This window comes from Elaeis guineensis, chromosome 4 (assembly GCF_000442705.2).
Source record: "Elaeis guineensis isolate ETL-2024a chromosome 4, EG11, whole genome shotgun sequence".
NCBI classification, from domain to species: Eukaryota; Viridiplantae; Streptophyta; class Magnoliopsida; order Arecales; family Arecaceae; genus Elaeis; species Elaeis guineensis.
This window is the reverse complement of record NC_025996.2, coordinates 25667649-25795015: the sequence shown is the minus strand read 5'-3', so window position 1 is coordinate 25795015 and position 127367 is coordinate 25667649. Positions and strand designations below refer to the sequence as shown.

General features: G+C 38.6%; 7 protein-coding genes and 1 pseudogene across 12 annotated transcripts in view; 3 read left to right on the top strand and 5 right to left on the bottom strand.

Annotated features, from left to right (window-relative positions):
- The window catches only part of LOC105043250 (peroxidase 5), a 3362-nt gene extending 1029 nt beyond the window's left edge, over positions 1 to 2333 (bottom strand). The window contains exons 1-3 of the mRNA XM_010920724.4: positions 2070 to 2333; positions 1706 to 1894; positions 390 to 555 (exon numbers count right to left, since the gene is read on the bottom strand). Coding sequence (XP_010919026.1) covers positions 390 to 555; positions 1706 to 1894; positions 2070 to 2279 — 565 coding nt within the window. The 5' untranslated portion in view covers positions 2280 to 2333. The remainder of the gene's footprint in view (positions 1 to 389; positions 556 to 1705; positions 1895 to 2069) is intronic.
- A 3813-nt stretch (positions 2334 to 6146) lies between these two features.
- Positions 6147 to 7754, bottom strand: LOC105043258 (peroxidase 5-like; annotated as a pseudogene).
- Positions 7755 to 13335: 5581 nt separating this feature from the next.
- LOC105043251 (peroxidase 5-like) lies at positions 13336 to 16997 on the bottom strand. Its single transcript, XM_010920725.4, has 4 exons — positions 16758 to 16997; positions 16379 to 16567; positions 14794 to 14959; positions 13336 to 13962 (listed from the first exon to the last, which is right to left on the bottom strand). Exons 1-4 carry the CDS (start codon positions 16965 to 16967, stop codon positions 13553 to 13555), a joined length of 975 nt encoding a protein of 324 aa, XP_010919027.1. The 5' UTR covers positions 16968 to 16997; the 3' UTR covers positions 13336 to 13552.
- An 8208-nt stretch (positions 16998 to 25205) lies between these two features.
- On the top strand, positions 25206 to 29946 carry LOC105043252 (nascent polypeptide-associated complex subunit alpha-like protein 2). Its single transcript, XM_010920726.3, has 4 exons — positions 25206 to 25427; positions 25526 to 25604; positions 28569 to 28702; positions 29412 to 29946. Exons 1-4 carry the CDS (start codon positions 25335 to 25337, stop codon positions 29751 to 29753), a joined length of 648 nt encoding a protein of 215 aa, XP_010919028.1. The 5' UTR covers positions 25206 to 25334; the 3' UTR covers positions 29754 to 29946.
- Positions 29947 to 30811: 865 nt separating this feature from the next.
- Positions 30812 to 37342, bottom strand: LOC105043259 (probably inactive receptor-like protein kinase At2g46850). The gene is given in 4 exon segments (XM_010920738.4): positions 30812 to 32081; positions 32652 to 32735; positions 36397 to 37017; positions 37020 to 37342. Coding segments are annotated over 4 exon segments (1944 nt in total). The 5' UTR covers positions 37171 to 37342; the 3' UTR covers positions 30812 to 30993.
- Positions 37343 to 38126: 784 nt separating this feature from the next.
- Positions 38127 to 40060, top strand: LOC140857274 (AT-hook motif nuclear-localized protein 23-like). The gene is made up of 2 exons (XM_073256050.1): positions 38127 to 38261; positions 39758 to 40060. The coding sequence occupies exons 1-2, from the start codon at positions 38127 to 38129 to the stop codon at positions 40058 to 40060; spliced, it is 438 nt and encodes a 145-aa protein (XP_073112151.1).
- Positions 40061 to 46539: 6479 nt separating this feature from the next.
- On the top strand, positions 46540 to 87641 carry LOC105043253 (serine/threonine-protein kinase ATG1a). Of its 3 annotated transcripts, none has more exons than XM_019850285.3 (13): positions 46540 to 46940; positions 47003 to 47120; positions 47226 to 47284; positions 49495 to 49559; positions 73377 to 73470; positions 73555 to 73635; positions 73726 to 73837; positions 76257 to 76308; positions 76474 to 76613; positions 76926 to 77044; positions 85503 to 85794; positions 85893 to 85963; positions 87114 to 87641. In XM_019850285.3, exons 1-13 carry the CDS (start codon positions 46689 to 46691, stop codon positions 87321 to 87323), a joined length of 1665 nt encoding a protein of 554 aa, XP_019705844.1. In that variant the 5' UTR covers positions 46540 to 46688; the 3' UTR covers positions 87324 to 87641. The 3 variants fall into 3 exon arrangements, with proteins under 3 accessions (XP_019705844.1, XP_073111994.1, XP_010919029.1); XM_073255893.1 differs by having other exon boundaries at positions 76782 to 77044; XM_010920727.4 differs by having other exon boundaries at positions 76474 to 77044.
- Positions 87642 to 105357: 17716 nt separating this feature from the next.
- LOC105043254 (protein CCA1) lies at positions 105358 to 125529 on the bottom strand. 4 transcript variants are annotated; one of them, XM_010920733.4, is made up of 7 exons: positions 125050 to 125529; positions 124767 to 124942; positions 124559 to 124670; positions 113793 to 113854; positions 107433 to 107615; positions 105910 to 107346; positions 105358 to 105819 (listed from the first exon to the last, which is right to left on the bottom strand). In XM_010920733.4, exons 2-7 carry the CDS (start codon positions 124803 to 124805, stop codon positions 105490 to 105492), a joined length of 2163 nt encoding a protein of 720 aa, XP_010919035.1. In that variant the 5' UTR covers positions 124806 to 124942; positions 125050 to 125529; the 3' UTR covers positions 105358 to 105489. The 4 variants fall into 4 exon arrangements, with proteins under 4 accessions (XP_010919035.1, XP_010919033.1, XP_010919034.1 ...); XM_010920731.4 differs by having other exon boundaries at positions 105910 to 107349; positions 125050 to 125526; XM_010920732.4 differs by having other exon boundaries at positions 105910 to 107349; positions 124767 to 124929; positions 125050 to 125526.
- Between the last annotated feature and the right edge of the window lie 1838 nt (positions 125530 to 127367).

Sequence of the window (127367 nt, the reverse complement as noted above, 5' to 3'; positions counted from 1 at the left end):
TTTAGGTTATTAATGGTCTGAACTATCTAGACTATCCTGCCTTTTTAGTTTACATGATGATTTTATAGTTTATTCACAATAGTCCTAAATAACAATCTAAATTATGTTGGAACCTTTGAACTAATGTGCGCATGTGCATGTTTCCAAGCGTGCTTTCATGTATGTGCATGGTTATTAGTTATGAACCAATTTTTATGGGGTTCAATAAGTAGATCGGGGCCAGTCCGGTTAACAATATAGTACCGTATTAATTAAACTATGTAATTGTATCCATCATAATAAAATTGGGTGGTTTAGCTCTCCCGGTTCATTAAAAAACAATATAGTATTATTGTTATGCTACCTAGGAAGATTCAAATACAACCCAGGAGTCAGTGGCCGGGCCTTACCGGAGAGAGTGACCATTTGTTCCTGGGTGAGACCTTTAACTTTAAAGCTCTGGGTAAGCTGATCAACGTTAAAGCCTGGCCCTGGCAAATTAGTGAATGTCTCGGACGCTAATGAGACTGTTCCATCTCTTCGTCCAGCTGGGACCTCATATGAGAGCCCTCCAGTCTGCACAACAAAGAAACATATGTGTAATTAGGATAACTTTATATTTAAGAAATCCGCCCATGATGTGCAGGACCCGCAGGGGCCATTCACAAGACCAATAATGCTGGGGCTCCCTGTACGCACGTAGTCATAGAGCTTTCTGTTCATGAATCATGATCAATCAATAGCGGTCAGTGTCCAAAAACCAACTGGCTTTCTCTTACCAATTTCAGCTGATATCCGCCTTCAGCTAAGTTGATGTACAAAGTTCCAAAACCCAAATATTTAGTAGGCTTCCTGCTATGTCGGCAACCCTCAAAATTATAAAATTATATTTTTCTCTAATTAATGACAGGTCATGATTCTTACTTTATTAAAGTGAAAAGATGGAATTAGGTAGAATGGTGATCAATTGGGAGCTTGGATTTGATGTTTATGTTTGTGAAAATATTCTAGTGTTTGGCTCATGATCTTCTTTTTCTTTTTTTCTCTTTGGACTAAATTTTTATTTGAATTTGTTCTTAACATGGGCTAAAAATTACCCATCATCCAGCCACGTGGTTTAAGATAACTCATTGGATATTACAGCTAACGCTACTGATAAAAAAAAAAATTATGCACCACAGATAGTGCAGAATGCGCACATCGTCTGCGGTGATTAGCTCACGTGCAGGATCAAAATATGGCATACGAAAAAAAAAAATTTCTTCCAACCCTGCATAGTCAATTACCGTGGATGATGCGTACAGTTTTGCACCACCTGTGGTGCACAAAGAATTTTTCTGAAAATAATATTAAAGCTGATACTATCCAATCTAAGAGAAAGTAAATCAGGCTTGGTTCGATTTTCTGACCACAGCCCAAAGACTTTACCAACTATTCTTTGGACTAAAAGAGTTACTTGCATGAGTTAATTTGCATGGTCGAATTCCAAGTTAAATTTATCTGAGGCAAGGCATTAACACTGAAGGGATAAGCCGGTCGTCCCATCCATTTCTTTTCAGAAAGTCATCCAAGTGGGATGGTGCGTGGCCTCATTTTCTTTTCTATTTTGTAATGTTTAAACCAAGGCGTGAGCGATCCATGCTCACTGAAAAAGGGAACGCATCCAGCATACCAAAGAGCCTGTTGTAGTACATGGACAAATACAGGGGATGGTATAAAGGATTACCAGTTCTATGCTATCCCTTGCTGCAATTGCAAGTATGTCAGCACATGAAACCATTCCCGGGCATGTAGCTTCCAACAGGGCCTTAGCACTGTCAATGACATCAAATCCTCGGAGGCTTTTGTTGATCGAAGAATCCTTCTCTGCAGTGTTTGTTGAAGTTGAGTCTATGAGAACGGACCCATCGCAGCCCTGCAGTATAAGGAAACAAGGAATTAATGACATACTTATCACATTCCGAATTGTTTTCGATTCTGTTAATCTCTACTTCTCGAACACATCACATTCAAGCTAAGCATATTATCACAATGATTAAGGACCGAGGAAGGAGTTGGGCATGAATAAAGAGCTCATGAAGTTAGCTTACCCTGATGAAGCAGTCGTGGAAATGCATTCTCACAAGTCCAGCAGCCAGACCGATGTTACTAAGAAGTGCCACTGTAACCTGAGTCTTCACAATAAGCTCGGCCTGAGGACATATGCTGTCATAAAACCCCACTTGAAGCTGAGCCTCCAGCTGAGAACTCAAGCAGAAAACCACCATAACTGCTAACACAACCTCTTTCCCAAACCCCATCTCTCTCTCTCTCGATCTATTCCAACTCAAGTCTTATTTTGCCGGTATCCGAGCTTCACCATATGCCTATTTATAGCTCAACCATACTGGATTGGTTAGGTGCTGGGCACCATTCGGGAATAGTGGCATGTGGGAAACACGCTGGAAAGCACGTCTCATTTGAAAAGTGGGTGTGGAAAAGGACTTCCATGTGGACACAGGACGACGCTAGGCGTAACGTGAGATGGGTCCATAATAATGTTAATAAACATTGAACACGTTCCACACAGCGGGGTCGAAGGAAGAAAGAGGTGGTGGTCAATACATCTAAGCGGCATGTCCACGTTGGTGGAGGCCACCATGTGTATGTAGAGGCGGTTATCATGGGGATAGATCGATCAAGAGATCAAATAAGACGGAGCTTGGCGACATACGTAGTTGCATGGCGTCCATTAATGACGGGAATTTGGCGGATTTGGCGGAGAGTGGCGGCGAGATGGTTTGACTGGTTGAGCTCCAGCTATCCGGCGGTCGATTAATTTGGTGGAGAGTGGTGGTGAAAGTGGTTGGACTACGATCGAGTAGAGTCAGTCCAAAGTGGCAAGTTGAACTTAAGGAGACGTACGTGGAATCTTCAGCACTTGGGTAGGCACCTGCTCGAGGGGAGCCGGGCAGCTGTGGAGATGGGCCTTGGAACGGACCCGTCTCCGTGCCACTGTAGCTGATGGAATATCGTGAACGATTCTAGATGGACGGTGAGGTTTTGTTTTGACTCGGTATTTTGCAATTTTGTGAGAATAGGAGGGCCGGGTCGACAAGGAATTAACCCTGTGGTGCTGAAGCTATAGCAGATGCCTACGACTGCCAACTGGACTAATCTCAGCAAAATATCTCTTTATTTTTTTCTTTTTTGGTGAGATCTTAGCTTGACACTTTAACTTGAGCGGCCGACAGTACTGTCATTTCCAAAATACAAAAAACACCAAAAATCGGGGTATACGGCAGATTTTGATGAGGCCGTATAGGCCCTTTGTTAGTGGTAAATATTAATGAAATAATAAAAATTATATGACAAAATAATTATAAATAAGATCTGGAAAAATAATTTAAGCAACAAACTGAAAATAAAAAGAATTATTTGCCCAAAAAAATAAGGAGAACCTGTATCGGAGATGTAAAACATTGCCCAAAGAGTACAAGTCTAATACTTCTAAGGTACGATTATTATTCTCTCTTTTCCATCCAGAGAGAGAAAGACAGGCATGCCAAAAAATTTATTAGCTCTTTTTCTCTCACCAAAATGGTCAAAAGAAAAGTCGATAACCAAACAATATGTGATGAGAGTAGCGTGGATCCGATGCTTTAATTTTCAAAAATTTTTGCTGCATTATACTATTTATTTGGAAAAATAATAGGATATAATAGGATATGATTGGACTATGATCAAAGTACTCTATTACTATTGCTATTGATAATTAAATTAAAATCCTACTAGAAATTAAAAATAAAAAAATTAAAGATAATGACAAATGCAAGAATAAAATTAAAGATAAATTGATTTTATATATTGTGACCAATAAAAAGATTTTTCTATTTACGTTCTATCTACTTATCTATATTAGAAGACAAACAATGCTATAACTACCCATCCTCTAAGGTAGTAACCAATGTCTAACCTCCATTGCTGACAATTTTGATAATTGATACCAACTATCCTCCATTAGCCATATTCGAAACAATGATCAAATCCTATGACTGATAATCATGTTTGATCTGCCTTGATCTATTTCTAATTCTCACTTTACTCATCTCATAATAATTCACCTTGGTTGTCACTTTATATTTAGACTATAGAAACTATCTGCAATCTTCGTTGAACCACATTTGTTTGATTCAGCTTATTAAATCCTCTTGCAACAACGCGTTGGGCAACTACACGTACAAGTCTTAAATTTTGGCTCAAACTTATATTTTTTTTTTTCAGATCTTATTTCAGAGCTGCCATATATACGATGATCTCCGAGTGCCAAAATGTAATATACTGATCCAACTTAGCTTCTTCAGCATAAAGATATGAAAGGCTTGATCTAATCAACTCCTTAAGTTGATTGAAATCAATACTTTGAGGGAGTGTTTGATTGGGAGAAGTGGAAGTCTGGAATCGAAATCGGAATGGATGACTCCCATTCCAATTGTTTGGTTGGGAGGAGTTTTATTCCGATTCTGATTCCAAGGTGAAATGGGAATGGGTCAGTCAATATAGAACTCAATTCCTACTCTCTTCTATGGATTTAATTTTTCGTTCTAATTTCGATTCCAATTTCGATTCTGATCACGAACCAAATGCTTCAAGAGATTTGGCCATTTTGATTCCGATTCCAAGTCATTTCCATTTCCATTCTCATTTTGATTTCAGTTACAAATCAAACGCTTCCTGAAAGTATGCAAGGAAAAATATAGATGTGGTAGAAGTAATTGGTAAGTGAAAAGAGACTAGAGGAAAAGAAAGAGCAGGAGATTGTTATTGCAGGGGAAAAGAGCATTCTTATAATTTGTTTGTGCACATATATGGAGCCTGGACCATGGCCTTTATATGAATGGAGGCAATCACGGGTAGACTTGCCACAAAGGCAAGCCTCTCCCATGGCTAGCTTGATAAAATCTTGTAATTAAGTATTATTAAAAACCAAAATAAATACTAAATAATTCCAGAGCATAAGTCAAGATAATCAAAAGCATTAGATAGATTTCTAGAAAAGTAGCCAGCTCACCCGCACTCATGAGGCATCTTGACGGTGCACAGCATGGTTGGCGGACCGTACCTGAATACATGTGCATGCATGGGTGGAGATCAGCCCAAACGATCGAATGCAAATATTCAATTAGAGTGCACTTGTGAGAAATATCAATTGCAACTTATTTTATATTTATTTTTCTAATATAGGAATAAGATTTAATATTAAATTATATGTGAAATTCTTTACCCAAAAAAAAATAAATGTGAAATAAAGGTTTCAATGCTTGAACTTTTCCACACAAAAATCAAAAAAAAAATTTAAAAATTATCCAGCATTCTCTTATAAAAATTCGAGTATTAAAGTAGCAGAATCTATAAATATTTCCTCCTCCAAATAACTACTATGCAATAGGTAAGGTGCCACTTGGAGTTTAACATCACTTAGTGCTAACTTAATTTATCGCTGAAGGGGCTATAATAAGCTAGGCCTTCAATCAAGTTTTTTTTGTGTTCAAACTTTAATAACTCACAAATACAATATGAATAAATAGGGTCTTAAGCAGATTAGCGCTATTATGTCATTGCACCAATACCATAATTTCATTATAGCTGATAGGTTAGTGCGAACCCATAGTCACAGTCCTCACAACTTCTCCCATATAGATGAGTCCTTTGAGGATACTAATGATCTAATGTCTCGTAAATGACCTAGTTTGAAACCGTTAAGAGTGCATGCTACTGAATCATACCTAAATTTCACATTTATCTTATGCTAGATCCATGAAGCATACGAAACTTATGATCGTTGTTCGGAATGAAGTTCAGTGTTTTGCCCAAATTGCCCCTCATTTTGTTTTCTTTTTATTTTTTTCAAAAAATAGCAACTCGATCGATAATCACCAAAAGAATGCGAATGAGAAGGCTTCAGGCCTCTTATTACGATACATACAAAAAAACAACAATGTCACTGGCTTTGGATTACATAGGAAAACATGTCTTCCGACATTATTATTACATCATCACTATGGGTTCTCACGTCACTCAAGGATTCAAAATAAATGCTGAAAACCAACCCAAAACACAAATACCTTCAAAATACTTGCAACCGCTATTAAATAGCCAATATACAAAAGAACATCAGGCACCATGGACTAGTGAATGCATGTGGTCAATATATAGAATACTCCGTTCACCACCCTACAGGTGCATCTTATCTCTCCCTCGCTTCCAGTGAGGACTCCAATCTTGCCCATCTTCGAATCATTGCTTCTCCGAACTTCTTCTGGAAGGCCAACCAGTCCACTGCATTCTGCCTCGCCTTTTCTGCCGTTGCTGGGGTTGACATCAAGGTGTGGCCGGAAGTGAACATACCACGGTTCACTAAGAGATTGCTATAATAGCTAGTGTCCGACGTCTTTGGGCTGTTTGGATCCATTGGCACCACCTGGTTTGCACCACTGCTCGAATTTGGGCACTTTTGCTTTAGTTGGGCTGCATAGATCGGGTCCAAGCTCGGGTCTTGGCTGTAGGCTGAGTTGACGTTGTAGAATCTGCTGCTGAAGGAGCTACAATGGGACCGACCAATTCTATGTGCCCCTATAAAAAGCATTTACAAGAATTTAGATAATTACTTTTGTTTCAAGCTTTAGCCCTCACCACAGTGTTAGGAGAGTGTGTGCATGCATGCTTCTAATACAATACCTGAGAGGATTATCCTCTCATCCTGGCTCAACACTTTTCGAGCAAAGCTTTGACTGAGTTGGTTGAGGTCAAATGATGGAGGAGGGAGATTTGTCAATGTCTCATTTGCTATTGAAACCCTTCCATCTCTTTGGCTTGCAGGGACTTCATAGAAAAGTCCTCCAGTCTAGGCAAGATGAGATACGAATTAATAACCAATATTGTTACAAACTGTTACAGATGACCATGTGCAAACTCCATATATGTCAACCAGCTAGAAGTTTATTATTTGCGATCATACACTCGTAGAAATTTTTATGTTCCTTTCTATCATTTTTGAAGTCTTAGAAATGTTAATGTGCTTGCTACAATCAAGGCTTGTGTTGATTGGTGCATATGGGATTGACAAACTGAGGAAGTGAATCGGATTGTTTGGTGGAGCATCCTTCCCCGCCATGTTATTTGGCATCCAATCAATGAGAATTGATCCATCAGAGCCCTAACATCATAGCATCCCAATGTCATTTATTAAATATAAAGGTGGCGGTAATTAGTTGTCCGTCCAATACAAAACCATGCAAGCTACAACGCAAGAAGATATAAGAGGCATTAGAACCCAGTTTTCGATGTAAAACACAAATTAAGGATGTTAGACGGCAAAGAACGACCACAACATTTCTTGTTAAACTTTCGTAGCTAAAAATTGCACCATATAACCAAGACAGGTCATTTTATAAGGCAAGCCAGAGAGGATAACCAAGTAACAAAGAGATAACCCTAGGAAACCAACCCTAACAAAGCAATCAAGCTATTGAATCTAATACATGTCTCATTAGTGATAAGCTAGAAATTAAGGATCGAGCTTAATTAGGACCTCCTTAGTTTAGTTCAACCATAGTTGCAATTCTCAATCAGCCACAGTTTGTATATCACATAATGGTCTATGATTGATAATTGGATCTCTCCAACTCAATTAAAGTCTAGGGAGGATCCAATTTGCTAGCAACTCAAATAGATCTGGTTCAAAGTATTGGTCAAAAGATTCAAATGATATAGGGTCCTCACCTGTGAAGGTGCATGGCGCTTAAACAAAGAACTTTCTATGAGGTTCTGTTTGAAAGTGTATTTGGTTTCGCATCATAATTCCTGTGCGCACCTCAAAAGCCTTGGAGATTTGAGTGAGCCCAACTTTTTTAATTAATAAATTTTTAGCTACTTTTGGTAAGATCCAAGATTGATATAAAGAATAGCAGAGCCATCTCTGTGGCTCATATAGCCTAGGAGATACTATAGTATGAGCATTTTTGGTGTTAACCATGGCTCAGCCATATATAATATTTGTGACCAAACACATTTTAAGGCATCTTAAACATGAAGAATGTGCAGCGGATGATTTCTAAAATGCGCCAAGTGTACGATCCACGAGCAAAAAAATGGTTTATCATATTATCAGGTTTTATTATTCTTGCATTCTAAGTCTTATATATGCGTAGTGCGTAGCAAAAGATACTTACATTAAGCTGTTCCGCAAGCCACAGAACAAACTTAAACAATATATAGATATGAAAATAATATATATATAATAATACCATAATAAAAGTTATAGAGGCCAGCAGAAAGGCGATGGATGTTAATTTGTGGTCAATTTTATTCTGTTAAAATTACATAATAATCCATGATAGACTGCCCACCACTACCTCAATCTTCGTTGGCATAATGCCCTCGCTGTCGTTCATATTGCCGGCGAATCGGCTAACAATTGTAGTGCTGGTTAGGCTATGTCTACGTGGCTCACACGCTTCGTTTCATCCCTCATCCAGACATGGATGATGATAAGATTTTTTTTAAGATAAAAACCGTGAAGGAACGTCAAGGAACTAGATTTAGTGTCAACTGAAGGTGTTCCGGCCCTAGTCTTGCAAAACATGTCACCTTTTTGCTTCAACATTTTATATATTCAATAATTTTTACAAGATCATCCAAGTTTAGTACTTGAGAGTACTTTAAAAGGAACGTGGCCATGTTTGACATCAACTAAATCTTCCAAGCATAAGCCGTAAGTAAGCACTATAAATATTTGATTTACTCCCACTCTTTTATTCTTCGATAGGATCTCCCTAGGTTGTTCATTACACCATCACTTTGAAATAAAGCTTTAACAGGTTGACATTGACTTTATATTTATGTCAGGATAGCATTTGATGGCCAGCAGTCTGCAGCATTTTTCTTGAACCTTCTCCATCTTGCTTTGAACGAGGAAAAGAAAAAGGACAAAAAATAAAAAGGCAATACTACCATGTTGGTTTGACAATGGAGCTTTATTATGCCTAAACTAGAGAGCGCATGACTCAATTAAGCAACTTGGCCGAGTAAGTTTCCGCCAGCGCCCGACTCAATCAGTATAATCAACTCATTCCCGGCCTCACTTGACGACCTAAGCCCAAGCAATCTTCAAAATGTCAGCCCATACACAGTCTGGGACTGGGTTCGACTAAGTTGGATTAATGTCATAAGATTGACTTGGTCAAGGTTCAAGTAAACTTTGGATGGGATATTTATTTTTGAACGTAAGGTTCAGACTGCTACTTATAGGACTTAGTTTTGGATGCCTATTCTACAAATTCAGACTGGGCCAAGTTGTCATGGCACCACCTCTTGCCATTTGAGCAAGAGGCCGAGGGTTTGATTCCAGAATTGTGCTCAAGGATGAGAAAGGAATAAAATAGAAAGAAACGGATTAGCCCAATCTAATCTCATTATTTAAAAAAAAAAAAAAAATTATTGATGCACCTTTAAGTTTGGATCAGTTATACTTAGATCCCAAAAGTTTGAAAAGTTTCATCGAGCCACCAAGACCCAAATACCTATCTAGATCTTGACACCATAAATAAAATGAAGAAAAAGTTCGAAACATCCTTGGTTTAAAAAAGTTGAATCGTAGTTTTCATGCGATCTAAAAATACTCTATCCTCTATTTATCTAGCTATACAAATCTTAAAGTACTATATCCTTTATTATTCATTCACCTATATAAATCTTAAACCACTCTATCTTCTACCATCCATCCATCTATATAAATCTCAAAGCGCTTTATTCTTTATTATCCTTCTATCTACATATATAGATCTTAAAGTATTCTATCCTTCTCTCATCCATCCATCTGCATAGATTTTAAAGCACTCCATCATTCATTATCCATCTGCATGCATAGATATCAAAGCACTCTATCCTCTTGTCACGCCCCCGACCCGAGATTGTGAGTCGAAGGTCATGACAACCGCCGCATACTCATAGGAAGCTTTTCTTATAAGCATGCAAGGCATCTCACCATGACATCATACACATAAAGTTAAATAAATTTCAATCTTAATGATCAAACCTTAGTTCAAATAACAAATCAAAACTCGGTATCAAAAAAAGAAAATAATTGTCTGACAAAGTCAACACTTAAAATGAAAATCTTACATCAATTCTGAGAAAAATCCTGAATCAAATAAACCAACTCCATCTCTAATCGCTCTCCCAACCGAATTCCGTATCACGCTAATTTTTTAGATCTGTAAAGAAAATGTAAACTCATTATGAGCTAAATAGCTCAGTATGCAATGTATACCTTTAACTGAATAAATCAGGCAATAATACTGTACATATCTGTTTACTGATAATAACATAAACAATATGTAAATTCATGAATTCATAATTTAATTCATTACACTATCAATCAAATATAAACTTTTAATTCATCATAATTTCAAATTATGCTTATCATCTTGAATTCATCAATTTTTTTAAGTTCTTCTTATCAACCATGAACTATGACCACATTTTTTCTGTGGCAGGATCATAATACCGCATATCTTCTTACAGTAGGCTACGAATCATGTGGCAGCAAAGTCCTTCAGAACCGCTAGTCTCGCTGGCGGTTTGTCACTGATCTTTCTGGCGACATGTCATTGGTTTCAATGGCGACATAAATCCTCAGGATAAATCATTTGCCAACGTATATGTCCTCATTGGCGGGGTCCTTTACATAGTCAAGTTGTCAACTCATATCATCTTTCAATTCATATATTATTTCAATAATAATATAAATAAGTGATATTCGAGTAAATCAATCATATCATTCTTTATGGTCATACATCCATAAAAATTTTCAACAAATATCTTCAATCATAAATAATTTTTCAACAATTATTTTCAATCATAATTAATTTCAACAAATATTTTCAATCACAAGCATGCCATGAATTTATATAATTTAAATTTATAATTTATCAGATAAATTCAATAAAAGTAAAACACTACTTACTTCAAAAAAAATCCAAATTAGGGATCCTAGAAATCTTGAAAATCTTTCTCTGGACCTGATACGTCAAATATCATATTTTTGATCAAAATTTTATCAAATAAAAATAATAAAAATTTTTAAAATCCAATATCCTCACACAGATCGACTAGATGACAGCGTTCAGAATTTTTTTTTAAATCCATAAATTTTAAAAAAAATTCAAGAGAGAGAGCAGAGAGAGAAAATAGGGAGAGAATCTAGAGAGAGAAGGTAGAGAGAGGAGAGAGGAAAGAGAGAGAAAGGAGAGAGAGGAGAGAGAAAATTTCTCTCTTTTCTTTTTTTTTCTATTTTTCTATTTTTCTATTTTTTTCTTTTTTTTCTTTTTCTTTTTCTTTTCCTTTTCCTTCTTCTTCCCACGGCCCTCTCTTGGGCCAAAACAGGGGAAGACCGATGAGGTCCCCCCCAGTGACTCGGGCTCCGACGAGGTGGGTGGCATCCGATCGACGGTAATGGAGCAAGGCCGACCGACAGCAAGGTTCGGTCGGCGAAGTTTTTTTTTTTAATTTCTCGAAAAATAGGGGATCTGTTCCCTTTTTTCATGATTTCCGATCATTGGCCAGTCGTCGGTAGCCAAGCACTCAAGGAAAGAGAGAGAGAGAAAAAGATGAGGGTCCAGTCTCTGGGATGAGACGTCGCAACCGGCAACGTCAGTGGCCGAAAAAGAGAGGAAAAGATTCCGACCGAATAGAGATTTCATATTTCATGAAATTTTCGATGATCTCGACGGCCGATAAGGAGTCTAAAACCATGAGAAGAAAGAAAAGAGAGAGAGAAAGAAAGATTGAACCCTTATCTGAACTCCGATGGCCTCTTCGACCTTCGATTTTCGATAAACACAAGAAGAGGGTGCCGCGGCTTCCAAGGAAAAAAGAGAGAAATTTGAGCTCAACGATCGCCGGTGGAGGCTCGAGAGGGAGAGAGGAGACTTATTTATAGAGGGTCCTAGAGTTTCAAGAGTCCTAGAACCCTTCTCCAATCGAGATTCATCGGAGAAAAAGACTCCCTTTGGGAGTCTTCTTCCGTTCCCAATTTTTTTTTTTTTTTTGGGCTTGGGCTTAGGTCATCACATCTCTATCATCCATCTACACTAATTTCAAAATATTTCATCATCCATCGTTCATTCACCTATATATATCTCAAAGTATTTTATCCTCTATTATTCATCTATCTGCTTAAATCTCAAAGCAGTTTATCCTTCTCCATCTATTGTATGGATCTCAAAACATTCCATCCTTTATCATTCATCTACTTACATATATTTCAAAATACTCTAGTTTGGAATAATTTGCCTCAGTAATAATTTTTCATATCTCCAACCTCAACACAGCACATTTGCAACTAGATATGGCAAAAGAAACATTAAATTAAAACCACTTAAGTTTGGCGAGATTAATGTCACATGGTTTCGGATTGTATCTTTTATGCGATAGAATGATTGGGCTTTTTCTTTTTTGTGACCTCAATCAATGCGACAATGCCTTATTGCACGTATCTCAAAATACTTTAAAATATCTCTTTCATCTAATCCACATAGATCTCATAATGTCTATTATACGCTTCAGTTGTACACATCGCAGAGAAAAAGATGATTCATTCTTTCACGTGAAAGATAAAATTTGAAGCCATGCCAAATAACATATTATAGCATACAAATTTTTAAGCATGGCAATTTATGTTCCGGCACGTCAATCCGAACCGCAAATGAATCGCTTTAAATATGGTTGGGTTTTACTTAAATCAATTTGATCATAAATAGATCAATTTATTTGAATATATTTATTAAATAAATTAAATTTAAATTTTGATATTTGACATATTTAATCATATTTATTTATTTAATAATTAAATCAGATTATAATCTGATCTATTTTATTTATTTAAAATCTATTTAATTGATTTAAAATCTACTTAATTTATTTCTAATTTATTTAATTCGATCCATATAATATGTTTAATCCATTAAAATTATTTAACATAACATAACCTATTTAACAAATAGATTATGTGATCGGATCAACTTATATATTTAATAAATAAATTAAATTTAAATTTAAATATTTAATTTATTTAATAAATAAATAAAATTTAAATGAATAAATTTTGATCTGATCTTTGTCCAATCTGATTGGATCCCGACTGCCACCCCTGCAAATTTCACTCCTTCCTTCCCGCTGGGGCGAAAACTCGGCATACTTAGCAGCAGTCGGACCCCACTTAAGATTGTTTATTTTGCACGAGGGAAAGCGCAGACATTGGTCAATGCATCCAGTCTAGGAAAATTATTGACAAAGACTTAACTATGCCGAGCCATTAGCCATTATGCACGATTGGTCTTATTCCTTTTCTAATCATTTTATAGCACCTCCATTGCATCTTTATTTTTGATACAAAACATTGGTACGTCATATATAAGACCACACATATCTTATGTTTGCATTGGATTGATCCATGCACATGGATTCATATTATGAAGCCAACAGAATTAAACCTCCACTCTGTTGCGGGCGATAAAAGGGAACCCAGCACTCCTTAGTTGATAACCCTGCAATTAAGACGTATTTCTCCATTGTTTCCGGTGAGGACACCAATCTGACCCATTGCCACCATGGCCGCTGCAAACTTGTTCTGCCACAGCAATGAATTGGCGGCATTCTGCCTCACAAGGCTCGCAGTTGCGGCTTCCGACAGGAGGGTTTGGTCTGATGTGAACAAGCCTCGATTCCCTAGGATGTCATTGTAGTAGCTGGTATCCACAATGTTTGGGGTGGGAGGGTCCATTGGGACCACCAAGTTTGGGTCGGTGCTCCCCTGGGGGCATTGCTGCTTCAGTTGGGCAGCATAAGTTGCATCCAAGCTTGGATCTTGTTTCGTGTTCGTGCTGAAGTCATAGAGTCTATTGCTGAAGGAGCTGCAGTGGGACCGACCAATAGTGTGTGCCCCTACAAAAGCAAATCAACCATAAGCCAATGTTAAATTTTTACTAGGTAAAATGCTTCTATCTTGGGAGATTGAAGATTCTTATGCTTTAGCCCGGTGTCGAAATAGATCCCTTTTATTAATTCTTGAATAATTGGAGATTAAAGCTTTATACCATAAGTCAAAATAAGTAACAAGAAAGTTTTGCATATTAGCCCCTATAGTCTTTTCACTTTACATATTAATTCCTCAATTCTTTAAACGTGAATATTAGTGCGTGAAATTATGTAATCTATTGTGTATGGCTCCTCATGGTATGGTTAGCCATAAGTTTGGACAACTATTTATGGAATATATGTCCTAACAGAGTTTATGTTATTAATGGTCGGAATTATCTGACCTTCTTATTTTTAGTTTATATGATGATTTCATAGTTTATTCACAATAGTCTCTCATATCTTTTTGATTTTCATATTAGTCCCTTAGTTCTTTATAATTTAAAAGGTAGTCCTGGTAAACGTATAAATAGTTCCTTATATGTACAAGTTAATAATGGCTAGAATCTACAATATTCCTTTGTAAAAGCCATAGAGGGAGATCTCAGTCAACGTTCCGATTAATCATGATAGAAGAGGAAAAATCTAAATAACAATCTAAATTATGTTGGAACCTTTGGACTAATGTATGCACGCGCATGTTTGCAAGCGTGCTTTCATGTATGTGCGTGCATAGCTATGAACCAATTTTTATAGGGTTCAACAAGTAGATCGGGGCGACTCTAGTTAACAATATGGTACTGTATTGCTACCCAGAAAAATTCAAATACAAGCCAGGAGTCAGTGACCGGGCCTTACCAGAGAGAGTGACCATTTGATCCTGCGTGAGGCCTTTAACTTCAAAGCTCTGGGTGACCTGATCAACGTTAAAGTTTGGTCCTGGCAAATTAGTGAATGTCTCGGACGCCAATGAGACTGTTCCATCTCTTCTTCCAGCTGGGACCTGATATGAGAGCCCTCCAGTCTGCACAACAAATTAAGAAACATAGGTGTAATTAGGACATCTTCATAATTAAGAAATCCGTCCATGATCCGCATGGGCTATTCACAAGGCGCGTGGTCATAGAGCTTTCTGTTCATGGTCAATCAATAGCAGTCAATGTCCAAGACCCAAGTGGCTGGCTTTCTCTTACCAATTTCAACTGATATTTGCCTTCTAATAGGTAGATGTACGAAGTCCCAAAACCTATATAGATAGGCTTCCCGCAATGCCCACAACCCTCCGTTGTAAAATTATATTTGTCTCTAATTATAATGATGGGTGTCTCTAATTATAATGATGGGTCATGATTCTTATTTTATTCAAATGAAAAGATGATTAGGTAGCATGGTGATGAATTGGGAGCTTTGATTTGATATGTATGTTTGAAAAAATATACTAGTTTTTGGTTCTTCTCTTTTTTTCTTTTCTTTTTTTTTTTGTGTGGTTCTTTTAGACTATTTTTTTGTTTGCAATTTTCATTATCGTGGGCTAAAAAGGTCAAAAAACGGGAGGGATTTAAGATAAGTCATTAGATACCACGACTAAGGCTGCAAGTGAATTAGGTTGGCTCGTTTCTGATTTGAAACAAATCTGAACTTAATAAGGTCCAATCCAAATCACAGTATTTTGGATTAAGCTCCGTTCCAAATCAAGAACCTATTTTGATATGGAATATTGGATTTGGATCGATCCTTAAATCTCCAATTCAAACTCAAGCAAATCCGAACCGATTCAAAGCTAGCATACTATATATTTCAAAATCCTCCTTGAATTTAAAAAATTCGTCATATCTTTAATTTGTGAATAATTTACATTGTTGATTATAATAGTTATATATGGTTAATTATCAATGAAATTTTATATAGAATATGCATTATTTTGTGAGTTAATATGTTTATAATATATTTAGATATCAATTTATATATTCATTATATGATGGTGTTTGGATTATTTTGGACCCACTTTGATCCCAAAAATCTGGTAGATTGATAAAATTAGTACAAATTCCGACCGGATCCAACTTAAAGGAATTGATGAATTAGGTTTGGGTTCAACTATTTAACCTGATTAAAATATAAATTGGCTTTGGCTTGTGCCTGTCCCTGATCCAACCTGCAGCCCTAACCACAACCCAATGACTTTACCAAATGTTCTTTGGGCATGGTCGCGCTTCAAGTAATATCTTTCTTGGACAAGGCACGGTCTAACTATGAAGGGATAAGCAGGTTATTTAGCAAGCCAACCAGGAGGGATGGGGCGTGGCCTCATTCCTTTTTTTATATCGGATTTTTTACGTACCAAAGGTGTGACGGGTCCAAATTCGCCGAAATAGCGTCAGCATTTGGCACCCAAGAGCTCGTTTTAGTATATTAACAGTACACCGATGGTAAATAGGATTACCAGTGCAATGCTATCCCTTGCTGCAAACGCAAGTATATCGGCACATGAAACCACTCCTTCGCACGTAGCTTCCAATTGGGCCTTAGCACTGTAAATGACTTCAAAACCTCGGAGGCTTTTGTTGATCGAAGAATCCTTCTCTGCAGTGTTTGTTGAAGTTGAGTCTATGAGAACGGACCCATCGCAGCCCTGCATGCACATATAATGAAACAAGAAAATAATTACATATACTTCTTATATATCATCTTCCAACTTATCCTCAATTCTGTTGATCTCTATTATTGAACATCACACGGAAGCTGAGGATATTATATATTATAATGATCAGGGTCGACCGAGGAAGGCGGTAGGCATGAATAAAGAGCCCAGGTCAGCTTACTCTAACGAAGCAGTCGTGGAAGTGCATTCTCACGAGTCCAGCAGCCAGACCGATATTACTAGCAAGTGCCTGGGTGACCTGAGTTTTCACAATAATCTCAGCCTGTGGACATGTGGTGTCATAAAACCCCACTTGAAGCTGAGCCTCCAGCTGAGAACTCAAGCACAAAACCACCATAACCGCTAACACAATCTCTCCCCCAAAACCCATCTCTCTCTCTCTCTCTCTAATCCAACTCAAGTCTTACTTTGGCACTAACCAAACTTCAGCATATGCCTATTTATAGCTCGAAGATACTGGATTAATTAGGTGCTAGGCAACATTCGGGGAATGGTGGTCTGCGGGAATTACGCTGGAAATAGCGCGGCTCAGCTCGCAAGTGGGTGCGGAAAAGGCCTTCCATGCGGGCACAAGACGACGCTGGGCGTATTTTGAGATGGGTCCGTAATGATAATAAACATTGAAAGGAAGGAGGCGGCCGGAGGTGGTCAACAGATATATCTAAGCGGCACGTCCACGTTGGTGGAGGCCATCATGTATATATAGCGGCGGTTTTCATGGGGATAGATCGATAGAGAGATAAAATAAGACGGAGCTCGGCGACGTAGTTGCATGGCGTCAATTAGCGACGGGATTGTAGGCCATGCTTCATGCGTGTGGTTTGACTGGGTATCCGATGGTGGATTTGGCGGAGAGTGGTGGTGAATGGTTTTGCGACTGGTAGATTGGGTCAGTATAAGCCGGCGAGTTGGACTGAAGGAGACGTACGTGGAATCTATTGAACTTTGGTGGATGCGTGCTTGGAGGTGAGCTGGAGGGCTGTGGAGATGGACGGACTCTTCTATTGGCCACTGAGGCTGATAGAATCTCGTGTTCTAGAAAGACGTTGAGATTTTGTTTTGTTTAGGAATTTTGCATTTTTGTGAGAACAAGAAGGCCAGAAGGAATCCTCTGGTGATCGAGCTATATATAGCAGATTCCTGTAATTGCCAAGTGGACCAATCTCAACGAAATTTCTTGGTTTAACCTTTTTTTTTTTTTTTTTTTTTTTGAGCCGGGACACCCTGCGGCTACAGGATGCGACGCACTCATGGATGATGAGAATGGACGGCCATCAAACAACGTGCGTGTTGGAGATAAAGCGGTGGTAGGCTTGATCAAGTTTGCTGTTAAAATCAAGCACTTCTGCATATATACATCAGAATTCTGTGGAAAAACTAAAGGGAAGAGGAAATAGATTTGCTGGAGCACAAAGATGAATTGAGAATATACTAAAAATAAACTTCCTCATTGATTAACATCTACTGCCTTTAAATAGGCTTTACAGAGCTATAAATAAAGAAGAACATGGCATACAGGATGTAAACAGAACTAAGAACATGGGTAGATCATGGACTGATTGTGTCCAATTTTTTTGCAAAGACTAAGTAAACAAAAACTCATAATTTGTCACCTGGATAACAGAAATAAACATGGGGTTAGTTCTTCTCAAAATGGGGTGAATCTGCATAACTAACTCTTAAAATTTTGCAGCACTCATCCAACACCCCCTCTTGATGCAAAATCAGTCACGCCAAGCTTCTTCCTTAGGTAGACGAACTTGTCATATGGTAGTGGCTTGGTCAGAATGTCGGCAACCTGTTCATGTGTTGAGCAGTGCTGGAGCTTTACAGTACCTTCAGCTGTAGCTTCTCTAATGAAGTGATAACGAATTCCTATATGCTTTGATCACCCATGGAAGACTGGATTTTTTGTCATCAAAATAGTTGACTTATTGTCGCAGAAGATTGTGGTAGCTTGCTTTTGATCTTGATGAATATCTTCAAGGATCCTTCGTAGCCAAATTGCTTGACATGTTGCTGATGTCGTAGCTATGTATTCTGCTTCTGATGAAGATAATGCCACGGTGTCTTGCTTTCTTGTCAACCAGGATATTACTCCAGATCCGAGACTGAAACAGTTGCCTGAAGTGCTCCTTCTATCATCGAATGAACCTACCCAGTCACTATCAGTAAAACCTACAAGTTCAAAGTTAGTTACAGGAGAGTACCAAATTCCATAATCAATTGTCTCATGTATATAGCTGAGGATTCGTTTCACCACTCCCAAATGATGCTTGGACGGACTATGCATGAATCTGGAGATCAAATTGACTGAAAACATGATATCAGGCAGAGAGTGTGTCAAATACATCAATCCTCCAACTACCTTCCTGAAATATACTTCATTAACTTTCTCAGTTCCATCATCTAGTCTGAGTTTCTCATTTGCATTGATTGATATGCTGCAACCTTTGCAATTCTGCATGATAAACTTCTTTAACATATTGTAAGTATATTTCTCCTGTGAAAGAAAAATCTCATTTTCTGATTGACAAATTTGAAGACCCAAGAAATAGTGCAATAGTCCTAAATCAGTCATCTCAAATTCCTTCATCATTCTTTTCTTGAATTCTTCTACAAGAGTATATGATGAACCCGAATAGATCATATCATCCACATATAAGCAAACAACAAGAAATTCTTTACCTCTCACTTTGATGTAGAGAGTGGGTTCATTTACACTTCTTTGGAATCCATCTTGCTGAAAGAGGGTATCAATTCGACTGTACCACGCTCTTGGCACTTGTTTTAGCCCATACAATATCTTTCTCAATTTATATACTTTCTCTTCCATACCTGCAATCACAAACCTTTCTGGCTGCTCTACAAAGATTATTTCTTCAAGAATACCATTTAAAAATGCAGATTTTACATCAAATTGGTACACTAGCCATTTCATTTGTGCAGCATAAGCCAAAATAGTCCTAACAATTTTAAATCTTACAACAGGTGAGAATGTTTCATTAAAATCAATACCTGGTAGCTGTGAATAGCCTTTTGCGACCAATCTGGCTTTATGCCTTTGCACTCTTCCATCTGCCCCATGCTTTGTCTTAAAGATCCACTTCAAGCCAATTACATCTTTATCTTGCGGTAAGTCTACTAATTTTCATGTTTGGTTCTTCTCTATAGCTGTCATTTCCTCATTCATTGCTGTTCTCCATTCCTCCTTTTGATTGGCTTCTTCAAAACATGATGGTTCTAATAAAGCAAGTGCAAAATCACAACTTTCATAAATTTCTCTTAATGATCTTACATTTTGTGAAGAAGTTCTGTATATGTTCTCTAATTGCTGCATCTCTCTGGGAGAACTTCTTGAATTTGAAGTAGAGGGACTGCCACTTATAGTCATTATAGGGAGTTTTTCTATTTCAGGTTTCATCTCCACTTCTATGAACTTAGGAGAATTCTGCTCAACTTTATTCAATTCATAGCAGCTATGTTCATCAAAAACAACTCCCTACTTATGATTAGTTTTTTTGCAACATGATCAAATAACCGGTATCCCTTAGTCTCATTAATGTATCCCACAAAAATACATTTAACACTTTTCTTATCAAGTTTATGTCTATCATCAGGACTGATATGAGCATATGCAACTAAACCAAAAACTTTTAAGTGACTTGAGGTTTTTTTCCACTCCATGCTTCATATGGGATTTGATTTAGAACAGCTTTTGTTGGAGATCGGTTCAAAAGATAAATTGCTATTGCAACACCTTCAGCCCAATAGGAATTTGGAAGAGCTTTTGCTTGCAGCATGCTCCTTGTCATCTCAACTATAGTTCTATTCTTTCTCTCTGCCACTCCATTCTGTTCGAGTGTGTAGCTTGCTGTTAATTGCCTGTGAATACCATGAGTTTGACAATATGAAGTAAATTGATTAGAAAAAAATTCTCCTCCTCTATCAGTTCGCAATGTTTTAATGATATAGTCGGACTGCTTCTCAACAAACTTCTTAAATAGCAGAAACTTAGAAAAAGCTTCAAATTTGAACTTCAAAAAATACACCCAATTCATTCTGCTAAAATCATCAACAAATAGAAAGAAGTACTTACAGCCACTTAATGAAGAAGTTCTCATTGGTCCACAGATATCTGCATGGACCAACTCAAGTGGTGCCTTAGCTCTCCAAGACTTTTTGATTGAAAAATTTGCCCTGTGTTGCTTCCCATAGATGCATCCTTCACATGCATGATCAATATTCTCAATGTTGGATAGTCCATAAACCATATTTTTCTGCTTTAGCAACTTCAAACCATTAACATATAAATGACCGTACCTCATATGCCATAACCAAGAATCAGTTTTAGAGCTAGCCATAAGTGCATAATCATCAATACAAGAGAAATTCACAGGAAACATCTTATTTGCTGTCATTTCAATTGTCATCATAGTGAGGCCAGATTTCTGATCAAGTATTTCACAAGTATTTTCATGGAATATAACTAGATATCCTTTGTGAGCTAATTGTCCAATGCTTAGAAGATTATGAGCTAAACCAGGAATGTAAAGAACATCTGAGATTTGTTTCTCATTATCTGATTTAGTCTTCACAATAATTGTTCCTTTTCCAGCAGTTTGAACGTACTTCCCATCACCAAGTTGAACCTGTACATTCATTGATTCATCTATGCTTTTAAAGAGACTCCATAAACCTGTCATATGGTTGCTGCATCCACTGTCTAGTAGCCAAACATCATCTATACTCTCTTTTGCATTTAGACAAGTGAGAAAAATATTGTTATCAACTTCTTTCTCTTCACTAATATTAGCTTGGTGATTAGCCTTTTTCCAACAATCTTTTTCTATATGACCATACTTCTTACAGAAATAGCATTGAACATTAGCATGATAATTACCTCTTTCATTGTGATTGCCTCTTTGATCATAACCAGACCTTCCTCTACCTCTTCCTCTTCTTCTTTCTCTGTAACCACCTCTTCCACGGTAGGAACCTCTACCACGACCTCTGTTTGTATGAGTTTCAGATGTCTTAGCTTTTCCAGCATTCTCTATAATTTCTAGCTTTGATGCAAGAGCCTGTTCAACACTTTTCTCTGCTGACCTGTTGAGCCTTTCCTTATGAGCTAATAAAGATCCTATTAGTTGAGTGAGAGAATAAGTAGAGAGATCCTTACTTTCTTCAATAGCTGCAACTATATTATCAAACTTAGTTGGCAAACTTCTTAACACTTTCTCAATAACTTTTTGTTCAGAAATTTCTTCTCCAAGGGATCTTAATTGACCAATTAAAATAGTAACCTTTAAAAAAAATTCATCCACAGATTCACCATCCTTCATTCTTAGGTTTTCAAACTCACGCCGAAAAGTTTGGAGTTTTACAGCAGTTACCTTTTCAGTTCCTTGATACTCCTTCAATATATTCCAGGCTTCTTTTGTTGAACTCGCTCCAGCAATTCTTGGAAAGATGGAGTCAGTAACTGCTTATTGTATTGCTACAAATGCCTTAGCATCCTTCTTTCTGTTGTCCTTGAGCTCATTCCTTTGAGCAGGAGTCAATCTTCCCTCTTCTTTTGTTGGCTCTGCATAACCATTTTCAACCATATCCCATAAATCTAATAAAATGAAAAACTGACGCATCTTAATATTCCAGGATTCATATGCTCGCCCATTAAAAATAGGAATCAATGGATTCATACCATTAGTATTTGCCATGTCTTACTTTAAGAGACTTTTCAACAAACAAATGGTGTGCAGACTTTATCAGAGAAATTTCTGTAGAATCACCTTGCCTTAGGAAGCCCTCTGCGTTGAGTCTTCTCCTCTTGATGATCTCCAACCTAGCTCTGATACCACTGTTGGAGCTGAAGCAATGGTGGGCTTGATCAAGTTTGCTGCTGAAATCAAGAACTTCTGCACATATACATCAGAATTCTGTGGAAAAACTAAAGGAAAGAGGAAATAGATTTGCTGGAGCACAAAGATGAATTGAAAATACACTAAAAATAAACTCCCTCATTGATTAACATCTACTGCCTTTAAATAGGCTTTACAGAGCTATAAATAAAGAAGAACATGACATGCAGGATGAAAACAGAACTAAGAACATGGGTAGATCATGGACTGATTGTGTCCAGTTTTTTTGCAAAGACTAAGTAAACACAAACTCATAATTTGCCACTTGGATAACAGAAATAAATATGGGATTAGTTCTTCTCAAAATGGGATGAATCTGCATAACTAACTCCTGAAATTTTGCAGCACTCATCCAACAGTGCATTGATGCGGGCCATGTCATACATATGTACAACATGTATTATTTGATGGCCGTTCAATTTCTGATGGCCGTCATTTACAAATGCACTGCATTCTACGGTGCCATGCGCATAACATAGAGGATTTTTTACGCTTTTTGTGTACGTGTGATCTTAATTAACGCATGAGCTACTGATGGTAAAATACAAAAACACCAAAAAAAACAAAGGTGTATATTGCAGACTTTGGTTATGCCATATAGGGCCTATTAGTTAGAGGTAAACATTAATAAAATAATAAAATTATATGACAAAATAATTATAAATGAAATCTAAAAATACTTTATAAGTAACAAACTGAACATTAGGAGAACCTGCATGGAGACGTGCCAGCATTGTCCTAAGAGTCATGGCCTTATGCTTTGGTTCTGATCAACTCCTTCAATTGTCCAAAATCAATACTTCGAAAGTATACAAATATGAGAAAATAAAAGGCAAGAAATTTAGTAGAATTATAGAATTAGTTGGGAAGTGAAGAGAGAGAGAGAGAGAGAGAGAAGAGGACAGAAAAGGAGAGCTGGAGCTCTCTATTGCAAGGGGAGAGAGAGAGATAGTTCTGATTTGCGTTGTAAAAACTGGGCCATGGCCTTTGTATATAGCGATCACGACTAACCTAGCCATAATATCCACTCCAATGGCTAGCCTAATAAATCTTGCATGATCAAGGGAATTTAAAAACCAGAGTAAATACCACATAATTCTAGAATATATAAGTCAAGACAGTAATTAAAAGCAAAAGATAGGATCGTAAAAGCATGGTCAACCTGTTCTGCACTTATGAGCCGTTTATCTAGCAAAATGCATGTGCATGCGGATGCATAGAGCAGCCCAAAAGGCCCAAATATCCAATTCGCCGAGAAGTATCAAATGCAATTTGTCTCACATCAATTTTTCCAATACATGACTGAAGTAATTTGTTGAGGTAGATGAGGAATGAAGGTTTACATGATTACACTTTTCCGACTATAAAAAATCAGAAAATATTAAATAATTAAATATTATCTAGCATTCCCCTATAAAAGTTCAAGTACTAAAATTGAAACACCAATACATATTATCTTTTCTTAGCAACTATACTGTGAAATAAATGAGTTGTCACATGGACTTAACCTTACTTAGTATTGACTATATCATTTAAGGAGCTATAATAGAATTTTAACAACTCACTCTTATAGTATAAATCAAGTAACGTGTTTCAAAGAATATTAGTGCTACCATTTCGTCCACTAATAACTTGATTTTCATGAGAGTTCATAGGTTGGCCTAGACCTAAGGTCACCATCTTCACAACTACTCTCATATAGGCATGTCCTTTAGGGATGCTTGTGACTTGGTATCCTGTAGACAATCTGCTTTGAAACCATTAGGAGTGCAATGCAATCATAGAAAATTATCTTGAGCATTTATCAATATAGGAATGAGGCAGAGACATACCCTTGGTATACTCATATGCTCAAATTAATGCTCTAACTTGGCCATTTAATTAACATCATATGTACCACATTGAACTTTTTTTATTGGATCTCCAGTCATAACAGTCGGATATCTAATCTCAACGATAACTCCATGAAATTGTCGTTTACTTGAAAAATCCCAAAGATATTACCAAAAACAAAAAGATAACTAATAATAGATTTGATATCAAGAGAATTGATCATCTAGTTAATATCACTAAAATTCTCGACCTTTTCAAGGTAGCTTGTGTAAAGAATAGAATAATCCTGATTCCTTCAAGAAATGAAGCATCCTTTTTAAAGATAATATAATCAGAATGATCAAAATTACTGTTATTTCTAATTAACCATCATATAGCTTAAATAATATCAAAATATTATTACTATTTTTGATTGACCATCATACAGCTCAAGTAATATCAAATCTTCTTATGCTATTTATAGGGATGGAATCGGACTGAGACGAGCCATGCTCCTACTCGAGCTTGGTAGTAAAAATTAATATTAGCTAACATGTCAAGTCTATTTTATTATCGGATTTAGATTGGGGAATGCACACCTAAAATATCTAAAGGTTGATACAAAAACATTTATATTTAATTCAGCAAAGTCATGTGGTCATGATATTTTCCAACACATCGTTCACCAATCAAAATGTTTCTGTATGTCACATTCCCTGACTCTTGATTGTGGATTCTAAAGCATCGCATGCCCCAAACAGTAGTGTGGTTAGTTATGGCATAATCACCGCCCGCTAAATGATACCCCGAAGCATTATACGGCATTGGTCACGTGCGAGCCACGTGGCAAACAGGAGCAAAAGATAAAAGGGCTCCGTTTGCGTGGACAACCCGTCGCCGCTCCTCCTGAGACCCCCCAAGCTCCGGCCAAGCAGCCATCGCCGCCGCCGCCGCCGCCGCCGCCGCCGCCGCCGCCCCCGCCCAGAAAGAGAAGAGAGAAGAAGATGCCGGGCCCCGTCGTCCAAGGAGAAGAAGAGCAACTTCTCTCCTCCCTCAAAGAAGAGGAACAACAACAACAAGAGCAGCAGCAGCAGCAGGTCTTCTACCATCACAATACCACTTGCTTCTCTTCGTCTCTTAGTCACCGGAATAAAACTAGAACATGGATTGATTTATTTTCGTTTCGCCTTTACAGGACGATGCCCCCGTCATCGAGGACGTCAAGGAGGACGAAGACGATGACGAGGATGACGACGACGATGACGAAGCCCAAGGTCCCCTTTCTTTCTTCTCCTCCTTCTGATATTTTTCTTTTCTTTATTGGTGCCATTCTGTATTTCTTCTGTCTGCTTTCCACGTAAAACCCTAGTATTTTGCATGCCTGCTATTCGTCGCTGAAGACTGCATAGCTGTTTTTCGTAATCTGACAGAAAATGGTCGCTTAGGTTGTGTTTATTTCGCCGCTAGAATTGGAATGGATTGGAATGGAATGGTATATTAGGAATTGGGAATTGGAATTGGAATTTGAATCCTATGGCAGAGTAGGGATTGGGTTTTGGGGTATTGGGCATTCCCAATTGGAGTGGGACTCCCCCCAACCAAATGGCTGGAAGAAGAGTCACTCATTCCCAAATCCAACTTCCCTCAACTAAACATGCCCTTAGTGTTTTTTGTGGCTGTTGACCCCATGTATAACTCTTTGGGGAGTCTTGAACGGTTTCAAGAAGAGGAAGAATGGAACAGACAATTGTGTTTCAGTTGGGACTTGAGTTATTATTAATTCTGCTATACCAAATTTACTTGTTGCTTGTGGCCAAGGAGGTGATGGATACACATTTTTGGTGCGTTTGATTCGCGGCCAGAATCAGAATTGGAATGGTCATATTCCCCCACGTATTGAGAGTTTAAATTGGATTTTGAGAGATTAAAACATTCCCATTCCTCCTTGGAATCAGAATAGGAATGGAACTCTCTCCGACCAAACAGCTGGAATAGAAGTTACTCATTTCCATTCTTATTTCAAAGCCTAACTCCCTCCAACCAAACATACCCTTTATGGAATTGATACGGAAAAGACATGTGCGTCTTTTCATTCCACCAACTAGTGCTTTGAGAACCCTCTTATAGCCACTTACCATCACCTCAAGATAAATTAGTAACACCATCACTTATTTTTTAATTATGTCCATTGATTTGTTACATATGTATATTGAATTTTCTTATGATTTATTACCTATGAAGCATGAGTGATTACATTGTGTATGTACATAAATATGTTTCTGTTTTTTGTGTGATTTGAGTGTTCTGTTAGCACACCACCTGATTTATATAGATAGAAATGACAACAAATGCTTGAATTCCTGTTATAACTCTCAAGGCATGAAGCTTTACAAAGACACTTTAATAGCTGTCTAATAAGGACCCATTTGGTGAAGGATCCAAGTACAATGTCTCCTTGATCATAAATTGATAAAGGAAAAAGCCTAATAATATTTAATTTTTAAACAGCTCAACCCAACTAGGCAATCTATTACACGTCTCCTGCCCCATGTTGGAAACCTATACATAATCGATCGGTAAGGGCATTCAGGATACTCTTATTGGATGAGTTTTCATTTCCATCACAAACCTTCTTTGCTTAAAACTTGTTGATTTGTTGACTTTTTTAAGATTTTGCCCTTCATAAATACCAAACTTTGTTGGGATTTGGATCTTAACATTGCATGGATTATAACACTTTGTCCTCTTATCTCGTTTTTGTCCATCTTCATTGATGTAAACTCTCATATTGTCAGCGTGGGTTGTTGTCATTGGCTATTCATGCACCATGGTGTGCAAGATTTCCCAACTTTACTCTCCATGCTTTCTTGCTCACACTCTATTGGTTGCAAATTGCAGCTGGACTCCTGGACTCTTGATGTGAGATCTTCTCCATGCAGGATCATAATTCAAACCATGGCTTGGAACCTTAATTTCAATTTTGGTTTCTGCTAGACCAAAAGTTCCTGTTTTTAACAGTTTTAGGAGAAACAGAAAAGCGAAAAGAAAAAAAGAGGACTAGTAACCATAAGTTTTAGAAGAAGAAACAACAAGGGAAAGAAAGACAAGGAAAAGCTGATAACTATGATAGATATTTGTTCCTTGTTGATCGCATGTTGCGTGTAAGTGACTTCGTGTCTTTGCGGATATATGAACTAGTTTGCACCCCAAAATGTATGCTTTATGATTTGCAACTTAAAGTGTCATCACTCACATCACAGGAAATTGTGGAAGTGTAATTTCCAAAGCATTTTTTAGGGGAATCATGAGGCTTTTTGGGAAGTAACCTTATTCACTGCACAACCGGAGCAAGAGATCATTTTAGATGCTTAGGGATAGCCACTAATTTCGGAAGATGTCTTTAATGATGTTGAATAACTCAGTTCTTGTTTTGGCACAAGTTTAAGACTTTTGAACAATTTCATTAGTCGCATGCTCCTTCCAGACTCAACGAGTATGTTTATGTATGAGTCCTTGTTTGGATAATTCAGGGATTTCAATTGCATGGGCTCCTTTCCTGTTGGTCCTTCAAATGCTGTGAAACATATTTACTTAGGCTGCTCAAAAGTTTGAGTCATGATGTTCTGTTTGGTGCTGTCTTAGTGACATGGAGTAAGAAAAATTTTCAATTGTCTGTGGCTGAAGTTCAAAATTTGAACTAACACAAATAACCTGATCTAATATGTTTTGATTAAAAAAGTGGCTGGAAATGGGGAATTGGTTTCATCTTTTGAAATGGCTTCCTTTTGATCCTCAATCCCGCCTAGTAGCCCAAGCTATTTCACTACATCACCAAAAGTGCATCTTAAGCTACCGTCCAAACTTTATGTAATATGTCCAATTACATGTTCAAATAGTAGCCTCCTGTGGTAGTTTGCCAGCTGTTATGCTCCGCAGTTTCCTTCTTTGCCTTGTGCCCTGTGATCATCAGAAGAATGATGAACTTCAGTATCAGTACTCTACTATTATTTAAGGTATATTAATTGATTACCTTTTTGTACAAGTCCAGCTTGCAGAATTCTTCTGTCAATCATCTTTACCTGACAAGATACTGGCAATTCTTTGCCTATAAAAAAGACATGGTTTGTGACTGAAAGTTTATTATATGATCTGATTAGTAATAAATCACATGTTCGCATTTTGTGATATCTTTTTCTTGCTTTTCTCTGGAAGTATCTTTTCCTTTGATCTCCACACAGGTGAACAAGGAGCAGGTGCAAATGATAGCTCCAAGCAGAGCAGGAGCGAGAAAAAGAGCCGCAAGGCAATGCAGAAGCTTGGGATGAAGCCTGTTACAGGTGTCAGTAGGGTTACCATTAAGAGAACCAAAAATGTAAGTAAATATCAACTCCTTCCAGAGTCTAATAAAATTTAAACTGGTTGGTGCTATAAACAACATGCACTTGTTCACATTCACAGGCATCGACAAAAATTAATATGCATGCATGCATGATGACTTGTAACTAATTAAGGTTCAGTGATATAATGAATGAGGAGCTTGTAGCATCCAACCAAATCTGCCTATTTTTGACACTGGGTGAAGAGTTCACACGTGAACCATCAAATTGGCCGGTAGGAACCTCTAACTGGTGTGGAATTTTAATATACATTTGAATTGATGCTCCTTTGGGTAGCTTCAAAGCTGATATTATGTTACACAATTTAGTGAAACACTGCCACATTTTTCGTCAGTGATACTAGGAGGATAAAAAGTGGCATATTGTCAAAACTATACAAAGTAGTATTTTTTGAGAAGAACTCTACAATGTAGTAATGAGAACATTAGATTAGCGTTTTTTGTTTATTCCATAAAATGAGAATATTGGGAATATGATGTTAATTATATGGGAATTATGTAAAGAATTGCATTAAGACGACAAAAGAATTGTGACAAGCAAATACTAAATGCCAGAAAATTATCATTTTAAGAAGAGGTACCACAAGATCATGAGCAAGGCATATTTTCGATGGCATGCTCCTTTAGACAAATATTGCCATTTGCATCCGGCCACAATCACTTATGTTTTGCTTGTCTACTTTAGATCTTGTTCATCATATCAAAACCTGATGTCTTCAAGAGCCCAAACTCCGAAACATATATCATATTTGGTGAGGCAAAAATAGAGGACTTGAGCTCCCAGCTACAAACACAGGCTGCCCAGCAGTTCAGGATGCCGGACCTCAGCAATGTTATGGCCAAGCCAGATGTGTCTGCTGCTGCACCAGCTGATGAGGATGAGGAGGAAATAGATGAGACTGGAGTGGAGCCTCGTGACATTGATCTTGTTATGACACAGGCTAGCGTGTCTAGAGGGAAGGCTGTTAAGGCTCTGAAGTCCCACAATGGAGATATCGTCAGTGCTATCATGGAGCTCACTGCCTAATTTGTCTTACCCCTTTAGGTTCATTTCTGGTTGATGTCTTGTTAAAGTTTACTGCATTTCCATCAGCATTGTGTCGGATACTAATGCGTAGCGTAAAATTAGTTGGTTTTGAAGTGACATTTTTCAAGTTGTCTAAGTTGTGCCCCATCGGGGTCCATGGAAACACTCCCATTATGGCATTCTTTTCACCTTAGATCATAATCTTTTCTTTTACTAATCATGCTTTAAGATGTTTATTGATGGGGTTTAGTCTTTCAGAAAAGACTGTCGCATGCCCTTCACTACCTAAAACATCCATTCGAACAGTCACCTACGATTTGACTCCACGGAAATGAAAATTTAGCAATGATGGGGAGAGAGAGGAAACAACTTCAGCCAAGCATGTAACTGGTTCATTCAAGTCCAGATTTGCCCATTTATTTGTTCAATTCATTTTAGATTTGGAACTATTGAATAAAAGGATGGAAGGATCATTCACAAGGCTTAATCTCTGTTATGTTCCTTCCGTTGCCCCTGAAGAGCGCAACACCTAGCACATAACATGGGCACCACCTGGACAAAGAGGATGGAGTTTTCTTTGCTTCCTCTGGACCTTTTTAAGTAAGAGAAAATGGGTACGCATGTCCTTGAGGCGTTAATTAACCTGGGGTAAGGCCATGTAGGAAGAGGTCCCTTACTAAGGCGTGAATCTTTGCTAAGGGGAATGGAAATAGGAGGTTATGTCGGATCATAGATGGGAGGAGGCAGGGAAAAGAAATAGGACAAGTGTTTGGGAATGATGCTGCTTGTCTTCATGTTGTGCAAATGAGGTCCCCTGTTACGCATTAAAATAGATAGTACTACGGAACAGACCTTGTAACTTTTTGCTATGTCAGCAATATGAACCATGACCCCACAATGGAAAGGAGAAAAACCTATAAATAAATAGACAGCACAAGGATATAGTACATAATAAGAAAGACGGTGCAAGGGGGGAATAAAAAAGAAAATCGGGTCTCATGTTCTTCTCTGAGTTCTGGATAATTTTACCGTCCTGGAAAAGATAAAAGCCATATCTCTTGACGACAAACAAACCACAAGATGGCAACTAAAACTATTTGTTGTCTCTAAAAGGATACAACTTAATATACATACAGGAATATAGCATCTATTCATTTAAGCACGTCATTTAGACTCTCAAGATGATAAAGTTCATACACATTTCACTTGAAATAAAATTTCTTTAACAGGTACCTTCATCCTATGATATCCTCAAAATGGTACCAGACCGCATCTTGTCACCTGAAGGGAGATGTATAGAGTCTGGAGACATCGATATCATCTGAAGTAGGCTTGAATTGGAGAATGTCTCTTCCAATACAGGCTCTGTCCCACTACTGCTGCCCACATTTTCTTTTACAATACGTAAAAGTTCCTGCATCACTCCAACCATACAAGGCCCACCACCTTCCTTACTTGATAAGCACCGAACAGCAAGCCCTGCAACCCTTTCTATTTGTTCACGTTGGATTTGTGATTGCTCACTAAATCCAATGCATGGATCTACAATCTCATGAAACCTTTTTTCGTTTATCTTAGGCAAGACCTGCTCTGAAAGATCATAATGCTTTGAACCCATGATTAGTTCCAATAAAAGGAGACCAAAGTTGAAGACAGCATCTGAATCATAACTGGCTACATATGAGCAGGAACCATTTCCCAGTCCAGGGTTCAGGAAATTAAAACCAGCGATTTTAGCAGAGTAATCAATATCTAAAAAGATCTCACTGGATTTGAGGTCTTGAAGGTAGATTGGAGTAGAAATCTCATGCTGCAAATATGCAAGAGCACATGCAACTTCAGTAGCAATATTAATTCTAAAATACCAGCTAAGACAATTGCCTCTTTCTCGCTGCAAATGTTCATCAAGCGTCCCATTTGAAAAATACTCATGAACAAGAAGTAGCGTGCTGTTCGAATCAAAACAAAATCCAATAACTCGGGCAATATTTCTGTGAGAAATTTGAGACAGAAGCTCTACTCTCTCCAATATCTCCTGGAGGCATTGTTGGGTATCGCATTTTACCTTTTGCACTGCCACAAGAGATCCATCATTAAGTACTCCAGTATGGACCGTTCCATCAACACAAACAAACTTCTGATTTTCTTCAAAACCCTTGGTGGCTTCTTTCAGCTCTTGATATGTAAATTGCCGTGTGTTGCATGCCTTTCCAAGGATCCTTGGGAGACAGAACGGGTCAAGATCCCACATGGTTGCCTTGATGGGCTGTCTCAAGATAAAACAGAATGCAATTGTGGCAGCTAGAAAGAAAGCGGAAACAAGCACACCTGTTTGGAATCAATAACTTAGATTAAATAAAGAAAAAATTACAACAAAAAGCAGATTTGATTTTCAGGTTTCTCAGGGTGTAGGCTTAACCAACTGATTCTGAAACCAAACCAAATTAGAAATGCTGCAAGCTAGATTTGGAGGAAGAAAACATTAAGCAACAATTGTAGGGAAAAAAAGAAAATGATAAAAAAAACAGCATTAAGCCAACCCTATAGAAAACAGAATGCAATTGTTGCTGCTAGAAAGAATACAAAAACCTATTTGAAGTGTCATTAAATTGTCCCATATCAATGAATCACACACACACACACACACACACACACACACACACACACACATATATATATATATATATATATATATATCCAAATACGTCTAAATCTTTCTGACAGTAGAACAAGGCCACATATGTGAATTTCCAGCAAATGGCTTATCAACGAGGTTGCAAATTAGTTACAAACTGGAACACAAATGGAAATAGCAGGAATTACTGTGATTACAACCAGTAAAGTGAGAAAGCTAGAACATATATGCACCAAAATTAAGATGGATGAAAGATTGCATACCAATTAGAATAGCAACTCGCTTTCTGCAAAACTTTCCCTTACAGCAATCTTTGCCATCATTTGGTTGTCCATCGTCAGTACAAGCTGTGCAAAACAAGATTCAAGCAATGCATAACATGAAGACCATGCATTAAACAAATATTTTCTCTAATTTTTTGCTAAATGCTTTTTGTCAAAACATGTATTCATCGTAAAATAAATTAAAACTGAGGTTCGTATGATTGTCATGAATGTGTGACCAAGAGTCTAAGCATGTAGCTAAATAGATATCCAAATTTAAGATTTCTTTGGTGAAATCATTATACACACTTGACACCTTGATGACATGCGTCAAACAAGCAATTCCACTAAAGAAGCATGGTTTCTTTGAACAAAACCAAAAATAATAATAATAATAAAATATCCTTTAGGATTTCATTCCATGCTACCAAAAGGAGGTTTTGGCCAAACCTAACATATTTTTAGGGCCTGCTTGGATATTCCTACAAAACTGAGCTGAAAATTCTGTAAAATTCGTAGATTAGGCCATCCATTTAAGCATGGCTCTATCAACTAAAAACCTCATCTGGAAGGAAAAAAAAAAAAAAGGATCTGCATGGATCTTTTTCCTTTTTCCCTGCAACCCAAGGCTGGATTTGGGCAGGCCCTTAGAAGATACGAGTTAGATATGCCAACGGGCTCGATTCCTATGGAATTTTCAGTCCAATTCTGTAGGACTATCCAAACATGACCTTAACATATTTTCCTCTTTTCTATCAGTTAAAGAAGTAGAATATTGATTGTAATTGATAGATCACACCTTTTGGAATAATTTTTGCAAAACTGAACTCAATGCAAAGATTTAAAAGCATTTGATCATTGTTTTTTCTTTAAAAAAAAATGTAAAGCTAATTTAGTGGGAACACCATTCTATATTTCATAAAAGTCATAAACTTCTGATTGTATTTTAAGTATTATTTTATAATTTTAAACATTTTAAAATCAAATTTCATTCTTATTGGCTACCATTTAAAGCCATTCTTTTAGATTTCTTAATCAAGATGATAAATTGGATAGTTAAACAATACTAACATGACTTAATTATAATGTGTTGCTACTATATTCTGAAAAAATAATGTTTTATCACTAAGACAACCGGTGCCCCTCTTTTTCTCTCTCAAGATGGGATGTCAAGGAGAGCAAGTTTGTGGCTAGATCGATGTACAGGTGTGCCACCGGTGTCCAAACCAAAAAGCTTGACAATAATGAGTTCCACTGCCTCAACCTTCAAGGACTTTCACTACATGAGCGCCACCTTCCCAAGAAAGGAAGTGGTAACTATGGAGGTGCACTAAGAACTACGAAATATAAGTTAAAGGATAAATAAAAGTAAAGAAGGATAAATGGAAGATAAAATGGAAATATTGATCATTCAATTGGCAAAAGGCTCTCTTTTAAAATTACAGCTTAGTACATATGCATGTTCTCATTAGTCGTTTAACAATTGTCAATCTCCCATATTGACACCTATCTTTTCTGGTTACTAACACTTCATCCACTTTCTCCTGACAGTTAGCACCATCACTTCTAATTGTTTCTCCACTTTTTATGCCTTAGCGTTTCAGGAACCATCTCCACACGTCATCCTCCCAAGCTTCCCCTGTATCAGACCGATATCTGAGTATAGAACTTGATCAGCCTTTTAAATCAATATCCAGCCTTTTAGGTAGGTTGTACTCACAATTGCCTATATCAATGCATTCTTTGGGACACAACCTGCATCTCAAATAGTCAGTCGGCCTGCTTTGATCAGCTCCTCTTAAATGCTACTTGGCTAGTCTCATGTGGCTACACAAATTTTTAATTACCTTTCAGCTTTCCTCAAAAGTAACCACATGGCACCATCTTAGTCAATATTTATGTCCCTGGTGGGATCATGATATAAACAATCCTAGTCGACACTTTACTCTAGTTAATAGCCTCCACGCTCATCTTATTAAAGCCTAAACGCTTTTTTATTGCTAATGTTAGAGCCTCTCATTATTTCTTTGTTTCTAGCACCGCCATATGACTGCTATCTAAACGGCCTTTGGACTTCCACTATAGGTTGGGATGTGGTGTAAACAACATAGTAAAAACTTTCCATGTCTTAGTCTACAAACAAACTGCGTATTATACTCTATAAGAATGTCAAACTAATAGCACATTAGGGTGTCTTTCCACATCTCTACCTTATTTTTCTTTGTGGAACAATATTTACAATTTCTAGTATTCTAGATTGTCATGTCAAAATGTGCATTAGGCAACATATCCATAAAATATGTTGTATTTTTCCTAGTTAGATTTATTTTCTTATTTTTCTCTTATGTAATGCATTTAAGTTAGGTAGAAATGAAATCAAATGGGAAACTTCCAAGACATTTTCTGTGAGACTGAGGATGAGGTTTCATACCTTGATTAATAGCAAATGCACATAATCAAACTTTCTCCTACTTATTTCTCAACCCATCATTAATATTTTACCCGCATCCACCTCATATTTGTATTTCATTGCACTAATATAAAAATCCATACAATGTAACAGAGCATGCAAATTCCTACATATTTTTCCCACAAATAAGAAAGGAGCTTTGATAATTGTAACGCATATCTTCCACTTGTGTACAGTGTTAATTCAATTACACATATTTTCATTACTTTTCCAATCTTTGGTGTTGGATAGAAGGTGACAAAATCTACATCATGGTCTCGATTCTTACAGCATGACCTTGATGAGTGTAAAACAGCATCATTTTGGTCATCATAAAAGCATTTATCTCTAATGCATGGAAAAATCATACAACTGAAATCTCGATACAGAAATGACTGGATCAGTATGCCACTATAGGCACCTAGATTCTAAGCTATAATCTACTTCCCATGCATCTCTCATCCGTCAATTCTCACTAGTTTGAGGAGGCAAGTTATAACCTACTTCACATGCATCTCCCAGCTATCAATTCTGATTAGTTTTTGAGTAGGCCTCCTCCATGTTCCTCAATCTCCAAATTAACACCATATGTTTTGCTCTAGTTCTACTGATCCATATACCCTTACCCTGCTAAGTCTGTTGCCACAATTCCATTTCACCCTCTAACCATGACAATATCACATAATCTAACAATCATATGTGCTACTAAAATACACTATTTCTTGGAAATCTGTTTTTCTCTGAAGAAAACAAGAGTCATCAAACGTCTCTGAAAATAAAATGACAAATAAATAATAACAAGAAGGTGTCAGGGTTGAAAATGTGTCAGATAATACACAATCAATTTAAAATCAGTAAAACTGAAGTCATCACATTTAGAGAAAATTAACAAAGGCATATGATGCACTCAATCGCAAAATCAAACACATGGATTTCCTCCTACCAAAGAAGCAAAAAGATTTCATTCAAATCAAGGAACATTTTACGATCTGTTCTGGATGAAACAGAGTAACTGGACTCTAATTTGTACTATGGACAGACCTAAAAAAGGCTTCATCGACATTCCCCAGTCTGGAAAAGATCATATCTATTTTGTGTGAGCAGAAACTAAAGATGAATAAAAAAAGTTCTGCACCATGAACTTTGTACCACGCACATCACTTAGACCTCGGAAAGTAACGTAAGGACGAGTGAAGAAATAGAGTAAATATAAAAGCAAACGTGAAATTCCGAAATAAAAAGGGATTGAATTTTATCAGAAGAAGAAGAAGAAGACTTGGATCTGGATATTCTTACATTTAAAGCATCCAACTCCTTCAGCAAACCCATCCCCGACGAACCCGGCGCCGCAAGCACACCTCAACCCATCCCGCACCGCCGTCGAATTCACCGCAACCGCCCCCACCGCACACACCTCCCCGCCGTTATACCCCCTCGGCACGGCCCACTCGAGCTCAATCCCCCTCTGGGCCACAGCATCCTCCCCGGACACGGACCGCACTACCCAACTCGAGAACCCCCGGCAACCGAACTCGGCGAACACCGAGAACCCATCCCCCGGCTTCCACACACTGCCATCGGAAAGCGGGTAGCAGCAGCCGAAGTAGCTCCGCTTGCCGTCGCAGCCCCCGGCGACGCCGATCCCGTCGCAACCGGTCTTGCAGACGGAGGAGTCCTCGCAGGCGTAGAGGCGGAGGACATTGTCGGCGGTGACGGCGAAGAAGGGGCTGCGGTCGAAGACGGAGGAGGAGCGGTTGACGTTGGAGTACCAGGGGTCACATGAGGAGGTGGAGTTGGGGGAGTAGTCGAGTAGGAGGGACCCGGAGGGGAGGAAGTCGATGACGCGGAGGTCGGTGGAGCCGAGAGTGAGGAAGAGGGCGGATGGGGTGGAGTCAGTGGAGCAGAAGAGGCGGAAGGAGTCGATGGGGGGCCGCAGGAGGAGTTAAGGTGAAAGGGGAAGGGGATGGGGAGGTGACCGCACCGCTCGCCGCATTTGTTAGGGAAAAGGGCTTGGGGAAAGGCGAAAGGGAGGAAGGGGAGGAGGAGGAGAAGGAGGAAGGAACAAGGCATGGCGAGAGTGGGGAAGCAATGCCATGGAGAGAGGGGAGGGAGGAACTTTTAGTAGAGAGGGGAGACCGGGATCCGTACGGGGAGGGGGTCGTTGGGAGGTGGTGACGGGAACGGGTTTCGGGGACGGGGGCGGAGGAACGAGGCCTGGGAGAGCGCGAGCGAGGCGGGGGCATGTCGGGGGGATAGTTTTTTAAGTTTGAATGGTGGAATACGGTAAGTCGGTGGAGCGGGACAAAGAGTATGTACAGGTGATCTGATTTCATGATGTTGACACGTGGATTTTTCCTTTTATAATCGAGGTATCACCTCCATTGGGTTGCTCGTGCCTTGGTCTAAGTTACTAGTAACGCCGTATTCTCCAATTAACGGACCTGCTTTGAAGCTATTAGTTTGTGTTATAACTTTATAATCCCAGAAAAGAGAAAAAAAAAAAAAAAACTCTCAGCACCCGGAGAATTTAGTTGAGAATAAAATAATCTGTTCTCGCAGTGCCCGTATTGTTGAGAATAAAGGATGCAAAAAAAAAAAGATATAAAGCGGTGTTGTTCGTGCAGAGCTCTTTTTTGCTGATTGAAAATGAGTCCTGCTTCGTTTATGAAACGAAACGGAGGGCTCGGTTGTCCAACCGTGGTCAGTCATGGTGGGACCATCATTGAACAAGTCGCACACGACCGCTGCTTCATATACCATGGAGGGCTTATTCAATCATCGCTATCATGACATTCACTGTAGCTTGTGATTGAATAACAGGTCGCTTTGATTCATGTGAGGATTGGAGAAGATTCGGAATTTCGGACTGATAAAATATTTTGAATTTTGATATTTTTAATAAAAATGTGAGAATGAATCATGACTGTTGATTTTAGAACTTAATGGTGCGGATTTCCTATCAGAACAGATAGCATTTCTTATCATAGTTTTAATTTTCTCCCTATCTTGCGTCCTTCCCACCCGGCATGCTCCGTGCCGGCATCTCAGTGGATGTGGCGATTGATGGGACAGGATTGCATATTTCACACGAAGGAAGAATTCACCTTCCTCCGCACAAATCACCATTGGATCAAGCAACGGTGGCTTCAATATATTCACAGGTGGATGAATGGAAATATTGGAGAGCTTTGAGATCTACGTGGAGCAAGATATAAGTGACGATGTTGCAAAAAAATATCGATCATTCTTTTACGTAAAAGATATAATCTAAAATCGTGATTGGCTGGGTTCATCTCAACATCAATGGCATTGCAATAACATTATCATTGGTCCTACAGGAGTTGGCACAACATTCAAAGGCACAATCTTGTTGTGGATGGCCTTAAAGTTGAAAGAGCCTTCATGATAGAAGGAGGAAGAAATATTGTTGACCGCTGAAAATGATGGTGCTATAGATTGAGAGGTTCATCTAGGAGTCTCTCTATACTTGTGCAGCATCTCATCGAGTATATTTGGAAATCCCTATTCTCGAATCTTCTTAAGATCAACTTCAAAGATAGTGTGGCCGATAGCAGAGGTGAAGCCATTTTGTAATATGGGGTCCTAACTCTGAACTCATTGTTGTCAATGGAACCTACCTCTTTGAGTTCATTGTTCCTTATGCGGAGCTACGGATGGCCTAGGAGGGTATTACACATGAGCGGCTAGTTTTTAAGGTTGACCACTTGATTGTAGAGGGGGACTCTACCATGATAATGGGCTGGTTGCAAAGGTGGGCGGGCAAGATCTATTTGTGTGCACCCACCCATTATTGATATTTGGAGACTTTTGGGGGGACGTGTCTTCATGGGCATCAGACATATCTAGTGAGAGGGAAATAGTACTGCAAATTAGATCATCAATTTTATTAACGCTTGTTCAGGAGGTATCCTCTGGATGGATGCTGCTATTCTGCCTCAGTCTGAGATATTCTTTTTTCTGATCTTATTGGTTGTATTCATACTCATGTTGTGTAAGTAATCTGTCCTATCAAGAGAGAGAGAGGTGGTGCTATAAATTAAGGATAGATACAGATGAGGATGAGGGATCCACACATCATCGAGCTTAATGTCAATCGAGAAGTTTTGATCATATAGAGCCAATGCCGATAATGACAATCCAAGAGCTCACATTAATGACTATGAGCCCACAAGACTAGCATTGCCAGGAGAGCAGAGGTGAAGACTTAGAACTTAATGATGATGAAGGCATCAATAGTGATATTGTTGAATAATGATAATACTGTTGAGGGTGGAGAACTTATTAGTTAGACCGAGTCTACCAGCTTAATGATAGATTGGTCCTATCCACATATCAGATTAAAAAGGGAGAAAAAGGGGGCAAAGGACCCGCTTGCCCCTACCTTCATCACTAACAAAAACCTAAAATGAAAAGGGCCCACTCCTCAATTCCATTGCACTATCATTCTTCGGCTTCATGTGCTATCGACATCCTCTCGAGCCCCCCTCTCCGATCAATCATGAGTAGATCTATCAAAATCGTAAGCTAGCTCTTCTGCTAGTGTCCTCAATGTCTCCACTAGCATCGATTCCCTTGGCCACTGTGATCGCTTCCTCAGATTGAAAAACAAGCTAATGCCTTCTATCATTATCACCAGAGAGAGCTTGCCACCCTCCGCTTCCATGTCCTCAAGATTGCTAGCGAGACCAACATCATAGATGACATTGTCATATTTGCTCGTTGGTTGCAGCACAGTATGTCCATTCTCATTGGTAGTGATGTGGCAACTAATGCAACTCTTCGCCAGCTAGTAGCACTATTTGAGATTGTCGTCACCCTCCACAACTGCTTCAAGATCCTCTCCCTATCCAAGGCCTTCCACCTAGCACCCTCGCCGTCAAGTGCCACTGAATGGACCATCTACTCACTGCCAGACAAAGGCGGGTTCCATCAGGCCTAGGGATGGTGATTGTCACCCCATTCACTGATGCCGTCTACAAGCAACTGTCGCTCGAGGATAAGGAAGTAAAGGAGATGGCAGCGGTGCCACTGAGGAAGAGGAAAAAGAGAGAGTAGAGTGCATTTGAATTTTGTTTCTCTCTCTTTTTTACTTAATAGGTTGGCTGACGTGGATCCCTTATGGATATTTATATTATGTGGTGCTTCCTAATAGGATTGGTTTATTATTAAGCTGGTAGACCTGATCTAACTAATAACTTATTTTGTTGGCAAGGGCGAAGACATTAGCTATATTGCTATCTCACGTTGAAGACATTGAGAATGTCGAGAAGTTATGATATAAACTCGATATACTAGCTCAGCTATAAATCGGACGTATAATATCTTATCATGTATTCATAAAAATAAAATATTTTTTAAAAAATAAACTTTCCTTCTATATCCATATCTCTCCTCTCAAAAATCCAACCTACCTCCAAATCCAATTGCCACTCTCCCCATTTCTTTGCTCCCTTTGCACGGCTACGCAGGGTGGGGTGGAGTATTGCTAGTGGGGGTCGGTCACAACCAATCTTCATCTTTATCAAGATATCAATCTCATCAATGTAGTCATCAATAGTGCCATCGAAGATGTCGTTATTGACATTGTTGAAGAAGGGGACAAAATCAGAGGAAAAGATTATGGAAAAGAGATTGGAGGTGGAATGGTTGGGGTGGTAGGGGAGGATGGAGTAGAGTTTAAAGCTAAGGGAGAAAAGAGAGGAGGAGAGGTAGGAGTGGAGATGAAGAGGTAGAGGAGGAGTGCAGTGCGGTGATGATGGTTGAGCAAATGCTATAGGTGGCAAAGAGACGGGCCATGTCGATCATTAGGATCATATGGTCGAGCTCACTAAGGAGAAGAAGAGTATATAGAGAGAGTCGGAGTAGCCCATAAGAGGTGGTATTGGCACTTAGCTTCAAGTGAGGCAAAAGGAGAATGGAATGGGAAGAGTGGTGATAAGAGATGTTGAGAAAAAAGACATGGGATATGTAAGTAAGGTTTTTTTTTTTTTTTTTAAATTATTATTTATGGATGCATAATAGGATATAGTAGACTTGGTCTATAACTGAGTTGGTAGATCAGATTTACCTAGTAATTTCTCAAAAATGGTAAATTGGTGAATGAGGTAGCCATAGTGGGTGTTCGGAACGATGCTAGCTTAACGATATACCGAACCAATAAGTTCATGCATGCTACATATCCATAAATAAAATAATAAAAAAATCAACTAAGTCCCGATTGATTGAAGGATTGTGATGGGATGGCATTGTCGCAGATAGTACAAGCAAATATAATTATGTTATCATTATGAGCCGAAAATAAGGATGACAATTAATCACTCGATCCAAACTTGAAAATTGATGACCTCGAGCAGCTCGAGTCCGAGTTGCTCTCCAAGACTTCGCCCATGACTAGCATGTCCTCCTCCATCTCCAACTTCACTGGCATTTGGTAAAAGACCAAGGATCTTGCTGATGTTGTCATCAGGAGACTATCAATGGAGACAACAACGGTGATGGGGATGAGAAAGAACTTATGGAGGAATAGTGATGGAGGAGGCGGTGGTAGCCGGAGGGGGGTTCCACACCATGGATTGAGGATTAGAGAGTTGGAGGCAGAGAGGGGGGGAGGGGAACAGGAGCAGCAAAGAAGGGAAGGGTCGACATTGGAGGAGCCGATGGACTAAGGGCTCACAATGCAAGCATTGATGGTTGGCTTGAGGAAGATGTTGGTTGTGGACGAGGATAAGTACTGTAGCTAGGAGGCTCACAAGCTATGATTCAGATAGCCATCACTCCTGGGAGTTCGATCAATGCTAATGCTATTATCTTCACTACTTATAGCCATGAAAACATACCTTCGTCATTGATCCTCTTCTCCTACAATGGAAGGAAGAAGCTAAGCGCTTAGCTTTCTTTTTTTCTTTATGTTGAGGTTGTTAAAATATGTAGAATATAATTTTTTATCGCGTTTGGGTTGTATATTTTACATGAAAGAATGATTTTTTTTTTTATGACTTCGACTGCTGTGTCACATGATGGTTACTTCAAAAGCTATGCAAGTCGATGGATGAAAAATTTAGAAGACTTTATGGGTGCATTTGGTTGAGGATAATTTAGCACGAAAAAGTGAATCTCATGTCAAGTTATCATATTTGATATAAAAAGTGGAACAGAGAGATGGTAAAAAAATTGGTGTCCCATATTTATTTTTTAATGAGAGAAAGTCAAACGAATACCATGGGAGAGTTGATATTTGATAAATTTTTGAGTGATGGTAATTCATACTTGACAAAAATATCCCTAATTAAAACTGCATATATAATTATTAAATTTGTTCCAATATCTTTCCAAATGCATGTAATAAACAGTTTTTTTAAAAAAATTAAGATGAGCATAGTATTATATAAAGGACTATGTGATTATAGTCATTATATAAAAATTAATTGGACATGACAGTGCTTTTTTATATTAAAAAATTATTTTATATTTAAAAATATTTTTATAAATTTAGTTATATTTTTATGTAGATTTATCTCAAACGAAACGTAGCAATCTTTTTCCAGTATTATTTTTTAAAATATTTTTTTTATCAATTAAATATAATAAAAATTATTTTTTATAATTTTTTTAAATAAATAATTTTTAAAAATTATTAAATTATTCATTAATATATTGCAACCAAATCAGTCTTGAGATCTATATGGGATATGAGCCAATGATTTACATCGTGATGTAACATCAAAAGTTCTTTCACGCGCGGAAGAGACAATCCGAACCTCCTTCTTTCGGCCGTGAACGGAGTCAGGAGAGAGAAAGGTTGTGGGTGGAGATGCAGAAGTGAGTCGTACCACACTGGACGTATGCGTAGGTCAAGAGGGGAGAGGCGTACTATTCAAACTGAAATAACCTTCCTCTCTTTTACTTGTAATCACAATAATTGCCGCTCGGTACCTTTCTTTTGTACCGGCACCATCATGCCTTCAACATAGTTATTTTGGATGTCCATCGACAAATATACAGTTTATATAAACGAAGAAAAAGAGGCTAGGGATTTCGAGGAACTACCTAACATAACCAACATATTTTTCAGTTAATTGAGATTTTGAATATATAAGTACTATGTCATTAGATAAACAGTATAAAACCCTACTTTTCTTGGTGTATAATGACTATTGTAATAGAATAGAAACCAGATGATGGATATATTGTAAACTTTTATTATTGTAAGTGCTGGATTTTTGATCTGGTAGAGCCGTCTATGATGGATTAATCTGACCAAGATTTAAATTCAAATATAAGAGGAATTAGTTAGAGGAGAAAAAAACTATCGGATAGTTTCTCTGTCTCTCTCTCATATTATTTGATTTCTTCTCCGAGAATAAGAAGAGGGAAGAATTTCTAAAAAGAAATTCTCTATTGATTTTCATATTATTCTTGCATCGAAATATTTGAATGATGGATTTATTTGTGCTTTCCACTGTGATTGTACATATGATCCGAAAAATCCTTCAAAAGTGAGAAACGCATGATTCAACCTACGCATCCTAAGTTTATCTATTTTTGTGAACTTTCCAAAGTAATTTTCAAAATTTGAATTTACATTGAGTTTAATTTAGCAGAAAGGCATGGATATTATGAGACCTAAGAAAGCACATAGTGGTCATTATTTCAAATCGTGTTATGTGCAGTAGAATGTAAGTTTGTAATTTGTGCCCTTGAGCCTGTAGTTCCGTGATGTATCCTCTTGCCTTATAAGCGAGAGATGGGTTTCAAAACTTGAAAAGTGCCACCTCCCAAGTATTTTGGCCCCCAGCTAGGTAGGGTTGAGGTGGTTTCAGCTTTCTTTATCTAAAAGAAAAGGTTCGTAACTCATGAGTCTGGTCCAGCACATAAGGTGCGGCAAAAGAAGGCATAGAAAAATTGATTAGAGAATTTTCTTTCTTTTATGATTACAAATTTTGATAAACCCTTATTTTGGATGGTTGTTGTTTCTTCTTAAGGCAAGATCAATAGTTGACTTGGTGGGAGATGTGTTTGTTAATACGAGAGAGGACAGTAGAGGCATGTAGAGTTGGTTCTCTAGATGCAACAAGTTTGTTCCTTGATAGCAATAATTTAGCACTTTCTCTTGATATTGCCTAGAGGCTTGTCAATTGCTTTTTTGCTAACGACGACCTTTTACATTGCCTTTGGAGGAGATGCATTTAAATGTCATTATCCCAATGTATTCACAGAATTCCCAAGTTACGCAAGCACTGCTACACAACCACAATGTAATCATGCACTATTTTTGCTTCTTTAGATGAAACACAACCTCACAATTTAATTAATCTAATCAACACAGAAAATTGCTATACGACCCTTTGCGCGCGCTTGCTGGATGCCCCTTTTTCGTTTTGTCCTTTTTTGTGTGCGCGTGTGTGCGCGTGCGTGCGTGCGTGCACCTTTTCGTTTCGTCCTTTACTTTTACAACATTATGATTTATGACAAGATATGTCTCGCGCTCATCTCCATTTCCAGTCATGCTCTTTTTGGGTAAAACAGCCACCACACTTTCAATTGTTAGACAGACTTGATTATCTATATTGCTCGTGTTGTCAGTTCATGGCACTTGTTGAGAATCTAACTCAACGTCTCATAAAAATATAAAATACATGTTCATTCTAAAATAAGCATGTTCGCTAAACCTTGCACATAAAGAATAATGCAAATCAACAATATTTCTCAAAACATTGGCGTTCTCCTTATTTTGTGAAGATATGTCAAGTTCCACAGCATTCTTGTTTTTCCCCCAATTTATGATAAGCTAAATTAATGTACTTCACATAAATATGATCGAGCTTTGATAGCAACATACCGCTTGAAGGATGAGTCAAAATATGAACCATGTTCTCATATAACTCAAGGATTTCACAATATCACTTCCAGTTACAGGGGCAAAAAATGCATCAGAATATTCAAGTGTGGTCTGAGATTGCAAGCAATAAATTTTATTTCTAGCTATAAATTCAAGTGCACCGAACCATTAAAAATTTCTTTGCGAGTTCTTTTCTAAATTGATCCAAATTTTCTACATAAATATATAAGAAACAGAATCATGAATTTTACCTAGATAAAGATACACCATGGAGGAAAGTTAGACCTAAAACTAGCCGGCCATGTATGTGACAGAAATTGTAAGAAAAAATTGAACAGAAAGCTCAAACAGGTTCCTATAAACTCTCTTGATTTGAAGTTTATTACCCGTGAGGGCAGGCAAGAGTGTGTGTGAACTTGACTTATAAATACATGCAGCTTTTCCAGGTTTTAAAATGGAATGGACCCAGATAACGCGAGGTAACATTTTGTGACCTATCTTTCCTAGGCATCTCTATATCCAATTAGTGTGACTGCCCCCAATCGCTAAGTACAATGTTCCTACCTGGTTATGCTAAGCCAAACCGTATGAATATGTGCATCATAGATACTTGCGTGTGTGTGTGTCCGCCTAAAGCTATGATGCATGGGGAGCCAACCTAATCCAGGATCTTTCTTCTTCTTCTTTTTTTTTTTCTTTTTTGGGTAAGAGATCTTTCTTGTTTTAATATCCACATCAGTAATATATAACAATGATTACTGTTTCCTACTTGACTGGCCGTCTAACGTTGACAAGTCTACGAGCACATCAAACGCCAACCACAAGGTGGTGAGTGGTGACCAACGTCGTTAGATTAGTTAAAAGTTAATAACCTGTTTGCATGCTTGCGTGCACCTCAAGCACATGTTGACTTACTTTATTGAATCATGTGTAGACTAGTAGACTTAATAAAGGATAAGTATCAAAGCAATCCTCCAAAATCCCTCGTCCTTTTCCACCAAAGTTGAGCCCGATCGGCGCTCAATTGTTTCTCGCACGTAAGTTCACCATGTGCAGCAATACGGGACCAATCAAACCACCGGTCTGATCAGCCACCAAAAGACTCCAAAAGTTCCCATCCGTAATGGCCAGAGAATCAATGCGGGGTTGGGTTGTATCTTTTGGGCAAAAGAATGATTCACCTTCTTTCGTGACATCATCCTTTGGATCGCGCATTCGCATCAAGAGCTGTGCAGCAAAGGGAAGAAAAAAAAAAAATGGCATGCTTTCAGAGCTGTGCATATGGCGATCCAACGGTCTGGGTCGTGAAAGAAGAACAATCATTTTTCCGCGCGGAAGATACAACCCGAACCCATCAATGCGAGGCCCATTTTCCCCGCATGGGAAATCCATCCGCACTTTTCGACCTTCTTCAAAGACGCTTCAATCTGCGACATCTATCAAATCCTGCGAACCGTCAGGCAAACAGCTGTCCCGCATCAGTAGCGTTCCAAGAAATCCTTGGAGAGGCCTTTAACACGGAGCTGTACGCGAGAAAGCTGGGACCCACAACACTGTACCCCACCCGCGTCTTCTTTTCGCTTCTCCACTGGCCCGCTAAAGGGTCCCAGTTCCCACACCGTCTTCCTCCCTTGATGGAGCCAAAACTGGAACACAGGTACTACCAGTCTATCTGATGTTCTGAAGTTATATAATCTCTCTGCCCACCAAATCCAAAGCACATCATAAGATGGAGGGAACTACTTCCGCGACGGGGCAGGGACGGGTGGTCGGGGACTACATTCTGGGGCCGAAGATCGGGTCCGGGTCGTTCGCGGTGGTGTGGCAGGCTCGCCACCGGCAGCACGGCCTGGAGGTGGCCGTGAAGGAGATCGACAAAAGCCAGCTCAACCCCAAGATCCGCGACGGCCTCCTCAAAGAGATTTCCATCCTCCGCCAGGTCTCCCACCCCAACATCGTTTGCCTCCACCAAGCCATCCAGGTACGCTACCTTCTTGTAGTTAATCATCTATATCACTTCGCTTATTAGCTAATTTTGAACAGACGGAGGATAAGATATTTCTCGTGTTGGAGTACTGCACGGGGGGTGATCTTGCAGCGTATATACAGCGGCGGGGGAGGGTCTCGGAGGCGGTGGCGAGGCACTTTATGAGGCAGCTGGGTATGTGTGGTTTTCTGGGGTTCAAAATGAGTTCATGGTTTGGTTTTGGATGGGTTTTTGTCGTGTTGCTGTGAAAGCTTTCGAGTTTGGACTATGTTTGTGCAGCTTCGGGGTTGCAAGTTCTTTGGAAGAACAATCTCATCCACAGGGACCTTAAGCCACAGGTGGTTTTTTCTTCTGCTTGTTTAGTATCGATCTCAGAATGCTACTGTTGAATGTCTTCGGTTACAAAGCAGAAAGTAGTCTGGGAGAATTATGCCTTGAAAAATTGAACGAAGTTTCTATTAGAATCTTGAACTAATTGGTCTTGCAGCAGAGGAGTTACGTCATTGATGTCAATTTTTTGTAATATAGCGGCACTAAAGGACAACTAGATGCTCACCAATTTCTAGGTTGCCCATGATTCTGTGCATATGCACTATTTGCATTTGCTTCCAATGATTAGAGGGTCTGAATGCATAACTTTCAGCATGTAACCTTTGGTAGATGATGCGTTCGAAACCACTGGATGTGGTGCGGTTATCGTCATAACACTAGGTGGATCATGTCATGAAACTGGGTGAAATTGAGCAACGACAGAACCTGGTTTTTTTCTTCTCCATTTTCTAATGGATTGATTTCGTTGATGGAGAGCTCAACCTTCTTGTACATTTATGGAGGAAAAAAGTAACAAAAAATTAAATCTAATTAGATAGGTGCATCATGTAGTTTCCTGGATCGAGATTTTTGTTGTAACTGTTATTTAGTTTGAAATGCTATGGTTTGGACAAAAAGGCATTTCTCTTTGGTTATCAGCTGGTGTATTTTTTATTTTTCAAGAACCTTAAAACTCTAAAGAGAACAACCAAATGACTGGCCAGCTCTGCGGATATTTACACTTGTCAAATCAGTTCTTTTATCACCTCCTAAAAGTCTGTTATATTATGTTACTCTTTGGCTTATAATTTGTGCCTCTTAAGATAAATATAAGTCCCTATGTGCAACCCGGTGGTATGGTGATATTTTATAGTGTTGTTCCTTGGCCACAAGACCACAGCTTGTGCAACTGACATGAAAGATTTGGATTTACATCAATAAAAAAGATGTGAAAGGTTTGCATTCCTGTTAACTGGGAGTGGCGATGGTTGGTTCTCTCGTATCAGTAGATACATGGTTACTCAAACATGAGTTAACCTTCCAGTGGATTGGTGCTTCACTACTAATATCTGCATGTGTATCAATCTCTGTGACCTAACCCATCTATGTTACTTTATGAGCTAACCAGCATATGATACAATGAATCACAAAGTCGAGGAAAAATAAAGAAAAGGAAAAATATAACATAACAATTCTGCCTAGAAAGCTAAATGTGATATCAAGGTTAATGTTGATTGTTTCCTTCAACAATGCTGACATGGTGACTTCAAATGCCCTTCACAACTGGACTTAGAATAGGATGCCATGGAAGATGGTGAATAAATAATGTGTTAACAACTCCCATCTGTGTCTTTTAAAATCTTTAGCATCAGCTGTATATCTGCTGGATAAGACTAGACTTTGTCATACATTTTGAGCTCCTAGTCTACAATTGATATTTGCAGGTGCTGGTAGTATCAACCAATCTTTACAGTCTGCATACCGTACCCTGTACGGTAGCTTATGGTACCAGTTATGTCAGTAGTCAGCATGGCATATCCCTATATTGACATGTGTTATGCTGTTGGAGTCGGCTAGTAGCTGTATCATGTGTTGGTATCCTTATACCACATGGGTCCGTCTATTATGCCCCATACCAGCTGGTATGAGTTGATACTGAAAACCTTGGTCTATCCCCAGTCACTACTTGGATACTTGCTGGCTCAACTAAAGACCCAAAGCAGGTCATAGCTTTGATTAGTATCTGACATGAGTCAAATTTAGTCAGGTATAAAAAATTTTATGAGCTCCCTTGCTGGCTCAAGCTTCTGTTGCCCTGAATTCATCCCCAATGCAGACTTCTTAAAATTTTGGAACTTTGAATGGTCGCACTTGAATTCACAAATGCAACTCCATATGGTTGGATAAGGTTTGCAGCTTTATGGCCAAATAGGCTACCTACCTGCCTGTCATCACCAACCCCTTTTCATCCAAGCTCTAAATTGGAATTACTGATTGTTTACTTGTTCAAGTTAACATATTTTTGCATTTTGCTTAAAAATTACTATGTATCATGCCCTGTTAACGAAGACAGCCATGTTTTACTTCTGTGAAGAGTGAGTTGCTCATGTTTGGATTCCAAATGTTATATCTTCACATTAATTACTGTACTGATTGTATTTACATCATATAGCATGCTACACGAGTTAGCTTTGTTAGTTATTTTTTATGCGCTAACCATTTATACTAAATTTTGCAGAACCTTCTACTGTCAAGTACTGATGAAACCCCTGTGTTGAAGATTGGGGATTTTGGGTTTGCAAGGTGAGAAACTTGTATTTAGCACTCTTATCTCAGTAAATATGTAGGCTAAATTTTCTTTAGTCAGATCCTTATATAATTTGTAAGCGAGTCTCATAGACTGCAGGTTAAAAATGGCAGCTATCCCGTTCTCATTTTTATGTCTCATTCTTTTGTTTTACTTATAATGATTAACATCTTGGTTAGAGAGGGCATATGCAAAGATAGAGAATAGCAATGTTCAATGTGTTTATGACATCATATACATCATGCCTGCTAGATTTTTCTTTGAAACATTTTGGTAAGATATTCCTATCTTTGCCATTACATCAATTGTGCAATATATTTAGCATCAATCTATGGTCAATGACATATTATGTTGATATTCATCTATCAATCGATAATTAACATACCTACTATCTTGAAATTACAAAAGCTACAAAACATGTAGAGCATATGCACAAATTTTCTTTCTTAGCATGCTCACCCTAGGCAACATATTGGCCATGTACTTAGTCTAGACAAATTGGTGGGAATAACACTCTTTGTTAAAGATTGATTTAAAAAATATTGTCACTTTATGATGATGCCAAGAAGTAAATTTCTTATCACATCAAGTTAAAGAGTTTGCATAATGCAACTTAAAACTATTTTCTGAGCTTCTTGTCCATGGTTGATTGCTTTGTAGCAACAAGTAGGCACATTGAACAGTCAAAGAATTTTTTTGACCTTCCTAGATGATCTCAGTAGCGTAGGCCATTTTAAAGATGTATGGTGCTGATAATTGATAGACGACAATAAGGTGTGCCGTGTCGATACCAAACCCTATAAGGGTGCCATCCTAATACAATGTCAGTATGCTTAGCTCGGGGTTCAGTTCAGCGTACCGATATTTGGTACGTCCCCCAAACCTTGTATTTGTTTGGTACCAATATGCTATGGTATGGTTGGTATGCACTGGTACTGACCCGTACGGTATAATGTGGACCAAGCATGTGAGCTACACAATTCGAATAAACCCGGAACTAGCTCAGCTCAAAAATAATAAGATGGTAAGATATAAAATGATGTCATTAAAGAATGATGTATATGTGAGGTTCAAAGAACACATAACTTATACGTATACCTGCATTCATCTTGATTTCCAATGCAAAGTAGGGCCATGCACAATTTATTCTACATTTGCTTGATTTTTTAGGCATCATGAATATACCAAGGATATTATCCTGATGGCAATGATCATTTTATTGCTAGAAGTTGTCAGTATATGATAATGTGTCGTGATCAATCTTAATAAACATAGGCATCATACTGACAATTGAGGTAGGTATCTAGGTTGGGGCTTGTGCAACACTTGGTTATAATGTGCAACTGACAAGGGCTGAACAAAGCGTCTTATGGACAATTGAGGTAGGTATCTAGGTTGGGGCTTGTGCAACTTGGTTATAATGATTACTTTCTATGCAGGGCATGCTCAGCAAAATTCGTATTTTTAGAAAATCCTAGTACTTTTGTTTCTAACACTTCCTTGTCCATATTAGCACAAGAAAGTCCTGTATCCTGAATTCCCATATCTCAGCTCTTCTAACTCGAGTTGCCATTCCTATATCAAGCAGTAGGAATTTGCATTGTAGGCTTATTGATTAATAGCATCAGGAATGCTCTTGGAACTTATACAGAGTTGGGAACATGAGTCATTGACTTGAGAACATAAATGATGGAAAAATAGTTATAAAGCTAAAAGAAAAAGAAACTTAAAACCACTAACATTCTGTTTGGTTTGTGAAACGAGGGCTGGAACAGGAAGAGATTCCTGGTTTTGGCTTTTTTATGATGTCTGGTTTCTGTAACAAATAAAAGAAACCACATCTTTGGATTCATCACTTTCTTAGAAAGAAGAGTTGTGATTCCACTCTTATATGGGGTCGATCAAAACTTTGTATAGCGGAATTCAAAAATTTTTCCGACCCGGCACCTGAAACATAGATCAAAAACAAGATTGTTAGTTAATATTCAGCATGTAATAAAAATAAATCAGAACAATACTCATCACCTTGCGCAGGTAGACGATCTTCGTGATTTGATGATCATGGTAGAGGTTCCTCGATGAGCCATGTATGCGTCCGATCTCTACGAGTATCCATACGAAGTACTGTTCTGATCGAAGTTTCACATCCTCATCGGAGTGCTAGCTCCCTTGCAAAGGACAACTCCTTGATGGCTAATTGGGACCCTTCTAATCTCTCGAACTCTTTCGGAGGTAGAAGAAGACTAGGAGGAGAATGAATAGGAAGACTAGAGAACCCTTTCTCAAAACCCCACACTAGAAACTAAGTCCCACGCCCACAAAGCCCTCTCGGTTCCTTTTTCTCTTGGTGGAATAGATTTCACACCTAGAGTACACACCCTCTTTTTCACATAATGATCCCTTCTGTCGCACAAAATGAAGGAGTTTTATTAAGGGCGACAAAGAGGTAGGTTAAGGGAATAAGGATAGAGTTGGTTTGAGTTCAAATTCAAACCATTTGAATTCAAACAACCAACCAACTCATTCTTATCCACAAGGGGTGTTGTTAGGGCTTGGGAAGAACTCGCACAAAATAGATTTTGGCGATGGAAAACTCGCATGGGAAGAGAAGTCGCGTGGGAGAAAAGTGATGCAAAGGTTGAGTTTGAAATTCAATTCAAAATTGATTCAAACTCAATCTCAATCGGCCTCAACCAAATCCGATTTGGTTAGACCCAATTCTCTGAATTTGACATGAGCATCGGAGGGTCTTCGTCGGAGTGAAAACCTCTAATTTGGACTTGTTTTGTAGGTCACTCCAGCATTAGCATCCCTGTGCGAGGCTCATTCGCTCTCTCTCCAATCTTGATCAAATCGAGCAGCAACAGATAGAGGAAGGATGTAATCTTCATTATGCCTCCAAAATGAGCATCCTCTCAGCTCTCCAATGCCACCGCCTTTCGTCGGACAAAGAGCCAAGCCAACAGTCAGGCACAGCAACTGACGATCGAGACTCCACCAACATGATCAACATTGGTCATGATGGATCAATTCAACCTGCTCTTCTAGCAGGTTCAAAACTTGACGACCGCTGTTCAAGCGGTTCAGACTGTTCTTGCGCCTCCCCCCAATAGTGCAGCGGCCTACTTAGGCTGCCCCTGCACCCCCGTCAGTCATGTAATCGGTGATTATCTCGGCGGTACCATCGGTGCTTCTTGTCATGGTGCTCCTACCAAATCTGGCTCCACACTTGGCTCAGCCGCCGCTACAGCCAGAGCCGTGTGTGCCTTCGTAGAGCTCGAAGAGGAGAGACTCATCAGAGCCGTCCTAGGGCCTAGCAGTCGGCCAGACGGTGATCTCCTAGTCCGCGATCGGGGCACGATTCAACCCTTGATCACCATTCTTCGCAGCATTTCGAGGCCTGTACCACTCGAGATCTCGATATCGAAAGGCAGTTTTAGGCACTCGACAAGATGGAAAAGAAGATTGAGAATGCTCTGAATAATAACCACTCCTCGATGCAGCCTTATAAGGGGTTTAATAGCGAGCCGTCCTTTGCACCAAGGATAGTGCAAGAGTCACTCTCTCGACACTTCAAACTGCCCCAACTAGAGGTCTACGATGGGAATGTCGACCCTGTCGACCATGTGGAGACATTCAAGGCGGCCATGCTTCTTCAGGGAGCATTCGATGCTATCCTCTATTGAGCATTTTCTTTACCCTCAAGGGGGTTGCTCGATAGTGGTATTCGAGTTTGAAGCCGGCATCCATCCACTCTTTCGAAGAGTTATGTTGGGCATTCGTCGGCCATTTTGTCAGTAGCCGGCGACAGTAGAAGCGGTCTGACTACCTCCACACCATCAAACAGAAGGAGGGCGAGTTGATTGCACTTTCGTTAATCGTTTCAATGCGGCGATCTTGGAGGTCCGTGATCTGGACTAATCGACCACGATGATGGGCGGCCTACTGAAGAACGACTTGAAAAGGTTATTGACGAAGACTTGTCTCCGAGATTTTTTGGATATGCTGGTCTGTGTGGAGAAGTATGCCTGCATGGGGGAGGCCTTTGCTGAGGAGACCCCTGCCAGTTCTGTTGCGGCAAGAGAGAATAAGGCGTGCCCTCTAAGGTGAGAGGAGAGAACCCGCCAGTGCTCCAGATCCCCATTTCAGAGGCGGAAGAATGGGGGATTCCGAAATCGTCGATCTCGAAGCCCCTTGAGGAGGGATCGACAATCCTCACCTCCCAGGCGTTACACTAATTACACACCTTTAACTGTTTTTAGGGGGGATGTATTGATGGAGGTATGAATCGAGCTGTCGGAACCTCCAAAAATGCTGATGAAGTCGAAGCGCTGCTGCGATTCAAATGAATACTACTACCATCAGGATTACGGCCACGACACTGAAGACTGCCTGCAGCTCCGGGATGAAATCGAGAGGCTTGTCAGGCAGGGGCGGCTGAATCATTTTGTCTGGAGGGCAGCACCTCGACACCGATCTTCGAGAGCTCAGTAGCCACTTTTACCCCAACAACCGCTCTCTTTGCCCCAGCCACAGCCAGCGTCGGTGCAACAGGGGAGGCAAGTGGCAGGGGAGCAGGCAGCAATGGAAGATCGGTCCATCTGAGGAGAAATTCATATGATAACTGGGGGATCGTCTAGATTGGTGGAGCTCTTAGAGGTGAAGAGGTCGAGGCTCGAGGTAGATCTGAAGATGTCATTGTTTTCACCGAACGGGATGCGGAAGATGTACTTGCCCTGCACAATAATCCGATGGTTGTAACAGCAAACATTGCTGATTTTAATGTGCACTATATTTTTATTGATAATGAAAGCTCAGTTGATATCTTGTACTACCCTGCCTTTACCTAAATGGGGTTTACATCGGACTGGCTAAGCAGATTCAACACCTCGATTCAAGGTTTCTCTGGAAGTTCAGTGTTTTGGAAGGGATGATCAAGCTTCCTCTCACCATGGGTACTCCACCTCAGCGAACAACAATCCAAGTCAACTTTTTGATAGTCAAACTTCACTCGACGAACAATGCAATCCTTGGCCGTCCGAGCTTGTGGACTTTAAAGGCCGTTGTATCGAGTTACTACCTGATGGTAAAATTTTTGATCAAGAACGGAGTGGGGCAAATCAAAGGCAATCAAGCCATAGCCCGACAATATTTTGCTGCCAAACTCAGGACAGAGGGCCAACCTATTCTAGCAGAGATCCAGCCTGAGCTTCTAATAGGGTTGGACGCTCAAGATGATTTGATCGAGGAATGTGCCCAGCTAATGAGGACCTCCTGGATATTTCTTTGAGGAAGGAGGATCTCAATTGGACGGTCAAGATCGGCTCACATCTGGATAAGGTAATCAAGAGTTGACTAATTTCTCTTTTGCAGGAGAATGCAGACTTCTTTGCTTGATCGACTGTGGATATGCTTGGCATACATCCAGCAGTGATATCCCATCACTGAGAGTGGATCCGACCTATCGTCCAGTAAAACAAAAGAAGCGGAGTTTTGTCTCGGAGTGCCAGAGGGCCATAGTCGAGAAAGTGGATAAGCTGCTCAAGATTGGCTTCATCAGGGAAGTCATGTACCCCGATTGACTGGCGAACGTTATGCTGGTCAAAAAGGTGAATGGGAAATGGCGCTTGTACATTGATTTTGTCGACTTAAACAAAGTCTGTCCCAAGGATAGCTATTCATTGCCTCGGATAGATTAGTTGGTGGATGCTACTTTTGGGCATGAGCTTCTTAGCTTCATGGATGCCTTCTCCGGTTACAATCAGATCCAGATGGCGCTTGAAGATGAGGAGAAAACAATCTTTATTACTGACCGTGGACTTTAGTGTTACAGGGTGATGCCCTTTGGCCTAAAGAATGCAGAGGCCACCTATCAGCAGTTGGTGGATAAAATTTTCAAAGATCAGCTTGATCATAATATGGAGGCATATGTGGATGACATGCTTGTCAAGAGTCGGACTGCCCCAGACCATGTTGCTGACCTTCGGGAGACTTTTGACACCCTCTGTTGATTTTAAATGAAGCTGAATCCGGCGAAGTATGTCTTCGGAGTTACCACTGACAAATTTTTTGGGTTCATGATCTCACGAAGAGGTATTGAAGCGAATTCCGAGAAGATTAAGGCCATCCTTGAGATGATGCCATTAAGGACCATCGAAGAAGTGCAGCATCTTACCGATAAGGTCGCTTCGCTCAACCGCTTTGTTTCTAGGTCAGTCAAGAGGTGCCTCTCTTTCTTTCATATCCTCAGACAGCCAAAGGACTTCCAGTAGATTGTCGAGTGCCAGAAGGCGTTTGAAAAGTTGAGGCAGTATCTTAGCTCTCCACTGTTGCTCTCGAAGTTTCAGCCTGATGAGGAGTTACTGTTATACATCACCGTCTCTCCTGTGGTGATCAGCTCAATCTTTGTCCAGGAAGGACAAGTTCAAAAGCCCATATACTACACTAGCAAAGTCCTTCATGATGTAGAAACCAGATACTCCAAGTTTGAGAGCTAATCTTTGCACTAGCTGTCACAGCGAGGAAGCTACAGTCTTACTTCCAGGCTCACACTGTAGTGCTGCTTACGGATCAGCCGATCAAGATCGTTCTCCATCGTTCGGATATCTCAGGGTGGATTGCAAAATGGACTCTCGAACTTGCTGAGTTGGATGTGCAGTACTGTCCAAAGCTTGCCATTAAAGCTCAAGTATTGATGGGCTTCATATTGGAATGCACCATCCCAAATGAGCAGAGCTCGAGGAACGGAGAAGGCTTAAGAAGTGAAGAGGCAGATGTAGGATCTGACCTAGAGGAGTTGTGGACGCTGCATGCCGATGGCTCGTCAAAAGCAATAGGGACAGGAGCTGGGCTCATTTTGACCAGTCCTGAAGGAGATGTTGCGGGGTACGCTCTGCGTTTTGAGTTTCCGACAACCAACAACGAAGCAGAGTATGAGGTTCTAATTATGGGCCTCAACGTGGCGAGAGTAGGGCCTTACACCTTAGAGTCTTCAGTGACTCCCAGCTAGTGGTTGGACAAATCAGGGACGAATACGAGGCTCGAGAGGAGAACATGAAGAAATATCTTCAAAATGTAAAAGATTTAACCTCGGCTTTTTTTGAGTTTTGATATTCAGCAGGTCCCCAGAGCTGATAATGCTAGGGCAGATGCACTATCGAAGCTAGCAGCCTTGTTGCCTGCTGACTTGGAGAATGGGATTTATTTCGAGGTACTAAAAGTCTCGAGCCTCGAGGAGCCTCTCATCATTTGGCAAGTTGAGGAACCCTACTGGATTGATCCCTTGCTCCAGTATCTTAGGTCAGGCGAACTACCCACTGACCGCAAGGAGGCTCGAAAGATAAAGAAGCAAGCCGCTTGCTATGTTTTATACGAAGATAAGTTGTACAGGTGATCATTCTTCCTGCCTCTGTTGAAATGCTTGCACCCGTCCGAGGCTGATTACGCATTGCGGGAGGTCTATGAAGAAATTTGTGGAAGCCACTTAGGGGGTAGGTCCCTTATAAAATCCGTCGAGAGGGTTATTATTGATCTACTATGCAGCAAGATGCAGGCACTTTCATCAGGAAGAACGATCGGTGTCAGAGAATCTCCAATATTCAGCATCAACCAGTAGCATTTCTGACTCCCATTAGTGCCCCGTGGTCGTTCACTCAGTGGGGGATGGATATTCTCGGATTTTTCTCTCTCGCGTATGGCCAGCGCAAGTTCCTTCTGGTCGTCATTGACTACTTTATAAAATGGGTCGAAGTCGAGCCACTGGTCTGCATAACCGAGGCCAGAGTAAAAGATTTCATGTGGAAGTCTATCATCTGCAGTTATGGTCTTCCCAGAGTGGTCATCACAAACAACGACAGGCAGTGTAGCGGTGTCCAGCTTCACGAATTCTGCAGAGAATATGGAATAGAGCACCACATTACCTCAGTGGGCCACCCGCAGGCGAATGAAGAGGTGGAGATGACTAACAGAACTCTCCTGCAAGGCTTAAAGATCAGAATAGATCGGGCTGGGGGTCTTGGGTAGACGAGCTTCATTATGTGTTGTGGACTTATCGGACCACTCAGAGGCTCCCAACTGATGAGACTCCTTTCTGTCTTGTATTCGGAATCGAAGCAGTCATCTCTGTGGAATTCGGGCTCCCTTTTCTCAGAGTCGAGGAATACAATGAGGATACCAAGTTGGTGTGGCTCCGATCTAACCTTGACTTGATTGAAGAAAGCAGAAAATGCGCTGCTGTCAGAATGGCTGTTTATCGTCAGAGGGTGGCCAGGTATTACAATGCCCAGGTCAAAATCAAAGAATTTCGTATTGATGATCTGGTATTGCGTCGGGCTGAGGTTTCACAGCCCATTGAGTAGGGGAAGCTATCGCCTAACTGGGAGGGCCCTTACCAAGTGGATGAGGTAGTTCGCTCAGGGACTTATAGACTCAAGCAGCTCGACGGGACTCCACTCCCTAGGTCATGGAATTTGACCAACCTAAGTATGCACTATCAGTAATGTTGTAACGTCACATTATGTATTAATATGGATTCTCAAGTTTATTAATCTATGTTTGCTTACGAAAGTGGCATGAGAAGCTTAGGATTCTTTCTTATGAGCTCTACAAGGAGCTCCTCTGATCGGAAGCCGTAATTAACAAACGAAGGCTAATTTATAAGACCCTTAACCTACGACGTGAAGATGAGAAGTGCACACGCTGCTCCGCTCACAAGATGAGCAGAGCACACGCTGTCTCTCGCATGAAAACGAGAAGAGCACACGTTGCTCCGCGCATACGTTGCTCCGCTCACAAGTTGAGCAGAGCACACTGCCTCTTGCATGAAAATGAAAAGAGCACATGCTACTCCGCTTACAAGATGAGCCAAGCACATGTTGTCTCTCGTCTTACGAGAAGTTTTCATGCTGCTTCGCTTATAGGATGAGTTGAGCACATGCTGCCTCTCGTCTTATGAGAAGTGTATACGCTGCTTCGCTCACAAGATGAGCAGAGAACACACCGCCTCTCGCACGAAAATGAGAAGTGCACACGCTATCGCTCACAAGATGAGCAGAGCACAAGCTATCTCTCGCATAAAGACGCACGAGGCAGAGTCAAATTGCTGCCCGTGGGGCAGGGCCAAATTGCCGCTCGCGAGGCAGAGCCAAATTATCGCTTGTAGAGCAGGGCCAAACCGCTGCTCACAGACTAGAGCCAGTTGTCCTTTGGTCGGAATTATCTCCATCAAAATTCATCCAGGATAATTTTATTATTCCAAATTGGAGCGAGCTCATCTAAATTCTTAAGGTCTAGATTGACTCAGATTAGGATAGTTCCAAATACCTTAGGTCGAGGCTCGCCTCTATGCGTTAGATTGAAATATGCGAGCATGACTAAAGGAGACACGAACTCCATGAAAGAAAGTTCTTTTTCATTCATCTGGTTATTTACAAATAGGAGGGTGACGTTTTCAACGCCACCTTACAGAAAAGAAGAAAAAAAATGGGAAGTTTAATCCCCATCCGATGAAGGAGCCTCCTCATTGCTGTTCTCAGATTGGAAGCCATCAAGCTCCAGGTACGGCATCACCTGCAGCAGGTGGATCTTGTAGTTTTAGAAGTCATCGATGAATCCGACGGTGGCAATATCGATGGCCTTCCTCTCAAACTCTGCGGAGTCTCGATACTCCTAGATGCAGCGAGCTCGGACGTCAAGAGGAATTTGCTCGAATTGGGGGTGCATCCACCCCCAGGCCCCAATGGAGACCGTGAGGCGGAAGGCGCCCTATGATAAGTGGATGGGCCAGCACGCCTGGCTCTCGCTCTCCTCCAGGTCTCTCTTATAAAGGCCCACCTCTTTTTCACTCAGGTCTTCACTGCTGACAAAGGAGGATGCAAAGGGGGACGTAAGGGTGAGGCCATCACGATAGAGAGAAGTTTCGGTGAAGGAGAAAGATAAAATATAGGGTTTCTACGTTTTTTGGCCTCTATTTATAGGCACCAGTGCCCACACCAACTGCCAATCGACACTTGAGGGGATATAGGTATCCATCGGGTAATAAATGGTGGGCCTTTCCACTACCAGAAATAAGTCCAGGTGATGCTTCTCTAACTAGGGTGTGATTACGTGGCACATTCCCATAGGTCCTACATACTTTTTCAGGCGCTACTGCATCCGAAAAGTCAATAGCTATCATTTTCCATGACTGCCAGCATTGAAAAGGGTGGAGCGAAGATGCCACTTGGATGACCATCTCGGATCGACGTACGTTCGCCATTGCCTCAGATCAACAGATGAGAGCAATTGTCTCTAGTCGGCCTTAGCTCGAAAGAAAAATTGGTTGGAAAGAAAAATCAGTTGCTGTTGAAGTTTTTTTGTTCGGAACATTCCTATTTCCTATGATCAGAATTAAGTTCACTACAAGATCTGATGTCCTAAATCAGCATGTGTACTGCATAATAGTGTACAATCACGAGTGAAAGGTGGGAAGTAAGAAGAGCAAACTTTGTTCATTCATCTTCTGTAAAATATTTACAATGAGAGTTTTTTTACAACGACCTTGAAGGTCCAAGTATAGAAAGAAGAAAAAGCAAAAAGTCTAAGAGGCAGCGTCCGGAGCTGAAGCACCTGTCGCAGGTTCGTCGGTTGCGGTAAGGTCCTAAACTTCATCTAAGAAGTCCAGATTCAGTTTCGGATACTTAGCAGCGATCCTGTCTCGGACCGACTGCTTTCTAAGGTCGTACGTGTCAGAAGCAAATTCAACCTTCTTGTTGTGACACTCCGCTGACGCTCGGAAGTCTGCAACGGCCTTAGAAGTGGCCTCTGCTGCCTTCTTTTCTACCGCCCCCAGCTAAGCTTCAAGCTCCTTTATTAGTTCTTGCAGTCGAGAGTTCTCTTTGACTGCGATCGCACTCTTCTCGAGCTAAGCCTCAAGCTCCATTATTTTCTCTAGTAATCGGGAGTACTCAACAGCTTCTCTTAGCGCCGCTTCAGCATCGTCAGCTCTTCTTTCGGTGGCATCGGCTCTTATGGAGACCTCCCCAGCCGCCCTCGTAGCCTTGTCCTTTGCACCCTTGAGCATCTCGATCTCGAGCTCATACTTTTTTGCATCTTTCGCAAGCTCGATGGAGCTCTCCATATACCTATTCAAGTAATGGGTGAGCTGTTAAGAGAAACCTCCTGTCAGTGCCCATGGTAAATATGCGCAGAGTGAATAAAATTGCAGGGGCTCCCACTTATCCGGATGACAGTCTTCACGGCTACTTTCCTTATCTCCCTGCACGGCATGGCTAGTAGCTTGGTCGCATCGAATTCGTGTGCTAGCTTGTAATCTTCTAGAGCTGAAGCTTCTAGCTCCAATTCGGCTGGTGTGGCTCTAGAAACTCCAGTTGGCACTGCCCTGGAGGTCCCAGCTATCTTGATCGGTGCTCTCTTGGGGGAAGAGTCAACAACTTGGGGGCCTGACAAAGCTGGCGGTTTCGGAAGGGTTGGCAGGCTCAGAGCTACTTGCTCGAAGCCACGGTCCGTTTGGCTTTTTCTATCCTCGTCGAAAGTCAAGGTAACTGATGAATTGACCCTTACAATTTTGAAGTCGCCGATGCGGGGAGGTTTAGGCTCTTCCGACCCAGAAGCAAACGGCGTTGGGGGACTTTCGATCTTAATACGGGTGCTTCGGCCGCTCGTAGGCTCAGCTATCCTTTTTCGATGGGCCTTCTTCTCCAATTTCTTCATTTCCGCCAGATCCGTCTCTACAGCAGTCTCTGCAATTGGCACAGCCAAAGGCTTAGCATACAATCAAAGGCTTAGTAAAAAGAAAAAAAGGGAGAAAGTAAAAGTTAAAAGATGGATGGCTTTGAGGTAGGTGATGCGTGTGCACCTTGAGGGCCGGCTTGACTGACGCCGACGTTGAATAGCGTCTGGGCCGACAGAAGCTCTTTCAGCTTTGGGATCTTGAAGCTGCACAGGATTTTCACCTCCTGCCTTGGCATTCATCCATCAAGGGCTTTTTCAACACCGCCTCTTGAGGTTCACCCTAGGCGACAAGCCTTTAATCTTCACCTGACACTTGAGAGACGAAAAGAAAATGTTCCTTTTAGCCATGGACTGTCATTGGAATGTCTTGGATTAGCGTGTGGATGTTCTTCCTCCTTTGTGGTGACATGTTCCACTACCTGCGGAACTTTGGATGCCTTTTTAGGCTGAAGAGGAAGCGGAAGAGTGCGATGTTAGGGTCGGTTCCAGCCAGCACGTACACTGCGGTGAAACCGCAGATGTGCCACCATGAGTTGGGAACTATTAAGCATGGTGACACCTCGAAGTATTGGAGAAGGATGATGAAGAAAGGATGAAGGGGAAGCCTCAGTTCGGTTCGGAAGCATTCATAGAGACTCATTTTGCCTGGGGGAGGTTGGCAAACACGGTTGTTCGCCCCTGGAACTTCAAGCTGAAACGTCGGGGGAATCTGGTACTGCTCGTGAAGCAGGAGTATGTCCCTCTCCTTCATCTCAGACCGAAAGCCCAGCGATGTGAAGTCGGAGCTTTTGAAGGCCATTCTCCTCACAGAGGGAAAACTTTCGAAAGAATGGAGGATGAAAGAAAACTTGCAACAAAGAGAAAAAGACAGTCAGAAACCCTAAAAGCCTATGCCGCCTGGACCTTAAATAGATTCGGGATCAAAGTGATCTCTAAATGATATTTCTTTTCAATACATTAATTGCTTAAGGCATGGATCAGTGAGACTTGAACGGACATGTGACACGTGGCGACTGCTCATCATTCACTGCTCCTGCCTTCGATTTGGTAGTTAATGCAAGCGGCAGGCAAATCATTCTCTGCACCACTATCGGAGAGATGTGGGAGACGTACGGTGGTACTTGCTATGTGTGGATGATTAAAATTTCAGTGTTTTCAAAAATCCTCGCGACGGGTGATGAAGACTTTTGGTATGCCATTTACCTCGGGTCGTAATTTGGATTATGGCTCGGATCGTATTCGGCTTAGCTTACGATTCAATTAACACGGCTCGTAATGTGATCCACACCAAGTCGAGCACAGTAAAATTTAACAATGAAAGGTGAATTTTATTCATTTTATGCAGAATTTGACTACGTCACTTGGATCGTCAAAAAAAAAAAAGAAGTGGTGCAAGCCATTACTTTGAAGCATTGCCAGGATGGCTTGCTCCAGAACAATCTCCCCCGGTGTTAGTAGCTTCTTCAGTTTGGATGGCTGTATTGATCTTATTTGCTTCATCGAAATGATGAGACATCTTTGCAAATTTCTCCGCACTGCCCGCCGTCATGGCTAATAAACTCTCGTCTAAGCAATTAGCTTGAAGAAGCTCGATACTTTCAACAGGGAGATATGCCTGGGCCATCGCTTTACATCTCTCAAAGCCCGCAAAAAATGCCATCTTGCAGGCCTGGTTTATAATGCCAAGCCCTCTTTTCGCCAGGTGTTTTTTTCCTCTTTCAATATTCTTGGTTAGAAGCTCCTGATCTATGAGCTTGCGCAGAGGAGATCGTTATTCTCCTTTTCTTTTTTCAGCTTCTCTTCAGGTGCTTAGCTGTTGACAAAGCCTCCCAAAGTTTAGCTGGAGGTGCAGTCAGCTCTGAAGTCACTTGGATTCTCTTGGGGGCAGAACCCTCACTCCTTTAAGGCGTCCTCTCTCCACGGCTCGCTCCACTTGAAGTTTTAGCCCTCTTGGGTGAGCTCTTGCTGGGACCCCTAGGAGAATGTGCCTCGGAGGAGGTATAATCCCGGCTTCTCTTCCCTCCGAGTGTCCTCAAGCGTTCTAGGTCATCACGGGTGTGGCGTCAATCTCTTTCGGCCCTGGACCTTTGCTTCTCGAGGTCCTCAATCTTCCTTTCATCCCTCAACTCATCATCCTGGCGGTTGATCATCTCTTGGGCTTCTTGAAGGGCCTTTTTGGAGGAACTGAGCTCTTTTGTCAGCTCGACATTATTTGTTTCTGTCTGCTCCAACTGGTATCTCAACAAGTCTATTTTCTCTTCATCGCTATCAGCTCCAATGCCGAAGCATTAGGGGTGGAACTATTGAAACTGGCTAGGTAATGCCCCATCTGTGCAAAATTTTATAAATAAGCATTAAAATGTCGCAGGTTGTAAGGAGTTAAAAGAAGATACCCAAGGACTCTCCCCGAGACGAAAGATCTGAGAGCACCCAACATCTGCTGTTGAGCTCCTTGTCCGTCCAAAAGTTGCCTCTCAAACGGACAAAGAAAGTCCTTCAAAAGTCCAACCGCAGCTTGGAGGTCCTTTGCCGCGGAAGGAGCAGAAGGCGCCGGTTGTGAAGGACTCGCTTGAGTGACGGCAAGGAGAAAGCACTTTGGAGGAAACGTTGGCTCAAGGGACTCGATTTCCACCACCGCTGTCGGAGTCCCCTCAAGATGACCGGTCGCATCCTCCACCTATGTTTTCACAGCCAGAACTTCTCTAAGGCAGTTGGTTACGCCCGTCGTTAGAGTCCCCTCTGCTGGCATCTCTTCTGTTGAAACTCCTTTTGGTGGGACTCTTACCACACCTTCCGATGGGCAATCATTGGCCTGGCAATTAAAAGGGGATTTTCGTCTCTCATGGCCACAGGAATTGATTCGATGATCGGAGCTTGGGCATAGTCACCCACTGGAGGTGAAGGATTGGGGGACGGAGCCTTGGCCTGTCTCTTTCGGGCCAACGCCAGTTCAAGCTTCTTCATGAGTTTTGAGCTCATCGTGTCCCTCGAGGTCGCGACGAAAGTTTGGAGCAAGGAGGCCTTGCGATTATTGTTGTCTGATTAAGTGCCCAGGAGCCTGATTTAAAAGGAGGTCGAAAGTGAAGACAAAAAGTCACCGTCTAAGAAATTAAATTTTTGAGAAAATCATCAGCTGTGGGATCCCATCAATCGCGATCATTTGCAACGATTATGCCAAGACGACGTCAGCAATCTTAAATATCAGACATATGCGAAGACGTGAGATCGTGCATCCCCGGATCCGAGGTACGACTTCTGCAATACTCTTTTCGTCTGATTCTTAGATTCAAAAGTAGGGGGGTAGTGTTACGGTGGTAACCGTGAGTACCTCGGATCAGCGTGCCAACCATAGGATATCTCAAATCTTTCAGTTATTATCGGAATCGCTGACCCAAGAGCAAAGCTGAGGCATGCTGAGTCGTATGCAGAGCAGAGCTACTTGCGTCTGATCTACCGCACGGTCTGCCTGGCACGTAGGTTATCCTTGTTGCCTCGGCAAGCCAATGCCTTAGCACGTAGGATGCCCCTGTTGTCACAGCCGACTCACTTCTTGATGTGCGCGACAGCTGTCCGCTTCGAGTAGATAGACTTAGGCATAACCAACTCTCCTAATCTCGCAGGAGCGATTGAGGCTGAAATGTCTCGTCCGTTATAGCATTTTCTGAAATCTCGGGATCGCACAATCTCACAGCTGTGTGACTAGCTGTTCGATGGTATTCTATATAAGCAATTGAAGCCTCGAAGACTAAGGTAAGCTAGGTAATCCCTCTCAGAGAACTGATTATTGCTTCTTTGTTCTCTGAATTTGACTTGAACGTTGGAGGGTTATCGCTGGAGCGAAAATCTTAGGCTTGGACTTGTTTTGCAGGTCACTCCAGCATTAGCATCCCTGTGCGAGGCGCATTCGCCCTCTCTTCGATCTCGATCGAATCGAGCAGCAACATTACCTATTAACCTAATGGATGATTCACAGACACTATTAAACACAATGTGAATGGAAATAACCCAATTTCATTAATATCAAAGTCAATTTACAAATTGTGCCCTAAGAGTGTTTTACAAGTATCAGTCAATCTGGCTCTTAGGTTATATATCCAACAGAATGGTCATTTCCATTACTATGAGAACAAATGATAGTTCTGGTATGAATTTATTAGCAAAACTTATGGCATAAAATGAGAATGATTAGTTTGACTAAGTTTTATTTTTTAATAATATTTTTAAGTTGAATAGAGAAAATGTAAGATAACGGCTGTTATAATAAGATGACAGCTATTTCTTAATAGCATGTTAGGTATAAATACAAACTGTTATAAAAATCTGTATTTAGAACTGGTTTTAATCTTTAGTCAAGGTTGTATTCAAACCGTGGATATAAAATTTTTTCTATTTAAGGTTACAGATGACAAAATCAAACATTATAATGAAAGTGCTATTTGTTCTCCATGCGTTCCTTCGTTTTTTACCCAAGCAATGAAGTGAAAATCGCAATTCCAATTTCTTATTTTCTATTCTCATTCCATCCTAATTCCATTTCTATGCTTTTTACTCCTGCAAACCGAACATGGAATTACATAGCAAGTTGCTGTTCCACTTGTTGAATAGTCCATATGTACTATTTTTAGGAGTTTCGTTTTTTCATGGTGAGGCTAGGGGGTTCCCAAGGAATGTTCCACAAGTTGCAATTGCTTGTTCACATGCATCAACATCCATTCAAGATCAGATGCAGAGATGACATGTTTCTTGCAAAATATGGAATATATTGACTATGTTTGGCATGATGCAATCATCATAAAATACACATGTAGTTTTTGGTTCATTGGGCATTGGTGATCAAGGGGTGCAAATTGATGAAAAAATGGTCATCTTGCTCCCAAGATAATGGAAGTTGATGAGGTTTTAAGAAAAGATCAATATGATGAAAGGAATTTCGATAGATCTTTTATGCATCTATATTAGATTTTAATTTAGGAAGATAACCACGTGCATGCCTGAGTAATGAATGATGTTAATGAATATTTTGATAGAAAGAAATTGAAGAAGTCTATTACTTTTCCCACTATTTTTGTTATTTTTCTAAAAGAGTTTCATGCATGGAGTTCTATTCTTGAGTTCTTGCCTCAGGGCAAATATATAGGTCTCCTATTCTGAACCTGAAAACCAACAAATCCATATCTGTTGAAGTTGTCTCTAGAAGTTGATATAGAATAAATTTTCCTTAAGATATCCTTGATCATGAAGACATAGGATTATCGACATCAGCCAAACACAGGATTAGTAGCCATCAGCTAAACTCGAAACTGGTGCCACATAAGAAGACATAGAAAAGAGAAACTTGAGGGTTAAATTTACCCCAGTGAGGGAGTATAATGAATCTCTGTCTTTCCCGATCATCTTGGAGTTCTAATGGATTAGATTTCCTGGTGATCATTATGCAAGTCTAGGACTATTGCAATTTGATGGGGAACAGAACATGGAAGAGTGTAGATGAAGGAATCTAGCCCTTTTGGCTTAACAGGTGATGTCATCATATTTTTTTTCTTTTGCTGTTTTTTCCTGGTTGGAGAATTACATGGTAATTCAATTGTCACATCAAGGAAAGTCTGTTTAGAAACAAAAAGTAAGATAACTCCTTGAGTAATTTAGGTCTTTTTTATACTATGCCTTTGTATTAGTTTTTAATTGTTGTTTAGAGATATTGGTCATCTGGCATGTGACGTAATAACTAATAAGTGCTCATATGGCATTTGATTTAGTAGGTGGTCTTGTCACTGTATAATGTTATTACTTATGAGTTATAAGTAGCAACATGTGCCCTTTAATCCAAGTATATTCAAACACTATATTGAGTGAAAACCAAGGTTGATAGTGCTAATGTCGGTACATCTATTGGTAGTTTTGCTGTACCACCCGAAACCACTTGGTTTTAGGTGTACCAAACCATACTGAGGGTGAACTGGCATGGTTCTGCCCCTCAGTTTGAAAAATCAGACGAGGGAGAAGGTGTCACGCTCCGAATCCAACACCCGGATCGGATACGTGATGGCCGCACACTCCTTAGAGCAAGCCCTAAAGAATATGCAAGGCCAAAATAAATCATTATAACCTTAACATCCATAACAATTGATTTCAATAATAATTCATAAAATCTTGTATAGGTACAAATTAAATTTTTTCAATCCTCTGATCAGGTACTATGACACTCTATCTATCCATCTGCTTATCCGTAAATCCAAGCCATAGTCAACCATAAACATCCTGTATCTCTGAAAAGAAAAAGAAAGATGAAGGGGGTGTGAGCTTTACAGCCCAGTAAGAATTCCCATATCACACTGATATAGTAATATAGTCTGAAAATAAGGATAAGCAATAAAATATAAAATCTCATGTTCAATGTCAAGAATAATGCAAACATCCATAAATTTTCTGTCTTGTTAAAATAGATGCATCATCATATGTTAACAGGTGAAACCCCTTTTATTCAACAATTATTTCATGTCTTATCTTTCATTTCTCCTTTCATAATCACATGATTTTTAACCTTTTCTTTCTGGTTCTGGACTATCCAAGTCTATACCTCAGTAATCATCCGGATCGAATTCACTTAAAAAGTCTTTCAAGACTGTCCCAGGATGAGCTCCTGTCCGGCTGTCCCACGTACGAAAGCCCGTGAGAGGCTGTCCCAGGCATAAGCTCCGGGCGGGCTGTCCCAGGCATGAGCTTTTGGCCGGCTGATCCACCTGTAAGTCAGTGGGGGCTGTCCCAGGCATAAGCTCCTGGCGGACTGTTCCATATGACAAGGCTAGTCCATACCATATACCTCTTTCTTTTCATTTAATCATTTTGTGTTGATTTCATCAAATCAATTCCGACTTGCATTATGATCAATTCAGATATATCATATCCATATAATCATGCTATCAATCTCTAATACATATATATTGACATGACATACTAATGCTCAAAATCAAATAACAGTATCTCAGATATAATAAATTCATCGATCTCAAATCTGACGATGCAAAATCAATAATGCAAGACCAACAGTAAAATATATATATAATGGTGATCATGTACAGGAATTCTTACCTTTACCGGTGACTGATCCAAGCACAGAAATCAATGTTCTTCTTTAATTTATGAATTTCTTTAACAAAATATTCCACTCGATATCATTTGCAGACAATCATCTCTTCATAACCCTGATCAATATAAGAATCACATATAGAGAAATTACCGATAATCGATCCTAATAACACAAATCGAGGACCTCTCTTAGGATTAATCAAAATTAGGATTTATCTAAGTATCTGGATCCTTCACTGATCCATAAGACTTCTAGAGAAAAAAAATTCATGAAGAGAAAATTCTAGAGAGAGAAAGTAGAGAGAGAAAGTGGAGAGAGAAATTTTCGTATCCTTCAGATGAGGCAATCATGGTCGAGATCATCAGAGGTCCTATCAGGGTGACCTAATATGAATCAAGTGTTACAAATTTCGAATAGGATCGGATTGGGATCAGATCTACCGCACGAATTTCGGAGCAATTTCAAATCATCATATTTTTCATCTCAAGTTTATTCTACGGTCTGTGATGAAATCAGAGAAAAAGACTCTAGAGAGACAAAATTCATAAAGAGAGAGAAAAGTCTAGAGAGAGAATCTAGAGAGAGAAAATGTAGAGAGAGAAGGTAGAGAGAGGAGAGAGAAAAGAGAGAGAAAGGAGAGAGAGGAAAATTCTCTCTCTTCTTTTTATTTTATTTTTATTTTCCTCTTTCTTTTTTTTTTTTTCTTTTCTTTTCTTCTTCTTCTTCCTTCTTTTCCCGTGGTTTCTTTTGGGCCGAAACAGGGGACGCGATCCCCCCTTCCTTTCCGTCCAAATCTCTCACGGAATCTCGTCAAAATGACGGGAGGAGAGATCTAGCCTGAGGCGGCGCAACCGTGACACTTGGTCTGGGTGCTCGCCGGCGGCGAACGGCGTCGGAAAACACACACACGGACGGCCAAAACAGAGGTTTCAAAATCTCGAAGTTTTTCTCAAAAAAAATAGCAATAAATCGGTAGAAATCCTGATTTATAATCAAAAGGAATTGAAGAGAGGAGTCTTTGATTCATTACCTTGCTCTTTGTGGTGTTTTTGGGCCACTAAATCGCCGGCCAAAAACCTTCAATCCGAGAACAAGGAAAATCGGGAGAAAGAGAGATTTTAGGGTGATTCACGAAGGAGGAGGCGAGGGGCTTGGGTTTTATAGAGGAAGAATCCGTTTTTTTACTCGGATTCCCCTCTCCTTTTCACGGTGGGAAGAAGACTCTCAACGGGAGTCTTCTTCCTCCCAATATCCTCTGTTTTCTCCTCTTTTTTTTTTTTTTTTTGAAATCTGGGTTATTACAGAAGGATAGGGAGAAAGAGAGAGGAAAAGAGAGAGAGGGAGGAAGGGAGGGAGAGAGAGGGAGAGGCCGGGAGAGAGCGAGTGAGAGGGCTTGAAAGCCCTCGGGTCCTGATTCCTGTTTGTTTTTTATTAAAATTCAAGGCTGCTTGCTGAATTTTGGCAAACCTGAGTTGTATCCAAGGGTCAGAATTCCTATAAAATTGAAACCACAGATTTAATGCTTCCCATCCATATTATGAATTTAAATCCTAAACCCTAACTGATAACCTTGATATCTTAAGCCCTTCCCACACTAATTAAGCGATCTAATAATCTAATTGCTGAATTAATCTTAATTCCAAACCATTGCATTCAAAGCTTTCATGTAAAATCATTCATATATCATACCCTTGAACCCAAAGGCCCAAATCATCACCTGCATCTGTTAAAAGTCCTATCTACCAGTTATTTCTGGATCTATCAAGGTTCTTTCCTGCATCATTTAGCTTTTATTGCTGCTCCTGCCCTGTTTCTATGAGTGCTCGTATTTGCCATTTGGTGTGTTATATTTTATCATGCATATTAAGATCTGTTTCCATGTCTCGCACCATCATTACCTCATTGTGTTGTGCTCATCTTCTAAACTTTCCTTTACCAGTTCACCCAAGAATGTGTTGCTGCTTTGTGATGTCACACTACCATTCACTGCTTTCTTTTCCTAGAAAAACTTTTTATATTCTTGGTCTTGATTTTGAGTAATATGGTGTATACCATATAGCATCTCAATTGTAGCATAAGTGGTCACACATGCTGTTCTTTGTATTGTTCTATTGCGGTATGGTTACTGCAGTATAGTTACTTCTATGGTGCTGAACCGCTATCACGTCATGTGCTTGTGGCTATTGCCCTCATCAACAGGTTACTATGTCAAATGCTTCTACCGAATTTTTGTTTCATATAAACAGAAAAATTTAGTAATTTTAATTTATCTGTTTAAAAGGGTTAACTGCTTGATGATACGATGTTTGATCAAGGGGAAGTGATTATCAAGTGTCTATATGGTTCAGACTGGATTATGTAATGGCCTCACTTCTTTGATGTTTTTGTAATTGTTTTAAGGTCAGTTTTAGAAACTCAGAAAGGAAAAAACCACAAAAAAGTCTGCTAGGCCGTAGTTTTGCCTCCTGTAAGCTTACCAAAGAAGTAAAAAAGGTAAAGCTCATTTTATACTCTTTTGTAAGTGGGATCCAATTATCTGCTTAGTTGGAAGTCATGGCATGCCAAGAAACTTGGTGTGCAGAGAATGTTGTCCAGCTGAATAATACTTGTATTCTAAATTTCTTTCTTCTTCTATTATGGGTCCCACATATTCAATCTGGATCGGTAACATTCTATTTGAAATTTTGAATAGACTCTTTCCATTAGATCTGGTATAGGAATTTTCATCTATGTTTCTCTTTTCCTTTACAAAACATGAAAATGTAATTTCTAAGTTCCAACAATATGGAAAGTAGAATTCATTGATAAAATAAATTCTTCACTGAGGATTTTCTCGAAAAGTAAAAGTTAATATCTGGTTTGACTTCGAGGAACAATTGTTCTGAGTTTTCCATCTGATGATGCCTGAAGAAAACCATCTGCGAGTTAGTTGTATGTCTTAATACATCTTTCTGGTGGAATTTTACTCTAATTTGCTTGCTGTAATTGCAAAAACTTGCCTTTGGATTAGCCTTCAAAAAGCTAAAATGGGTTTCATTATTGTTTTATAGCCAGTGCAATTGTTTCTCTTACTCTCTGCCAAATCTTCATAATTGAGGTCCCAAGTTATGAACATCTTGACCTTAACTTGATTAATTTTTGGGAAATTAGAGGAGGATGTGTGACCTGAATGTTTTATATTGCCATGTCCGTATGATGCAATTAATGGTGAAGAGAACCACCTGGAGCTTATATGGCCTTGTGCAGATTAAGTGGTATGGTTATGATCCATTTAATGGTCTGCCGCTTGCAGTTTAATGCAAAACAACCTTCTGGGAAATATTGTTGGTTGTTAGAATTTTAAATGAGGAAATCAGGCAGCCTACTGGTAGGTGATTAGACTCTATACCTTTTCTTTTCCAGTCGAATATTCAGTTTCAATTTTTTAATGCTACATAACTAATAAAAAGAAAAGAAATGCAGTAATGTATATTAAATTTCTCCTCCACCTCCTCCTTGAAGGGCTCAACAAACCTAGTTTTGGGGATGGCCCCTTCAGAGTAGGGCGAGGCAAGCAGGGATTATGTATATTTGGTAAGCAAGAAATAGTGGTGGGGCCCCTTCTTTTCTTTTCATCTTTCTTGCTTTTGTGTGCTTTTCTATCCCTTCTGTCTCTTTATTTGCCACCTCCTTGTATTTACTGCTACAGTACGGGTCAACAGACTTGTTTGATCCTTGCTGCATAAACTTGTTCTTAATCATCTAAACCCTATTTCATTGTTCTTTGTATAATTCATTAATCTTTAACCATAATTTCGACATGGACTTGCACTAGAAACCCTCTGATTATACTTTTTCTCCATTTGGCTTCAGTTCAGTTCTCAGATTTGATCATTGGACCTGCATGCGGTCACCAAACCATTCCTTCTTTTAAAATCTATTTTGTTTCTAGACCTCTATTGATTCTGAACCTGAATAACCTTTTTGTTCAGCTTTTACCATTAATACTTGTCTAATCAGCTTTGACACAGATTTGGACAGCAAACTGCAGTCCCTTTGTTGCATGCTCTTATTTCTAACACCCCATATACAAATATAAGTTCAGAAAATCCAAAAGAGAAAGCCAATTAAAGCTTGATGTGAAGTTGATGCAATTATCTTGTGGGAAATATTCAACAAAATTAGATCACAGAGAATAATCAAGATGTGATATTTTTGGCTTCTTGATATCTAGATATGACATGGGAAATGACTTCTGATGAAGTGGTAATTTTCATTGTTGAAAGAAATAGTATATAAGTATTTAGACATAGACGAAGGTAATTGATATATCATGCATGAGAGTGAGAGACAACTAAGATGTGGGAGGTTTGATTTTTTTTTTTTTTAATTCTATAGTCATAGTAAAAGGTATATTTGGTGGGAGAGTGGTGCAAGATAATAGAAACATTTGGAATGATATTATTCATTTTTACTTCTTAAGAATACTGAGGAAATATGATAATATTGAAGGAAGGGATGGATGTAGGGTCAGCAGGAGATGAAGAAACATTACAAATAAAAGCATCAAAACAAAGGTTTTTTTTTTTAAATATGTGTGTGTGTGTGTATTTATTCGTGTCCTTGATTTTTGTAACACCGCCAATGCCGGTCCCAAGCCCGGATGAGAAAGGTGGAGGGTTGATGTAAGATAAAAATTCTTGTATAAGAGAAGAGGCCAAAACCTTGACCATTGGTTAGTATGTATTTACTTGCATATAAATAATAATCATGTGTGTATATATTTCCATATATATTGAGCTTAATTAAGGTGAAAATAAGCTAGCTATGTGATCTTGAGCTTGTCTTGACACTATTTTTAGATTATCTCAGTCCTAGACTTTGCTTATTTGCTAGTAAAATGGAAATTCTTGAGTCGGATATCATGCCAAATACACAGATACATCACTCTGATGGCTGCTATATTGAAAGCTTTGTATGCTGCCCTACTAAATTGTTGGAAATAACTGTCTGCCAGGTATCTGACGCCTCAAGGGTTAGCTGACACACTTTGTGGTTCCCCCTTATACATGGCTCCAGAGATTATACAGGATAGAAAATATGATGCCAAGGTTCTATGAAAAAGAACTTGTATATAGTTTGTACTTATGTCTGCAACTCTTAATATTGTTCAATTATTAAGTTGATAAATTCAGGCTGACTTATGGAGTGTTGGAGCAATTCTATTCCAGTTGGTCACAGGGAAGCTGCCTTTTGATGGAAATACTCATTTTCAGGTTTTTTTTTAAAATTATTTGTAATACTTTCATACAACAGAAACTAGTTCATGTGGTTCATTATGGATTCTTTCTCTCGTTTGGTAACAGCTTTTCCAGAACATATTGGCAACTAATGAACTGCAATTTCCAGAAGATGTTTTAGTGAACCTGCATCCTGATTGTATTGATCTCTGTAGAAGTCTTCTACGTCGAAACCCAGGTAACGATGTTCTATTTGCTATATGACATGTCTAGTATTTCATTATCTTTTTATATCATCTAAAACCTTATTGGAGCTGTTCTATGTCAAGAATTCTTAATGCTTGGTTGTATTATGTTTATGTACAAGAAAACACATGGATGGACGTCCAAAAGAAATCTAGTTAATTCATGGATTTGATTCAGCACTTACTCATTATGATTTATTTTTTTAATTATAATATGTTTTAAGTTGACACTAGAGCTCATACATTGTTATCAAAAACCAAATGCCTCATGACAGGAGTATGTGGTATGTTGTTCTACTGCAAGTCATCTTTTACGAAATAGGTCTTGATATGTTTGCCGATCTAATTTGGACTGATAAAGGTGACCCGTTTTGTTTAACTTTTAATGGTTTTCAAACTTGCATCTGACAACTTGTCTTAGCACTTGGTCTAGGTCAGACCTATTTGCTTGGATCATATATTTGAGAACAACCATATCAGATTCCAAAGCCTTTGTTCTGTGAACTATTTGGCTTGGATGCTAATTTGATAGGAACCATGGTTTTAAATTTTCAACCGTTCAACGAAAATGGATTAGTTTCAGTGGTGTGTGTCGAACCCAATCTCGGTTTTGGAGTTTCAATTGATTTTCAATAGATTTATCGGATACAAAAGAAATCAACTGGTGTACAAAACTTCATCTACTTGATACAAGGAGAATCACTTTCCCTAGAACATGCAATGTTGACAAACTGAATAGATCATGTGTGGAAGCTGACAAATTGAATAGATAATGTGTGGAAGCACAGTAATCTAAAGGATGTGGAAGTGATATAACTAAGGAGAAATCAATATGGGCAGCTTTCTAGGGATAACCAGCAAAAACATTACACCTTACACCTCTTCCTAATCAACCTTTGGTATTGCACCTTTGGCCTTTGGAGGGCCTTAATTAAAGAAACCCAGTATTGCCAAACTTGTTTCTGAATTAGAGCCTCTCACTACTGGTTCTTGCATGGTGTCTCACCATAGAGGGGAGTCGAAGAGGAATCTCAACTTTATTCTTAGTATAACAATAGTTAACTTTACATGGATGGTAAGTGTAGCAAGGTTTTGAATCCCATGGGATGGGATTGTCTTGACTTTCTCGTGGAATGGTACAAGCGGCCGTCTTGCCTTATCTTGACACTTGGGATAGAGGATGTTCCAAGATGTGCCGATTGGGATGCTAGGATAATGCCAGGATGGTCCTGTCTGGACACATGCAATAGTATCCCATCTCGATGTCTTGTAGGATGTCCCACCAAGACTTGAAGCCTTGAGTGTAGGGTTTCCTAAACCATGGGATTCATTACTTAATCCATTTTTAGACTTATGGGTAGGAAAATATAAGAAACAACATTTTTTTTTCCTTTTAAAGTGTAATAAACTCAATATCTTTAGGAACAAAATTTGAAAAGAAAAAAAACAGCTCAGAAAAATTCTCAAAAATAGTCACTAGGTTGGGCTAGCTATGGAATCAGTAATGATGGTTTCCATTGGCCGAGTGAAGCATTTCTTTTAGAATGCTTGATGTCAAGTTGCTTTGATGGTCTCTTTTGAATTGATTCTTAATGCCCTGTTGTGAGAACTCAAATTTCCGGACTTGATCCGGTCTTGAAGCCCTATTTGTAGGAGTCTGACTTTCCTGAGTTTGTTGATCCAAATGACCTGTTTTTGATGTCTCCTATATTAATTACCCTGTTTGTCTAAATTACAGACCCGGAGCCAAAGATGTTTTAAATTAGACAATGTTCTTTCTGGGACCCAGTTTCCTGACAAGGGTTATATTATAAGGACCCAGTTTATCGTGGGTTAGACTGGGTTGGTTGGACAGATTGAACCAAGTTTGGCCACCCTTAGCTGTATGCAAATGCATACAGACAAAACACATGCATGCGTACATGCGCACGTGCGTGCACACACGCATACACAAAGAGAGAGAGAGAGAGAGAGGATGGTGCCATGTTTAACACTATAGCCTTTCACTTCTCTTCATGCATCTTATTTTAATTTTTAAAATGCAAAGATAACAGGGAAAAGAAACAATTACTTCTTACAAGTATAGTTGAGGCATAACTTATTTGTTATGGATATAGTTAGGTACTAGAGTCTTGAAATGGAAGACATTGGGTTCAAATTTTTCATTACCTTGCTTATGCATTGAAGAAACTTGCATTTGTTGATTATTTATCATGGTGTGTTTTCGGTCTTTTACCAGAGTAGTGGTTGTTATTACTTATATCAGGAAACATGTTAAAGGAGAAAAAGCTCCAATATGCTTTAATTCAATCTAAAAGGGAGTCTATTATTTAGTCTTCAACTTGACTTAGCAGGCACAATTCCACCACAAAAAGAAGTATTAACAATTTTAATTTGTGATTATTTTTGCAGTGGAAAGACTAGCATTTGAAGATTTCTTTAACCACAAGTTCATGGCACCAAGGTTTATGTTAAACTTCATGTTTTTGTGTATTAAATTGTGATGATAATGAGAGGAAGTTTGCTTGTCTTTGTTAAAAGGACTAAAATTATGAAGTTCCTAAATCTATTTGATATCTGTAGAAAAACTTCAATAAAAAGATTTTGACGGCCTAATGTTGATATGTAGGATAAGTGGAACTGCTATAGAGTCACAAAATACTGCAGATGTTAACTTAGGGGATAGTGATCCATCAAATTCTTCAAATGTCCATGCCATGAAGACTGGAAGCGTGGACCAAGGGCTTTCATTTACAAATACTTCAAAAGGTGAGGTTTCAAGCTTGCTCGGAGGTTGTTTATTGCTGACTGGTCTAATCTCAAGTAATTGTTCAGTCACCGACTCGTTCGACTCTATTGAACAAGAATATGTTCTTGTTCAAGCTCATTTTACTTCTATGGAGGCCTTACTTTCTTCACTTGAGACATCCTTGCAAGATAATTCAACAACTAGACCTCCTAGTTACAGACCAAAGACGACCGGCAGGGGTACTACTGGCCTGATGCAAACTGGAGAGCTAGTCATTAGTTCTATTTCTGGTGTGGGGAGTATGGGGAGTGATGTTTCTGCTCCGTTTTCAGCATCACAGGCATCCACTGCATCAGAAGATGTGCAGGATTCGTCATCATTGCATCCTTCCGCTAGGCTTCAGCTTCTAAGTCAGTATGTAAATGCCCTCACAGAATTAGCACAAGAAAAGGTATGCAAGTTCTAATTGAAGTTGCATTATTTAATTTCTGCTGGAATGCTCTGCAATTACTGGAAGTTTTGAAATCATGATAGCTGAGGTTGTATCAATTGCCAGTTATCAATTACCTGGAAATTTCGCTATTTATTTTGTTGGATTTATATGTGGAATAGTGTTGTGCTGTGGCATGGAGCCTATGTGTATGTAAAACTGACCAATGAGCATGAAAACACACCATTCATGTTTGTATACATAGATTTTAGGCGCTCAATCTGCATACAAACTCATACAGGAAATAAAACAGGACATCTAGGAGCAAAGTACTAAAAATTTGTATGTTATAGTTTGTATACATGATGATAAGATATTATCTTGATCATGCTTTCTCAAACAAGTTTTTAAATCCCGTGGGATAAATGTATCCCGGTTTCTCCGTGGAACAGAATGCCCTGCTATCCTGTCTCATCTCGACAATAATCCTAATCATGTATCTTGATAGATGTCCTCAGTCTCTTTTTCCTTCTTTCGTTTCTTTCTTTTTTCCTTCTTTTTTCCTTTCCTTTTTCTTTCTTTTTCTTGTTTTCTTCTTTCCTTTCATGTTTTTCTTTTGATCATCTTTCCTTCATTTCTTTCGTTCCTCTTTTTTCTCTCTCGCATGGATGGGTTTTGGAGTCCTAAATCTATTTTGATCTTATTTTTTTATAGGAATGGAATAGGACAGTCAGGACGCCCCCATTCTGTTGGGATGTAAAACCTTGCTTTCAAACATATGTGTGGAAAAAGAGCCATAAAAGATAATGTTTTTGTAGAAAAAGAGTTGTAAAAGATAATATTTTTATTTCTCATAATCAACTTCATGAATACAGCTCTTTAAATAGACTAAAATGGAATAGCTACTATGGTAGCTTTACAATTGTATCCATACACATATAGAAGCTAAACAATTGTATCTAATAATAGGATAAATTTGATCCTGGAATCTATAATAATCACTACCATAATAGCTATGATATTTATGACCATAATAGCAATGATATTCTGATCATAATAGCCATGATATCTGAACTTGAAATCTTTGAGGTCATACTTATCATAGTAGTCATAATCTTGATAACTCATTATGATATTCACTCATCTTCCAACACTCCCCCCTCAAGTTAGTGCGTAGATGTCAAGTAAGCCCAACTTGCCAATGAGAAAATTGAAAAGATGAGGAAGTCCTTTGGTAAATAAGTCAGTTGCTTGTTGTGAAGTGAGAACAAACGGCATACGAATAACTCTAGCTTCAAACTTCTTGATAAAGTGCTGTTCAACCTCCACATGTTTGGTGCGGTCATGCTAAACTGGATTATGGGCAATACTGGTTGCAGCCTTATTATTGCAGTACAACTTCATAGAAAAAATTATGGAAAGATATAATTCATCCAGAATTCGTTGCAGCCAAAGTAACTTACAAACACCATTTGCCATGGCTTTATATTCGGCTTCAGCATTGCTCCTAGATACAACATTCTGCCTCTTGCTCCAAGTAATCAGTTTTTTTCAAACATAAGTACAGTAATCAGTGGTGGATTTCTGGTCGGTTGAAGAACCTGCCCAATTAGCATATGTAAAAGCCTCTATATTCCTCTAAGAATATTTCTAAAAAAACAAACCCTTTCCAGGAGAACTCTTCAAGTACCGCAAGTTCCTATAAACCACATCAAGATATACTTTCTGAGGAGAATGCATAAACTGACTTACTCTACTCACAGCAAATGCAATGTCAGGTCTTGTGTGAGATAAGTAAATCAGCTTCCCCATTAGTCTCTGATATCTCGAAGTGTCAACTGCCTCGTCTTTTTCATTTTCCCCAATTTGACATTAGAGTCAATGGGACTATCTGCAGGTTTACACCCACTCATTCCAGTTTCTTTGAAGAGATCAAGAATGTACTTCCTCTGATTCACAACTAACCCTTCTTAGAGCGAGCAACTTCCATTCCAAGAAAATATTTGACCGGTCTCAAGTTTTTGATTTCAAACTTCTTATTAGCCAAGCTACTCTTCAATCGTTCTATCTCAGCAACATCATTACCAGTTAGGATGATATCATCCACATACACAATGAGAACAGTAATCTTCTTGCTCTCTCCATGCTTATAGAATATAGTATGGTTTGATTGTGCTTGGCAATATCCCTGATTCTTCACCGATCTGGTGAATTTGTCGAACCAGGCTCTTGGAGATTGTTTAAGGCCATATAAAGACTTCTTGAGTCTACAATCTCGGGACCTAAACTCTGTAGCAAAGTCAGGAGGTGCAGCCATATAAACTCTCTTCCAAATCCCCATTCAAGAATGTATTTTTAATGTTCAGTTGCTGTAATGGCCAATCGAGGTTAACAGCTAATGAGAACAACACCCTAATAGTGTTTAGTTTGGCCACAGGTGCAAAACTCTTCATATAGCCAATACCATAGGTTTGTGTAAACCCCTTTGCCACTAATCTCGTCTTGTATCTTTCAAGAGAGCCATCAGATTTGTATTTAACAGTGAACACCCACTTACATCCCACTGTCTTCTTCCCTCTAGAAAGATCCACTACTTTTCAAGTTCTGTTCTTCTCAAGTGCTCGCATCTCTTCTAACACAGCTTTCCTCCACTCTGAAATTCATAGAGCATCCTACATAGTTGGAATTTTCACAAGAGAAAGGTGAGAGGAAAAAGCTGAAAAAGATGGTGATAGATTAGTATAAGACACATATTTGGATATTGGGTACTTAGTACATGTTTTAATACTCTTACAACAGCAATGGGAAGATTTAATTCATTGTGTACAATTGGGGAATTAGAATTGGAATCAAAATTGGAATTAGAATTACCTGAAGAATCTCGATCCAACTCTGGTTCAGACTCATGACTATGAAGAGAAGTCTCGGACTTCTTTTTTGAAGAATATCCTTTCTAGAGTAGACTTTTTCAAAGCACCTGTCTAGGATTGCTTCTTTTTCATTCTGATCATGAATATGTGGTGGGACCACAAGTGAACCTTCATGTTCTTCATTATTTAAAATATTTGAAGGATTTTTATCAATGTTTGTTGCAGAATTTTCACTTTCAGTATCATTTTGCTGGTTTGGATTTTCATTTTCAGCAACAATTTTATTCTCGGATGCAAGTGTAGGGACATCCACACGATGGGGAACAAATGAAAAAATGAATTCATTTTCAAATATGCTATAATTTTTCATATCTTCTTTCTTCCTGAAGATGAGAGTTAAAATATAGAGTTTGTTCAAAAAAAGAGACATTCATTGTTATAATTTTTTTTTTTGAAATGGGGTCAGCATTTATATTGTTTTTGGGTAGGTGCATATCCCATAAATACACAATGGCCCTCGGATTAAGTTTTCCACAATTTTGGTCATAATTATGGACATAAATCGTGCAACCAAACTGTCGAATAGGGAGACCAGAGGGCATTCGAGCATTAGAAAAAACTTTTGTGAAAACATGCAAGGGAGTTTTAAAATTCAAAATCTTTGAGGGCATGCGATTAATGAGATGCGTGGCTGTAAGAATTTCTTTACCCCAAAGATAGTTAGGAACATTAGTTGCAAAAAGAAGGGTTCTAGCAATTTTCAAAAGGTGTCTATTTTTTTTTCTATAATCTTATTTTGTTGCGGGGTATTAGTATAAGAATTTTGATGAACAATATCCTTTTTCAAGAAAAATTATCCTAAAGTTGAATTAAAAAATTTTCTGCCATTGTCACTCTGAATTTTTTTTTTGTTAAATTAGGTATGAACCATAGAGTAAAAATTTTAGCAATTTCAGATTTTTTTCTTTTATAGGTACACCCAACTAATTCTAGTATGGTCATCAATGAAAGACACCATTTTTTTTCTGAAACTATAAGAATCCTTGAGGGTTCCCACACGTCACCGTGAACTAATGAAAAAGGTTGTGTTGGTCTATATGGTTGTGAGGGAAAAATAGTCCTATGTAATTTTGCCAATGTGCAAATTTCACATTTAAATGAAGATGGATCTTTATTCAAAAATAAATTTGGATACAAATATTTTAAATAGTGAAAACTCAGATAGCTTAATCTATAGTGTCACAACATTATTTCATGATCAATAGAAAAAGAAACAGACTCTAAATAGATACCCCAAACAAGTCTACCAGATTGTGATCCATCTTCAAGGAAATAGTCCTTTTTCTCTAGCAATACTAATCGTCCTCTCTGTTGCCAGATCTTGAAATTCACAAGTAAGAATGGTGAAAATTAGCACGACAATTCAGATCATAGGTAAGTTTACTGATAGACAATAAATTACAGGATAATTTGGGAACATGAAGGACATTATGGAGGGTCAGTGTAGGTGAGACTATGATCGAACCCTTTCCGACAATTGTCAAAAAAGATCCATCAGCAATCTTGATTTTTTTTTATTGCCTGCACAGGGACTATAAGATGAAAACAATTGAGAGCAACTAGTCATATAATCTGTTGCCTCAGAGTCAATAATCCAAGGATTCTGAAAATCAAGGGAGGTATTGAATGACTCAATAGAGTTATCTTGGTGGGCTAGAGAACAAAAAGTGATGGAAAATTATGAAGATTTAAACAACCAATATAGTTGCTCCAGTTGTTCTTTCGTGAAGTTGGTCGAGTCAGATTCGACTGATTGCTCTTGAGTATTATTTGTGGTTGTTTGAAGAGCTCTCCCATTGAGCTTCTTCTTCTAGTTAGGAGGCTTGTCGTAAAGGTGCCAGTAAGTCTCCCGAGTATGCCCCGGCTTCCTACAATGATTACATCATGGCCGCTTTTTCTTTTCTCCTTCCGCCTTTGATTTTTGGGTTGCAAGGGCTGAACTTTCAACTCCAAGAGTAACAAGAGACGAGGATGAATGAAGTATAACCTTCTTCCGGCTCTCTTCTAGTTCGATCTCAGAGAACACTTCCCTAATAGAGGGCAGTGGCTTCCCACTCAAGATTCTTTCCATTGCCTCATCAAATTCTTGATTCACACTAGCCAAGAACATACACATCCTATCAGCATCTTCACCTTTTTTGTGCCTTGTATATTCCTTGGGATCCTTTAATTCAACTGTGTGATATAGGTTCAACTCCTACCACGGTGTTACAATCTCATTATAATAGGTGGTAACATCTCGATCTCTCTATGTCGATTGCCGTAGCTTGGACTTCAACTCGAAGATTTGAGAATAATTTTTTCGATCAGAATGTCTCCTTAACAGCATCCCAGATTTTTTTTGCTGTGGATAGAAATAGATAGGTCTTTGTAATGGCCGGCTCCATGGAATTGAAGAGTCATGCCATAACCACTGCGTTCTCCATCGTCTAAGTCTGAAAATTGGGATCAGTTTCAGTGGGCTCTTTGACACTGCCCATCAGATATCCAAACTTTGCTCGACTTTTCATGGCCAACTTGATCGATTGCGATCATTCCAAGTAATTTGTACTATTCAGTTTTGTATGAATGATAAGTGGAAGAGTAGATCCAGCGGAATAATCTATCCCGGGAGGTGTGCCGGTGACAGTATTACTCTCTATTGTGGCTCCGGATGAGGAGTCTCCTTTGTCTCCGATTGATCCTGTCATCGCTGTCTTCACCATCTTAAATCAAAAAATATTGCTGAACCAAGATCTGATTGTAACAAAAAAAATAGATCGAAGATGATCAGTAGCAAAATAGGAATCAATAGAGGCTGGACAGTGGCTGGCCGGTAGCAAAGGAACCTCTTTTAGGGATTTTCGGTGGTGGCAAGACCTATAGCAGGTCTGAACGGTGGCAGCAGAGGATTTTCTAACCCTGATCGGCAGCGGCTGGTGATGTTCTAGCCCTGGCTGACGGTGGTTGGGCATTTTTTAGAGTGGCCGGCGGCTATGGTGGAGCACGGCTAGAGTTGGTCGGCTCTGATACTATGTAGAAAAAGAGTCGTAAAAGATAATATTTTTGTGAAAAAAGAGCCGTAAAAGATAATATTTTTATTTTTCATAATCAATTTCATGAATACAATTCTTTAAATAGATTAAAATGGAATAGCTACTATGGTAGCTTTACAATTGTATCCACACACATATGGAAGCTAAACAATTATGTCTAACAATAGGGTAAATTTGATTTTGGAATCTATAATAATCATTACTATAATAGCTATGATATTTATGACCATAATAGCCAAGATATTCTAACCATAATAGCTATGATATTTGACTTTGGAATCCTTGAGGTCATACTTACCATAGTAGTTATAATCTTGACAACTCATTATGATATTCACTCATCTTCCAACGATATGTTTATACACCAACAGTTTGTTGCAAGAGATTCAAAGCCAACCATAGATGAACAATTTATCCACTGACAGGAAGGAGTAAAACAACAAAGTACAACCACGACAGATGAATCTAGCTATAGAGCAGCCTAGTTGTGAGTCCCAGGATAAGCCAAGATGATGAAGCATAAGCATGAAGAGATGGTCATAAGCAAGGTTTGCTGTATTGGTCGATACAGTATCAGGCATACTATATCGATGCTCGGTACGCCAAGCTATACCATACTGAACTGTGTATTGATATTGTAATAGGATGGTACCGGTACGGGATTTCATATGGGATAGTGAACATCGGTCATAATCACAATAATAAACTAATGTTGATGAAAGAGACAAATAACGTGCAATCTCTCTATGAGTTGGGATGGCATTAAAGAGTGAAGTCAAATTACTGACCAAAAAGTAACTATGTGGTGATGAAGAAAGCTAGATAGGTATTGTAGCAAATGAATGCAAAACATGTAGCAAGCCTCAGGTTGCAGCAGTAACAGCTAGAAGCCTGTAATGAAATGGTGACATTGGTAAAATAAAAAAAAAAAAAAAAACCAGTAAGATTGCTTGGCTGTGGGATGAGGTGGTTGGGAATTATCAAACAACAGATCATCTTGGCTTATGAAGATGATGGCAAACAACTAATGCCAAAAGTCTACATGTAGATGATGATGACTGAAACATGCTCCCCACACCAAGCATGTCAATGAAGGTGGCTGGTCTGTATGGAATTCGCATAGCAAGGGAATCCTCTTGGATGCTAATTCTGATACAGACAGGCTGCAAATAGACACCAAGCATGATGAGAGGGCAACTTTCAATGTAGGCATCCTAAAATTATAAGGTAGGTCCACAGAACGAGTGGTGCCAAAAGTTGATATGCAATTAATAGAAATTGTTGATGGTTGGTGAGGGAGACAATCTGATGCACAATGCTTGGCTCAGGCATGGTAAAATAACAGAGTCATTATGAAGAGTGAAGGGGTGGTAAGGGAAACAAAGTTGTGAATTAGGAGTTAGAAAGCCAAATGAGAAGGCTAGATAAATTGGCAGCATTGGCATCTTACATAAGCGTGTTAAATTACATTCCAACTATTTGGGATGGTCGTGGATGCAGAGGGACGATATACATGAATGAAGGGTGAACATGGAGTCAAAGGTTGGAATAAATGAACATAATGTGTCAGTGAAAATGTAGGGCAACATTGGGCACTTGCATAAGTATGTGCAACCAGTGAAACCCAAATAAGCATAAAAGCAAAACCCATAAGAAAGAAGAAAAGCTGTGAGTCATATAATGCTGGTTCTGTAATGGTCGAGATAGCAGATGCAAGTGAGTTGGCATTGCAGACCAGATGGATGGTGATGACTTGAGGTTTGATATAGATGTTGGGTCCTATAGAAGAATGCACATTCCCAGCCCATCTAAGTAGTTAAGGAAGGGTATTGTGAAACTATCTAGCTATGAAGAAGGTACCCAGTACCAGCTACCACATGCCAACCCTGGGAAGCCAGAGGTTTTATTGCTGAAAAAGTCCTTAAAGATGGGTCATAACTATCTCACTTTAGCAAGATCAGGTGGACCTATACTTCGACAAAGATAGTTGTGTTTCCTTTTTGCTCTATTTTTTTTCGTAAAAATTAGTAATCCTTGGAAAACATGCAGCCGGAGGAGGAGAGGAGCTAAGGTAGCATGGATGGAAGTTGTGAGAAAAGATAAGGAAAAGCTTGAAACAGTATTAGAGGGAGCCCTAAATTGGAATTCTTGGTGAATGAGGACTCAGAGCTAATCCCAAGTAGTTACAATGAGGATTGATGGTTATATGTATGGGTCACTGTTCTTTCTTAATGATAATGAGTGCTCATAAATTTTTTAAACACAGTGCTCACCGGTTTTTAAGTTCCCTTTAGTGCCACCTTTGCAGTCATGGCACAGCATGGCAGTAGGATTTTTAACAAGCTATCTTAGTCCGGACACACACACTTCATCCGGCAAACCTGTCATATAAAATAGAAAACTGGACATTCTACTATATGGATACAGTTCTTTCCTATTCACTAGCATAACCTGGAAATGAATGTCTGCTTTAAAAAAAAATGTATCTGATGATGACTTCTGTGATGGTTACAGCTTCATGCAGGATTGCATCTGGAATCATTTTCACTTGAACTTGTAACTTTAGCTGTATGGAAGGAAGTCCTACACATATGTAGTTCATGGATGGCCTCCACAGCTGAGGCAGATGTTCTGAATACTTCTTCTGCTAATGAGAATCCATCCTATCAAAAAGAGATCATGTCTCTGAACATAGCAGAGGGAGTGGATTTCATGAAGCCATCATCTGTTTGCTCTTGGGCACAGAAGGGGTTTGTTGTTGCATGTGATCGAGCTGAAAAGATTTCTAATAGTTTGCGGGACATAGGTGGTTTAGCCAATGTTTATGATATTACCGCCATTCATTAGTGTATTAAACAATTTCAATTTACAGATTTTCATTTTAAGAACCACCATGTGTTTCAGGTGATGTGGAGATGCCAGATCCGATGGAGATTATATTTCAAACAGCTTTAGCAGCTGGAAAAAGTGGTGCTGTAAGTAATCACTTTCTTCCTTTACTGTTTAATCATATTTATTAGCAACATTGAAATGCAAAGCCAGCTGATATATTAAAGGATTTCATGAGTACTGGAGTGTTATACTACAAATGACTCCTTGTTTTCATTTCACCAATAGTCTTTTGCTTGTCGGCCATGATGTAGGATCAGTCTCGAACAAGCAGCTATCTGAGAAGTTTCCCATATTGTTTTGTCATCTTTTTCTTGCATAAGGTTTAAGTGATTATGTTACTAATTTAAACTTCCTAAACAATAATCAATATCTGAGTGGTTTAGATATCACAAATTCGTTTGCTTCAAATGCCTTTACGTGAAATTTACATGATTGAATGGTAACTTATGATTATAGGAAGCCTGCTATAACAAACAGGAATATCTGCCACATATTTTAAAAAAACATAAATAGATTGCTCTGGTTATAATGAAATTGTGCCACCTGCTTTGGAATGTAATCAGGTTGTCAATTTGATTACTTCCCACTGTGATACTTCTGAAAAATCCATTGTCAGACTTTGAAATTTGCTTTCTTGGTTGACTAACTCATAGGACACCTGATCTTTAGTTTTAGTATATCGATTCTCATTATTAAATACTTCTCATTCTTACTATATTATTTTGAAAAGAACTATGAAGTTAATGGAGGTTCTATCTCACCCACTCACAAAATAGTCATAAGAACATCATGAAATGCAATTTCTAGACCTGTCTAAAGAGGCCTAGAGGTGGGAAGCATGTGCTGGTCCGAGAGCCAGATTCTAGATCAGGTATGATGTGGATGGACTCATGGGGCAGACTCTGGCTTTTGAGCAAACAATGTTGTAACATCTTGACAGGAATGTTTGAGACTATAGTGGCATGACCTCGCCCCTTTTCCAATGTAGTTTAACATCCTTGTCTGTTTGTAGACCTTGGCTGGTTGGCCAACTAAATCTAGGAAATTGCAACCTCAGGCCTACTCAAAAAAAAAAAAAAACTGAGATTCATCTTGATACATTTTTATCTTCTTGTTTTTCCTTCTTGCTCTGACTCCCAGTTGTACAGTAGATAAAAAGGTTTTGCCATTTATACCTGTTAATTCTATCTTCTCACCATCACTATTTACTAGTTTAATGTACTTTATTCTCAGGTGGATGAAGTTATGAGAGACTGGAGGAGAGCAGTTGCATCATACTCAAGAGCAATCACGTTGCTTACGTTTATTATGGTGGAAGCAATATCACTACCATTAAATCCACCATTTTCACTCTCTCCTCCTGATCAGCAACGGATCCACAGATACGTCATCAATTTGAGAAGTCATATAAACATGCCTCGTGTGGCAGAAAGAACTCACTGACAAACTAATGAATCTTCCAATGATTACGACTCAAGTGACTGCCCATGGTATTACTTACTGAGGAAACCCATCATCTTGGATCATCTCTAATCACAAAGCCTGTCATTGTTTGTCAGACATTCGTATTCTAATCAGGTCTTCTTTTAGAGGTGACAAAGCTCATTCATGGGTAGTGGAGGTCCGTCAAATTTTGGTTACAAAGCTGCTCATATGGAAATGAATGTACATAATCTGTCTTTATCTTGATAGGTTGTGCAAAAAAACTAGAAACTGTACAGATAAGTCGCCATCAATATCAAGTTGAAATTTAGTTTATTATTATTGTTGAACACTTGGTCTGGTAAAGTTTCTACTGGTGGGTGCTATTTAGATGTTCATTCCGGTTTCTGGTTCATATCATGTTTGGATCTGATTACTAACATGAGTTGAATCAGTTTTTTCTGCTCTTCTCAAAGGCAATTCAAGCAGGCTTCGGCACTATCAGATTGTGTTATCTCAACACAGGCATGGTGAATTTATGTTTCTGGTCCTGAATGGCGTGTCTATGCATGATAGAGCCCTCTGAAAGGTGTTACTCTTGGTATGTTCCCTTGTAATTTCAGATGGTGTTGCTCTTGACACATTCCCAATGTTCAAAGCTTCCATCATTACTTGCTTTATCAGTTGTTTTGTGCTGATTTCTGCCTCTGAAGTTACGTATCTGTTATAGTTTAAAAGTCTGACAAATCTTACTGAAGGATCGTGAACATTTGGCAAGACCACTTATTGTTATAAAAAAAAAAAGATGTACAATATTTATCCTGTAGTTAGATTTTCTAGAGATATCAGTATATATGGATTTCAAAATTTTTTAAATTTAAAATATAATAAAAAAATTAAATTAAAATATTTTTAATCTAAGTATGTATTCATCGTATGAAAGTACTTATGGATCTAATTCATATGCTAAAATTAATATAAACTGATTTTAGAATGGATAAAGAAAAATCTGTAATTAATTCACATGTCTGAATCATTTTTTTTTTGCTTCAAATTTGTAACTGGAGTTGAATCCAATTCAATCCGTGGATCTGAGGATGATCAAGCTCTAAATCAGTAACACAAGCATCCTACCTCTACAGGTATCTATAAATCGATTTTAATTGTTTTCTGTTGGATTCTGATTGTTTGAACCAAAGGCTTGAATAGGTTTGATTAAGCAATTTTTTTTGATATTTTTTTTTTTGATTTTTGAAAAAGTCAAGAATTTTTTTTGATTCCTCAACTAATCAAGAATAACAACAAACAAGAAGTGGTTGTAATTAACTCCCATCAATTTGAGAGGAAGAGGATGAAACTAGCACCAACTTGACGCCAATCTTTTGACACCAAGGAGGGATGCCGCCCACCTCTCTTCTAGCTCTAAGAGGGATGTCTAGAGAGAGAGAGGGCATGGGCTAGAGAGAGAAGAGGAGGCGCGGGCATAGTAATAGGTGGCGGCAAGGGATGGGAGATAATGAGAGGTAAGATTAGGGTCTTTTAAATAGACATCATAAAGATATTCTAATCAAATTAGGATTCTTCCTCTTAATCATATTTGAAGTCTTAGTCATAATATACTTGGATTAAGTAAATGGGGTGCCATCTATAATTTATCCATGCCCACATCCAGGCATCCCATCATATGGGATTCAATTAAAGATTCTCAAATCAGTCCATATGGTTTCATAAATTTACTTCAAAAATTTTTGATCAAATCAAGATGAATAAAATCAAGAAATTCTTTCTTGATTTAATTCAAGCCGTAAATTAAGCATTCAACCATTGGAGGTCATTGAATCAAATTCAATTAAGTTCAAATCAAGTATAGAAATTGGCTAAAAACTTATCACATAAGCAAACCAACTCTAAGAGAAATTGGGTTTATCCAGATGCTAGCAAGATTAATATGAATCTAATAGAATTTTTTTAAATTCATATAAATTGGTGCTTCATAAGTTCAATTATAACTATTCAAGGCCATCTCTTTTTATGTGTGACCCCATAGGTTCAATTCTGTTTGGTAGTGAGACATACCATGATCTTTTTTTAGATATCACTGAAATCTCTTTCAGTGGATTGAATCAGTATCACTCTAATTCGACAAGGATCATTGATCTAAAATAATCTTATTGAGCTCTCACAATTCACCAGTGATATCTGGTAATATGTAGTGATAATCCAGTAGAATCAAAATAGAACCTCTAGGTGTGGTTAATGTATGATATAGTCCCTCTATCGTGAGTCCTGACTAGATGATAGGTCATAGATAAATCGTCAAATCTTATCATCAGTCATATGATAGATCCGATTAGCTCAAGTCGAATAGTGATTTCAAATAAATTTTTTTTCATTAATCACAGCCATAGACTTGTAGACTCGGCTTTTCAAATCTCATAGGACTACTTTTCTCTATCAAGATCGATAGATTCCATCTAGATGTACACTTTATTCACACAACTCAAGTAACTGAAGCCAACATCCACTACAAAAACTCATGATTGAGTCAATGCTTATGTGTAGTCAAACTACAGTAGTCTTACTGTAACTGTGACATCGCAGGTCAAAGAATTAGTCACATAACTACAGCATCGAGATGATCATTGATTATTGGATAAAAATTCATTTGATCTTTCATATGATCACGCTCAGTACTAGTTATTCTCTAACAACTATCTGCACTTGCCGTTTAGTGTCTCTATACCGTAGACTAGAGACTTATATACCTCGAAGGAAGCGAATCGTACACTAGTCTATTTGGATCGATTACCATCTCCATGACTATCCCATGATCGGAAGTAATTTAGGAATTGATCATACATGACTTTAATTCTCAACACTTGAGAATATATATTGTAACATCAATTTCAAGAATGATTCAAGATCACATAACACTTGAATGAAAAAAGAAAACTTATCCTTTATTGATTAAATTAATAGTTTAAGTATAATTTGTGTCATGGAATGAACAATGTGTCAATGGATCTGCCATATTATCCGTGGAGTCTACTCTTCATACCTTGACATATTATTTCTTGAGATAGTCGCATATAATATGGAACCATCGTTTAATGTGCTTTGATTTCTGATGAGACCAGGACTTCTTAGTAAGTGCTATGGTTTTATTGTTGTCGCAATACAGTGATTTGGCATCTGATGTCATTGTACCAAGTTCCATGGCAAATTTTTTGAACTAAAAATCTTCTTTTACAGCATCCAAAGTAGTGACATACTCAGCCTCTATGGTCGAATCTGCAATGATGCTCCTTTTGGAATACTGTCAGCTGACTGCACCATCATTACAAATGAACACATACCTCAATATAGACTTTCTATCATCGGGATCCAACATGAAGTCCAAATCTGTATAACCCTCAATCTGCAATTCAGGTGCTCCTTCAAAGATCAAGATCAAATCTTTAGTCTTTCATAAGTACTTAAGGATGTTCTTCACAGCTATCTAATGGTCATTATGTGGATTCGACTAATACCTGCTCGTGATACTCACAGCAAGGATAATATCAGATCAAATACATAGTGTGGCGTATATGAGGCTCCCTATCATCGAAACATAAGAGATCCTTCTCATGCACTCGATCTCCTTAGAGGTGGTCGGACACATCATTTTGAAGAGCCGAATACTATACTTAAGGGGTAGCAAACCTCTTTTGGAGTTTTTTATGCGGAACTGCTTCAGCATTTTCTCTATGTACAGCTTTTGTGCAGGCCAAGCATCATTTTAGATCTATCTATATAGATCTTTATCCCAAGAATATAGAAAGCTTCTTCTAAGTCTTTCATGGAGAATTTCTTAGACAATCAAGCTTTGATCGAGATCAATATGGGAATATCATTCTCAATGAGAAGGATATTGTCATGTCCCAAATCTAGGACATAACACGGCCATGCTACCGAGGGATGGAGCCCACGAGAACACGAAGCCAATCCATCATAATCATCTAAAATTCATCAAATAAAAAGATTCAATTCCATTATTCATCAAATAATCGAACCAATATTGGTTCAGAGCATCTAAATCCAAAAGCAAGTACCAACTCGAATCTCAACATTCATAAATAATTATAAATTCATAATTATAAAATAAACTAAACTTCTGCTATCAAATTTTCAAGCTTGCTATGCAGATCTTCAAGCTTGGATTCCTTTTGCCGATCCTAACCTTATTCCTCTGTTCAAACAAAAGAAAACAAAAAGAATATGAGCTACACTAGCCCAGTAAGTAGAACTTGCGCTTCTTTATCAGATCAAATATAAGTTTTTCATGATAATGCAATATTTAGAAAATAACAGGTAATACAAAATAAAGTATTTTATAGAGCATATAATGAAATAAGTTATAAACTCATCATGCATGCATAAATCATGTATATTTCACAATCATGAATCGTAAATCATTTTCATCATGTATTCATGTCATGTTTCAAAACATTGCTCACAGATATTCGTACTAAGGTCACTTTATACCCATGACAGGGCCATGTTTCTTAATCGACAGAGTTCTTAATTCATGTGCAACTTTATACCCGCTGGCAGGACCATGTTTCGTGTAGATGCTAGCTCCGGATGTCGACCTTCCCGAAGGGATTCTTCATAGCCATCTGAGAGCCTTTGAAATCATTATATCTTTTTCTTAAAGCATACATATACATAGATGGAAAAATAATGAAATTCATACTTCATAATCATGCTATTTTCATAAGACATATTCATGAAATCAATGCTCATAATAAAACACGCTTTTTCATATCACATATGTCGATCCTTATTTTATGAAAAATTATGATTTCATCAATAGCAATTCTTTGCATAAAAATATGATCATTTAAAAATAAATAAGGAGCATAAGATCTACTTACCTCATTCATCTTAGATCTTCAGACTTCATTAGAAGAATCAGCTAATCCTATTTAAAATATCAAATCATCGTCAATTTCTATTCTATGAATATAATAAGATTAAATTATAAGGAAAGAGAACTGTTGACCGGATGTGTTGGACCATCCAGATACCAGGATAATTCAGGATCTCTGATCTGAGGGTCAGATTCAAATGACTTGATCAAGAAATTGTGAAGCACAGATTAGATCAAGATCAATCAATAGAGTTCATTAATAATGAATTTGAAAGATACTTGATATGATCAAATGAGGTTGACATACAGCACGGATATCAAAATAACTTTGGATCATCTTGTTAGAGTCAATATGAACCCCTAAAAAATGAAGGCATGACTTGGTACAGGATTCATAGACCTTCTTAGAGAGAGAAAGTCAATCATGAGAGAGAAAGTAGAGAGAGAAAGTGGAGAGAGAATCTTCGTATCCTTCAAAAGTGGCAATCATGATTAAGATCATCAGAGATCATATCAGGGTGACGACTTAATATGGATTAACCATGATTGATGTTATCAATTTCGAATAAGGATCGGATCGGGATCCAATTCTACTGCATGAATTTCGGAGCAGTCTCAGATTATTATATTTTCATCTCAAGTTTATTCTAGGGTCTGTGATACAATCAGAGAGAGAGAATGACCCTAGAGAGACACAATCCATAAAAAGAGATAAAATATCTAGAGAGAGAAAATAGGAAGAAAATCTAGAGAGAGAAAATAGAGAGAGAATTTAGAGAGAGAAAATATAGAGAAGGTAGAGAGAGAAAGTTCAATTCTAGAGAGAGAAAGACTTAGGAAAGAGAGATGAGAGAAACTTTCTCTCACATATATTTATTATTTTTTTTTCTTTTTTCTTTTCTTTTTCTTTTTCTTTTCTTTTTCTTTTTCCTTTTTCTTTTTTTTTCTTTTTCTTGTTCCCGTGGCCTTCTTTGGTCGAAACAGGGGACCTAGAGGTCCCCGTGCCTTTGACCGGCCGATCACGGCCATTCCCCGCCCGGTGGTGGCCAGCGGCAAGGGACGACCCTCCTGTGCTCGGAGACCGAAGCCGGCGGTTGGCGGTGACCGTCGGTGCCATAAAAAAAATCAGAAAAAGGGAGAGAAGATCAGGGCTTTCTTCTCCGATGAAATCCGATGGCTCCTGTCGCCGGCGGTTATGTCCACAGGCATGGGAAAGAAGGGAGAGAAGAGAGGAAGAGGAGGAAGGACTTACCACGACCTCCGATGACCTCCACCGGCGTAAAATCACGGCGAGCACGAGTCGAGGGGCCACGGCTTCAATCGAAAAAATTGAAAAAGAACTTCGATGATCGTCGGTGACTATTGTGTCCTCTCTTAGAGGAGAGGAGGGGGTTCTTATAGGGCTCGTCCTAGGGTCTTTTAATGGCCCTAGACTCCGATTCCTGATTGGAACCGGGGAAGGGGAAGACTCCGATCGGGAGTCTTCTTTCCTATTTTTTTTTTCTGGATGGGCTTTGTGGCTTTAGGCCCAGTGGGCCGGGTTATCACATTCTACCCCCCTAAAAAAAATTTCGTCCTCGAAATTTAATATACCTTCATTTTCAAATAAGTGTGGATATCTTGTCTTCATATCATCTTCAAGCTCCCATGTAGCCTCTCTCTCTTCATGATTACTCCAATGAATCTTCACATATGGAATGATGCGCCGTCTTAGAACTTGCTCTTTTTGATCAATAATTCGGAGGAAAAATTTTTCATAGGTTAAGTCTTCATGAACTTGCAATGGCTCATACTTTATCACGTTATTTGGATCAAGTACAAATTTTTTTTTTAGTAGTGAAACATGAAAGACATTGTGTACTTAGAATAAATCGATGGTAAAGCTAGTTCGTAAGCAGCATCTCCTACTCGGCTCAAAATTTCAAAAGGTCTAATATATTGCGGACTCAGCTTTCCATGTCTCCCAAACTTCATGACACTTTTTGTAGGTGATGCTTTTAGAAAAATATGATCATCGAAGTGAAATTTCAATTCTCTTCTTTTTCTATCTGTCCAACTCTTTTGTCTATCATGTACTGCTTTGAGTCTTTCCTTGATCAGATAGATTTTTTTCTCTAGCATCCTTTTTATTATCAGTAAAATCCTTCCTTATTTACAACTAACGTATTTTATAATATCTTTTGATTTAAAGGACTAATATTTCAAATCAATTCAGACCATCACGCTTTTGCTGCGCACTCTGATCTCAACTTTTGCTGCGCACTCTGATCTCAACTTACCAAATTATCTAAGTCTATCAAAAATAAAAGATATCTTTATATATTAAATCAATCAGAGATAGATCCAACTTTCAGATTTCATATACAATTTAGGATAAAATTTAAGGTTTCCTTGCCATTACTATCTCTTAGGCATAGCACATCAAAATTAAATCTTCATCTACCTTCTATGTTTGAACTTATTACATAAGCTTCACCACTCCTCAAGAATCCAATATGTCTAGAATTAATTTGAGTTAACCTTCGATTTATCTTACAATCATTTAGACAACTTTCAAACCAACTTTTCTTTGCAAAGAAATTAACATCAAAATCAGCAAAGTTATCATGTCCTTTATCCGTATAGGTTTAGCATTCTAATGTCATCAAATATACCTAACATAATATATCCATACCTCCCACTTCATTCTAGGGTCAACACTTCTCGTACTCAGGTCAACCTTGCTAATTAAAATCTAAGATATAACTCGTCAATTCTATTATAGACATCATATGCCATTTATACATAAATTTCATCATAATACCTATTGATTCGAAATCAAATTATTGAATCCTTTTTTTTTATATATCTATCATGTTCCTCATGATATTAACTTCAAGTTCAAATATCACTAAAGTCACAATCCCGAATAATGATAACCTTAAATTCAAATACCACTTAAGTCATATTCTCTAGTGATCATAATCTAAACTTTATATCATTCTATCATATCTTTAATGATCATAATCTTAAGCTCTGATATTATCCATTATACTCCACTCAGTCACATCCTATTGATCATACATAAAGTTTTGATATCACTTTATAATCTTAATGATCTTAAACTTAACCTCTGATATTATTCTATCATATCCTAATCATTTATATCATTTATATCATAATCCCCAGTGATTATAACCTAAGCTCTGATACCATAAAATGTCACGCCCCAAATCCGGGACATAACACGGCCATGCTACTGAGAGATGGAGCCCACGATAACACGAAGCCAATCCATCATAATCATCTAAAATCCATCAAATAAAAAGATTCAATTCTATTATTCATCAAATAATCGAACCAATATTGGTTCAGAGCATTTAAATCCAAAAGCAAGTACCAACCCGAATCTTAACATTCATAAATAATTATAAATTCATAATTATAAAATAAACTAAACTTCTGCTATCAAATTTTCAAGCTTGCTATGCAGATCTTTAAGCCTGGATTCTTTTTGCCGATCCTAACTTTATTTCTCTGTTCAAACAAAAGAAAACAAAAAGAATATGAGCTACACTAGCCCAGTAAGTAGAACTTGCGCTTCCTTATCGGATCAAACATAAGTTTTTTATGATAATATAATATTTAGAAAATAATAGGTAATACAAAATAAAGTATTTTATAGAGCATATAACGAAACAAGTTATAAACTCGTCATGCATGCATAAATCATGTATATTTCACAATCATGAATCGTAAATCATTTTCATCGTGTATTCATGTCATGTTTCAAAACATTGCTCACAGATATTCATGCTAAGGTCACTATTATACCCGTGACAGAGCCATGTTTCTTAATCGACAGAGTTCTTAATTTATGTGCCAATTTTATACCCACTGGCAGGGCCATGTTTCGTGTGGATGCTAGCTCCGGATGTCGATCTTTCTGAAGGAATTCATTCATAGCCATCTGAGAACCTTTAAAATCATTATATCTTTTTCTTAAAGCATACATATACATAGATAGAAAAATAATGAAATTCATGCTTCATAATCATGCTATTTTCATAAGACATATTCATGAAATCAATGCTCATAATAAAACATGCTTTTTCATATCACATATGCCGATCCTTATTTTATGAAAAATTATGATTTCATCAATAGCAATTCTTTGCATAAAAACATGATTATTTAAAAATAAATAAGGAGCATAAGATTTACTTACCTCATTCATCTTAGATCTTCAGACTTCATTAGAAGAATCAGCTAATCCTATTTAAAATATCAAATCATCATCAATTTCTATTTCATAAATATAATAAGATTAAATTATAAGGAAAGAGGACTGTTGATCGGATGTATCGGACCATCCAGATACCAGGATAATTCAGGATCTCTGATCTGAGGGTCAGATTCAAGTGACTTGATCAAGAAATTATGAAGCACAGATTAGATCAAGATCAATCAATAGAGTTCATTAATAATGAATTTGGAAGATACTTGATATGATCAAATGAGGTTGACATACAGCACGGATATCAAAATAACTTTGGATCATCTTGTTAGAGTCAATATGAATCCCTAAAAGATGAAGGCATGATTTGGTATAGGATTCATAGACCTTCTTAGAGAGAGAAAATCAATCATGAGAGAGAAAGTAGAGAGAGAAAGTGGAGAGAAAATCTTCGTATCCTTCAAAAGTGGCAATCATGATTAAGATCATTAGAGGTCATATCAGGGTGACTTAATATGGATTAACCATGATTGATGTTATCAATTTCGAATAAAGATCGGATCGAGATCCAATTCTACTGCATGAATTTCGAAGCAGTCTCAGATTATTATATTTTCATCTTAAGTTTATCCTAGGATCTGTGATACAATCAGAGAGAGAGAATGACCCTAGAGAGACACAATCTATAAAAAGAGATAAAATATCTAGAGAGAGAAAATAGAAAGAAAATTTAGAGAGAGAAAATAGAGAGAGAATTTAGAGAGAAAAAATATAGAGAGAAGGTAGAGAGAGAAAGTCTAATTTTAGAGAGAGAAAGACTTAAGAGAGAGATGAGAGAAACTTTCTCTCACATGTATTTTTTTTATTATTTTTTTCTTTTTCTTTTCTTTTTCTTTTTCTTTTCTTTTTCTTTTTCCTTTTTCTTTTCTTTTTCTTTTTCTTTTCTTTTTCTTTTTCCTTTTTCTTTTCTTTTTCTTTTTCTTTTATTTTTCTTTTTCTTTTTTCTTTTCTTTTTCCTTTTCTTATTCCCGTGGCCTTCTTTGATCGAAACAGGGGACCTAGAGGTCCCCATGCCTTTGATCGGCCGATCACGGCCATTCCCCGCCCGACGGTGGCTGGCGGCAAGAGGCGACCCTCCCGTGCTCGGAGGCCAAAGCCGGCGGTCGGCGGTGACCGTCGGTGCCATAAAAAAAATCAAAAAAAGGGAGAGAAGAACAGGGCTTTCTTCTTCGACGAAATCCGACGGCTCCTGTCGCCGGCGGTCATGTCCACAGACATGGGAAAGAAGGGAGAGAAGAGAGGAAGAGGAGGAAGGACTTACCACGGCCTCCGATGACCCCCACCGGCGTGAAATCACGGCGAGCACGAGTCGAGGGGCCGCGGCTTCAATCGGGAAAATCGGAGAAGAACTCCGGTGATCGTCGGTGACTATTGTGTCCTCTCTTAGAGGAGAGGTGGGGGGTTCTTATAGGGCTCGTCCTAAGGTCTTTTAATGGCCCTAGGACTCCAATTCCTGATCGAAATCGGAGAAGGGGAAGACTCCGATCAGGAGTCTTCTTCCCTTTTTTTTTTCTGGGTGGGCTTTGTGGCTTTAGGCCCAGTGGGCCGGGTTATCACAGATATCATCTACGTACACTACGAAGAAGACAAGCGCGCTCCCACTAATCCTTTTATAAACATAAAGTTTTTCTTCATTTTTAATGAAATCAAATGATTTGATCGCATCATCGAAATGAAGATTTCAACTTTGAGAAGTCTGTTTTAGTCCATAGATGGACTTTTACAGCTTACAGACTTGATGATCACTATCACTGGATGTAAAATTTAGAGGCTGCTCCATATAGATATCTTCCTTAAGATATCTATTTAAGAAAGTAGTTTTTATATCTATCTGTCAGATTTCATAATCATAGTGAGCTGCAATAGCAAGCAATGTGTAGATGGATTTCAGTGTGGCTACAGGTGAAAAAGTATCATGATAGTCAATGCATTCACACTGACTATAATCTTTCACCATCAGTTTTGCCTTATAGGTTTTTACCTTACTATCGGCTCCTATTTTTTTTTATAGATCCATTTACACCCAATAAGAATAATTTTCTCAGGTGGATCCACTAAGGTCCATACCTGGTTTGAGTGCATTGAGTCAATTTCTGATTTCATTGCATCTAACCATTATTCGAAATCGATGTCAGACATAACTTCGTCAAAAGTACTAAGATCATCACCATGACCTCCATCTCCCACAAAGAACACTTCTTCTACATCTTCTTTCAGCATATCCATGTATCTTTTAGGAGGATGAAAGATTCTACCTGTCTACGAGGTGGAGGTGGAACATTAACTGCTGACTCATTATGAATGGGTTCTTAAGGATCCATAGCTCATTGCTCTTCAGAGATATTCTCGTCGAGCTCAACTAATCTTCTACTATCATTATTCTGGATAAATTATTTTTCTATGAATGTGACGTTGTGACTCATAATCACATTGTGATCATATGAAAAGTAGTAGTATCCTATGAATTCTTTGGGATATCCTGTAAATTGAGCTACAATTGATATATTATTTAACTTGTCAACTTTTTGTCTCTTGATATAGGCTGAACATCTCCAAGTCTTAAGGTAACTCAGACTCGACTTTTTACCATGCCATATCTCATATGGTGTTGTAGGAATGGATTTAGAAGAAATCCTATTTAGAATGTGCATTGCGGTAAGTAAGACCTGTTCTCAAAAAAATATAGATAAATCAGTGAAACTCATCATGGATCGGGCCATATCTAATAGGATCCTATTTCTCCTTTCAGATATCCTATTGAATTGAGGTTACCGAAAGGAGTTCATTGAGAGACTATGCCATTCTCCTTAAGATATTTTTGAAATTCAGTACTTAGATATTCTCCTCCTTAATCAGATCGAAGAACTTCGATGAGTTTACCTATTTATTTCTCTACCTCATACCTGAATTTTTTGAATCTTTCAAAGATTTTAGATTTGTGTTTTATGAGAAATACATATCCGTACCATGACAGATCATCAGTAAAGATAATGAAATAGTTATAATTATCCCTGACCTGTACATCAAATGAGCCATACATGTTGGTGTGTACCAGGGCTAGTAACTCAGTGGCTCTTTTCTCCTGTCCAACAAAGGATAACTTAGTCATTTTTTCTCGAAGGCATGATTCACAAGTTGAAATTGACTTAAATTTAACTAAGTCAAGGATTCCAATCATTTTCAGTCTATTTATCCTGTCCTCTCCAATATGGCCAAGCCTATGGTGCCATAAGTACTTATGGTTAAACTCATCTCTAGGTGTCTTTTGGCCCACGGCATTCACTACTTGCTAATTTAGGTTCACATTAGCATCAACATGCAAGTGATAAAGACTGTCAATTAAAAGATTAGATGCAATCAATTTATTTCATAAATAAATAGAACAATAGTCTTTATTAAATTAAAAAATAAATCCATCCTATGCTAGTACAGAAATCGAAATCAAATTTTGATTTGCTACAGGAATAAAATAATAATCTTTTAAATCTAATTTAAAGTCTGACGATAATAAAAAAGGATAGGTTCCAACGGCTTCTACAGTAACTTTTGCTCTATTATCGATCCGAAGAATCATGTCACCTTACCTCAATCTTCTACTTCCTATTAGATCCTGCATTGAAGTACATATATAAGTACTAGAACTAGAGTCCAATATCTAATTAGAAGTGGAAGAAATTGTTAGATTAGATTTTATTATTTGTATACCTTCAGAAGGTTGTTCATCCTTTTTCATCTTTGGGCTCTCCAGGTAAGACGGATAGTTTCTCCTCCAATGACCATCGGAGTTGCTGTGGAAACACTTTCCCTTCTCTACAGTTTTTTTCGGAGTATCCTTCTTAGGTTTACTCTTCTTCTTCTGCTTCTTTACAGGTTTATTCTTTTTCTTTCCTTGAGATTTTTTTTTTGAAAGGTGCCCGCTGAACAGCAAGAACAGAACCCCTTGAACTTTTTAAGATACCGTCAGCAGTGACTAGCATATTGACCAACTCGGATAAATTGCAGTCTAATTCGTTCATATAGTAGTTTACGATAAACTGTCCAAACAAACTAGTTAGGAATTGAAGGATCAAATCTATCTTTAACTCCCTCTGCATAGTAAGCCTAAGCTCTTAAGCTCTTTAAGATCCTTGATCATTGCCATACAATGATCATAGACTGATTGCTCACGCATCTTCATATTGAACAACTGCTTGGACAATTCGAAGCACGCGGTCTGGCTCTACTCACCATGCAACTCTTGCAGGTGAGTGATCATGGCACGGGCAGTGAGCATGTGCTCATGCTGGCTCTGCAACTCATTTGACATGAAAGTTAGCACATAACACTTCATCTTAAGGTCACACATCAATACATAGGCAACTATTTGTCCAGATGCTTCTCTAAGTATATTACAGCGACTTGATCTCTAAGTCATGTGAGCTCAGATAACACATATTATCACACTTCTTAGTTAAGCCAGATCCACCGTTCACAAGCAGGTGTGAAGCCGTCATTGAGTTCCTCAGATAACACATATTGGGTCGAACTCCATCTTCACCCTTGAGCAACTCTTTGCTAGTAGAGTGGTTATGTGTTCTCGATGTAACTGAACCACTGTAACCAATCAAGAACAGTCAATGTCAGTACCACGTCCGCACTTCTACAATGGTGAAAGACCATAAGGCTTGATATTGATTAGAGAGATTTAGGTCAGATCTCATCTAATCAGTCATCATATGACCGATCTAACTGACATGTACTAAATCAAAAATATTTTAGCAATTAATGAACCCAATCATCTAATTGGTCAGATAAGTGAGATTGACGGAAGGGTATGCCATTAACTTACCATAGGCTAAATTGTCTAGGTGAGTAGCCTTTCCAATTAAAAATCATCGATTGAAACTTGCCTTAGACACCAAATGATTTATTGGTTTCAATTAGTCAGCTTAGGTGAATCGGGTTCAAGCAATAAAGCTGAATTAGGTTCTTAGGTTGACTCGATTCTATATATGGGGTTTGATCGACTCAATCTATAATACTTGTAGAATTATAAAGTTAATTGATCTAACCCAAATCAACACTTGATTTGGTTTAATCAATAGCTATATTGATTTTGACCCAATATGATTTAATCATTACCTAAGATGCAATCCAATTACATGATCTAATACAAAACTACCTATGCCCAATGATTCATGCATACATTAATTTTAGATCATAAAAATAATTTTTAAATCTAAATTCATTACATAAATTTTTTTTTTTTTGATTCTCGAAATACTTTTTAGAACATGCATGCAATCATATATCATATATATAAAAAATTTTAAATTTTCAAAAATTAATTTTAGATCTAAACTACCATCATATATCGTATATATGAAAAATTTAAATCACATAAATTTAATTTTTAATCTATGCATGCTTTCATATATCACATATATGAATAAAAATCAGAACTAAAATACTTTTCAGATCTAAACATAAACACATACATCGCATGTATAAACTAAAATCAAAATTTTAAAAATAATTTTTAAAATTTTTATGCTATTTTTATACATATGAACATGTGGCTCTGATACCATTGTTGGATTTTCTATAGGTGCTAGTGTATGTGGATTTCAAAATTTTTCTAAATTCAAAATACAGCAAAAAAATCAGATTAAAATACTTTTAATCTAAGCATGCATTCATCATATGAACTAGTATGAAAGCACCTATGGATCTAGTTCATATGCTAAAATTAATATAAATCAATTTTAGGATGAATGAAGAAAAGTCTATAATTAATTCATATACCTGAATCGCTTTTCTTTTGCTTCAAATCTGTAACTAAGGTTGAATCCAATTTAATCTCTGAATCTAGGGTTGATCAGGTTTTCAATTAGCAACACAAATGTCTTCCCTCTATAGATATCCATAGGGTCGATCTTAATTATTTTCTCTTGGATCTTGATTGCTTGAACCAAAGGCCTGAATAGGCTGGAACCAAGCATGGATAGAGATCAACTCTTGAACCCTTTTTGATTTTTTTTCTTAATTTTTGAAGAAGCCAAGAATCTTTCTTGATCCCTCAACTAATTAAGAAGAACAACAAACAAAAAATGGTTGTAACTGACTCCCAAAAACTTGAGAGAAAAATGATAAAACTAGCACCAACTTAGCGCCAACCCTTTGACACCAAGGAGGGATGCCGCCCACCTCTCTTCTAGCTCCAAGAGGGACGCTCAGAGAGAAAAGGCATGGGCTAGAGGGAGAGAGAAGAGGAGGCATGGGCACAGTAATAGGTGGTGGCAAGGGATGGGAGATCATGAGATAATGAGAGAAATAAGGCTAGGATCTTTTAAGTAGACATCATAAGGATATCCTAATCAAATTAGGATCCCTTCTCCTAATCATATTAAAAGTCCTAGCCATAATATACTTAGACCAAGTAAATAGGGCACCACCCATAATTTACCCACATCCACATCCAATGCAAGGCATCCCATCAAATGGGATCCAATTAAAGGTTCTCAAATCAGTCCACATGGTTTTATAAATTCACTTCGAGGATTCTTGATCAAATCAAGATGAATAAAATCAAGAAACTCTTTCTTGATTTAATCCAAGTCATAAATTAAGCATCTAATCATTGGAGGTCATTGAATCAAATTCAATTAGGTTCAAATCAAGTATAGGAATTGGCTAAAAACTTATCATACAAGCAAACTAACTACAAGAGAAATTGGGTTCACCTAGATGCTAGTAAGGTTAACATGAGTCAAATAGAATTTCTCTAAATCCATATAAATTGATGCTTCATAAATGCAATTATAACTAATCAAGGCCTTCCCCTTTTATGTGTGATCCCATAGGTTCAATTCTGTCTAGTAGTGAGATATACCATGATCTCTATCATAGATATCACTGAAATTTCTTTCAGTGGATCGGAACAATTCCACTCTAACTCGATAAGGATCATAGATCCAAAATAATCCTATTGAGCTTTTACAATCCACCAGTGATATCTAGCAATATGTAGTGGCAACCCAGTAGAACTAAAATAGAACCTCTAGGTATAGTTAATGTATTATACAGTTACTCTATCGTGAGTCCCAACTAGATGGCAGGTCATGGATAAATCATCAAACCTCATCATCAGTCATATGATAGATCCAATTAGCTCAAGTTCAAGAGTGATTCCAAGTAAAAATTTTTTTTTATTAATCATACTGTTATGACCATAGACTTGTGGATTCAGCTTCTCAAATCTCATAGGACTATTCTTTTCTATCAAGATCGATAGATCCTATCTAGATGTACACCTTGCTCGTACAGCTCAAGCAACTGAAGCCAATATCCACTATAAAAATTTATAATTGAGTTAATGCTTATATGTAGTCAAATTATAGCAGTATTACTGTGAGCAACTGTGACACCGCAAGTCAAAGGACCAGTCACACAATTACAGTATGAAGATGATCACTAACGATTGGATAAAAATCCATGGGATCTCTGATATAGTTATATTCAGTACTAGTTGTTTTCTAACAACTATTCACACTTACCACTCAGTGTCTCTACACCGTAGATTAGAGACTCATCTACTCCGGAAGAAGCGAACCGTGTACCGATCTATCTAGATCGATTACCGTCTTCATGGCTATCCTATGACTGGGAGCAATTTAGGAATCGATCATATATGGCTCTAAGTCTCAACACTTTAAAATATGTATCATAACATAAATTTTAAAGACGATTCAAGGACGCATAATATTTGAATGAAAAAAAAAAAGATTAAATTAATAATTTAAATATAAATTTATGTCATAAAATGAATAATGTGTCAATAATTGACTTCTAAGACATATATTTAGCAGTTGGATCATTATTGATCGTTATGGATTGGCACATATCTTGGATTGCAGGGCCCTTTCAGTTTACAGGTGACTTCACGTCTTGTAGGTGGGTGGTGCAGCACGTGGATGGGGTGCGCAATAGGCATTCCTTTTTAGTAGCTTCAACCAAACCAGCGTGGTTAAGGTGGAGTTGTTGAAATGTAGGTTCTTTATCCGCTCATCTCTCAGGCCAAATGGCAAGTTTTTCTGATATGACATGGCAAACTTTGGAGTAGCAGCTTACCAGACATGGTTTCATTGAGGCAGCAGAAGCAGTTTGTATGTCAGTGAGGATTATCATGTTTCCTCTTGCCGCCAAGAGAGGATTTTGTACCACAGAATATGCGGCTTATGCTTTATCGTCAACATCCGAGGCTAAATTGAGTGTCAGTGGGAAGCTTGTAATGGGAAATGCTAGTTTTGCAGTATTATGTTCTACATGTATTAATGCTTCGAACTGTGTTTATGCTATAACGGCCCTCATATTGCATTGTACAGTAAGCACCAGGCGTCAAGCTACAGGTTGACACGGTAGATGAATCATCAGCCTTTTTGCGCGTGAATGCATATTCGAAAGGGTAGGTTGGGTAGCTTACCAGCATGGATATGTAGCATTTTAGTTTGATTTTTCCTTATAACTGTTTGGGTTACTTAACAATCAGGTTTGTGAATAGTGTATTCAGGGTAGTAACTAAAAAATAGGTCTATAAATAGTACAAACTAAAAACATCACCATATTCACAAGGATAAGCTACGCGGGTCTTTTTGTTTTGTTTTTGTCCATCAGGCAAAGGGAGAAAATTTGTATCAAATAACTTCAGCGCGGAGGCTCTGGGTGACCTTGTCTTCCTTGCAGGTCGCCTTCACCTTTCCCTTGTGTTTTATGTCATATTTCTTTTGTAACCATTTGTTCTCAGCCAAGGGGCAGTATCTGAGATGGTTTTAAGGCCAAATTTCATGTAGTTAGCCATGCATTAAGTTCTGCTACATGACACAACTATAGGCAGTGGATGCTTGAGTCCAAGAAATATTAAAGCATGACAAATCCTTACATCCCGTGAATCTTAAAAATAAAATCTAATGGTTACATGCCAAGAATATACCAAAGTTTTTCATGCATGCTACTGGGATTGCTTACCCTTCCATACGTATTCTCTTGTCGCTTTTCCCTTCATCAGTAGTTGCCTGGTTGTCCTTGGCTTCCACAGAACATCGCCTGTAAGGTTTAAATGCTCTTCGACTTGCTTTCAGCTTCCCATTTTCAATTTCACTCACCAAAGTATCTTCACTGTCAATGTTAAATTTATTAGTTGATTCGCATGCCTTTCTTCTGAGATCAACTGGCAATGCTGTAACTTCCTTGTCTTTGCATAAATTTGGCATTTCATCATCATTAGTCTGCAGTTGTGAAAACCTTTGTGGCATCAGTTCTCTAGTGGAGTGTGCTTGAAAGGCAGGTCCGTCCTGACAAAATAGAAAGATATTAGAGGAGCAATTATGGTTATAAGATAGATTCTAGATGAATAAGTATACAGTAATTAGACTGATGACAACCTCTCCAAGGACCTCCTTCCATGAGCCATTGGTGACTCTGCTACTACCAAGTCGATGATTGCTAGCCTCACCAAAGAGATGATTATCCAAATGGACTTGTTCAGCTTCATCATTGACTTCTTTGTGCTTCTTTATCATGGTTTCAGTTTCTACCTCACTGCTGGAAAGTGTGTTGGAACTATAAGAAGAGCGATTTGAATTCTTATTATGCTGTGTTTTGCCAGAGTCCAGAAATCCAGTATCTGGAAGTGCTTCAAACTGGTCAGCTGCAGAAGATTTTAGTTTGGCATACAGAGACCTTTCACCTCTTCCACATTCATATAACTCTGATTCTGAAGATGGTAACAATTTAGAAGCCTTCTGTGTGGTTCTCAGAGCCCCCGGGTGTCCTGGATCCATGATTTGCTGGTGATCTTCCTGCAAAAGATTCTGAGGTCTGTCATCTTTCTTTTCTTTATTGTCTTCTGGAGCTTGAGCCATGTCCACTGAGGGACCTGGTACTGTGGATGGTGGTGCAAATGCATAACTTGGGTGAAAGGGAGGAAACATTGGCAGCAATCCATTGGTTGCCCACCATGCAGATGCTGCTGCAACTGTGGCAGCAGCAATCGCTGCCATACTTGGGGATGGGTTTGATTGTTTTTCAGACATGCCTCCATTAAGATTTCCTGCAGTCAAGTCAATAGGGGCATTGGCATTAACTGACGGCCAGAAAGAAGCTGCAAGGCTTGCTACAGCATGAATTGATGAATTTTGCAACAAGGTGGACAATATGAGACTTGAAGAAGCAGATGACAGGAATGATACGTAAGCATCTTGATTGCTGCCAAATTGGGTAAAGGGTGGGAACACTGGAACTTGTTGATGAGCAGAAGGCACCGTACAGTTGCTGCAGCTTTCATGTCCTGGTAAAGTAATAGGATTCTTGAATGGATTAACATCGGTGTGAGCTTCAACTTGATTTGTCCCTGGCATGATAAATTCATTAGAACATACAGTCTGCTTGCACTTTGCATTGTTTCTGTCCATGAATTGCCCTGGAATAAGCTTTGAGTAGCATTGAGCGCCTTGCTGATTATCTTCCAATGATGGGCCAAATTTTTCAGTCTCCTTTCTTGCATCTCTCCTCTCTTCATGGGCAAATTTTGATTGTGAATGCAAGGAAATTCTGCCAAGTCTATCTACATCTATGTCTGTGTGATCTGCTTCTTTTTTCTCCTCCTCATAGTTACCTTTAACAGTCTTTGAGGATTCACCCTGTGCAGCCTTATCTTTGACTTCTTTCACATAATGCTGGAACGTACAAATGTTTGAAGAACCCTTGTTTGCCGAAGACATGGAAGCAGATGGAACATCCTGGAGAAGGTTAAAGACTTCTGAGCAGCTGCCACCTCCAGATGTCCGTTTTGTTCTTTGTTCTACTTCTGTCGCAACAGGCTTCTGATCAAAGGTTTACTGCATCAGGGGAAACATGGAAACAAAAAGATTTTTGCGAATTTTAACAAACTGATAGAGAGATGTACCTCTTGAGAAGCAGCAGAATTTGACACTTTTTCATCTTTAGATTCCTCAAATGGAGAAAGAGAACCAACATCAACCTTCCGAGGATATGGGAAGCTCGGTTTTCTTTTAGGTCGTGGAGGTGGGATTTCTATGTCATGAGAGTGCCCTAGAGGAATGCCTTTTGCAAGAGCTTCTTTTTCCAACTGCAGTCAAATAGTATTATTGTTAACAATGGGAACATAAATTCTATCTTATGACCATTTAAAGGCAGTTATCTTGAATGATTCGATTGTTAAAAACTAAACTTTTATCATTAGCATTTCCCCTTGAAACATTTATCTATCTGCATATATCACTGCAACCTAGGAGTCCTTCAGACTTGTGAGCCTTTGGGTCTTCACATCTCTCCTCCACATCGCAACAACTGCCCTCAAATCAAATAAATATACGTCCCATAATTGGGAGTATATTCATCAAGTTATATGAATAAAAAAAATTAATCAGATTTCTGGATCACAGCCACCTACACTACATCACATCTGACATGTATCAAACATGCTATTCTCAATATAAGTTACTGCAACTCTCTCACATATGATGGCACACTGTAGCAGCAAAGATTGGCATTTAATTTCTTTAAGGTCAAAAATTTACCTGATGCTAAATATATAAATTTTCATATGAAGGAAAACTGCTTTGTATATACTTAGAGAAATATCTTAATCTTACTCTAGTTTTGTGCTTTTGTTTTAACTATCACACATGCAATATCGTATTATACCCAGATTTTTTAAATAAAAATTTCTAATAATGCATAATATCAAATTCTATTGTTTTGAACATGAATACACACACCGACACAAACATATCTATTAATCGGAGATGGTGTTTGCTCCTCTAAGGAAGAGAGGGTATCTACTGCTCTTAGGTCCAAGACCAATAAACAGGCATCCAAATTGAAGTTCACATTGTTGATTATGATCTATTCCATTAAAATGCCTAAAAACTAAAATTCAAGTGTTTTGGTAATCTCTAACATAGCATCAAGCAGACACAAAAATAGATGGTTAAAATGATATGAGACCATTTTCTATGATTTAAGCATTAAAACTTGTTGATTTTCAATTTATTTGTGCTTTAACATATGCAAGCCATGATCAATAAGGTGGATCTTCAATTTAGATATTTTATCATGAAGTTTAGCACACTAGCATAATGGAAACTGCTCTCTCTCTCTCTCTCTCTCTCTCTCTCTCTATATATATATATATATATATATATATATATATATATATATATATATATATATATATCTGAAGTGCAGATTATAGACAATCAAATCGTGACTTTTGGTTTCTAGGGTTTAGTGGTATAGATAATGATCAACGATATGAATTTTCGAAAGGAGTACCTGATTATTGATTTTGCAGATGAGAGAAGTATAGCATAATCCATTCATATATATATTTGCTTATTAGACACATGTGCATAGACAGGAATGCATGCATGCTTACATACATGCATGCATGCATGCTTGTATAGTTTGGAATGCAATATTTTGATGGTAAATTAAAGAAGGATATCTTCACATTTTAGAGGTCCTTGCATTATACTTTATCAAAGATAGCATTGATATAATATGACAAAGTTATGAGCCAAAACATGAAAAAAAAGATAGATAAAGAGGACAAATTCAAGCATAACTTCATCAAATTCTCCTAATTTCAGTTAGGAAGATGGGATTTTGTCACAAAGTAACATGTACGAAATAAACAAATAGAAATATACCGGTCATATCTGCAGAAAATAAGTCCAAACAGCAAAGAGGATTGCAGATGAACAACTTATATTAATAATAAGCAAAAACAAATGATATCAAATCAATAATTTCAACTCAACTAGCATAACCAATAAGCATCTTCTTAAACTTCTTTGTCCTAAATCTAGATTGAAGAATATTTATTAAAACTGGCTTCTAAAAGACTATCTTATCCATTCTAAGCTTTCTTTTGTTTACCATCCATTTTAGACACTTCAATACAGAACTGCAGAAGCTTTCCATTTCAATCATTTAATGTGCCAGCTGAATCACTTCTCTTTTTGAGGGAAGGGGAGGCATTAGCTCACCCAATCTTATTAAGAAAAAATACAAAGGTAAGAACAAGATACAAAAGGAAAAGAGAGAAGAGGAGAAAAGAAATGAGAGAAGAAAGAAGAATAGATGAAAAGCCTAGGAAGCATGGACACGGATATTGGATACAAAATGACATGATATGGGTACTCTGATACGACAAATCTTGAAAAGAAGAATAAGGCTAAGAAATGACAACTAATATATAAGTACTTTTCATATGTATACATGTGAGAGACACCTTTAAAGGATAGTAGGTTATCAAAATAACATAGCCTATACTTTATATATAAGCATCAACTTCAACAAACTCATCATCTAGTCATCATTCAAATTCATAAATCATAATTCAAAACCCATGTTCTTAACATCAACATCACAAACTCTAATATTAAATATTCAACACTAAAAAGTTAACATCCATAGAGAACGAAATAAAGAAAAAACCCTTCCCTTCTTTCTTAGAGGTATCCAGGAAGCATCTTGATCGTATCGAGGAAGTATCCAGAGCATATTTTTAATTTAAAAAAAGAAGGATAATAATACAACAGACATGTAGCCTAGCAATATTCGATGAATACCTAAATCAAATATAAAAATAAATGAGTTGAATTTTGAAGTATTAGTGCTTTCTAAGAAAGGACTAAGACAAAGGAACATACAAAGCTTAGAGTTTCCGAGCAAAGCCAGATATTTTGGCTGATAAAGACTAAAGATGAGAACAGCTTCCAATGACTTGCTCTTGCATAGAAAAATCTATTGCATTTCCTCCATAAACTCTAGAAGATAACTTAAATGATCTGATTTCAGATTGCTCTAACCCTGTGTTTGGTTGGGGTCATGAGAGGGAGGATGAATGGCATTGTAAGGATGGATGGACTCATCCACCATTTGGTCCAAAAAATTTTAAGGAGGATAGATGAAAAGGAAGGATTGCCCATTCATCCTGGCTTACCAATTTGTATCCTCTCAAATTGGGAGGATGCAAGGAAAGATGGATAAAAGATGTGAGGGGTGGATTTCTGTATTAACAAAATTATCCCTCATTAATCTTTTTGACAAAACTAAAACACTTCTTTATTTTTTATTCATAATATATATTAATATTATTTATACTATTATTTTTTTTCCTAATTAGTACATAATTCTTATAATTAAAATTAAATAATTAGAATTGTGTTCTATGTTTCTATTAATATTTACTATTTTTTAGTTAACTATTTCTATAAAATTGTTTAACTATTTAAATTAAGTTATAAATTAATTAGTTATTTATATAACTAATATATATAAATTAATTAATTCATTAATTATAAAATTATTTATTTTATTAAATTAAATTTAAATTAAATATTTACATAATTTCTTATATAGTTATAAATTATAAAGATTATAAGTTTATACATTACTTATTTCTTTAGTATAAATAAATTTAAATTGATAACAATAATATTTTTATTAAAAGATAGTTTAGTAAAAATATCACATAAATATCATCCATCCTCTCTTTCATTCTCTCTATACTAAATAGAAGAGGAATCATTCCCATCCATCCTATCATGTTTTACCAAACATATGAGAGAATGGATGGAAGATCCATCCATTTTCTCCCTCATCCATTGTTCCTTCAATCCATCCTTCATATCAAATAGAGGGTAACAGTCTCCCTAATCCTTTTGTTCTCCAAATAGGCCAAATAGATAGTAAGAGAGAGAGCATAACCTCTGAAACAAGATGCTTTATTTCAGCTTGATCTGGATGTTATTAGAATAAGGGCAGGCAAGCTTGATGTCTTTAATTTGGTTCAACTGGACTATTGCTAAAGGGACATCCAGCACTGGTATTCCATGCTTTCTTAGCTCAAGAATCACCACCGTGCAGCCTATCTTCAATAGCACGCCACATGAAAATATGGACTTTCTCTAGTACCCTTTTCTTCCATATGGAAGAGTAGAAAAAGCATCAAAGACCGGCCCCTCCCCCCAGCAGCTGAATCACTCCTTATACGAGGCTAACTATGTAATTGCTATGGACCGAGAGAGGTTAGTCACTTGGTTTTGTAACAATGGCACTGTGGGTGGTTGGTACTTGGTAGAAGCAGATTTCAATTGCACAAGAAATTTGAACAAGAAAATACTTCATTATGTATAAACTAGAAGCATCATATAGGAGCAAAGTCAACTGCAAAAGTAACACATTTGAAGATCTCAAAGATCACATGCTTCTCCTAGATAATGAACCCACATATATATAGACTCCTTTACACATATATTAAACAGCTGTTTTAATTGTTTAGACAATATTACCAAGGTTGTGAAACAACATAAGCGAGAATAAAGGATGGACTCCCCGATCCTTATGGCCAAGGCAATTGCTGCCCAGCGAGGAAGGATCTCCAGTGCTTCAAGTATGCATATTATAAGCTTGTGTATATGTACATGAGTATGTAAACATCTATATCTTATATGTAAACCTCTTTTAACAAAGATTTGACCATCAGAAAGAAAACTTAAAGAATTGGTCAGTAGGAATGTAGGATAGCTGAAGAAATAATTGGAAAACAAATAAAAAGGGGGGACAACAGCAGTGGGTAATTGAGGGAAGATGGGCATTGCCGTTAAATCATGGGTCAAGTTGTTTACAGACACTCAAAGAGTGTTTCATGCTTAGTCATGTGGCTAGACTGCCGCAAATTTGTACCATATATCTGGAAGGATTTAGGAGGGTTGGCCTTGGTATGGGGCTGCCAAGATGCTACAAGTGTTCAGCAACAGAAAACATGCACTGAGTGACAGGTGGTACCAAAGTCAAGTTGGCTATGGCAAAGGATGGTAAAGGTTTCTGATGCATGTGGTGTCAGAGCAGAATGATGGTCATCGATGCAAGTGTCATGAAGAATGGTTGACTATTGATATGGGAGTGTCGAAGTTGAGGCTGATTCAAAGGTATTTGAGTGTCGTGTAGAAAGAGCTTAACAATTAGGTTTGTTTGTTGTAGGGTCAATGATTCAGAGTGGGGGATCATATTGCAAAGGCAATGTGCCAGGTGCTTGATGGTTAAATGATAACTTATTGTGGCACAAGCTGACTGGTGCCCATGAAGATGAGTCTAGCAGCTTAAGTTAGAGAAAGGACTTAAGGGTGATTTGTTAATCTTAAGGCACATTGATGCACGCCTGGGTTGCAATATGGAACACACTGAGATACTAGAATGTGAGGAGCCAAGCAGGCACGTGCTATTCCACATTGATTATTTACTAGGAAGATCTTGAATACCTATACAAGCCCAGCCCAGGGAACTCAAATAATACCTTCTTAGTTTTTTGAGGTGAGATCCTAGATTGTTACAGATGATATTAACGCAAATCAAGTCGATGGTCCATCTGGACTAAGGAACACTACAATATGGGCTCTTTTGGGGTTAACTGTGAGCTGATTGTGCTGTTGTATTGCTGTCCTCGATATGCATTCAAACAACATTTAGCAAATTCAATAATCATGCTTCGTTGATATTGGTATAATGGAAAGCACTAATAAATTTTAGAAAATGTTCATTTTTGTACTCAAGAGCTCAATCTGAGTTCATCAATCATGAGTTTCTATTTCACTATAATCTAGGAAAGAATATTCAAGACTGGACAGCTAGATGTTTCTTTTCACTGATTGTTAAATACACTATATCTGTTTTATAAAATATATTGTCCATTAACCAACAATTCCTCCAAACAAAATTATGTATTTTTCAAATAGATATTATGCTTTCCATAGTATCACTGTGCATAAGCAGCAGCATATCAGAAGATTAAAGCTAAGGTTCCTAAAAATGTAAATGAAGTTGTTAAGGTAATTCTGGAAGAACAATCACAATCCCTGTTGAACTTTATGATTTAACATTATATGATTTCTAGATTTGTAAGGAGAAGGACTGGACTCAAACGACTTTGAAACTAATAATAGATAATATTTCCAGTTTATGAAAAAAATATTCACACAAATTAAAGTCTCAGAAAGGTACTTAAGAAATAGACACAACATCAGAACAAACATGGAAAGCAGAAAATTACATAATTAGGTAAACTTTTCCTCAACACACTATTTAGGGTAATAGACCTCTAACAAATGTTATTTCTAAAAATATTTCGAGCAAATCTAGAAACAGAACAAATCTTTGTTGTACTGTTGAAAATAAAGCAAACAAATGCAGCAGTTCTGCTTAGAATAAGCATATAATGAGAAAATATATACTTAACCTTCGAGAAGAACTTTTGTGCATGACTCCTGATCTGTACAGCTGTCTTTGTACCAACATGCTCTGTACAGAGTGCACACCAGACAGTAAATATTACGGAACATGATTCCAGGTAAGGATAACCAAAGGAATAGAGAAATCAACATGTTTTTTTACCCAAAAAAAAAAAAAGGAAGAAGAAGAAGTTTATATCCATCTTGTAGGTCAACATTTAAAGATCAAGTCAATCAGCAAACCATATTGTCTCTGATCCAGTGCTCTAACAAATGCATTTTCAAATGTAATTTAAGGAGGACAACAGCAGAACAGGCTTCCGTGATATGCAACACAAAAACAGAACAGGCTGTCTTTGTAACCTGCGCCCACACCTGCTTCAGGCCGCGAAGGGTTGTCCTACATTACGAAGGTGGTGACATTAGATGTGAACATGATATTACCATAAAGAAATCCTTCTAGGAGGTGAATATGACTTCCTAAATAGGGCTTGCTTGGGCTTGGCTTGGCTTCTGATACTTCTGATACTAAGCATCCAGTGGCCGATTTGCCAAGGGCATGCAATTTTGAAGTGATGGGATTCTTAGATGGGCACCCATTAGTCATTAATAAGGAAGCCCATTAGGCCCACAAATTGATGTTACAGATGTTGGCTCAGGCAGGAGGAGCAAAGCCAGCACAATATAGTGGTAGCATCCAAAGAAATGGACCATCCAATCCTGCTTGAACAAATACCTAACAAGGTGCATCATGTTGATGATTTGAATCTCATGCAGCACCATCCCCATAGGCATGTATCACCATGATTCAATTCCAATAAGAGTGGCCCTGATCTCCCTATGAAATGGAAGATGACCTCTACAAACAGGTTCAGCTTAAAGCTCTAGATTTTGATGGTAAGCTCCACAATGACACCATTTCTAATCAGATTGCATTTAGGCAATTTTTAATATCTTGATCCGATATGACTGCACCACTTCAAATGTAATTCATGAATAACAAGTTGAGAGGACAAATACATATCTCGTAGAAAACTGACATGGGAGCAAAGAACCAACCATTTTGGATAGTTTAATTTTCAAGTCCCTCATATATCTAGTATGTATCTTTCTAAAGTTAAGATGTCAAAAGTATAGTCAAAGAGCATTTATTAGGTAGTTAATAGTTGGTGATGGCTAAGTTTTAAATACATGTGTTGGTTAATGAACATTGTCTTAAAGTCTCTAGGCTTCATTAACTTACTACTCATGCACGGTGTCTCTTACAATTTATAAATGTTTTGTTTTGAGTAAACATAGATGTAAATTGATACGAATGGTCTTCTAATAGCTATTTTGAAGGCATGAAGTAGTGAAAGAAATAGTGCTTTGAGAAGTGAAAATTTTGGCTGCATATGAGTAGGCAGCATATAAACTGCATTGCATATGTGATATGCAGTATCCATATGTAGTGGGCTGCATAGTCGGTCCACAGACTGTATATGTAAGCCCTACAACATGAGGGCCACTTTATGTGGATCCAAATTAAGCAGGTTTTGGCATGCTTGTACAGGTTAGGCAAATTGAAATTGGTCTAGGCAGGGGATACCTGAAATTTGAGCATGGATTACACTTCATGAGAATCGTGATTTGATAGGTTAATGTGTCTAACCATGCTAGAATATGCACTCAAACAAGCACGAATGCGTACATCTATATTTTTTATTATTTATTTCTGAATTTTGATGACTTAATTCTAGTTCTTATTCATTTTACTGAGATATTATTATTTTTAAATATTTAAAATATGAATCACATATGCCTCCTGCATATGTCATATGCAATACATGGTGACCTAACTGCCTACATATTTAAAACACTGGAAAGAAATACCAATGGAGAATTGTTATGAGTTTTGAATCAATTATTTGAAAGTGGTTGGTTCCATTCAAATTATCCTTCTATTTACCTTATTCTCTATCTTAATCTTTCTTTTCTCTTGCAGTTATGTGCCTCTTGTGACAGCATCAAGAATTCTAGAGGGACAAGAGTTAGGATATGAAGAATTCACCACTAGTTAGAATATGATGATGTACAAATTACGATGAAGCACGTAGCGCAATATTATAGCAAAGTCTATGAGAAGCTTATCAACCTAAAGCAAGGGAGCATGACCATGATCAATTACATAGAAAAATTTAATGACTTGATAGCCCAATGTGGTTTGACGTAGAGTGATAATTGGAATAATATCGGCATGCCATGTGTCTACAGTTAGAAGCAAAGGTAGTCTTCTTCAGTCCTATCTCATTGGATGAAACCTTCTAGAAGGCACAACTTGAGAGAACCTAGGCCCTTTAATTTAGATGGCTAGCTCATCAAGCCTTATTAACGGTTCCTCCTACTCCAATTTGCAACAACCAGGCCTAATTTTGAAGGATCTCTCTAAGACACAAGTTGAAGAAAACACTAGAGCAAGAAAAGAGCAAGGATTTTCATTCTGATCCATATTAACAATATTGTACTCGACTAAAACAAAATTGGGTCTCAAGACACATCTAGGGCCCCAAAGTCTCTCCAAACTAAGTTGTCCCAACACTTAGGACAGCCTTGCAACCTGGAAGATCAATTTTTATTTTTTTTTTAGATGTATCTAGGGGTGGCAATCGGATCGGGTCGGGTCATAAACAGGTCGGATCAATGTGGGTCTCAGAAAATCGTCAACCCAAATCCGATCTGTTTATTAAATGGATCAAAAATTCAAACATGAACCCGACCTGTTTATTAAACAGATAATCTGAGTCGACCCGTTTAATCCGTTTATTAAATAGGTCAAATTAGGTTAAACGGGTTAAACAAGTTAAATGGGTTAAATAGGTTAAACAGGTCGGATTAAATGGATCAGAAACAGATTAAATAGATTTTAAACAGATTAAACGAGTCTTAAATGGGTTAAACAGATTAAACAGGTTGGATTAAATGGGTCAGAAATAGGTTAAACAGGTTAAACAGATTAAATAGGTTATTTGACTCAGTCCGATCTGAATATTAAATGGATTAAATGGATCAAAAATTTAAAATCCAAATCCGATCCAATTATTAAACAGGTTAAATGGGTCGATCCATTTATGACCCAAATCCGTTTAGCCTAAACCCAAATCTGTTTATGATGGGTTGAACACAGGTCGGATTGGCGGGTCGGATCATATTTTCCCAGCCTTAGATGTATCTAGGATGTCCTAGGACCATCCCAACCAGGGTTCGCCGTACTGGGCCGAACCGTCCGGTACGAGGCGTACCGAGTTGGACCGGTACTTTACCGGTCCGATTCGGACCTTTTTTTCGAAATACTCTCCGAACCGCCTCGAACCGCTCGGTTCGGTCTGGTTCGTATCCATACCGTCCAAAATCGGACGGTATGGATCGGTTCGGTCCGATTCGACGTGAACCGAACCGTACCGACATGCCCACATGCATAAAGTAGGGAGGGGGAAGGGGGAGGGGGTGGGGTCGGAGACCTTTTAAACCATTGAGCCTGTTAAGAGTTCTCTGAGAAGTCTCAGAGAACTCTCGAGGACCCGAAGCTTATGAAGGTCTCAACGAAACCGTTGAGACCTCCGAAATATTAGAAAAAAAAGAAAAAACTCCGTCAAATTGTAGGAGTGGTTCGAGGAGAGGCTGATCTTTGGCCGGAGGTAAGATAATATGTTATTTTCTTAGTAAATATTTTTTTTATTTTTGTTGTTAAAAATAGGATAAGAATGAGAAAGAATGAAAATAAGAGAAAATCATGCCAAAATCTTGTGATTTTGGTATGATTTAATTATATGTGATAGATCTTTGAAAGATCTACACGATGACACCAAAATTATTAATTTTTATTAATTATATATTTTTTAAATATTTTTAAATATTTATTTATTTAAAAATTAAAAAATAATAAATTTTAAGAAAAAAATCAGAGTTTGGGAATCATGTTTAGAATGATTCAAGCTACTTAAATCTAATTTCAAATTTTTTTTCAAATATTTGAAATAAAAAAATTATTTTTTTAATTATTTAAATTAAAAAAATTAATTATAAAATAAAAAATCTATAAAAATAGTGTTATATTTTAGTTAATTTAAAAATATTATTTGAAGCATATAACATATTATTTTGAATTTATAAGTTTTAAAATAATTATTAAAATTATTTTAAAATTATATATAATTATTTTAATTATCGTTAAACTATCGTGTTTTGTTGTACTTGCATATATTTATAAGAAAAAAATTTAGAGCATGACGTTCGTTCACTTTAATTAATCAGCTATTTTATAGTATATATTTATTTATATAAAAATTATTAAAAAATTAAAAAAATAAAAAATCAGTGTTAGTTTTGAAATTAAGAATAATGTTTAGAATGATTCAAAACAATTGAAATATTTGAATCTAACTTAAGATTTTTTTGAAATTCTTTTTATAAATATTTAAATAGTAAAAAATATTATCAAATAAAAAATATATGTAATTAGTGTTATATTATAGGTAATTCGAAATAATTAGTATTTTGTTATACCTGCAGAAATGAGTAAGAAGAAAGATCCAGAGCGTGACATCGGTTGGGATCATGGCGAGATGCTCTCTGCTCGGCATCATTGGAGATGCAAATGGTGCAACACAGAGTTCAAAGGAAGAGGGGTGATTAGGTTGAAGTAGCATCTAGCTGGTGGTTATCATGATGTGTCCATGTGTCGGAAATATCCGCAAGAGATCCGACAATTAATGAAAAAGCACTTTGCTGATTCGAAAGCAGTGAAGAAAAAAGCAAAGCAGAAAAAGACCGAAGTAAACCGTCGAGCTGCAAAGCCACCTTCTTATCACTCTAGAGAGTCAGAGGAGGCTTCTACTCCAGATGATGAGGAGGCATAGATTGAGGCTGCCATTCAGACGAGCTTGGCAGATCAGTACCAGCAGGAGGAGATGGCCTGGTACAGAGAGCGATTCGGACCATCATACTACGAATCAGGATCTGGATCAGTAACTGGTAGGGGAGAATTCGAGTTAAGGAGGACTACCTCAGTCAGAGAGCCTGGTGGTAAAGGGAGCAGACGCAGCATGTATTCTTTGTTGAGAGCTTTTGACAATAGGAGGAGGTCCTCCAGAGATATTCCAGCAGGAGCCAGCATTCAGGATTTGGATCCACATGCTTTGCCCAGCAAGGATTCAAAGCAGCAGAGAATTGACAGTATGCTGAAAAAAGATAAGAAAAAGGATATGTGGCGAGCTATTGGATCATGATTTCATTTCAGCCATATTCCAGTAAATGCAGTAGTCAATCCTTACTATTGATCTGCTATTTCAGCCACAGAAGCTGCTGGCCAGGGTGTAGATCCTCCAGGACCTAAGGACATTTATGATCAGCTTCTTGACAGCAATAAGGAGGATCTGCAGAGATGGATTGCTTCTTACAAAAATAAATGGCCTACATACGGTCTGACAGTGATGTGTGATGGTTGGACAGGTCCTACTAGGGGAGCATCATTAATTTTTTGACATACTGTGATGGAAAAATATTTTTTCACAAATCAATCGATGCTTCAAATAAGATGCACGATGCCACATATATCCTTGATCTGATGGAGGAGGTGATTGATTTAGTGGGTGAGCAGCATGTCATCCAGGTCATCATAGATAACGGACCACAATATAAGGCTGCCGAAGAGTTGCTGATGGAGCAGCGACTGCAGTATATTGGACCCCATGTGCTGCACATTGCATTGATCTTATATTGATGGATATCGGAAAGATTCGCAGGGTGCAGCAGGTAATGGAGATTGCCCAGACCATTACTAGATTCATCTACAACCACACATGGGCTCTTTCATTGATGCGGACGTATACTGGGGGAGAGATCTTACGATCGGATATCACACGGTTTGCTACCAACTACATAGCATTTGATAGTCTTCTTCAAAAGAAAACAGCCCTACGTCAGATGTTTATCAGTGCCGAGTGGCAGGAGAGCAGATATGCGAGGGCCGGCACTGATGGAAGTCATGTGGAGAACTTGGTGACAAGTCAGTCATTTTGGCAGCGGGCTAAGAAGATAGTGAAGGCTATCAAGCCTTTATATGAGGTGCTTCGCACCGTGGACAGCGAGAGATACCCCCAGATGGGCTTCCTATATTATACGATGGAGAGGGCAAAGAAACAGATCAGTGAGAATGATCCCAAGCATGCTCAAGAATTCATTAACGTTATTGAGCGCCATTGGGACTATCAGATGGGCAGAGATTTGCATCTAGCTGGTAAGTTTGGATTCAAGAATGTTTTAAAATATTTTTTCGAAGCATGAAAATAAAATTGTGCTTAATCAGTCTTGTAATTTATCTGCAGCTTATTACTTGAATCCGAGATTTCAGTATACTATTCCGGAGATAGATATGGATAGCGAGCTTCTTGCTGCTCTTCGCAATGTCATATATAAGATAGTGCTCGATCCAGAAATTGCATCGTTGTGTCTGCAAGAGGTATGCTAGTTTAAAACAGATGTAATTATTCAACTGAATTCGATCTGATATATTTATAAATAATAAATATATTTTATTTCAGATGAAACAGTTTAGAGAGGGATCAGATAGTTTTGGAGTCCCATCAGCTGTCGTAAGCAAAAAGCAGATGAATCCAAATAAATTACATATCAATAATGAGCAATGTAGATTGATATGTAATTTTGCTTAATAATATCATCAAATTTGATATGTAATTTTGCTTTTGTAGCTGAATGGTGGATTTTTCATTTTGGAACGTCAGCAGAAAATTTGAGACATATGATGTCCGTATTCTTTCTCAGACGGTCTCTGCTAGTGGCTGTGAGCGTAATTGATCCACTTTCGTCCTTATCCACAGCAAACAGAGAAATCATCTGACACAAAAATGCCTCGACGATCTTGTATATGTTCACTACAATCTGAGGTTGAGGCTAAAATGTATTCAGGAGGAAGTTCAGTTGAAGTACACTGATCCGACGTTGGATGATTATACCGACGAGGATGACGATCCGATCATCAGATGGCTTGCAGGTCAGCAGCAGGAGCCAGAGCTTGATGAGCCAGGATCCCCTCCACGACCAGCCAGTGTGGTGGCGAGGGAGATCAGGGTGGATCCAGAGCAATGGGCAGAAAAAAATATTCCACATAGGGTTCCAGCTGATCAGCCACAGTTTGAGGGGACACAAAAGACTCATTCATCACATGACTCGCTATCCGATACATCTTCCCAGAGATTCGAGCGACAGATGTATAGACGATCCTCCCGGCAGCCAGCAAGAAGGCATCCATCCTCTCAATCACAGAAAACTCAGTCACAGAGGGGCACAAGGGGGGAAAAGAAAAGACAGTTATACGTGCACCACTCTCGAGAGTACAGGAACTATCTGGTTTAGATACGGACACCAGGGAGAGTGATGATGATACTGGTAGTAGTAGTCATGGATCTGATGATCAGGGAGGAACTGGAGGACAGGAGACTACCGTTTATGAGACACAGCCACAGGATGATATTCGATTCACCGGTGAGTCTCAGTTTACGCATGTCACACAGAATAGGGATCATGGTGGACGAGTCGGTAGAGATCGTGGGGAGCCGTTTCATATAGACGACGGACTCCTAGAGGTCGTCCAGCACATGATGCAGCTGCGGACGATCTTGCACGTGGAGTAGGATCCATGGATGTATCTGGATCGTCCTCGCATTATGGATCCTATTATCCACAGCCACCTTATGATCCATACGCATATGGTGTATTCGAGGCATCATCTTCTAGTGGTTACTACCCTATGCAGTCTGGAGCATCTTACGGATTAGATTTTGCTACTGACATATTTGGATGGGCTCCTCCATAACCGTACCATCATCTCGAGGATACTTCTCAGAGTCAGAATTTTAGCGAGAGGTCTGAGATGTCTTACAATCCAGAGAGGATGCCTTATGAGATGATGAATATTCGATAGTATGGTGCAGCTTGGTTAGAGGATTGGACTGATGTCCCTTCAGACTATGTTGATGATCCAGACATCTACGAGCGTCACAGACACTCGACAAGAAATTAAATGCAGAGTACATCTTAAGGTTCATATATCAGTTATTGCGCTTTGTACTTAAATATTTAGATACATTTTAATGCGTATTTTATATATTTTTTCTTTAGTTTTAAGATGACATAGTTGAAATATAATGTAAATAAATATATGTTTGAAATTTTGGATCAAGAGTCTTTGTACCGCAACCTAACTCCAAATTGAACCCAAATATGTCAATAATATGCAATATAATGCCATATTGAGGTTGCATTTATCAATTATTAACTTTAAAAATCCAAAAAAAAAATTTAAAAATCGAAAAAAATATTATGTACCGGTACCGTACCGGTCCGGCACCGGCACGCCGTCCGGTACCGGTACAGCAAACCTTGATCCCAACATTGTACTTAACCAATCCAGAATAGGATGGACTTAGGTACTATGACTCGAACCTGTTTTTGGGGCTCAACAAAAAAGTGGATGGATCATTTGAAGGGAGGAACAATGGCATACTATGCTTTCTATTGACCTATAAATCTTTAACTTATTATAATGAACAAGAGAAACAATAATAGTCGAAGATCATGGTAATCCTACTAATTATGTGTTTAAGAATAGCATGATTATGAAGAATGTCCAATGCCCATCCTCCAAAAGAGAAAATGAGAGAAGATGGAGCCAAAAAGACAAGCTCGATTCTTTGAAAACTAGTCTGAAGTTTAATGTATCTGATTACTACCTTGTTCAACTATTATCCTTTTGCAGCCTACTGTATAGGTTATAAAAATAGGTCCATGCCAATTGCCAAGTAAATTTGGCATCGCTAAGGAGTGTAAAAGATGCATATAAAAGGTGCACTATATAATGAAATTTGGTAGAAAGCAAAAAAAGTCCTACAGCTGACTGGCTAATATCAAACACTGACTAGGTCACATGTCTTGACGACATGAAGTGCCTCAAAAAATGCACTCAGTATTGGGTTAAATAAATGACCACGAACAATCTAAAAGAAAGATAGTAGCTCAATCCTCAACAAAAGATAGTTGCAACAAATGTAGCAAATAGCATGAAAGATATCTTGAAAATAATATGCTAGAAACAATAAGGCATAATATATTGTGACTAAATCAATCATAATTAAAGGAAGAAACCTTTTTAAGTCATGACAAAACATAGCATTTAGCAATTATCATTTCATCAAAGAAGCAAATAGGAATGACAGCAATACAATCAATGTACTCTAGGACTAGGATACAGCTAGCAAGCATCTTTACCAAGACACTCACTTGGAAAGACTAATAACTTAGAAAATTAAGAAGTATCCTAAAGGAAGTGCACTAGAAGGAACTTTTAGAAAGTGATGATATTTCCTCTGAAATTTAAACGAGGGTTTGCAATCTTAGTACTGGATCCTGTATCAATACCATACTGATACAATTTCAATATGCCTATTACAGAGGGTCGGTTTGGTGTAACAAGACTGTATGCCCCCATACCAAATCTTAATTCATTATCTGTATGAGGCAGTATGCACCGATATAGTGAACTTTGTAATTTAAATATTGTAACTCCTGTATTCTTCAAAAGTTAAAGTACAACTGGATGAGACTAATTCTAGGATGGGAAACCCCTTCTAAAGTCCTAGGGATTTGCTATGTTATGAGATTGTCTAACTTTTTTGGCACATAGATGGCTTAGAGATAAATAAAGTTCCCTATATTTAATGTTAGAATTCTTCATCGACACTCTTTTCAAGTCTAGGAAAAATTGGTTGCACGAGCTTAAACTACATGAACAATATAGTAGGCTCCTCTCTTGCCTAAATTTGCAACTAATTAGAAATTTTACATCAACTTTCACAGACCCAATGTTAGGTTGATGATGGGTTGTATAATTCACTCAATGCTTCATAAATTCTTCTTAATCTGAAGTTGTCCTATATAGCCAAATGGAGATTTGATAGGAAAAGATTTAATAATGATCTCTTATTTTCCTATGCTCTCTAAGGAGAAACCTCCATCTAGAGGTAATCTGAGGGTTGAGATATAAAATACTAAAGGATCTATGCCAAGATCTTATATCTAAAACTAGGACCTAGTATGACATAGCACAGATGCCCCCACACAGACACATGGTAGAAGTGTTAAGTCGGAACAAAATCTATACCATGTTTCCGTACAGTATTACCGAGTTCTCGTGCTATACCAATTTCCTACCAATAAAGTATGTTACGGTATACCTGGTATAGACCAGTATGATCCAGTATGTAAAACCTTGGAATGCTACTATAAGCGACTCCCTAACAAGAATATCAAGACAAAATTTGTAAAATAACTTAGAAAAAAATGGAATTTTTGTGTTTGTACTTGTTTCTTATGTCAATCTTGTTGGTTAGTTAGGAGGTCTTAAAAAAGGAACAACTCTCTCAACAATAGTATAACAAGAACATGTTTTTAAGGTTCCAAATCTCTGTAGCTTCAACTCAATTCTCTATGCATCTTTTTTCTTTTTTCTCCATATTTAACATGTTCGAGCCCTTTTTTCAATTGAGCTTCCCAAATCTCAAATTCTCACTCGTTCTGTATCCTATAAAATCAAGCTTTTGAATTTGTTAATATGTGTACATCCTGGTTCACGTTCACAATCACTTTTTCGTTTTTTGGTAGACTATTCACTTTATAGCAAAAAAATTAAAGGAAATGAAAATTCTATGGTTGAGTATATTACCCTGTATACGCTGCCATGCCCTCCCGTAAAGTTTCAGAGCTTCCAGAAACCTGTTATGCTCCTCCTCTGTCCACCTCTCCCTCCGCTTTGTGATGGTATAAGGCTTCCTCCTCTGTAATGCCATTCCAAATATGCACCAAAGAAAGCAAAAACAATCTTAAATTCAACACAAAGCAGTTCAATACCAAATCCTGACACCGATGATCACCTTTACAATCAAATCCTCCCCAGACGAGCTCCCCTCCATTGCCAAATCTCATAAGCTAAAACAAAAAAGTTCCTTCGATTCAAATGCACCTGTAAAGAGCAGCACTCCTCCCTCCATATCTCCAACCAACCGCTCCATTTGGCGATAAAAATACCTCATAGCTCTACAAATTTGCACTGCAGTAACAATCAAATTGCAACCAAGAAGGCTCGAAGGAAAAAAAAAAAAAACTCCGTATCAAAACCATAATAAAAAGAATAGCTTATGTTATCAGAATTCTCACCCATCACGCTGAACACATCGTCACGGTATTACAACAGCGTCACATAGAAGACGCCGGAAAAACCAGAAAAGAAACCCTAGCCTGATGATAGAACCGAAGAAAGAAAGAAAAGCTCGTTCTTTTCGGTCTCTACCAAGCGGAGAGCTGGCGCGGTGGGAGATCCTTTTCATAAGTTGGAAGAAAGACAGCGGCAGACAGGGAGCTACCGAGGTCGGCAAACCTAAAACCGAGAATACGGCCTCTCTCACTCTCGCGAGCGCAAGAACAAATCTCAGCCACGAACAGATTCCCTTTGGACGAGAGAGGAAATTGAGAATTTGGGAGGGGGTAAGGAGGATAGAAGAAGGCTTTGGAATTTGAGGCTGCAAGAGGGCCAAGAAGGCAGAGAGGAAGGGAAAAGGGAGGAGGAGGCGCCATGTGGCGATCGAGTGGTGGCCGCCACTCGTTGCTCCCCCTACTCCCTTGCGCTTTTTCACCTCAGCCACAAAAGAGGATGGATGGGTGGATGGGCTTTCGAAAAGACTTGGGGGGTTCTGGAGGCTGGGCGAGGAGGGGCACGAAAAAGCGCTCCCGCGGCCAGCCCCGTTGCCTCGCTGCTGGCCCCCACGGCCAGCGGACGTGGAAGCTACTTGTGGCCGAGGAGTGCGCCGTGCACGTGAGCTGCCCCAAGTGGTGGACCCACGACAGGTACTCGGCTCGAAGCTCCACCCTACTCATGTGAACGAAGTTTGCGGGGGCGGATTTGTGGTTCACGCTGCTTGGAGGACGTTGTTGCGCTTACGGAGAAATAAATGTGGCCTCGATTTATAAGGGACTTTTGGTAGACCAACCTACAATTTGAATTGGAAAAAAAAAACAGTGAAGGAAAAAATAAAAATAAAAATAAAAAGCTCGGGCTCAACTGCATTTTGAATTTCTTGCCCGAGTGATTAGAGAGCCATGGGGTGCAAAGGGTTTGGTACAGCGTACGAGCTACTGGATTATAGTCACTGTAATAATCTTCCTACCTTGATAGATTGATCCCATGAATTAGATGCCGTCGATGATGTACCACAGCATGGAACAAAGATGAAGCGTGCAAACTCTGTCATTTTTGCAAAGTAATATTGTCTTTAGCCTTGTTGGGATATACCGACCGATCTCTCTCATGCTGACTCACCATCGGGCCCGTCTGGCCGGCGTCCGACTCTATCGATCGCAACGACCGACGATTGCCGACACTGTCCGATCGAAGATATGTCGGTCGGACAGACCCTTTCCGTTCCCGACTGGCCGAACGACAGAGTCTCCTCCGACTCTTGCAATGCGTCAGATTGGCCGTCGGAAGGTCCCTGGTCTTCACCCAACATTCCACAACCAAATGCCGACGTATGGTCGGTCGGCTCTCCCAAACGCCGTACGACTGCTGAGGGCCGCCGTCTTAACAAAGACATGCAGCATAGCCGCCCTGGGACATTATCCTGCCAAAGACATAGATTAATCCCAGTGATGTGACGGCCCACGACGATTTGACAATCCGCGGCGACTCTGACAGCCTCCGACGACTTGACAACTCCCCCAATTGTCTGCGTCATTAATGACGGCGTCATGCCGCGCTCTACTATAAAACGAGGGAGGCAACAGTACTGCCGAGGAGGTTCTTTCGAAACCCCTGAACTTCCCCCTCTCTTTAGCTCTCTCTCTCTATCGCTGAGCTCCCCTGATTCTTTTCTACTGTTGCCTAGTCTCCTCTCTGACTTGACCGTCGAAGGGTCTCCGCCAGAGGCATTTCCGGTCAGTGTGGACTTTCCTTGCAGGTGCTCGTTTCCGACGATCAGACGATGAGGGGATTGGCCGCAACAGATTTGGCGCGCTAGGAAGGGGGTGACCGCCCTGTGCTGGTCCGACCTGCCGGATAGCTTGGAAAAATCTTTTTGAAATGACAAGAACCAGGGCTCAGCGATCGAGGGCCACCGGATCAGCGAGGCACTCTTCCCACTGGGAAGAGGCCTCTCTTCCACCTCCATGGTGGAACCTAGCTCTCCGCATCCTGTGGTGACCATGGAGGCGCAGATCGCGGTGATTGTGCAGCAGATGACCGTGCTGACGGACGCGGTCAAGAGCCTTCAACAACAATCAATCTGGTTGCCGCACTCACCGATGGAGCAACCGGCGGCACACCCGATGCCCTCCAGGAGCAGCCGCCGACGCCCGCGTCGGTCTCCGTCCCCTCCTCAGGGGCAGCCGTCACAACACTCCCACCGAGAGGGAAAAAGGCGGACACGGCATGACACCCATCGGTCCCGACGAGCATCTCCTTCCCAGCTTGAACGAGCGAG

Coding starts and splice junctions, on each gene's coding strand:
- LOC140857274 (XM_073256050.1), top strand. CDS start 38,127: ATGCTCCGTGCCGGCATCTCAGTGGATGTGGCGATTGATGGGACAGGA. Junction 38,262..39,757: donor TGGCTTCAATATATTCACAG/GTGGATGAATGG, acceptor CATTATCACCAG/AGAGAGCTTGCCACCCTCCG.
- LOC105043252 (XM_010920726.3), top strand. CDS start 25,335: ATGCCGGGCCCCGTCGTCCAAGGAGAAGAAGAGCAACTTCTCTCCTCC. Junction 25,428..25,525: donor AAGAGCAGCAGCAGCAGCAG/GTCTTCTACCAT, acceptor TCGCCTTTACAG/GACGATGCCCCCGTCATCGA. Junction 25,605..28,568: donor CGACGATGACGAAGCCCAAG/GTCCCCTTTCTT, acceptor ATCTCCACACAG/GTGAACAAGGAGCAGGTGCA.
- LOC105043251 (XM_010920725.4), bottom strand. CDS start 16,967: ATGGGTTTTGGGGGAGAGATTGTGTTAGCGGTTATGGTGGTTTTGTGC. Junction 16,568..16,757: donor TCCACGACTGCTTCGTTAGA/GTAAGCTGACCT, acceptor ATGTGCATGCAG/GGCTGCGATGGGTCCGTTCT. Junction 13,963..14,793: donor TCAAATGGTCACTCTCTCTG/GTAAGGCCCGGT, acceptor TTGCTTTTGTAG/GGGCACACACTATTGGTCGG.
- LOC105043254 (XM_010920731.4), bottom strand. CDS start 124,805: ATGGAGGGGAGCTCGTCTGGGGAGGATTTGATTGTAAAG. Junction 124,671..124,766: donor GGGAGGATTTGATTGTAAAG/GTGATCATCGGT, acceptor ATGGCATTACAG/AGGAGGAAGCCTTATACCAT. Junction 113,855..124,558: donor GGCATGGCAGCGTATACAGG/GTAATATACTCA, acceptor CACTCTGTACAG/AGCATGTTGGTACAAAGACA.
- LOC105043253 (XM_010920727.4), top strand. CDS start 46,689: ATGGAGGGAACTACTTCCGCGACGGGGCAGGGACGGGTGGTCGGGGAC. Junction 46,941..47,002: donor GCCTCCACCAAGCCATCCAG/GTACGCTACCTT, acceptor AATTTTGAACAG/ACGGAGGATAAGATATTTCT. Junction 76,309..76,473: donor CACAAGTTCATGGCACCAAG/GTTTATGTTAAA, acceptor GTTGATATGTAG/GATAAGTGGAACTGCTATAG.